Source organism: Lycium barbarum, chromosome 3 (assembly GCF_019175385.1).
Source record: "Lycium barbarum isolate Lr01 chromosome 3, ASM1917538v2, whole genome shotgun sequence".
Lineage (NCBI taxonomy): Eukaryota > Viridiplantae > Streptophyta > Magnoliopsida > Solanales > Solanaceae > Lycium > Lycium barbarum.
Genome location: NC_083339.1, coordinates 148,859,535 through 148,976,787, shown reverse-complemented (window position 1 = coordinate 148,976,787; position 117,253 = coordinate 148,859,535). Strand labels below are relative to the sequence as shown.

General features: G+C 37.0%; 10 protein-coding genes, 1 long non-coding RNA gene and 2 other non-coding genes across 26 annotated transcripts; 7 read left to right on the top strand and 6 right to left on the bottom strand.

Moving 5' to 3' along the window:
• The first annotated feature begins 34,001 nt into the window (after positions 1-34,001).
• Positions 34,002-37,535, top strand: LOC132633601 (probable mitochondrial adenine nucleotide transporter BTL1). The gene is made up of 5 exons (XM_060350132.1): positions 34,002-34,404; positions 34,474-34,568; positions 34,642-34,975; positions 35,110-35,347; positions 36,937-37,535. The coding sequence occupies exons 1-5, from the start codon at positions 34,279-34,281 to the stop codon at positions 37,185-37,187; spliced, it is 1,044 nt and encodes a 347-aa protein (XP_060206115.1). The 5' UTR covers positions 34,002-34,278; the 3' UTR covers positions 37,188-37,535.
• A 2,083-nt stretch (positions 37,536-39,618) lies between these two features.
• Positions 39,619-48,595, bottom strand: LOC132633600 (pumilio homolog 5). Of its 6 annotated transcripts, XM_060350127.1 has the most exons (11): positions 48,392-48,595; positions 47,645-47,721; positions 46,675-47,503; positions 44,756-46,167; positions 44,521-44,662; positions 44,294-44,401; positions 42,731-42,943; positions 42,530-42,640; positions 41,751-41,945; positions 40,138-40,321; positions 39,619-40,046 (listed from the first exon to the last, which is right to left on the bottom strand). In XM_060350127.1, the coding sequence occupies exons 3-11, from the start codon at positions 47,311-47,313 to the stop codon at positions 39,964-39,966; spliced, it is 3,087 nt and encodes a 1,028-aa protein (XP_060206110.1). In that variant the 5' UTR covers positions 47,314-47,503; positions 47,645-47,721; positions 48,392-48,595; the 3' UTR covers positions 39,619-39,963. The 6 variants fall into 6 exon arrangements, with proteins under 6 accessions (XP_060206110.1, XP_060206114.1, XP_060206109.1 ...); XM_060350131.1 differs by lacking the exon at positions 47,645-47,721 and having other exon boundaries at positions 39,619-39,986; positions 40,128-40,321; XM_060350126.1 differs by lacking the exon at positions 47,645-47,721.
• Positions 48,596-51,120: 2,525 nt separating this feature from the next.
• LOC132633599 (uncharacterized) lies at positions 51,121-54,660 on the bottom strand. 2 transcript variants are annotated; one of them, XM_060350124.1, is made up of 5 exons: positions 54,506-54,660; positions 54,085-54,346; positions 53,087-53,241; positions 51,951-52,087; positions 51,121-51,528 (listed from the first exon to the last, which is right to left on the bottom strand). In XM_060350124.1, the coding sequence occupies exons 2-5, from the start codon at positions 54,327-54,329 to the stop codon at positions 51,361-51,363; spliced, it is 705 nt and encodes a 234-aa protein (XP_060206107.1). In that variant the 5' UTR covers positions 54,330-54,346; positions 54,506-54,660; the 3' UTR covers positions 51,121-51,360. The 2 variants fall into 2 exon arrangements, with proteins under 2 accessions (XP_060206107.1, XP_060206108.1); XM_060350125.1 differs by lacking the exon at positions 54,506-54,660 and having other exon boundaries at positions 54,085-54,499.
• Positions 54,661-56,569: 1,909 nt separating this feature from the next.
• Positions 56,570-57,483, top strand: LOC132633598 (uncharacterized). The gene is made up of 2 exons (XR_009579697.1): positions 56,570-56,865; positions 57,052-57,483. It is a non-coding gene; the product is annotated as an uncharacterized LOC132633598 (long non-coding RNA).
• On the bottom strand, positions 57,374-66,978 carry LOC132633597 (mediator of RNA polymerase II transcription subunit 8). Of its 3 annotated transcripts, none has more exons than XM_060350121.1 (11): positions 66,586-66,975; positions 65,856-65,980; positions 65,182-65,306; positions 64,927-65,107; positions 64,382-64,489; positions 64,230-64,300; positions 62,908-63,195; positions 59,516-59,725; positions 58,747-58,800; positions 57,928-57,982; positions 57,374-57,767 (listed from the first exon to the last, which is right to left on the bottom strand). In XM_060350121.1, exons 1-11 carry the CDS (start codon positions 66,765-66,767, stop codon positions 57,589-57,591), a joined length of 1,578 nt encoding a protein of 525 aa, XP_060206104.1. In that variant the 5' UTR covers positions 66,768-66,975; the 3' UTR covers positions 57,374-57,588. The 3 variants fall into 3 exon arrangements, with proteins under 3 accessions (XP_060206104.1, XP_060206105.1, XP_060206106.1); XM_060350122.1 differs by having other exon boundaries at positions 64,230-64,297; positions 66,586-66,972; XM_060350123.1 differs by lacking the exon at positions 57,928-57,982 and having other exon boundaries at positions 57,594-57,767; positions 66,586-66,978.
• A 2,822-nt stretch (positions 66,979-69,800) lies between these two features.
• On the top strand, positions 69,801-78,226 carry LOC132633595 (uncharacterized). Of its 2 annotated transcripts, none has more exons than XM_060350119.1 (8): positions 69,801-69,967; positions 71,116-71,435; positions 71,544-71,629; positions 72,530-72,676; positions 74,377-74,479; positions 75,368-75,480; positions 76,249-76,361; positions 77,082-77,902. In XM_060350119.1, exons 2-7 carry the CDS (start codon positions 71,204-71,206, stop codon positions 76,342-76,344), a joined length of 777 nt encoding a protein of 258 aa, XP_060206102.1. In that variant the 5' UTR covers positions 69,801-69,967; positions 71,116-71,203; the 3' UTR covers positions 76,345-76,361; positions 77,082-77,902. The 2 variants fall into 2 exon arrangements, with proteins under 2 accessions (XP_060206102.1, XP_060206101.1); XM_060350118.1 differs by lacking the exon at positions 77,082-77,902 and adding an exon at positions 77,926-78,226 and having other exon boundaries at positions 69,803-69,967.
• Positions 78,227-78,972: 746 nt separating this feature from the next.
• LOC132634526 (small nucleolar RNA R38) lies at positions 78,973-79,052 on the bottom strand. The gene has a single exon (XR_009580244.1). It is a non-coding gene; the product is annotated as a small nucleolar RNA R38 (small nucleolar RNA).
• Positions 79,053-79,298: 246 nt separating this feature from the next.
• Positions 79,299-79,390, bottom strand: LOC132634542 (small nucleolar RNA snoR20a). The gene has a single exon (XR_009580261.1). It is a non-coding gene; the product is annotated as a small nucleolar RNA snoR20a (small nucleolar RNA).
• Positions 79,391-81,808: 2,418 nt separating this feature from the next.
• Positions 81,809-92,418, top strand: LOC132633596 (uncharacterized). The gene is made up of 2 exons (XM_060350120.1): positions 81,809-82,229; positions 92,138-92,418. Exon 1 carries the CDS (start codon positions 81,959-81,961, stop codon positions 82,217-82,219), a length of 261 nt encoding a protein of 86 aa, XP_060206103.1. The 5' UTR covers positions 81,809-81,958; the 3' UTR covers positions 82,220-82,229; positions 92,138-92,418.
• Positions 86,225-88,835, bottom strand: LOC132631549 (uncharacterized). The gene is made up of 4 exons (XM_060347120.1): positions 88,580-88,835; positions 88,032-88,477; positions 86,784-87,771; positions 86,225-86,670 (listed from the first exon to the last, which is right to left on the bottom strand). Exons 1-4 carry the CDS (start codon positions 88,833-88,835, stop codon positions 86,225-86,227), a joined length of 2,136 nt encoding a protein of 711 aa, XP_060203103.1.
• A 3,453-nt stretch (positions 92,419-95,871) lies between the features above and the next one.
• Positions 95,872-103,532, top strand: LOC132633592 (uncharacterized membrane protein At1g16860). 5 transcript variants are annotated; one of them, XM_060350114.1, is made up of 5 exons: positions 95,872-96,253; positions 96,995-97,934; positions 102,314-102,469; positions 102,721-102,932; positions 103,144-103,532. In XM_060350114.1, the coding sequence occupies exons 2-5, from the start codon at positions 97,035-97,037 to the stop codon at positions 103,334-103,336; spliced, it is 1,461 nt and encodes a 486-aa protein (XP_060206097.1). In that variant the 5' UTR covers positions 95,872-96,253; positions 96,995-97,034; the 3' UTR covers positions 103,337-103,532. The 5 variants fall into 5 exon arrangements, with proteins under 5 accessions (XP_060206097.1, XP_060206096.1, XP_060206095.1 ...); XM_060350113.1 differs by having other exon boundaries at positions 95,873-96,206; positions 97,009-97,934; XM_060350112.1 differs by having other exon boundaries at positions 95,874-96,253; positions 97,009-97,934.
• Positions 103,533-104,274: 742 nt separating this feature from the next.
• Positions 104,275-110,466, top strand: LOC132633594 (kelch repeat-containing protein At3g27220-like). Its single transcript, XM_060350117.1, has 7 exons — positions 104,275-104,654; positions 104,736-104,924; positions 105,171-105,400; positions 106,278-106,448; positions 107,684-107,789; positions 108,715-108,921; positions 110,056-110,466. Exons 1-7 carry the CDS (start codon positions 104,484-104,486, stop codon positions 110,221-110,223), a joined length of 1,242 nt encoding a protein of 413 aa, XP_060206100.1. The 5' UTR covers positions 104,275-104,483; the 3' UTR covers positions 110,224-110,466.
• Positions 110,467-110,675: 209 nt separating this feature from the next.
• Positions 110,676-113,206, top strand: LOC132633593 (beta-glucuronosyltransferase GlcAT14A-like). Its single transcript, XM_060350116.1, has 5 exons — positions 110,676-110,827; positions 111,358-111,985; positions 112,075-112,153; positions 112,292-112,407; positions 112,505-113,206. The coding sequence occupies exons 2-5, from the start codon at positions 111,397-111,399 to the stop codon at positions 112,996-112,998; spliced, it is 1,278 nt and encodes a 425-aa protein (XP_060206099.1). The 5' UTR covers positions 110,676-110,827; positions 111,358-111,396; the 3' UTR covers positions 112,999-113,206.
• The last annotated feature ends 4,047 nt before the right edge of the window (positions 113,207-117,253 follow it).

Here is a 117,253-nt window from a genome sequence, read left to right as displayed (position 1 = left end):
TCATAAGTACTTGATACTTCATTATCCTCGTACTCAAGGTCACTAGGCTCATCACAAGAAGAGTAAGAGTTGTACCTCGAAGTACCTTCATAATCATGAGCTTCACCATACAAATTGTCACCAGGTTCTTCTACCTCACAATCTTCTTCACATTCACCTTCGAAATAGTAAGTCTCTCCTCTAAATTGCTCATGGTCATCATTTCCTATATAGCCCTCGTAACCCCCTTCGTCACATTCTTGGTTGTTTCCATAGTCCTTCTCATCATAATCACACTCGTCATCATTATAACAATCAAATTCGCTGTCACATGAATCGGAATCCATGGAGAGGACACTTCAACAAAAATAAGCAAACAACGTTAGAAGTAAAGCAAACCTTACAATCTCGTGTTTACACTATTTTGTGTTTGGCTAGCACCTCTCAAATGAACTCACGCTCTATTGCCTTTTACCATTCAATTGGACCGGTCGATGTTGAATCTTGTTTAGATTCGGTAGGTTGCAAGGTGCACAATTGCTACTTGAGGTCGGAATGGATTCTTGTTCAATCAAAGAAAGGACGACTCAATTTAATCTAACGGACTTGAACCAAAGAAGTTTCAACGAGATTAAAATGAGAAAAGAACGAAAAGAATTAGCACGAATGAAAATACGGACACAAGAACTAATTAACTAGTAAGTAAGGATAATTACTTAAATTGATTAGCTAAGAAAAAGAATTACAATTTCCTAGATAAACTTAGAAACGAATAAGAGATGAATTCGGTTTGAAGAACAAACTTTCAAGGAAATTTTGGGTAAATGCGGGCAGAACTAGGGGTTGTGGATTTGTATATGAGTTGTTCTTGGCACGAAATACGTCCCTGTAAGTGGCTGAAGAAGGCCCACAGGTGGTTGGACCCGCGTAGGTGGTTTTTTTTTAAGGTACATGGGTGGCTAGTTTGGTTTACGTGGGTGGGATTTGGGCTGAATTTCAGGTAAATGCGGTGGGATAGGTGCGTGACCGAGGTTTGAAAGTGCGTGGGTGGGTCTTGGCTACGACTTGGTCATGTGGTTAAGAGCAGTTGGGGTTGCATGGGCCACGTTGAGGTACGTGGGCAAAACCAGTAAGGTTTTTATTTGCCTTGGCTTGGACGTAGGTAGGTCACGTAGGTGGGTACGTGGCCGAGACTTGGCCTACATGCTGGCCTGCTTTGCTTGCGTGGACGAGCTACCTATGCGGCTAGCTACATGGCTGCTCACGTATGGTCCACGTGGCACACGTGGGGGCCACGTGGCACAGGTAGGGGCCACACGTCCTCTAATTTTTCAGATATTTGCTTTGATTTTTGGACCCACACAACTTATTATTTACCCTTTTTGGGTAGAAAGACACCTTTTGACCCTTTTGCCCAAAATTTATGGACCAAACACCCGTTTTACATTACCTTCTTCCTCTTGAAGATATGAACACCCTCAAGAACACACGAATAATTCAAAAACACAACTACCCTCAAAGCAACTCCAATTTCGCTCAAATTTCGGATCTAAGTTCTCTTTGATGTGGAGAACAAAACTCAATAGGTTTCAACCTCCAATTTCACCTCCTTAAAAAAACTCACTTTTAAGTTCTTAAAGCATGAAGTTCCTTTAATGGTGGAAGGATCAAAACAACCCGGATTGACTCGAAACTTTGGATTTAGACTCTAAAAACACTAGAGAACAAGAATCTAATGTCAAAATAACAAAATCAAACAATTTTTTTTGGGGGTTTTATAGGAATTTCAATTTTTTTTTTGTAGGAATCAAATCCCAAGACTAGATTTGCTAGGGCAAACCTATTAGTGGCTTTAATACCAATTGTGTCACGACCCAACCCCGTAGGCCGTGACTAGTGCCCTACTTGGGCACCCTGACATACCTATCCATATCTGATCACATCCAAATAGCATATGCGGCCATAAATACTATATGCCGTCTCAAACCATATCAAACTGTATCAGACACATTTCAACGCAACCATGTGCGAACATATATATATATATATATATATATATATATAAAAGCCGGCAAGGCTGTCAAATTTATCAAAAGCCGACAAGGCTATCAAATGGCACAACGGCCCAAAACACATATACAAAACGCACGCCGACGAGGCTGCCATAACGAGTAGAATCATACAAACACATCTGTACAGAAGTAGGCACACACACCCACAAATACGTCTACAGACCTCTAAACAGACCAAACGAATCATATGGCGGGACAGGGCCCCGCCGTACCCCTGAACGAATATATACATATATAACGAACAAAAATATATACCAGAAGATATGCTCTGAAAGGAGGAGAGCACTCCAACAACAAAAAGGGGGTGTCCTAAACCGGTGGATCACCAAACTGTGTGTATGTACCTGCGGGCATGAAACGCAGCCCCCGAAGAAAGGGGGTCAGTACGAAATATGTACTGAGTATGCAAAGCAGAATGTACAGAAAGCAAATCTGAGATATAAACGAAATGGAAGTATCAAACATAAGTGCAAATCCAACATATCAAAATTTGTTTACTTTCAAAAATATGTAAGTCATGCATCGGGCACAGAAGAATATGGTCGCCCACCCGTCGATGGCGCCATAACACAGCATAACACCAGAAAATCTCAAATTTCCGTATCCCCGTCACATATCACATCACAACATAACGCCATATATAGATGGAACCCGACCCTCTTTTGCGAGTAGCTCGGTGAAACATAAACACAACATAACTCCAGAGTATATCAAAATGCGCACGATAACAGAACCGGCCCGGGACTCGGTGAAAGGAATAACAGAATGCACGAATAGAGTCGTGAGTAGTCATATGCATAAAATCATTATCATAACTTCAAACATAAGTAAAATGGTCATATTTGAAATCGGAATAATGGTCATACCAAATTCTTTCAAAGATTCTCCGAATTACATAAAGGAAGGTCGCGGGACCCACGGACGGGTATCGACCCGAATCAGGCCCGCTTATGGAAAACATACTCATTATACATCATGCAAACTCTTATGAAAATGTTGGAACAATCCGAGCCTTTATGAGAAAGATGTGGCATTCAAAAATTTCGAAATTCATTAAAGTGAAACCTTTTTGTACAAAGTTTGGAAACCACTTCTTTCAAAAGCATAACGGTTCATATTTCATCAAATCATACATAAGAGTGCCAAGGAATATATATAGATCATATCATGCTCGGATTTTGGATTTGAAATTTTCTTAAGGCTCTAATCTAGCCTATGTAAAACTAAGGCATGCCAAGAAAAGAAGGTTGCTTTACATACCTCGTACGCACTCCAAGATAGCCAATCTAAAGTAAATCTCAATCTACGCCTCGGGCTCCCCAAGGTCTACAAATACGCCAACGAATACCAAACATTAGCTAAGGGCACTTAAGCCATTCGTTCCAACTATTCATTAAATTCTACAGAAAATTCGGCAGCATTTCCCCTGTAAATAGACCATCCCGAGAATTTAACTCGCTCAAAATCGACAACAACAACCACAATAACCAACCTAGCAACATCGATAATCAATTCGAAAGGCAAAATAATAAAAGTAGCTCTCTTTTACACCATTCGACAACTTTCCAATCATTCAATTTAATGGCTTACTTTCAAGCCACAATATCGTTCGTACATTCGATTATTAACCCAAACCTTACCAACAACATTCAAGAACATTCTAAACAATTCACATAATATTTCCACAAGCCAATAATTTTCTTTCTATGTTGGCCGAAAACAGTCCCCTAGCCGAGCAGCCCTCTTTTTCCACTTTCCTCATTTTCAAGTCATGTTTTGTATCACAATCCACAATATAACGATATCATTCTCATAAAATATACGAATTACATCAAACGTACAATAAGCCTTAAATCAGCCCCTACCATTCCAACATCATTTTTGAGTCATTAAATGCTCAATTCCAACTAGAATTCATAACGACGATAATTAAAACGCTGAGCAATAGTAATGCGATCTTCGACATTTTATAGGACTCAGATTCGTCCACACTACACCTATACGTATGTTAATGGTCCTCATATATCAAGATTGCATTAAATGCACAAAGTTCTCCAAATCAGTCCGCACATTTATCATATCAAATTTGGGACATTAAACTCTCATTTCCAACATAAAAGTCATCACAATAACCATTACGACGCTAAGCGATATTAATTCCTTCTTTGCCACACATTGGGACCATATATATACAGCCACACCCGCATCTATACATATACACATTTAGATGGTTCTAATCTATCTCTTCACGCTACAACAATCAACAAGCTTCAAGGAACTAATTTATCAACTCAATCACACAACACACACATACATGTATATTGATGATTTTTTATTCTCTTCCCCACTCTACAACAATCTAACATGATACAAGAATTTATTCCTCAATTCAATTTTTCAACACCCATTTGCACGGCTAGACCACCCATCACACAACCCAATTCCAACATACAATATTTCATGATTTCCATCAATATTAACATACCATAACATGAATAAAATGTTCACAACACATAAAACAAGAGCAAACATACCTTTCTCCTTCAATCCACCAAATAGCTAGGGTTTGCTATTTGACACAACGGATGGTTGGATGACCCAAACAACTCTTCCACGCCACTTAGGGACCCCAATATAGTTGATTAACACCAAGGAATTATTTTTGGGAAGGCTAAAAATGATCTTAGGTTTCCCTTGTTCTTGGCCGAAAATAGTGGGTTGAAGGGCTCTCCAAGTCTTGTTTTATTTACTAAGTGTTGAATGGTGAGAAGATGAATTAAAGTCCTCTTTTTAAGTCCACAACATATCTACTTTGTCTTTGGCCCACACAACGTGTTGGACCAATTAAAATTGGCCACACAATGTGTGGGACCAACTCCATTGTACACGGCCACATGGCCCATTTTTTTTGCACAACATTTTAAATTCCAATTTTATGAATTGTGATCCCAAATTTTTCCTAAGTGTTCAATGCCATCAATTTCATATATAACTTATATCTCAAAATAAAATCAAATGGTCAAAAGTCCCGACTTCAAATCCCCAAAATAGTCTTGGCCTTAAATTATCATAGTTAATCCGGGTTGTCCCAATGTATAAAAATACGGGACGTAACAAATTGATATAAGAATGGATACAAGGAAACAATAACGGAAATGAAAACAACAATAAAACGATAAGAAACGAAAAGAAAATGATAAATAGATTGACACAAAAGAAGAGACAATTTGGCAACCAAAGTTCTAGATTAATTAAGACTAGGGGTGGGCGTTCGGTTTTTCGGTTCGGTTTTATCAAACTTCGGTTTGGATATTTCGGGTTCGGTTTTTTAAAGGTGTACACCGAACACCGAACCAAACTAGTTCGGTTCGGTTATTTCGGTTTCGGTTTTTTAAAGTTCGGTTCGGTTCGTTTAGGTTTTTTCAATTCGGTTTTTTGATATAATATTATAAGCGATTCCATTGACACTAATTTATATTCTCAAAAGCAATAAAACATAAAACTGATAAATTGAAATCAAAATCAAACAAACAGGATATACAAGAACAGAAAACTATAATCATGATATAGTATTACTAGGTGTTATATACATACCGTAAGAATAATTAAGAAAACACATAAAGGACATACATTAATCCTAAAGACACATCCTAGTTACCTTTCTTTGTTAAGGATAGTTGATTTTCTCAATTGAAGTGGAAAATTAGGGATACAAATGCAAAAGAGGACTTATTACAATTGGGTTTTTTTTTTTTTGCTTTAAACTTAATGGGCCTGGACTATTTTTTTTTTTTTGGGTAATGTATTAAATTTCGGTGCGCGTTTGGTTTTTCGGTTCGGTTTTATCAAACTTTGGTTCGGCTATTTCGGTTTCGATTTTTTTACGGTGGACACCAAACACAGAACCAAACTAGTTCGGTTCGGTTTGTTAAAGTTTCAGTTCGGTTCGGTTCGATTTTTCGGTTTTCGGTATTTATGCCCAGCTCTAATTAAGACCTCCAAATTGCATACAACTAAGAGCCTAATCTTTTAGGATGACTCGAGGGAATTGAATTCTCAAGCAACCAATCCTCTCAACAACAAGAATCAACAAGAGCTAATTTCATAAGCCTCTCATAAGTTTCTCTCTCTAGAGACAACACTCAACACTCAAATTTAATAATTCATCAAAAGCCTCAAATGAAATAAAAGACTAACTATTTATACTAAAACATTAAGGAAGACAACTACACTATTACATAACTACCCTCAATGAAATAAGGCCTTATTTGGCTAGTCTTCCTTTGGAGTAGAAAGTCTTTGAATTTATGCAGTGGCCTCTTTTGCAAGCATAACCTTCTTTACTTATTTGGCCACTTCGATGAACATCCATCTCCAATCCGTCCTCCCATGCTATCATCCAACTTGGAAGCCCCGAGAACTTTTCCTAAGGCATAACTAAAAGTTCGTCTTATAAGGCAAATTTCCACCCTCTACGGCAGACTTTGAGTTATGCATTAAAGCAAAATCTGCAGCATAAGGCATAATTTTTTGCAAAGTCTTGCCTTGCGATTTTATTTTTATTTTTATGACTAAGTCGGTGTTCGAACCAGAACCTCGGGATATTTTAGTCGAAGGGCAAATATTAAAGACCAACAATTTGAGGGGAAAAAATAAAGACCACCCCCAACGAAGGGCAATCGTGAAAATTGCCCACATTTGTTTGCACTCAATGGAAGTCTAAATCTTATTTGGTCATAATAAGTTTGAATCATTAACATATTGAACAAAGTCATAATATCATTAAGAGTTATTTTCACATGGACAACTCCGCAACCTACCCCACCCTCAACTCCCCCCCTTCCGCCCCACACCACTACCATCACCCTCACCACATCGGCTCCACCCACCCTCCTACCCCACCCCCAGCCACCCTCCTATCCCCACCCCACCCCACCCTGCCATCATAATCACTACCACTAGCCTATCCCTAAACCCACTACCCAATCCCACCCCATCACCGCTAACGACATTCATACCATCACAATCACTACCACCCCCACCTTCCCAACCCCACCTACTACCACCAGGCCACCACCCGCCCTCATAACCCATCTCCACTCCTACCCTTACCACTATTAACCACTTATCTGCCATCACAATCACAACCGCCTCCACTCCACCCCCATCACCACTAACCATGTAACATTACGTACTTCCGAAATAAAGTATAGAACCATAGAATCAGAAGAGCAAAATTTGTCTAAGTTTTTCAGAGTCGTAAGAGCTCACTAAGCAAGCCCCAAAGCGAGGCCAAGGCTCGCTATAGACCTCGCCCAGTGAGGTAAGCCATGCAAAAGGTAAAACATGAAATTTTGACTAAGTGTGAAAATGGACCTAGGAGCTCGCTGAGCTATGCTCAAAGCGAGACATAGTCTGTCATAGGCTTAGCTCAGCGAGGTGTAGTGACCAAAAGGAAAAATTTTTAGAAACTTTTTCTAAGTACATTTTGGACAGGTGAGCTCGCTGAGCTAAGCTCAAGACAAGGTAAGACCTCGCTATAGAGCTCGCTCGGCGAGCCAAGACAGTCAAATGTTGATGGATATAAAATATACATATTCTATATACTTAAAACTATAGTATTTTAAATAAAGAAGTTATATAATACTTCAATTTCTATGTGTTTTCTAACAATATTTTGCAGGAAATAAGAAAGCCATGTAATATAGCTACAGATGAAAGAAAAGAGGAGATTGCAACACATCAAGTTCACAATACAAAAAGTGAAGTTACATCTTCCTCAAGGATATATTTTGAGGAAAATATATCTTTTCAAGATACATCTTCCTCACACTACATTTCCACATTTAGTGAGGAAATTCACTTCTATAAATAGAAGGCAACTCTTTGTATAGAAGACATCTTGAGTAGTAGGAAAATAACCACTTTTCTCTCTAGTTTTGTTCTTGCTCTTTCTTTCTTTTTATTTTTATTTTTTATCTTTTAGTAAATCTTTTGTTTATATACTCCTTAATGGAGTAATATCTTTTTATGGGAATAGTTGATGGAGCTTGGTATGTTATTACAGTATTTATCTTTACTTCAGTTATTCCTTGTCCAAAAGTTGTTTATCTCTGTATTTACTTTGTGTCGGAATTTTAGAATTTTCCTAAATATTATCGCTACTCTATTATATTTTATGTTGTGGTTGTTCTTGTATTAATTTTGCAATTCTCATGAAGCAAAATTAATACTTTATAATTATTGCATAAAATATTAGAGTAATAATAATTTTTAGTTATATATTATTCCAAATCTTCGATCTTGTTTCTTTCAAATCTAATTCGCAAGAAGGAATTGACTCAAGCAAGTGTATAGATTTAAGGATATCTTTGTCTTATTTCATTTAATTCTAATCCTCATGGAGGAATTGACTCAAATTAGTTTATTGATATAAAGACTAATCTCAAGAGGTTTTTACACCTTATGACACAATTTAGGCCAGGATATTATTTCATTTTAATTTTCATTAGTTGTAACTCAATTAATATGTGTAACCTCAAGGAATGTTATTAATTGGTTTTTTCTATGTGAGAAAATGTAATTGTATTAGAAATAAGCAATTATTCTTTCGCGAAATATATTACATTAAATTGTATTATAATAATATTATCAACTGACTTCAATTATTCCCAACTCTTTCGTGAAATTGTTTGTTTTGCTTAAGTAATTTACAAATTTAAGACACTACCATCTTTTCATATTTCTCTCAAATACTAACTGGGATAATATAAATCTGTAGCCTAGGTGGTTTCAATTTCTGTCGGACGATATCTTAAAAATATAGTATAATTAGACAGAGTACGAGTAGAAAAATCCTATATGCCCAGAGCTCGTCAAATGTGTTGTTTTATAAAAAAACAAAATCTTCAAACTTAAAACTTTTTCTCTCTCCTCCCCCTTTTCTCTAACGTCTCTTTCAACGACCATATTGGCTAGTTTCTGGCAGTTGGAGACCACGCTCCACCGTCATGGAGCCGCCTGGAGGCCCTCCTCCGGCGCGTCTCACTACGGAATCTCTTCCCCCTGAAATCACAAATCCTCTTATAGACACAAAAAAAAAAAAAAAACAGCTTATGCAAACACTATTGCTGGTCCATCAAATTCAGCACAACATCCACATGGAAAGGAACAAATAAAAGGTCATCAAACCCATCACAATGGTGTTCCTTCTGTGATCTTTAAAGTTATTGATTATTATGGCACCATGGCAGAAGAGTGTCGATACACCTTGGTGGGTCGGTTCATCAAAAATCGACCTCAAATTGACAAAATTAGGTCGAGTTTCAAAGAAATGGTATCGGTTAAGGGATCGGTAAAAATTGGGGCTTTTGATAATTTCAATGTCTTCCTTGAGTGCACAAACGAGGAAGACTTCACTAATATCTGGTTTCGAAGAGTAATTGAGCTAGATGGAATGCAAATGTGGATCCAGAAATGGTCGCCTGATTTCAAACCTGAAGAGGATATCCCCAGTGCTCTAGCTTGGGTCCTTTTCCCAGGTTTACCCTTTCATCTTCATGCTTGGCATTATGCGAAACAATTATGTTTAAATATTGGTACCCCTTTGATGTTGGATGCTGCTACTAACCATAGAACCCGACCAAGTATGGCAAAAGTTAGAGTTGAAATTGATTTGTTGAAACCTAGACCGAATAAAATTTGGATTGGGATTGAATCTGAAAACTCACCTCTGAAGGGATTCTATCAAAAATTTGAATATGAAGGCGTCCCTAAATATTGTAGACACTGTAAAAAATTAGGTCATAATACGGAAGATTGCAGAGTGTTGGAGAAAATAAATATTAGAAGGGAACTGAAAAAAAATGATTATAAGAAAGGTGAATTTGTGGGAGAGAATTTAACTGATAAAGAAATATTGATTGGGAAAAATCAGGCTGAAAAGGAGGAGAACCAGCATATTAAGAATGCTAATGAAATGGTTACACACCAGGAAGAAAAGGACACAGAGAAAGACATGGATACTAACAGACTAATGGAGTCCAATGTCAAGGAAAAAAGGAAGAAAAAAAAGGAAAGGATCAGGAGGACTCCCAAAAAGAAAAACAAAGTCTTGTTCAAAACCATTTCTAGATTGAAAACTGGGAGAAGAAGTAAGCAAACTGGATTTACTATCAATATTCCAGGCAAGGAAAACAAAGCTATCGAAATTATGGAAAGTGTGTCACAAAAAATGAGCTCTTCCCTGAACAAAGATGAAGGAATAAACAAGAGGGCCGAAGAGGAAAAAAGTGACACTCAAATAGATCAAACTCATGTGAGCAATACTGAGGAAGATGGGGTCAGTAGTAAGAATCAGGAAAAGGAGTGCCAACAACAGAAGCAACTGCAAGAAATGGAGGAAGGTGAAATCCTATCTCCTATTGTTGAAAGCACCCCAGGTCCACCCTCTTATATTAAAAATCATAAAGGTATTGATTTAATTGTTGAGCTGAATTGTGATCCTAGCTCAAAAGGTGAAGAAAGAAAAGGCACACAAAAAGAGGAAAAAAAAGGCAGGAAAAAGAAGGTATCAACAGTCAAATTGTTAGTACCAAATCCATGGATACACAACAAACAAAACAGAAGAAAAAACAGATGGAAGAGGGCAATCTACAAGCAGTTTCAGAGGAGTCAAAAACTACAAACAAGGAGATTTATGATACTAGCCAGAGCCACGGAAAGGTGCTGGTTAAGAACACAAGAGGTAGAAGCAAAACTAAGAAAATTATTAAGGAAAAAGGCAAAGACATAAAAAAGAAGTCTGCTGCTAGAAGCAAAGAAAAACTGCAAAGACAAAGTGCCCCGCCCCCTAATATCATCCATGATTAGTACAATCTTTTGGAATATAAGGGGGGTGAGGTCGAGAAAAGCTTTCAAAAGATTGAAAAATCATATTAACATCAACAAAGCTACCTTTGTAGCTATTTCAGAACCTTTCTCTCATCATAGTAAGATAGAAGGGTACAAAAGTTATTTTGGATTTCAGCACTGTGTAGCAAACACAAATGGTCAAATATGGTGTTTTTGGAAAAATTGGGATCTTTTTCAAGTCATTGAAAATGATGAGCAGCAAATTACTATCAACTTCAAATAAAATCCTAAGGATAATGGTACCTTTGTAACTGTTATCTATGCAAAGTGTACTGCTCTTGAAAGGATTGATCTCTGGAATAGTATTGAGAATATGAGCAATAGAATCACTGGTCCATGGTGTATGGGAGGAGATTTTAATGTAATCATGGACCAAGATGAAAAACTTGGGGGCAGACCCCACAGAAGTTATACGAGTTTGGACTTTATTACTTGCATGAATAATTGTGGCCTGACTGATGTGGGATTCACAGGACCAAGATACACTTGGTGTAACAATTGGGTTCCTAGCAAAAGGATTTGGAAAAGGTTGGATAGAGTTATGATTAATGATGAATGGACTTTGAAATTTCAAAATAATGTGGTAGAACATCTGCCTAGAACACGGTCTGATCACAGACCTTTGGTTTTCAAATTTAGTGATGATTCACAAAATCACATTAAGTATTTTAAGTTCTTAAATTTTTGGGTCGATCAGCCTGGCTTTTTGGAAACTGTTAGGAGTGCCTAGAGCTTAAATGCTAAAGGGAATGCTATGTGGAGACTACAGACAAAGCTTAAAAATCTTGGAAGAATTTTAAGTTATTGGTCAAGGAACAACATTGGGGATATACATGAAAATGTCCAGATTTGGGAAGCAAAAATGGAATTATTGGAAGAATTGGATATGACCAATAACACTGATCATAGCAGGGAAGAGTTGAATAAGGGATATGCTGAATATGTCAGATGGATGAGCCTTCAAGACTCCTTGCTAAAGCAGAAAACACAGCTTAGCTGGTTCAAGGATGGGGATAAAAACTCTAAGTATTTTCACAGTATGCTAAGGTATAAAAGAAGGAGATTACAAATTCAGCAAATAAAAAACAGTAAAGGGAGATGGATTCACGGTCCTGAGAAGATTGCCAAATCTGCCACTAGATATTTTGAGAAACAGTTCAATCTTAAACATCATTATACAAGTAGCAGAATCATGAATTGTATCCCAAGAGTGATTACTGATGAACACAATGAGATGATCACCAAAGTACCAGACAAGGAAGAAATTCATAATGCAGTCTTTGGTATGAGTTGTGACAGTTCAGCAGGTCCTGATGGATTTAATGGTAAATTTTTTCAAGTCTGTTGGTCTATTATTGAAGAAGATGTTGTGGAATTTGTTAGAGAATTCTTCAAAGGCAAGAAGCTTACAAAATTTTATACACATACATGTCTTGCCCTCATTCCCAAAGTTGACTCTCCTTACAGTTTCTCTGATCTTAGACCAATCAGTCTGAGCAACTTTTCTAATAAAATCATTTCCAAAGTACTTGCAAACAGACTCAATCCATTACTTCCCCTTCTTATCTCTGAAAATCAAAGTGGATTCATTTCTGGAAGGCTTATCACTGATAATATCATGCTGACACAAGAAATTATTCACAATATTTCCAAAGTTAATAAGGGGGGTAATGTGGTGATCAAATTAGATATGGCTAAAGCCTATCATAGAATCTCATGGGTTTTTCTGATGGAGGTTTTAAAGAGATTTGGTTTCAATGATCAATGGATTGATTTGATCAACAAGAGCATCTCAAATGTTTGGTATTCTATCATTCTCAATGGAATCAGGTATGGTTTCTTCACTTCCTCTCAAGGTTTGAAACAAGGAGATCCCATATCTCCTTCATTATTTGTTATTGCTGCAGAGGTTTTATCTAGGTCCTTAAACAGTCTCCTACAAAATCCAAAGTTTACTCCTTTCACTATGAGCAGTAGAGGGCCACAAATCACTCACCTAGCTTATGCAGATGACATTGTCATCTTTAGCAGTGGCAACACTTCATCTATCAGACTTATTAGGAAGAAAATCAGAAAATATGAAGTTGTTTCTGGGCAAATGGTTAATAAGGATAAAAGCTGCTTTTTAACAAGTCCCAAAACCTGTGCCTATAGAATAAATAGGATCAGGAAACATACTGGTTTCATTGAAAAGGATTTCCCCTTTACCTACTTAGGCTGCCCAATTTATACTGGTATTAAGAAGATTAGCTACTTTGATTGTATGGTTACAAAAATTGTGAAAAAAATGAATGGTTGGCAAGGTAGCATGTTATCCTATGGGGGAAGAGAAGTTCTTATCAAAAGTGTCATACAAGCTTTACCTACTTATACACTCAGTGCTATAAATCCCCCAAAAAAGACCATGGAACTTATAGAGAAACACATCTGCAACTTTTTTTGGGGTTCTGAAAATGGAAAGAAAAAGTATCACTGGTGTGCTTGGGAAAAGATGTGCTATCCTAAAAATGAAGCTGGTATAGGCATCAGGAGCATGAAAGATATTGCTAATACTCTAGCAGTTAAAAGGTGGTGGAGATATAGATCAATGAACTCTCTATGGGCAGACTTCCTAAAAGCTAAATACTGCATAAGGAAGCATCATGTTAGCAAAAAATGGGTTTCAGGTAATTCACAAGCCTGGAAACACCTCCTCTGCGCAAGAGACAAAAGTGAAAAATTCATCACCTGGAATATCAATAATGGAGAGTGTAGTTTTTGGTGGGATGATTGGACAGGAAAGGGCCCTCTTGCATACACCTACAGTGATTATATACCTAAAGGAGGACATAATTCTAAGGTTAAAAAATACTTTGCTGATCACTCTTGGAATATGCATAAACTGTACAATACTCTTCCTGCTCAAATTGCTCTATATATCAGCACTGTTAACATTGGAAGCATTCATGAAAAGGATTATGCTATATGGAATGCTACCGATAATGGGATCTATACTAACAAGTCTGCTTGGGCAATAGTAAGACATCAGAGACAACCTAACAATCTTCTTAACAAAATTTGGCATAATTCCATCCCTTTTAAAATTTCCTTCTTGAATTGGAGACTTATTCATAATAAGCTCCCTTTTAAAGATGCTATAGCTAAATTTGGGAAACAGGGATTTAGCACTTGTATATGCTGTAATGTTGCTCAAAATGAATCTCCACAACATGTTTTTGTTGAAGGGAAAGCTGCACATCGTTTGTGGAATACAATTGGAGCTCCTCTTCGTAAGAGACATCAGGATGTTCCAATCAGAGGACTGTTGGAATCGTGGTGGAATATGAAGGCATGCAATAAGGTTCAAAGTCTTGTTTTTCAGATTGCCCCTATCATGATCTTCTGGGAAATTTGGAAAACATGGACAGCCTGTAGATTTGGAGAACAAAAGAAATTCAGTCTACACAAGATGGAAACACAAGCCATGTGGAATATTAGAACTGCTATCAACATTGCCTATCCAAAGATCTACATTGAAGGAACCTGGTTGAACTACTGTGAGAAAATTGAAAAGCTGATTCCAGTACTTAAAGTTGTCTCGGTATGTTGGGGAAGACCACCAAATGAATGGATGAAACTAAACACTGATGATAGCTTTTGTAGCGCCACAGATAGAGCTGGGATAGGTGGTATACTCAGAAATGATAAAGGGGATTTCATCATGGCCTTTTCATACTCTGTTGACTGTGAGACAAATAATCATGCAGAAGCTCTTGCTGCAGAATTTGGAATCAACTGGTGCATTCAACAAGGCTTGAACAATATTATTTTGGAACTTGACTCCCAGATTATTGCTAACATGCTAAAGGAGAAAGGCACAGACAACTTGAAACTGAAGTATATAATCAGTAGAATCACAGGATTGATCAATGGTAACGCAGTACAGACTGCTCATTGCTATCGAGAAGCTAATTCTGTAGCTGATTTTTTTGCAAAACTTGCTTCAACGAGTGGAAGGAGGACCTTGCATATTTATCATATGGGATTACCAAGAGTAGCTAAGGGACTAATTCAACTTGATAAGCAACAATTACCTACCTTTAGAAGAAGGTTTGAAAAATGTAACTTTGTAATTAGTTAAGTTTGTACTTTACCCTCAAGGGATGTATTTTGTTGTTGGCTAGTTCATCCCTCAGATTGTTTATCAATCTCTTTTGTAGACTTGAGGCAAGGCACCATGTCCCCCTCTTGTCATTTGTAATATATATTACTTAATATCACATGGTAGGGGTCAAGCCAAACCCCCCACATCATAGGCTCACAACCTAATGATGATGGCTTATTAAAAAAAATGTGTTGTTTTATAAATTCAACATTTAACTTGAAAATTCATTTGTCAGACATTCCAACTACGTAGAAAACCCTTCAAGGACGATTTTCTCTCCTCTCAAATCCCTCACATCAAGGTAAGAACATCTTTAATATTCTTAATCAATCCTAGCACAAAATACATGATTCTTAACACTATTCTTAAACGAAAACATAATGTTTCTAAGGTAATCTTTCTCCAGTGTTTCAGGCTAGGGTTTCGGGTATTCTTCGTCAGAAAAGCAAACTAGTTCGTTGGATTGGAGCGTTTACAGGTATGTAGGGCTTCTATCCATGTGTCGGAAGATCTTTGTTCTTCCCCACGCTACGTTGATTAAAAAAACACACGTTTCCCTCAGATTTTTAGGGTACTTGGTCTCAGTTTATGATAAACCCTAAATACACATTCTTATGAAATTATATAAGTATACGTCAGGCTCAAACATTTTTCAGTATTTATATTCATGTATATCATTACGATTGTCATGAACCTGTCCGTAACCCATGTATGCTCGTGTCATCTTTTCCACGAGCTCTCAGATACCAATTGTGAATTTAGATTGTTCTATTGTATGGATTTTTACATGTTTTCATGTGTCATGAATTATATACATGTATTTATATAGATTTTCATGTAAAATTAATTACAGACCATGTTTATTAAATCTATGAGCTTTTAAGCCAACCATGTACATGTTCAGTATTTTTTGGAGTAACATAGGTTTACCGAAAAGGTTCAGACACCTGAAACTATGTATGTCAATGTAGGGTAAGGATTGCTCCGCCCAGTTAGGATGGTACTTTCAAACTATTGATTGGATCCTTTCATGTCAGTTTGTGTCTCATCCTTGGCAAGGTATGAGATCGTTTTGCTGGTTGGGACAAAAATCAGACTTCGCATATCCACGTGGTAATTTCATGTTGTCGGTTATACTAAGGTTCTCTCACTTAAAAATGTTTTACCCATACTACGGCTTGATCATGCAGATCATGATCATAGCCAGGTTTCAGTTACAGTTACAGTTTACAGCTTACCGTACAAATCAATTTGTAGTTACAACTTCAGTTTACAGTTACAGTTTCAGTTTTAAAACTACTTCATGTACCCATGTTATTGATTTGGGCTACCCCTTTCCCAAGCACCCCACTTATAATTCTTTATTTCAGTTGCTTTACACACAAGTACAATTCCACTGTACTTACGTCCCAATTGCCCGGGGCCTGCATTTCACGATGCATCTATTGATTTTCAGGACGGATCAGCTCGCTAGGATTCCACTGTATCAGCTAGTTGGTGAGCCCCTTCGGGGCGTTATCATTTACTTTTCAGTAGTCAGGTTCGGTCAGACGATCTGGTATGCTGGGGGTCCTTATCCCAGCAACAATTCAGTATTTTCAGACTCATGCTAGAGGTTTCATAGATTAGTCAGTGTGTCATGTTCAGTATTCAGTTATGTTTAGCCTTGTGGGCTACACAACTATGTTTTCAGACTATTTCCACATTTATGTTTAAAACAATATTTTCAGTATTATTATGACGACTCATGATTTATTTAGAATATTCATGTTTTTAAAAAATTTCTCATCAGTACATGTCCCATGTTGATTCAACCAGTCATGTGGTTCGCTCGGTCGCATGCAGTCAGACACCGAGTGTCATGTTACATCTAGAGCCAGCTTCGGGTCGTGACAAATCACTTCTGCCATTACAACACCACCACCCTCCTCCTCCCAACCCCCATCCACCCACTTATCCCCTACCCACCCAACTCTCCACTCCCCACCCCACTACCTCTTACCCACCCCCCACCACCACTACTACAAAAGTATATATACCATCGCTACTGAACATAAAAATGTTTCATGTTTTATCAAATAAAATTTTTATTTTACTATATTTATATTTATTTTTTAATATTTAGTTATTTTTTATTTGAATTGTATATTTTTTATGTTTAAATAAATACATTATGCACATCCAAATGTTGAAAAATAAACAGTCTTAATCATTCAGTGTTTAGATCTAGAGATAACATATTAATCATTCAGATGTGCATTCGGATTCAGACGTCTTAATCTTAATGAAAACAAATGGGGCTTATATGTAGTTAGAAATAAGAAAATTTTAAAAATTCAAAAGGAGTCAAATAAAACTATTTTTAGGAGGTGTCAAATTGGCGGGTCGAGCTGAAATTGGGCAAGTCAAAATTGGCGGACTGGGCTGAAATGGGCTTGGTCATGACCCGCCCAACTTGACCCAGTTTTTTTTAAGGGCATCAAACACACCCCAAAACACACCCCAAATTTATAAGATGCACGATAAAAGAAAAGTGAATACATATAAAAAATAAGGTAAACCTCAAGCAATAAACCCAAAATCAAGTAAACTTTTAAACATGCTAGTATTGGGCTTAATTGAATATCGCTTTAAAATGAGTTATGTTGGGTTGGGCTAAAATCAACCCAATACAAAATTATGTTGAGCTCAACCTATAAAAATTTGAGGAACTAAGCGGCTTATCAACCTTTGGGCGATATTTCACACCCCTACTATACTTATACCCACTTTCTTTTCCAAAGTTCTTCTATTTCATCAATTATTTCCTCCCTAAACCCAAGCCCATCGATCATCTCTCTCGTTCAACTGATCACCAAATTGTTATTCCGATCATCAGTGTTGCTGCAAATTTGGTTCAAGGTTTACTATGAACTCAAAATTTCATTATCAAAAGTTAAATCTCATTGATGAACTCTAAGTTAAATCTTTTGTACTCATATCTCTTCTATCGATTCTGTTGATGTTATTGGTGTGTAGTTTTATAGCTGTATCCATAATAGAGTTTTGTTGTTTAGTTATTGTTGTTATGTTGAAAATCTGGTATTTTGTGATATTTTTGTTGTTGTTAATTGTTGTCCATTTTATGTAGCTATTTCACTATCTTCAAGGTCTGATTGTTAGACATTTTATGGACGGATGTTCGAAACATCCATAAGTATGTTTATGGATATTTCACCCATCCTGAGGTTCTTTGAAAAAATTTGTCCAAATATATTTAAACATTCTATAAGATGTTTCCAACATCATGCAAGTTATATGTTTTCAAAATGAAATATGCTAACGATGTCTCACTGTAAAGAACATGAATATGTACTTTTTACAACTGTGGATGTAATATTTTTTTCATTAGTGTGATAGATAAATGATTAAGGCACATGGGGCAAAAAGATAAGGAAGAAGAAGAGGAATGGGTAAATCTCCTTTGAAAAGACTTAATAAAATATTGAAGGGCCCCAAAGGAGGATGAGGTAGACGAACAAATTTCTATAAACAAGTTATAGCTGAAGTAGAAGTCACACCTATTAGAGTAGTAAACAAAGGACGTCGCTTTACGAGAAGAAGAAATTTTTTAGAACAAAAAACATATTGAAAACTCAAAGATTTAAAAAATTTAACCACCTCATAATTAACTTCAAACTCGTGAGATTGAAGTTGAGAATCGTATGTCTATCGTGTGTGCAGTTCGAACTTTATACATTTAAATATTAAATTATGACCGATAGTCCTAAACATCAAACACGTATATTTGAAACTTCCAGCCAAAAGGTTTGAATTTTGAAGTTGAAGAATGCAAAGCCTACTTTAGACCCCAAGATGTTTGAAGTTTTATTAAAGAGTACATCTAATAAATATGTTATAGTACCATACTACTAGCCTATAAACTTAATAACATGGTGTTAGAAATTAATAACCGGGAAAATGGTTTGGGCTGGAGCGGTTGGGCCACAAATTTTGGTTAAGGGGAGAAGGGAATTGGCCAAATATTATGGGTAGATGATTTAATTTCTAAACCCTTTTTACTTCAATCAATTAATTAAAATATGCTTCTTTGTCCTAATCAATTCCCACAAAATGTATACCTATATAAATTGCAATACGAGTATTTAATATACGTATTTAGTTTTAAAATAGAGTAAAAGATGATTAATACAGTAATAAGTAGGATTAAAGGAAAAATGCTAATGTCAATATTGATATAGGAATATCAACACTATGTTTGAGTGATTTAATTGTAAAGAATGATGTTTAGTATTTTTTTTTTAATTATATATAAAAAAAATGATGTTTGGTGATTTTTTTAAAAACGATAGAAACCTTTCTTAATTTTAGAGAAATAATATCTAAAAAATAGTGTAGTAATTAGTGAAAATATTCCAAACTCATTTATTAGGGAATTTTCACGACTGAGAAGCATAGTGAAATTAATTAAACAAAAAGGAGAGCCAAAATTGGGTGTCAACAACTGCAACCCTAGAAGACAACAGTTCTATAACATATCATAAAACTAGGGCTAAACGATATTTTGAGTCAAATTACTGACAAGTATGAAGAATGAGGCGTAGGGAGAATCGTGAATATTCCCTAACGTAGATAGTTAGCCTCACCTACCTGTAATCGCTCTAATCCAACGAACTAAACTGCTTTTCTGATGTAGAACACCAAACCTCTAGCTTTGAATCACTTGGGAAGGATTTACCTTGGAAATCCTATGTTTTGGTTGAAGAATCATGTTACTAATCATGAATAATTGTTGGAATTACTTAGGAATCATTAGAGCGATCTTACCTTAGCGTGGAAGAATGAGGAGAGGAGGAAAACGACTGCTTAGGGCTTCAGAATGAAGTTGTAATGTCTAATAACTGAAATTTCGTGTTAAGTGTTGAATTTATAGCATGGGTCATTTTGGACCCCCTGGCTCGCCGAGCGCGGTCTATGGCTTGCCCCTGCCTCGCCGAGCGCGGTCTATGGCTTGCCCCTGCCTCGCTTTGGGCCTCGCTCGGCGAGCTCCCTTATCCATTTTACACTTAGATAATTTTCTTGACTTTTTCCCACTTTTGGACCCCTACCTCGCTGAACGCGGTCCATGGCGAGCTCTTGCCTCGCTTTGGGCCTCGCTCGGCGAGCTCCCCTGTCAATTTTACATCAAGTCGACAACATTTAGCAAAATGGGCATAGCTCCTAGCACAGAGCTCCGTTCGGGCTCCACAATATGCCGTTAGAAAGCTATTTTAAGGGGCTACAACTTTCATGTTTTACGTTTTCTCCAATGCTTAACATATTTTCGCTAAATTTGTATGGAAGGCAGACCTACAGAGAACTTAGCCAATTCTATCGAATCTGAGCACCCCTCTATTAGCCATTTTAAAACGATCATAACTCCTTGATCCAAACTCTGATTGGCCTGATCCTTATATGCCTAGAAAGTCATTTCTATGTACTACAACTTTCATTTAGGAACCTTTTCCAAATTCCTAACGAATCAAGGTGTTATGGTTGCCCAAAGTAGGCCCCTCAACCACTTTTGCAAAACGTTTAAACCTTCAAATTTCTTCTGAAACTCTAGCGATACGAGTCTAACCTTTATTTTTAAGATACGGGGTGTTACAGGTCAGACCACTGTAGCGAACATAGTTACGGCCGCAGCTGTCGACAGGAGGCAGAAACCTACTTTTATATTGCAAATTTTGAAGTCATTAGCCATAAAATCCCAAAAACAGTTCCCAAGAAGGTGAGAGGCGATTTTCTAAGGCTAGGGTGAAGTTCTCCTTTGAAGGTAAGTCTTAACCCTTTTCAGTGTTCATTCCCTTATTAGCTTTAAATTTTTATGTTAGTTAAGGTTCTTTAATGGTGAATGAAAAGACTAGAACCCTAGAATCGTTAAAACCTAGAATAATTGAGGGGTTGTTGATTTTATTGTTATTTAATCATCTAGGAGGGTGGATGATTGCCTTCTAGGATGGGAAATTGGTTAATTGTATTTGGAGTTATGTATTGAGACTTAGGGTTCTAATAAAAAGGGGAACTTTGGACTAAAATCTGTTTTGGAGGGATTAAATTGATTAGAAACCCAGGAATTGGAATAGTATGATTGTTGGGATTGAGATCATGATAAATTTACCATTTAATGATGGTTTCACCATTCAAAAAGGGTAGAAGTAATTGGGTCCTCTTCCCCAATGTTGTCCCTATATTTATTAGAAGGTCTATTGCTTACTTAGCATTATATTGCTAGACTTTGATCATTTTGAGACACTTCAGAAACAGAAGGCTCGTGTGGAGTAGTTTGTGGCTCCTGTTCTGCATTCGAGGTAGGTTACGACTTACTTTAGTTAGGCTTTGATTAGCGAAACGTATATATTGTATAGAATTGACGGAAGAAAGCATGATTAGGTCTTCGGATAGGGTGTTTGATTGGATATTATCTAGGTTAGTATGATTCTGATTATGTGGGTTTGATTGGATATTATCTAGGTTAGTATGATTCTGATTATGTGGGTTTGATTGGGTATTATCTAGGTTAGTATGATTCTGATTATATGGGTTGTCGCCATTACTTTATGTACTGAAACCTGAGGTGTATTTGCTTTGATATGAGAAGAAAAGAGTCAATATATACTCTTCTTGTTGATTGAGATGGTTACATATCCTTGTTGTTGTTGAGTGATTTATCTGAGTCTTGTTATGACTTGTGGCATGGTGCCTTGTATTCATTGACCTTGATATTATGGGATGATCATGTTCCATATGGACCGTTGAACTGAAAATAAGTTGAGATTCATATTGTGATCATATAATGAGATTTCACTTGAATTGGATGTGTACTTGTGATAAGGTACAAATGAGATCTTGATTATGATTTACTGATGGTAATGGTATTATGCAAGAGTTGATACAACTTATGGTGTTTATGACCTTCATAGCATATTTATTTACATTCATTACACTGATTTCGCATTCCTGCATTCATAAATGATGGAAATGGTTCGGAAATGATTGATGAAAGACTGACGCCAAATGTCACGCCCCGAACCATGGCCTGGGCGAAACACTGCACTCGGTGCCATACTGCATGTGACCGAGCAAACCACATGGCTTGCTAAATCATCATGAGGCATACATGAGCGGAAATATAATATGAATGTGATGAGTTTTTATAAAACCTGAGAATCGTAACATTAATATAATACTGATTTAAAACATGAATGCAGAAATATCACAAATGAGCCAAAATGGCTATCCGACTCTAAACATCTGACATGACATGTCTGACTAGTCTAGTCTATGAAACCTCCACATAAGTCTGAACATGAAAACATACTCGCTGGAACAAGGCCCCCAGCATACCTTTAAATGCATATCTTATCATGAAAATAATAAATAATAAATTTCTAAGCCCCAGAAGAGATGGGGCCAATAAGCTGATAAGTGCGAAGTCCTACTAGGCAGATGTGTTGTCCTGTAAATCAGTACCTGCATCATGAAATGCAGGCCCCCGGACAATAAAAAGGGGACATCAGCACATTGAATATGCTGGTATGTAGAGCAACTGAATGAAATAACATGGGACATGGAATATCGTAATAGAGACTGAACTGAAACATGATCATGAACATGAGTACATATACATATATAACATGTGTAAAGTATCGTGAGTAGGGAAAGCAGTAAATATAACCGACAACATGGCCTGGTACTTGCGTCCTACTAGCAAAACACTCATACCTTGCTAGGGACATGAGATTTAATAATTTTATGAAAGGATCCAGTCATTATGAGAGATCGTCCTAAGCATGGGTGGAGCGATCCTCATCCTACGGTGGCTTCGTAGTTTCAGGCTACTTGAAGCCTTCTCGGTAATTAATGCAACTCCAACAACATGAACATGGAAAATAAGTGGCACTTGCTGCCCATGGCTTTTCATGAATCATAACTTGCATGTATATGGATATCATTCGTATTATTCCTGCATGAACTTATAAAACATATATAGCTTTTCTTGAAAATATCATAATAGTTCATAAACTTGCATGTAAGAACCCATGGAATGCAAGGTATGGGTTTTCAAGGATTACAAACAGATTCTCAATAATCATAATGATGTATCAAGAACACAGATGAAGAATTTATAACAATTTAATACATAATATAACATGGGGCATGGACATGGGGCTATCATAAACATGGTTAAAAATCTTAGTTTTCGTAAAGCTTCATACTTTATGGAAGAAGAAACGTAGGGAAGAACAATGATGTTCCCACACATAGATAGCAACCCTACATACATGTTAATGCTCCAAGCTTGAAATAAAAATATGAACATGGAAGAAAAAATTCTAATCCTTGGTCTTGGATTCGTTTAGGTGGGTTCTCTTGAAAACCCTATGTTAAGAACATGAAATTCCTACTTAGAATTCATGGGTAATTGATGGAATTCACTTAGGATAGTCTTACAGAGCTTACCTTGATGCTTGGAGAAGTTGAGATGACGGAACTTTCGTGTTAGGGCTTGAGAGGAATGGGACTTATAAAATAAAACTGAATTCCCGTCTTTTAATTTTTGCTGTCGCGACAATGTTACGGACAGTGTTCCGGTCCGTAACACATGTTACGGTTCGTAACACTGGTCCGTAACGCGTGTCAAAATTCCAGAAAGGGTCTAAGTTTTGAGGTTGGGTTACGGACACGAGATACAGTTGCGGGCCGTATCGATGAACCGTCCTTTGGTCCAAGTTACGAGACAGTAAATTTTCAAGCCTTACCCGTTATGGTATGAACGACGGTCCGTAACACACGTTACGGTCCGTCCTTTGAAGCGTAACGCTAGGTTTTCTACACTGAAACATATTTTCGATTCCAACCCTCTCCTTCTTGGGTTTCTAACCCCACCCTGAGTCATGAACATGGTTTAGTACAGATTTACGAGGTGTTGCAGCAAATATGAAAGAAAGTGGAGCACTTGGTGACACAAGACTTAGTTGTGAGGTGTACGTGCTATATGTCACGACCCAACCCCGTAGGCCGTGACTGGTGCCCGAGCTGGACAGCCGTATACACACCTGTTAGCTATATGATCAATCAACACAAACATAACATGGAACTTATGAAGGCCAAAACATAGTATCGGAGCTGTCACATAAAGGTATAAATATGTGCCGCAACCTGTCTCCTGAGGAGTCACAACTATCAACAGATAACGTAGTACGTAAACCGACAAGGCTGTCATAACATGTGGGAACGTCCTAACTATCTATATACGCAAGCCGACAAGGCTGCTATCACAACATGACAATATATGCAAGCCGGCAAGGCTGCTACAACGGTAGAACACGCGTACTGGTCATACACATGACTGATCCCATCTAAATAAAACCCACATACATGTCTACAGACCTCTAAAAGTTTCAACAGTGAAATATGACGGGACAGGGCCCCGTCGTACCCTTAGACAACATATACATATATTTAGATAAAAAAGGATCTATACCAAAATCTGGGCTCCGGAACAACGGAGCTCTCCAAGATAGCAGAAGGGAAGTCCTAAGCTGGCGGCTCACCAAAGCGAGTATCTGTACCTGCGGGCATGAAACGCAGCCCCCGAGGAAAGGGGGTCAGTACGGAATATGTACTGAGCATGTAAAGTGGGAATTACAGTAAAAGGATCATAACTGAAATAAGGAGTACAGGAAACAAGTACAATGTTCAGAATACCAAAACACTTGCCTTTGAAACATAATCATGCTTGTCAATATCATATATCATATACATATATGCCGTACCCGGCCCTCTAGTGAGGGACTCGGTGAATAAAGTCATCATATGCCCTCATGGCCGCCATAACATGTCATCATATCATCATATTATCATATCGTCATATCATCATATCATTATATATATATATATACCGTACCCGGCCCTCTAGTGAGGGACTCGGTGAACAATGCAGTGAAACTGTGCACGATAATATACCCGGCCCGGGACTCGGTGAAAGATATACTGAAGCATGCACGAGCAGAGTAGTGAGAAACTATATGCAAATTTAAAACATTTTCAAGGACTCAATAGAATAGTCAACACGAACCACCATTTGCAAATTCAAATAATAATCATATCAAGTACCTTCAGATGTCCCTGTGGAGTATATCAAAATGGAACTTTGAAATCATATGTACATATCAAAACAATAATAAATCAAATTCGGAGAATCAAGAACATTAGCCATCCCAGTGGCTCTAAGAATAGGAACTTCTTTGGAATCATATACATATCGTCTATTCGTTTTGTAAGGATCATGCCAAAGAGAAAGAAGTGTTAACTTTACATACCTTTAGCGTTTATTCGCCACACAATACGTATACGCTGCCCAATAATATCTCAACCTATATTAAGACGTCAAGAGCTACGGTTAAACTACGGGGAGATTCAAAATGCACTCTAACGTTAGTAGTTCCTTTCTAGATAATTAGACGACGTTTCCCTTGTTTTCAAACCAACCACATAACACCCAAACCAATATTAATAATCACAAGTTCAAGTGCTAATCCGAGACTACTCAAGACAATATTCGAAAGCGTTCCGGACAGCCCACACAATATTCCAAACAGCTCACATTCACAATATTCAATAACGATCCACATACGACTACTACGTCTTCAAGTTATTCCCAATAGTCCGTAGCCTTAACGTTTTCATGTAAACAACTTTATAACAGCCCAACCAACATACAATACAATGCAACAACAACGACACATCCAAAACAGCCCCTAACTATTACACAAATGATGTTCGGAATTCTTGCAAACGCTTACAAACATACCAAGCAAACCACATACGATTCTTACACATTATTTCATATCTTCTTTTCATATAATTTCAGTAGATATGACCAACAGCCACACGACAACTACATCATCAATTCATACGCAAATAAGCTACATTATTATCACTATAATCCTTACAACAGCCCACAAACAAATTTAACTCCAACTCTAACCATTTAATACCTTTATTCTCATCATAAGATTCATAACAACAACAATCAAAATACCAAGTAAAATCAGTCCACCACCTTCTACAAAACAGTCCCTACACGGCCCCAAATTTACATTTCAACAATAATAACAACATGTTCATATCAACACAACTTCACCTTTAACTTTCCAATTATTTTCATTCTTTTACTATGTAATCTATGATAGCAACAACCATAATTACTAAATAAAATCAGTCCACTATTTCCACACCAAACAGCCCCCTACGGCTCCCACAATGCTTCAACATCAACACACACAATTTCATACATGCAATTCACATTTACACATTCACAACACATCCAAATCACCCTCAAAACAGCCCCTACGGCTTCAACAACATTCCAACACCAACATTCATAATTTCATACATGCAATTTATATTTACACACCTACCATACGTTTAAATCCTTAATGCATGCAAAAGAAAGTTAAACCTTACCTTAAACACTTGACTTCTCAATTTGACTAGAATTTGTGCCTTGAATGTAATTCTTGTTCTTGCTATCTAGGATCAATCCCACGTTGCTATACACCTTCCAAAGGGTTGAAATGCTTGAAGAAAATAATTTTTTTTTTATCAACACACAAGGGCTCAATCTTGGCCAGCCATGGCCGAGAGCCTCTCTCTCCCTCTCTAGGTTTTCTTGAGTTGTGAAGATGAAATATGACTTTCCTTGTCATCAATTTACCATTTATATCATGCATATATGTTGGACACATGTCCCACTCATGGATTGAGCCAATTGAATAGCCTTGAAACAAAATTTCAATTTCTTTTTCCCACTATTCTCGGCTACATGGCCGAGCCTCACTTTCTCTCCTTTAAATTTAATTGTTTACAATACAATTGAATGTGTAGTGGATGAGTCAATATTTAAATTGTGTAATGAGTCTTCCACTAGCATGCTTTCATAAAATAATGAATTGCCAATATTAAAATGTGTAATAGCCTTATTTGAGATGACTTTGAGTCATCGCTAGGCATTGACACGTTAATGTTCCTCTTGGCTCATTGCTGCCACGTGGCAGCTTAATATTAGCCCACTAATTTTTAATTAACATCACAATTAATTAGTTCATAATCTCCAATAATACTCTATACTAAGTAAAATTTATAAACAATTTGTTCTAATTTAGAAATTAAAAATTAAAGGTTTCTATCTCACGTCGATTCCTTCGCGAATAACTCGACGTATAAAAATATGGGGTCTAACACTATATTTGGAAGTAAAGGGTGTCAAAGACTATTTATGACAATCGAGATAGGCTGCATGTTATTCCATGGTTAAGCTGATTTAGCTAAGTCCTGATATGGCTTATGGCATTGTGACTTGCATTTTCATTGACATTTGATTTCATTGATTTATCATGATACTGTTGAGTTGATGTTTAATTTTGGGGTTCTAGACTTGAACTATATCTTGAATACTTATCTTGCATACATTATATATTTAAAAGGCACATCTGACAGGGGTGAGGATGCGGGCTATCTTGATATATGTTAAACGCACATTTGACAAGGGGGTGGGGGTGTGGCCTGTTTGTGAACTCGTGATCCGAGGTCTGTTTTGGAGCAAGGGGTAAATGAACTTTGCGGCTCCCCCATGGGTCATGACTATGGGAAAACAATACCATTAGCATGTATGTACAGGTTTGAGGTATTTGATCAATGCATTGCATTGCATTGCACATCATTACATATTATCATGCATCATCATACGACTCTTTATTTCTTATTTGGTATAGTCGGTTCGTATTATTATGGTGGCATGGATCGAATTATGGACTAGGTTAGATTACTGGGTAGTGATTCTACCTAGGTCAGAACTTGGGTTGTGAATATCGATTGAGATTATTGTGATAAGACAGACTTGTGGTTTAGAAGCTTCATCTTAGGTGGTGATTCGATTATGACATATTCTGTTTCTTGGTTGGAGTATTATGTGCTTACCTGCTTATCTTATTGATTTTTTGCTTATATGCGTGAACTAATCTTAGCCTGCCTATGATGCTTACTCAGTACATGTTGTTTGTACTGATGCTACTCTTGTTGTACTCTTCTTTTGAGTGCAAAGTTTGTTACTAGTTTCAGCTCCTATCGTCGAGTGTGATCCGAGTCTACTTGACAGAAATTCCAGGGTGAGCTTTGGCTAGATTCGCAACCCGGAGACTATTCCTTTGTATATAACTGTCTATTTTGTATTCTTGAGACAGTATTGTTATACTTGAGAATTTTACTTCATATTGTATCTCAAAATAGTGACTCTTGTACTAGTCCAGACCAGATTTTGGGGTTGTTATCATTTTCGCGTTTATCATTCATATAATTTGAATCTATTAGCTTAATTATTGTTTATTTCCACATAATTCTTACAAATGACTAAAATGATTTGAAAATGGTTCGCCTACATGGGGGGACAGTGTAGGTGCCATCACAATTCACGAATTGGGTCGTGACAGGAAGATGCCATGGATGAAGCTATAACAAGTTATCATAATTTTACAAATACGATCAAGTAAAAAGAACGAGGAGACAGATAAAAAAAAACTTTTTCAGGTTTGCATGAAGAAGAAAAAAAGTATGGGAGCAAGAACATCAAGAATCAAGCTTGAAGTTTGCCACACTATATGAAATTTAAATATATTTTAAATAAAATTTCTTAAAGTGAATACCTGGTTCAAAACTAATAGTCTGGTTTGTCCAACCTCTCAAGATATGTTTATTTTGAAAAGTATTTTTGTCAGATTTTTTTTTTTTTTGGTTGGAAAGTTGCACCTTGTGTTTGGCTAATTAATTTGAAAAACACTATATTTATATATTAAAGCAACATTTATGCTTGACCAAGATTTTAAGAAATGCCCTTGGGGATAAACTATTTTTTAAACTTCTAAATAACAACTTTTTCTACTAGTCAAAATATTTTATTTCTTTAAATTTGATCAAATAACTCAACTCTCTAAAAATAAGATTTTTAAATACTAAACACTTTTGTCTTTCGAGAAACAATGGCTGTGTTTGAAAGTAGATTTGGTTGAAAGTTGAAAAAAGAATGAGTTTTAAAGTTGAAGTTGAAAAACGGTATTTGAAAGTTAAAGTTGTATTTAAACATACATTTCACTTGAAAACAAGTTGACGTTTTATTAGTGCAAGAAACAAATCTCTTGAAAAATTGGTCAACTAATCAAACAATAATTCTATTGCATAACTAAATAATACTTTCTTAACTAGGAAAAAGAACAAATATCCAAACGGGCTCTTGGTCAAACATGTTATAAATAGTAGGGAAATTTATGTGGAATGACCATTATTAAGCAAAAATTTGATGAGACCAATGTGCATAGGTATTTTCTACTAGAACTCTGTCAAATTATAGTAAAGTTTAAGATATCGTCCCACAGAGATTGGAACCACCTAGGCTACATATTTGAGATGACCAAATTGATGCAACGGGAGTTGTTCAAAAGTCTTGAAAAATTATAATAATAATAAGAAATATTTTTGGATTTTTCTTATAAAAGATAGAGGTTGGGATATTTTGAATTGGCAAGACAAAATCATTATAATAAAATCAAAAGTTTATTATTTATTTCTCTGTTTAAAGAATGATTGCTTATTTCTAATACAATCACTCCACATAACAATAATATGTTAATAACATCACTCTTGCTTATACTATTAACTAGTGAATTTGTCCGCGCGAAGCGCAGTCATAAAGATTTATGATTTTTTTTCTAATACTTAAATATTAAAAGTAATCACAATATATTTCTGAAATCTAATATATTCTGTTGATTTTCATAAGATAAATGAAACATATAAGTTTATAAATTCAACCCTTATGTATTTCAAAACTTAAAATATTCAAAAAATAAATTACAATTTAATACAAATAAAAACATCACCAAAATTATTAGAGAAAATTTAAAAAAAAAAAAAAGTAAACACAATAGCAAAAAAGTCCCGAATTTTTTTCCGGCAACAACAAAACATATACTATATTAAATGATCAGAAAGAGAGAGAGGATACAACTTTCAAAGATTGAGAAACCAAAAATCTAATTCTTTTGTATCACATATACAATATCAATAGTTGAAACTTATGTTAAAACAAAAGATATTACGAAATTAAACACACACAAAGAAAAAAAAAAACAGCCCCTTCTCCTATCCATAACAGATTATCATAAACCCCGACTTGACTACAATATTTTTAAGAATAACTATCGCTATATAAGAGAATTCTCTAATCAATTTAACATTATGATACCACTCAATCTTCAGTTCCTTCTACCTGTTCTTCTCGACATGTCGTTCAAAGTTTCATTATCTTGAAAGCTTCCCCACGCTTCCAAAACACAAAGGTAACTGGTAAGCTCTTTTTGTCTCTAAAAGACAAGGATAGTGATTCCTACCTCCACACAATTAAAATCTTGCCACTGCATATATTTACATCATTTGATCTGTCTTGAATTTTCATAAACTAATGAGGGCGCACAACTATAACATCACAAAAAAATTACACATTTACAAAGTAACAAAACAGAATGATAATTAGTTGATTTTAAAGAAAAACAATATAGAGAGCCAAAATGACTTACAAGAAGTGCTCTCACGTGTAATAAAACAAGATAAAAACAAATTTAAAAATGATGAATTCATTACCAGAATAAGAGATAAAGCAAGGATTTCATCACCAAAACTCTTATATGCAGAGGCACATTCTGGTGGCAAAATTTAGAAGGTGTACAAAAGTTCTTTTAAGAAAATATGACGAACCTATGTCCAAGCAATGCTAATTCTAACAATATATATAGTGAAATAAATATCCTCAAATTTATTGAAGGGGAGAAGGCACGATGGAAAGCTGATGGGAGACTTTTCAATTCTCCATTCGCTTACAATAATCATTAATAATTAACGATCCTCAATAAATGGGCTAGAATGTATGAAATAAATATCCTTAAATTTGATAACGGGGAGAAGGCACGTTGAAAAAGTTGAAAGCTGATGAGGGCTTTTCAACTCTTCATTAACTTATAATAATTATTAATAATTAATGATTAATGATACTCAATAAATAGGGTAGAATATAGTTAACCTTTTAATTAGAAAATACGGAGAAATTAGGGAAAATGTCAAAAAAAAGGAGAAAAATAAATAAATAGGAATGGTGGCCATGGAGAGGTGCCACATCACCTTGTCTATGCCTAACTTTATATTATATATTGATTTATTGATAATTAATTAGCGACATTAAATAGTAATTAATTTATAACACCTCTTTCGATTAGTGTAGTTAACCAATTAAAGTAATGCCTTTAAACAAGAATTATCTTAGTTGAGTGCACCAAGTGAACAAAAACCTCTTTCGATTAGCTTATGCTAAATCAATAAACTTATTTGAGTCAATTGTGAGAATTGGGACTGAAAGAAATAAGACAGAGATCCCTCAAATCAATAAATTTATTTGAGTCAATCCCTCCGTGAGAATTAGGACCGAAAGAAACAAGACAAAGATCATTCAAATCAATAAAATTATTTGAGTTAATCCCTCCGCAAGAATTAGGACTAAAAGAAATAAGATAAAGATTATTTAAATCAATAAACTTGTTAAATCGTTCTCTTCTCCCGAATAAGAAATAAGATAACAAGATAAAAATTTTGGTAAAGAGATATAATTATATCAAATACTAGATATAATTAATATCAAATACCTTGGTGTATAAAGATGATAAAGAGAAAATCCCAACATAAGAAGATAATAAATAAAGATGTTTATTATAATAGCTTCATCAAGCTTCATCTAGTATCCCAACAAAGGAAACTTACTCCGTTGTGGAGTAGAAAAACTAAGAAAATGTTTTTACTACAAGAAAGAGCCAAGAGAGACACTGAGACTAGTTCTTTGTCCTCTTCATTATTGGATGCAAATAGAATGAAAGATGGGATGGTTTTCTTCTACAAAAAGGTACTTATTTATCGCAGAATTCCTACAAGGCTTTGGTGAGAAATTGCAAGAGAATATCAATACAATATTATATCCTCGAAGAGAATTTGACATGACAATTTATCATGCAATCTTGATGAGAATTTGGCATGATAATTTGTCATGAAATCTTGGTGACATTTTGCCATAACTTTGTATCTCTTGACTTTGTGTAGTCTTTAGTGAAGTTGGCAAGGATGCATCCTACTTCCTTGACTTTTATTTCTTGTTTCTTCTTTTTTTCCATGTATTTTTTTTCCCGTAAGATTTGTTAGAAAAGTGCGAGAATATGATATAAATTATTCATATTTTATTTTAAAATATTATACTTCCATATTGAAATTACATGAATAATTTATATCCATCAGCTGCCTATGAATATTTAGTCATTATTTGAAATGCAATTGAGAACAATCACTTTTCAAGATGGAGATAAAATCTGGAGAAAATACCCGTAGTTGAAACACGAAAACAATCTAGCATACTTACCAAAGTTTAAAATTTTGATAAGTAAAACTCTAGCACAATGTGATGGAGTTCGAACTCAATGACTGAATCATTGAGTTTTCAACTATAAAACCAAGAACTCAAGGACATAATCTCAACGTTCTTAGTTGCAGAATCATGAACTCCAGGGCTCTTTCCTTGAATTCTCACTGCAACAACAACAACAACAAACCTAGTGTAGTCCCATAAGTGTGGTCTAGGGAGGGTAGGATATACGTAAATCTTACCCCTACCTTTGTGAGGGTAGAGAGGCTGTTTCCAATAGACATTCGACTCAAAAGAAAAGAATGTGACAACAAAATGACAAGATAAAAACATGGTATCAAGCCTTGGATTCTCACTATGATAAGTAAGATAAAAACATGGTATCAAGCCTTGGATTCTCACTATGATAAGTATTGTGCTGGAGTTCGAACACATGAACAAAATAACTTGAGTTCTCAATTGTAAAAGCACAACTTAATGATAAAATCCTTGAGTTCTCAGCTGTAGAACAACATACTCAAGGAAAGAGTCATTGAATTTAAACTACAATGATTCATGAAGTTTAAACATTTATAATTTCAAACTCTAGGAAGATTTAGGAGGTTTAAACTTTTCGCATAAATAAGTCTTTTCTATGTTAGATTTATAAACAGTGAAGGAGAGCCTTGGCGTATCTGGTAAAATTATTGCCATGTGATCAGGAGGTCACGAGTTCGAGCCGTGGAAACAACCTCTTGTAGAAATGCATGGCAAAGCTGCGTACAATAGACCATGATGATCCAATTCTTCTCCGAACCCTGCGCATAGCGGGAACTTAGTGCATCAGGCTGCCAAAGAGATTTATTTATTCTTTGAAGCAGAAATTCTCATTTATCATCCCTCTCATGCACCAAATTAAAGCAATCATCCTATTTCAAGTCCAATCCCAAATTAAAAATCAATTAGAATATGAACTAGCTTATGCAATCTGAATCATTGTGGTTGAGACGAAATGGAATATTATGCTAGGAGGGAATGAACGGGAAGAAAAATACTGTAGATTTTTCATATTTAATTTAAGAATGTATTCGTCTGATTTAATAAACACGCTAAATGTTACTTATTACTTTTAAATAGTGGCTAATTCCCCATCATCGATTTGACTTGTGACTATTTAAGCATTTTATTTGAAGAAATTGCACAGGTTACCCTTCAAATGGGCTGGTCGTTAAATGTCCTATAAATGGGATGGTTTTTAATTTTTGCCTTTGAAAATTGGATTTATGCATAATAAAATATAATTTTTTTGAGATCGCGAGATATAATTTGCAAGATATTATAATATAAAAATGTAAACTAAATTGTTTGTTAGGAGAACAAAAAAATGAAGAGTAGGAGGAAAAGTGGAAATGAACCCCCATATAGCGAAAGAGAATGAGGAAGAAAACCCTAGTAATATCCCAAAATGGGCAAGCCGAGTGGCGGTCTAAGAGGGAGAGAGAGGGAAATTTGAGTCAAAAGCAAGAAAAATCTGCCTCCCTCCGTCCCATGGGGCAATATCGGCAACGTTTTTTTGTTTTGTTATTCACTTGAATTCATTCAGGAATATATTATATACTCACAACTAATAATCTCTTCTTATGGCTGCGGAATCCCAATCGCAGAAAAAGAGTTACTGGCTGGTGGGCGATACATATGGGGGTGTCATGATTGTACCCAAGGAGTTCCCCCTTTCCCCTATCATGGACCCTCAACTCAACTTTAATGTAAGCACACAGTTGTCTCTTGTTGTTGTCGTCTGATTGGACCCCTCTAATGTTGATTTATGTGTGCAGGACTTTATCAAGACTAGAGAAGTTGGTGAATTTCTGAGTGGGGCTTTGGCTGGGGCCATGACCAAGGCCGTTCTAGCTCCTCTTGAAACCATCAGGTTCATCTTCTCGATTCTGTAAGTTGCTTTCAATTGGCTCATGTTACCTAATTTTGGTATTTAAAACATGCAGGACTAGAATGGTAGTCGGCGTTGGGTCCAGAAACATCGGTACAAGTTTCGTTCAGGTTGTTGAACAGCAGGGTTGGCGAGGGCTGTGGTCTGGTAACGCAATTAACATGCTACGCATTATTCCATCACAGGCAATGGAACTCGGGACATTTGAGTGTGTCAAACGAGCAATGACTTCCGCACAAGAGAAATGGATGGATACTGCTTGCCCCAAGATACAGATAGGTAATGCTAGCATCAGCTTTTCTCTCTCATGGCTATCCCCAGTTGCTGTTGCTGGTGCTGCTGCCGGAGTTGTAAGCACACTTGCATGTCATCCCCTTGAAGTGCTCAAGGTATTTTTACTAGACATTTTCTCACTGGTAAAAAAAAATAGCTTTGATGACCCTCTTCATGCTTGTATCATTAAGTTATTGTGGCAAGGAAACATCATTTTTACATTTTAGTGCTGATTCAACGTGCTTCACAGGATCGGTTGACTGTGAATCCCGAGGTCTACCCCAGTCTACGCATTGCAGTTCCCAAGATTTACAAGGAGGGTGGAATTGGAGGCTTGTATGCTGGACTTGGGCCAACATTAATTGGCATGCTCCCATACAGCACTTGTTACTATTTCATGTACGAGACAATTAAGAAGTCATATTGCCAAGCACAGAAGAAAGAATCTCTAAGCCGTGTGGAGATGCTTCTAGTTGGAGCTTTCTCAGGTGAGAATCTTGAATCAAACACTAAATCTCTTTGGTTCAGATTTGCTTGAACTTTATAGTTATCTGCCATTTTGCCGTAGAGAGGACTGATCTGAAATTGACAACTCTGGGACATCTAGATCACTGCTTAAAAAACACCCTTACTCCTAGCCCAAGCCCCTGTTTCCTGGAAGATATGGAATATCATGATTAACACAAATCTGGAAGTGTTGATTTGGAAATTAGCATTACAGGTGCCTGTTGAACTGAAGCAGTGGCAGTTTGAGATTATAGCAGAGTTGGTCCATTGGACTTCGTCAGCACAGATTACACCTCAAAACCAGATAATCATAATGAGAAAGGCTAAAAAAGCTGCCACAATTTTTTTTTAAATTTGTGCAGCATATTTCTACTACCTAAGGTCCCATAAAGTATGCGGCACCGTGATGCTTGGGTTGATAATTCTTTATCTCAAATACTGGATTTAGCTTTTTAAGACCCTTCCTATGTATCATGCTGGTTGGAAGGTCAAAAGAACAACACCAGAACAAAGATGTAATGTTGCTCTAGAATACTAGAAGAAAAATAGGAAAGACTGAGACAATCCTGTGATGCTTTTCTCCGTCGGTGCACGAGGTCAAAAGAACAATGCCAGGAGATGTGACATTGCTGCAGAGAGGAGAAAGGACAATAATTGTACAAATTTCGGACAAAGAAGGAGCATCATACATTTAAGTATCTTTTGACAATCATTCTGGTGGGGAGTGTCTATAAAGATTATGACAGGTGTTAGCAAGGAGACTCAAAAGGGTTAGGGTTGAACTTACGCGCAAAATGCTTGTGCAGGTGGAAGACAAATGTTAAATGCAAGTTTAATTGCAAATGAGCAATTGGCTCTAATGTTGCTGAGCAATTGATAGAAGTGCAATGGCAATAATGTTGCTGAATCATGTACCCTCTCTGATGATGAGATGGTCCAGAGAGCAGGGATACAATGGGTTCTTTATGAAATATGCAAGCAAGAATAATTTGGCATAAAAAATCTAGGAGCCTTTGGCTAAAATAAGTGGATAGCAACACGATGTTCTCTCCTTAAATGTTAAATTCGCACCTTTGATATTATCACATTGATAGTGTTCAGCACAGAACAAGAGAAACCAGAAAATTTCTATAAGATGGTGCCAGTAAAGATAAAGAATGTCTTGATATTGGAGCAGGTTTCCATTTCAATGGAGGAAGGTGATATCAGTTCTGATAGATCTCATATATGCTAAATAAGGAGACATAGTAAATCTTCATATATTTGATTTCCTAAATAAAGTAGAAATTTTGGACTTTGCGAAGCAAGTCAAAGGACTTCATCATGTTTAATCTCAAGCTTTTATATGTTAGTGGAATATTTTATTCTTTGAGGGAAAGTATTTTCCACTTTTAAAGTTCCTTTAACTGCAAATAGAGGTGTGGTTTTATTTGGGATTATCTGTTGTTCATTTATGGCATGCTTTTTTTAACCTTGATGAGACTCTTATCTGCCTTTGGCCTGCGACATTACTGTAGACAGATTATGAGATTACCATGCGACCTAAAGAGTTAATGTTTTGTTTGATCAGGTTTAACAGCAAGCACTATTAGTTATCCATTGGAGGTGGCGAGAAAGCGGCTAATGGTGGGTGCTTTGCAAGGTAAGTGTCCACCGAACATGGTCGCAGCACTATCAGAAGTCATTAGGGCGGAGGGTCTGTTAGGCCTTTATAGAGGCTGGGGTGCGAGTTGCTTAAAAGTAATGCCATCATCAGGCATTACTTGGACGTTTTATGAAGCTTGGAAAGATATATTGCTTGCTGATAGACGCCATGCGTGACAGCAGACATATAGTACAATGATTTGACTAACGTTACGCGCTCAAGCTGGAAGCTGGCGTTGGTTAGATGGGTTTAACTGTGGTGTCTGTCATCATGAAATTTGTTATAGATGCGCATCCACAAATTTTGCTTCCCATCTTCCCCACTCTTGGTGATGGTTGATGCTCTAAATTGCACACATAAGTTGTGTAATTGTGATTGTGAGAGAGCTCAGTAAACTTGACGGAGTCTGTTCGCTCTCCCCTTCCCTTGATTTTTTATTTACAGTTTAACTTTACTGAGACTGAGCCTGGAATACCATGTTTGGCGCATGTTTGAGAAATAGAACAAAGCTAGCGTTTGGATCAGGTTGTGAAAAGTACTTCACTCACTTAGGGTGTGTTCGGTATTTTCAGAAAACAGAAAATGTTTTCCAATTTTCTCATGTTCGTTTGGTAAAAAAATTTGGAAAATATTTTCTTTAGGAAAACAAGTTCCTCAAAAATGGGGAAAATGACTTTCCTAATAAAAGTAGGGAAAACAAGTTCACAAGTGCATTCCACCAATCACTTAACTCACCCCCAATCACCAAACTCCAACCACGTCCACCACCCCACCCTCACTCCCCGAACGCCGCACCCCACACCCCACGCTTTCCCCCCCCCCCCCCCCCCCCCTCCTAATTTTTTTTTAATTTTTATTTTGGGTTTCTACACCACCACATCCCTTCCCCCTCTCCCCCCAACCACTTCCCCCACGCCGCACCCCACCAACCCTCCCTAATTTTTTTTTTAAAAAAATAAAAATTCTTTTTCGTTTCTACACCACCAGATCCCTCCCCCCCCCCCCCTTCAACTCAACGTACCCCGCACCCTACCTTTGCGCCCACCCAATTTTTTTTTCTTTTTTCTTAAAAAAAGTTTTAAAAGTTTCTTTTTTTTTAATTATTTTTTTCACCCCACACCCCATGACCACCCCTCCTCCTGACACCCCACCGCCCCTTTCAAAAGAATTTTTTTTTTTGAAAGTTTCGAAAAGTTTTCTTTTTTGATTCTCTACACCCACCCACCCCCCGCACGCATCCCTTACCCCCTCCCGAATTTTCTACTTCCTATTTAGTTTTACCTTTATTAAAAAATTATAAAAAGGGGGTGGTGGGTGGTTGTGGGGGTTGGTGTGGTATGTGTCCCTGCGGGGTTGGGGGGGGGGGGGGGGGAGGGATGTGGTGGTTTAGAAAATCTAGAAAAAAAATTAAAAACTTCAAAAAAAAATAAAAAATTAGGGGTGTGGGGTAAGGGTGGGGGTTGGGGTTGGGGTGGAGTTGTGGGCCTTGGATAGGTATTTTCCTAAAAATATTTTCTATCAACCAAACGAACATGAGAAAATATGTAAGAAATTCACTTATTTTTCGCTATCCAAACGAATATGAGAAAATAAGTAGAAATTCACTTATTTTTCAAGAACACATTTTTCAGGAAAACATTTTCCTTCATACCGAACGCACCCTTAGTAGTTGATAAATTACGGAGACGGTAGATGAACAACTTTCATTCAAATACATAATAAGCATAAAAAATTTATTGGAATAATTTTTTGCCTATTTTCAAATACATGCTGTCTATTTTAAGTTGCAAAGCTAAAAGAGTTTACATTAATCTCACAAGTCTGACCAACAAAGCTAAAGTAATATTTCGCTTATTCTTTAATCTTCTGAAAAATTGAACTAAAACATTCATTTGAAACAGGAGCCATGGAAAATCATGTTTCAAATATCATATTCCTACTGTTTCAATTTATGTGAATCTATTTCCTTATTATTCCGTGACAAAAAGAATGATCTCTTTCTATATTTAAAAACACTTTACTTTTATGCAATAATTTATAGCCATGTAACTCACTTAGGATCACAAATTTAAAAATCTTCTCTTTTTCCTTAAATTCCGTACCCAATCAAATGAATTCACATAAATTGAAACGGCAAAAATACTAAGTACCTCAACTAATTTGAATTCATGCCAAGTTAGTCCACTAAGAGGAGCAAAATGCTCCTTACCAATAGTTCTTTTGTTCTTAAAGCTGTAACAAGATCTTTGGTTGAAGAATATGAAATCTCAATTCTTCCTATTATTACTTATCCCAAAGTACGTATAGTTGCTAATCCTATTTGATTTCTTCTTAGTTTTTCAATTTGATTTTCTTCATCCAGTAAGTCCCAAATGAGACTAGCATGACTAGGTTGGAAAAACCAAAAAGAGTATTCGTATGTTTTTCTGCTGCTGTAAACAAGGGCTCTGCTCTAACAAATTAAGGATAATTGTCCTCTAACTTGCAAGATCACGTACTCGGCATTCATTCGACTTCCCTTTGGGTTTAAGAGAATGACATCTCCTGTCAGAACTCTGATTCCCCTACAACCACCCTTTTTCCCAGAGAACAAAAACGAAAATGCCCTTGAGTCATAGCAGAGTCCCTGAATTGCTTTTGAGCATGTTTAAAGCCACATCCGAAGCAAGCAAATCTTCACAACTAATTTAACATGTACTAAATATTTCTCCCAGAATACATGCTTGATTATTCAAGATATCTACATTCTTGGATACAGTTGGCAAATAAAACAACACACTATCTTCGTTCCTGGAGAATCAATGAGCTTAAAGAGTAACCACGGATGACCCCTACTAAGGGACAGACGGGCACTTTCGTACTGCTGCTTACTGGACAATCAACAGTCTGGCTGCTGCAAACAATTCTATCGCCCGCCAAACGAGTAGAAAACTGACAATCTTTGTTCACAATCTAGGGTTCACAGGTTCCAATATCTGCATGACAAATGGTAGAATGTGCAAGCATGTATGGATAGATCAAAGCACTAAAATCCCCTAAAACATGTCAAATAATCAGACACAACGGCAGCAACAAATAATAACTTGCAGTTGCACAAATAAAGCGGAGCACTTAACCTCTACACACCTTCATCAGACAGCTGCTCGGAGAGCTGTTCAAATCGAGCCACTATGTGTTTTCCGTAAGTGTATTTCTTCAACGCATGAAGATGAACTCTGATTCGCCTTAGCAGAATTTCCCGATGCTTATCGTTGCTAATCTCGAGAATCTTCTGGACCACATAATTCGCAAATTGGTCCTTCATCATCGTCTACAATGAGAGCCAAAATTGTCGAGTGAATAAGTCAATCCAGGCAAGAGCTCATTTGTCATTGTTTCGAAAGAATAAGCACTTCACACTCACCATATAGGCGAGTGAGTAAAATGATAATAGTTCTACACAAAATGCTAGACATACAGCTGAGACCACCTCCTACCAATTAGCTTTAAGGTAAATAAAATCCATTGCTATCTCAGTCTAAGTGGACTAGCCCAAGTGACAAGGGTGAGACTCCTAGAGTCTACAACTTCTGTCAGCGTAGGTAGTTGTATAGTTCAAAATCTTTTCCAAACTACTTTCAGTTAGCAATTAGCTTCACTATTGTAAACACCTCTTTCCATGGTGAATAGATCGTTATCCTCAGCCCCCATATTAACCTCGCCACTCTAGGATAAAGTAACCCCGTATCCAAAGCTTGTTGATTATACTTAGCCCCAAAAAAGAGGCATATTAGATCTACCGTGTTAAAACAGCGCAAGTACGAAAACAATCAAGGAATGCATCCTAACTCATCTCCCTTGCATAGACTATTCACTATTCATAGATGTGCATGCAATGAGAAAAATAATCAGCAAGCAAAGATTGGTGATGCACAAGAGAGAGAGAGAGAGAGACCCATAGATAATGAGATAGTGGATAAGCTAAGAGCTGTGACTCATCCCATAACATACAGACAGGTGTGCACGGCTAGTATGGCACAGCTTCATAGCTGGACCTTCAGTTAAGCAAAACTAGTATCCTTTTTTTCAAAAAAAAAAAAGAAGTATTGCAACAATTGATCTATAAGATCCTCAACATATTGAGAAAAGGTCTTTTCCCGTTTCAACTAACAATTTATCTAAGTTGTCCTTTTCATTCACATTCCCTCTTCTTCTGTGGCTTATAACTCCTTAGTAGTTGTTGTTGTTGTTGTTGTTTTTTTTAAAAATAAAAAAATAAAAAAAATCAAGGTATCTGTTTCACTATTTCTCCTAAAATGTTCTCGTAACGTCTAAACTGGAAAAGTTATCTTGAAGTGAAACAGAATGAGGAAAAGATTGCAAGCTGATGAGGCTAGAGAAAGAGCTAGGTTATAATTCCAAAGAGAGAATTGTTGATATATGAGTCCAATCTGCACTTTTCAAAAACTGCCATCTGATGGTAGAATTCTAGGTTTTATATCTCACTGAAGTCTGATTGAGAAAATAATCAGCACAACTACAGAGGGAACGGACCAAGTTTTAATTCTTTGTCAAATGACCATCAGTAATTGAACAAGTACTGAGAAGTTGGCTTAATTCAGTTTAGGCACATGGCCTTCCTATCGTCCTTTACAAAGAGGTTTCACAGAAATTGCTATGTGAAATAATTAATTACTGCACTGCATATGTGAAAAGGAAAAGGTAAAGAATAGTAAATAAGATGATTCAGATCATCTTACCAGTAAACTGTCATTCCCCTCTGACTCTGCAACAATCTCCTCAATCAAAAGCTCTCTCTCAGTAGAATCACCATGTTCCAGACACTTCTCAACAACATTTGAGGCATATTTGTGTTGGCTTAATTGCACAACATTTCCAGTCAACTTTCCAATAATTCGACTTCTTTCATGGGGTCTTCCCCTCTCCAGAACATGCTGCAGCCACAGATTCAGTTTCACGCAACAATTGCACATGCACTAAATTCTTATGATAATACTACCTGCGCCCCTCAGTCCATCACTGCCCCAAAAGCAAAATGTTTCCACTTTCCAGTTAAACACACCATTCAGAGTCATTTATTAGTTTTGCGCTTTCCCTTTTCCTTTTTTTTTTGTGTGTGTGTGTGTTGTGGTGGGGCCGGGGGGGGGGGGGGGGGGGGGTTGGGTGCATGCAGACAGTAATAGTAGCAGAGACACCCAAGAAAACCAAGGGGAAGTTTCTCAATCTATTCATCTAGTGCACCACTTTATCCAATGAAAATAATTTTATATTTTAGTTCTTATCGAATGACATCGAGGACTAATTGAAAGAAAGGACATTACAGAACACTTAAAATAAGCCAGTGTAAGATGATAATGCCCCCAGTTACAGCAAGCTAGTTAAGCTTTCTTCTGGTTTGCGCAATAGTTGCTTTTTGTTAGGGTTGGAAGAGAAGAAGTGGCATAAAGCGATCACGAAGTTACGGAACTTGACGATAGGAAAGGAAGTTATCGGATATTGCCTGGAAAAAGATACAAACCTGGGTGACATAGTTCCCATACTGATCTTGAGCAAGAGCATAAGCAGATTCCAAAATTTCATGCACTATACACTGACTTTGAGAGTTTTCTGAACAATGTTCCAATACTCTCTTTGAAAAATTCATATGAAAGGAGATGGCGTCAGCTGAAATATAAAACAAAGTAACTATATCTCATAATACAACATAGTTTAATATTACCTGGATTACACGGCAACCATAAGGATGAGTAGACAATATAGCTACTTGGCCTTGGAATGAGGAGATAATAAAGCTAATTTTTTCAGTAGGTATGCACTCAATACATTTTTGGATTACATGGTTCCCGTTTTGATCTCGTACACACCTCATTACATGCCCATTGAGTTCATGGACAAGTTCTGTTTTCTGATCAAGATTGATAACTTCCAGGGCCTAGAAAGAACATCAACGGCAAGACAATTCATGTTTGGTTAGATAAGAGACATGGCATCCTTTTTTTTTGGGAGAAAGATAAGAGACATGGCATCTTTATGTGTACAACTTACTGAATCGCTTGGATGAAAAGGGAAAAAAGAAACTCCTATACTGGAGTGCACAAAACATTAGCAGAATAAACATGCACTTCTCAGATATAATAACGAAATACATAATAATGAAATAGTTGTCGACCATGGTTTATAACCTATAAAAATGACCTTACAATCTGCTTTCATTATTAAATGCAGGCTGAATCAGCTCTACCCTTTAGGAGATCCAGTTGATTAGCAATATTAGTAGGCGCTTGGACGATATTTGAGTAAATTAAAAAAAAGTGTTATTGAAGTAGAACGTGAAAAGTATTTGTGGAAGTTGAAGCTGTGTTTGGTCATGACTTCATTTGAAAAAGAAGTTGAATATTTGTAAGCACAAACCAAAATTTTGTTTGAAGAACCCCTTTTAAGCCAATATTTCACTTAAAATTCGAATACTTTTTTAATAAGTAACTTAAAGTTCAAATACTAAATTTCAGTATCTACAACTACTTATGGCCAAATACTGAAATAGTATTTCTGCCCAAATAGGTAAGTGAATCTAGAGAGCCAAGAATTGGTTGGAGAAGCCCGTCAATCAAAGTATGGATCATCAAAACCCTAATTAAGTGCAAATGGTAAAAAACAAAAGTATGATAGCTTAACAGCTTTAGCACAATATTAACAATTTAAAACTTTACCACTATTGATGATGACGATGTTGCTTAGAGAGCATGTACATCGGGAAGTTCTTTAAAATTGAGCAGCTATTCACTAAGTCAAATCAAGGATCCTGTATCGAGAAAGTCTTCAAATTTCAGCCACTATTTCAGTATTCTCTATCTTTTTCTTTTAAATTGGGGTCATTATTTCAATAAAGTCCTTTAAAAGTATATTAGCAACCAAAAAGCCTGCTCCAGGGCACTACTTCTTACATGAGGTAGTGAACAATATGTTTCACTTTTTTTTTTCTTTTTTTTTTTTGAGCAAATATTGTTCCCCACAGTTATGCAAGCATGATCAGATTCAAGTCTAGAAGGATTGAGCAAGCCTGACATCTACATGGAAAAAACATTGATGGCTGTGCACATACGTAAATGTGACTCCCGCTCTTATGCTCTTATAACTTTATGCAGCAATTTTTTTTTAAAAAGACAATAATTTTATTGATTGGGAAAATCCCCATATACAAGTTGTTCGTCATGCAAGAATAACAACCTCCATATGATTCCAATCATAAAAATATATTTGTATACTTGAGATGAGGATATACCTTTTGAATAACACGACAGCCATACATTTGCAAACTTAAAGGCAGCATCTGTCCTGTTAATTGACATGCCAACATCTCTCTTTGCTCATGACTTCCATGCTCAAAGAACTGGACACATAATTCAGATATGCAATGGTTTAAGATGATGGACGGTTAAAGGCTCAAGGGTTTAAAAAACTTAAAATGTCCTGAAGAGATGTAGAAGTACAGAGAACCAGAATGGCTACCTTTTGAATGACATAGTTCCCAAAAACATCCGTTATTAGTTTTGAAGCATGTGGAAGAATTTCTTTAAAAACAGACGCTTTCTCTTCAACACTACAATTTTCCAATTTCTGCTGTATAAACCGACTCCCATGCTGATCAACACTGAGGTTAAAGAAACATTAAATTAACTTCAAACCTTTGGTATTATACTGAAATTTTAATGCAGAAGATACAAAGTTGGTACATATATACTACCTGAATTCAACCACACGACCTGCAATATCAGAGAGGTCAATTCTTCGAGCATTGCTTTGTTTCAGTTCTTCGAGAAATGAATGTCTTTTAGAGTCATTCAAGCTACCAGAACCCCTTTGCGCAGACCATCCAGAATACAATCCATTATTTCTAACTGAACCAGGGGCAGAATTAACTTCATTCCTTCTTCCCACAGGGGATCCTGGAAGTACAGGACTACCAAGAGGCGACACTGGAAACTGTTGCGCGAATCCCAGGCCCGATGGACTTCCAAAATAATTATTACCCGGAATTATCATTCTTCCAGGACTTGGTAAGTTCAGACTTCCAATTGGTGGACGATGAAAATTCTGCTCAGCCATATAGGAAGGGAGATTTGGCTCTTTCTGCGAAGCATAAGAATCAATTTCAAGGCCAACCAGGCCTGGTGATGGAAACCGCATATACTGACCAGAAGCAGTGTGTGAATCATCAACAGGATGATGCAAGTACTGCATATGAAAAGGATCCGGGATAGAAGGATGCACCATTAATCCATGATGCCCATAAAACTTGGTTAAATGCTGCAGATCACCCACTTGTGGAATGTTTTCCCTTGGTGTAAAACTTTGACCGCTGATGCTTCGTCCAGAACCAGCATTAATATGCATAGATAGAGCAGAATGAGATGGATATCCAGCTAAAAATGGAGGAAGAGAAGGCGAACCCAAAGCATATCCCCCTATATTGTATTGAGGGGCATATCCACCAGATGGACTCAAGTTAGAATAGTACGGGTTACCGGAAGCCATATAGGCTGCAGCAGTTGCATAAAGAGGAGGTGTGAGGCCAGAACCTTGAGGAGCTGCTTGTACCTCAGCTGAGGAGAATGACCTATGACCATAACCTTTTGCTAGGCTATTCGGTAGTGCATTAGTCCCAAGAGTATTTACTTGAACTTGTGGGCCATTAACTTGGTAAGTCGTGCTTCGCTGGGAGTGATACTGCTGCTGCTGTTGCTGTTCTACTCTGTTCCTGCTGTGAAAATATTGTTCATCCTTGTTCTTACTACCCTCTGAAGCTGGAACGTTCTTTGAAGTACCTGATGCTATCTCATCACTGACTAAGAGCTCATTCACCATATGTGCATTATTAGCTGGTTTTTCATTCTTCTGAGGGGAATGAGACCTCCCAAGACTGTCAACACAAGATTCTTTTTCAAGTGTAATGTCCAAAGACTGATCTGAGCCAGCTGTATCATGGTCACCTGAGACATCCGCACAAGCGTCTACACCTTGTTTATTTGAAATATCAACGCAGAGACCGTCCAGTGTAAGAGATTGAATATCAGAATCAGTTGGCTCCTCCACAGCAACATGACCAGAGGGCCGAGATTGACTGTAAACTGGTGATGGAGTGCGAGGGAAGTCCTCCTGTGATCAATCAGTCAACAGTATAAGCAGCATGGAACAAGAAAAGATAGCACTCCAGAACTCTAAATGATACTATGTTCTCATTCATTAGAACACTGTACCCACATGTCATGGCAACATGCCTAGTATTTCAGGCTTAACTAAGTAGAGATTGGTGTACCAAGGTAGATCAACAACAAGCCAATACGTATTCATGAGCTGAAGGCCCCACTACTGTAACCATTGATAACTCAATATATTTTGTATTCATTAAATCCCCAGACACCACGAAAAGAATTGAATGTTACATTCCATGCAAAATTAAAAGAAGATTAAACAAAACTAACATTCCAACATGTGAAGTTTTATGGGCTGAGTATTCAACATAGCTTGCCAATCAGTGCAAATACAGGCTTAAGAAAAATTAAGCAAACTTCTTGGATGTTGACAAGTGAGCACATACAAAGAGAAACTTGGAAAAAAGAAAACAATAAACATAACGGAAGAAATATTCTCAAACTTCGATACCTGGATTAGGTCAACCAAACTTTTATGTTGACCTGCAAAGGAGGCCATGTGCAGTCCTGAAGCACGACTTTGGGCCATATCGTCTGAAGTACTTTGTGGTAAATTTTCATCCTCAGGCTCCTCAGCATGAGTTGAGAGAGAACTTCTAGTCACATGCAAGGATCCATCCCCACTATTGTCAGAAGAATTTAACTGGCAGCTATCACCCAGATCTGCAAAATGGTGTGCCAGGTGCCTGTTCTCCCTTGAAATAATAGGAGGAGGAAGCCTAGGATTCAAGTTGACATTAGAGTTGTAGTATGCAAAATAGGAGGGATCTGCACGCATCTGCTCTTCAGACTGCCAGTTCTGCATGGCACTGTCAAAGCTTGCCATACTCAACTTCTGGCCAGAGCTTTGATCATAGACAAAGTTCCCAAAGGCTGAAAATGAGCTCTCCATACTTGGAGGCGCACTACCACTACGATTCGGAACGTTATTTCTATTATTCCCATGAATTTTATGACCTTTAAGAAGCAATCCCAGTTCATCAGCTGCCACTTCATTCATAGAGGACACAAAGGAGACCGCGTCCTTTGAAGAAACCCACTTTTCTGTTCTACTGTCTTCGATTATTCTCATAGGGCTCTCAGTTGCCATGTTGCTTAGGAGTCAGCAAACATATTTTAACAACAAAAGTTTTCGAATCAACTAAGCCAGATAAGGAGACATTTTAACCTTATCCTTTCATCAATATCACATCAAGAGTTGACTCTAGAAACCAAAGATACTAAGCTGCGACGACTACATATAATCTGTGGCAACTGCAATGGCAGATTCAGATCATAACCTATAAGGTAAAAAAATATTTTTGTCAAAGAAAAAGAAGAGGAAACAATTTACCCTGTCCAAGATTGAATGCAGTGAGATTTGTTGTAAATAGGGCTTCATCCCAAAAAAAAAAAGAGATTTGTTGTGAATAGGAATGAACCTATTGAAGTACACGAAAACAACATTCACTTGCTAGAGGCCCTATCAAAGTATTTGTCATGTGGTCAAAATCTACCCCTGAGCAGAGGAAAAAGTGATTGATGATTAAATTGAACCATTCTATGTCCACCAGCCATAGTTAACCTTGATTATATAAGTGAAAAATGAATAATTAATAAAGGTTCCAAACTGCTCAAGAGTATCAGCAAGGCATAAAAAGCAGTATAAGTTAAACAAGCATGTTCATTTGAAACTCAGAAGCATTTCCTTTCCATTTTATCCATAAAGTTTTTATTTTTTTATTTTTTTTAATGATATAAAGAACCTGAAATGGTTTGATTGCCCAAATAGAAGTGTCTTTCTTCTATGATAGACTGTATAATTGTGCAAATGTATTTTGCAAGTCGATATGAACATTACTAGGAAGGATTTCCAATTAGAAAACGTTCGTGCTTATAAGACGCTATGAGTAATGGGCATATGAAGCTGTAAAACACCAACTTTGTGCTAAAGTCACAAAATATCTAACAGAGAAGACTAATCATTATAAGTAAGCCACGAGAACAATTAAGAAAAAAGAAAATTGACAACAGCGCTTTTGCATAAAGCAAAAACCTTTTAGACTGGTAGAATCGCATGCTAGAAAAAAAGAAGAAGGTAGTACAGTGAGTCAAAGCATAAGAACCCTAGTAAGTAGTAACCAATTGTTGACTATGTGTAGAGCAGAGGATAAAGTGAACAGACAGACCTGCCCGCTGACCATAACAAGGAGAGAGAGAGAGAGAGAGAGTCAGCTATGTGATGAATGATGATCAATTCCTAAACGCCGGTCAGAGCTATACTTACTTCCGCCGAGAGAGACTGAGAGAAGAAGAAAGAGTTTTTGTTGTTTGTTTAAAATTACATTACAATTGTCACTTGTAAAACCCCACCACCGCGTTTGAAATTTCATCTCTTTTGCTCTATATTCTATTCTTTCCACTATTTTATTTTACTCCCTTTCTTTATTGTATTTGTATGTACCAATTTCTCCTTGATGCCCCTTATCTATACCACCTATCATATACGACAACAACAACAACCCAGTGAAATCCCACAACGTGGGGTCTGGGGAGGGTAGAGTGTACGCAGACCTTACTCCTACCAAGGTAGGATGACTGTTTCCGAGATACCACCTATGATATGATATGTATATATTCAGACGCCGACGTACGTGGCACTCCCACCCATCCAAAAAAATTATGTATATATATAAGAGAGATTAGTATATATTTAATTGTGCACTCTAACAAACAAAAGTGTCTTTGGGGCACGTTGGTTGCAACTGTTGCTTCCCTTAAATGTCACCTCGGATCTGACCCGAATGTCACTTTTAATTTTTTTTAAGCCTATTTTTAAGAAAACAATAAGCGTTGAATGAGCTCGCCCAGATTCGAACCTCCACTCTCACCACATGTTGCACAGTCTTAGCTACTGAGCTATCTCTTTCATTTGCTTCACTATGTTAAATATTATTTATTACACAAATTTAACCTATGAACTTGTATTTTTACCACTGCTACACTATTAGTGACCGGTCCGATACAGTATTATCCCTCAGTCATCATTAAAATTTTTGTTGACATTTATATTAAGATAATAATGCCCCCGACATCTAAAAATTCTGGGTCCGCCTCTGTATGTATTGCTCACGCATTACGTGAAAAAAATGTTTAATGTTTTTTATTTCATGCACATCGTGAACCATAACGACAGCTTCATTCTCAATGATGACGTTAATTTTTTCTGTCATCAGACAAAAACATGGTTGCCCCCAAACTAATGCATAATCCTTGCTTTTTATATATATTTTTTAAAAATAAAATAGACAATCACGAAAAATATAAAAGAAGGATTTAATATTTAAATATATTTGGTAAATTTCTTAATAAATATATTATGCTCCATTGAATCTGTACTTATTATTCATCTTTGAGAAAGATTGAGACACAATTGCCATCAAAGGAACTTCTTACTTCTAGATATTCCGTTAAATTCTTCTAAATATCCACAATATAGAACTTTTTATGCCAAATAGTATAGTTGAATGATGTTAGATTTTTTCCCTCTGTCCACTTCCTTTAATTCAGCTTGTTTATTCTTAAAATGAATAACAATTAAATTTGTACGCGGTGCAAAGGATATGCGGTTTGATTTAATACGAATGATTATAAAGCAATAAATAATAATGCAAGTGCAAGTAAAAACAATCGAACCACTGTAAAGCAACGATTGGTCCTAGGAAGCAACCGATCGGTCAGCTCGGGTCCTAGGAATCGGGCTCGTGTTACAGTGGTTAAGTAATGAACAATGATAGAACACTTAGAGAGATGGATAAACACTTAGAATCAAATTGTATTGCTTAGTATGTTTGTGCGTATGAAGAACTAGCCCCAAGAAAGAGGGGGTCCTGCTCTTTATATAGTAGAGGAGTCCTAACCCTAATACAAGTCTAAATAAGGTATAAAATCTTCAGTTACTGACGAGCGAAATCGGCACCGCCATATCCGACTTATGGCGGATATTTCTGACCCTCATTTATCATTGTTAACCGTCTTCTCGTCCTATCTCGATATTCAGTTCCAACCGGACTCAGTGATCCGGGTTCTGATGTGCTCGATCTTGCTACGATCCAACACTTAACCTTGACCCCGACTGGATACGTCCGATCCAGCAACGACCATCAGGATCTTGAATTTCTAGTCAGGAACCCGAGGATACCCTTGCCCTCGATTTTGCCCGTATACACAGCTTGCCCTAATACAAAAATGTAAATTATGATGCAATTGAATATCATATGGAGTATAATAAAACTTAATATTTTACTTTTTAAATTGTAGAAAGGTTAAGACATTCTAACACTATTCATATATGATATAGCAGCACGTATTCATATATATGACATACAGAAGATACATCATAAAATTGTTAAATTTCAGTCATATATTATTCTTTTTTCGTACAAATATAAAGTATTTTAACACTATCCATATTTGCTCTAGTAGATCTCGAAATGGTTCCGCTCCAAATTGTGATGATTCCTAAGTGAGGTAGATGGTTTGGTCAACTACTTGCAATAAAATATCCAGATATATCTTATCATGTTTTTGTTAGACTATTAAGTTTGACTTGGTCTTTTGATTAGTTGTTGGTCTAAAGTAAACTTCGACTATGAACCAAGTTTGACAGAATGTTCTATATTTGCTAACTTTTCATTCTGTATGCTACAATATTCATGAACAGTCCAATGATTTTATTAGGCTTTCCCATGGCCTAGAGTCTTTTAACTTGTTTATGCAAGCAAATACCCAATATCGAAACCTGTTTTACTAAACATTTAATGAAAGATTAATAGCTTTAAAATAGCTTTAATATTTATAAGACATTCTTTGGAAGACTGCGATAGCTTGGGTACCTTCTGTGTGTAATTCTCATGTGTATTTAAAGGACATTCATTTCGAACATTGATCTTTACAATATGCATTTACAATTCATAACCTTGTCCATCGTCATGTTCCATTATACATGTCTTGCAAAATTACATTTTAAAAAATCAGGTACAAAATAGACACCCGCGCTATCTGCAATCAGTCTTAAGCATGTCCGCGGAGGACATCGTTTCATTTTTATTCGTGTGCAGTAGACTTGCATACTGTACTGTAATATTATGCTGCCAAGCTAGTAGCCCAACCAAGTGGACGGTACAGGTTGGAACTTTTGCTTGGCGCATGCCAAAAGATCACAATACTCCACATGATTCAAGCAGTCGCGGAAGTCTGTAAAAAGCCTTTCAAACACTCTCCATTGGACTTTATAAGACCTTGAATACGGGAAAGGCAAGATCACCTGCAAAAATATTGAAGGACAGACGAAGCACTAAGTTATTAACGAAAGCATGAAAACTGTTTGAAGATAAAGTAAAATAATTGCGTCAAAAGACTCGAGAATGAGATGGAAATATTTCACATGCTCTATTTGTTTTTATGCTTTTATCGTCCATCTTTAATTTTTGGATAGGTTCTTACATTCCAGTCCCTTACCACATAACAAATAAACTAGCAGATTAAACAACACAAAACTATCACAACAGTTTGATTTAATAACTATTGGACACAATCACACATCAAGACCACTGACTTGCATAACTCCAACCCCCAATTTTGACCTTACAAAGATGATGCTCATCATAACAGGACAATCAATACAGGACAGACACAGTAATTATCAGAAGTACAACAAGGAATAGAAGATTCTCCAAATTTGCTTACATCCCCTTCTGATGCAAGACGCTTTAGTAAATTAAATGTTTGTTCATTCTCCTCCATGTTGTCAATCACAGCCAGCCAGATTATTGAAGCAAGCTCATGAGCTATGTCCCTTGACTTACCACAGGCAATAAACTGATCTGGAGAAGGAAGAAGACAAAACAATATTATAGGGTTGAGAAGTTAAATAATATGTTAATATCGGGGTAGTATGAGTGCAGAGAGCGTTAGACACTGAATAGATCCATCCATAATATGGGACCATATCAAACTAGTTTCTGATCTAACGCCTACTATTATAGATGTACGGTGCATCTACACAGAAGAAGAGTGTAACCAAACCTTACAACAAAAGAGCATAACCAAACATAATCTTCTGTGTCTATACTTCCAGTTTCACTAGTTCACAAGAATCTAGCACAATCATATTCCTTGTCCGCCTTTTATCTTATATTATTCATTTCTGGAGGGTATTGTGGAACAGTGTGAATGGTTGTAGTGGCTCCTTCCAATCTAGCATATTATACATTTGTTCGGTGTTTGTCAGGAGGTTTTTTTTTTTTTTTTTCAAGGTTTCTACACAGTGCAGGGATAATTGTGAGATGTCTAGAACCGCTAGACTCTTATGTTTCAGAAACAATTTATTTTGTACTTCAAATTTTTTATTGATATATTCACCTTTCATTAGCTTTATGCTGTCGTGAAAACTTGGAAAGTAATACCTAGTAGGCTAGTAGAGGGTCCTGCCTGTTTTCGAACTAAAGAGATTGGAGTAACCTATCAAGACAGACTCTTTTTGCTATTATTCTTTAGCACGATGCCACGATGGTTCTTAACGTTTCCCTTGCCAGAAAATGACTATGCTGATTTTCTACCTAGTTCATTTTTCACGAATATAACATTTTTGGCAATAAAGTATCATGATCCAAATGAGAACATGATTTCCTTTGTACGTGGATGGAAGTGCTAAAGCTTAGCGGTACAAATTCAGGAGATAAGAAAGGCAGACCAAGATTGTCATACTGAAATCCTCACATCTGAAGTATCTATTTGGATTTGTTATATAAGAAACAGCAAGAGGTCCACCATAACAAGAAAAGAGGAATGGCAGAAATGTAGGTCATTAGCTGAGAGTGCACCTATGATGGTTCCATGAAGTACTCCAGACAAAGGGGGCATTTTTGAAATTTCAAGCTGCTCTTTGAGAAATAAATAAACGTGACCAACAATCTCGTCGTCCAATTTTTCACCCAGTGAAAAGATCTGTTTGCTGATATATAATGCAGTATATCTCCTGAAACAAGGTAAATTGTCACTCATAGGAAAATACGAATTAAGACAAAAAATGATTTATCAAATCAAAGTACATTGAACTCAAATTAACTATTTTTATGACAAGGGAACCCGCAGCCGCTACCCTTTGGCTGGGCATAGGTTAAATCCCGCTCTTGTGCAATAGCCCACAAACCACACAGAAGAGATAACCCACACTAGGCAAGCCCCATGTGGCGAGATAACCCCAAAGGCAAAGCCCCTGCTGTTGTAGGCAGGCGGTTTCGAACCTGAGACGTCCATTATGGAAGCCCCATGCTCAACCAACTGAGCCACCCTTGCGGGCAAACTCAAATTAACTATTAACCTCTAAATAAGCTTTTACCTTCAGTCTTATTTAGTTCAGAGTGCAGACGGACGTCACTGTCTGTTTTCTTAGAATATTAAGGAGGTATATCTATCTTCAAAGCGTACATAACCATAATCCTTTTGATCAGAGCAAACTTGATATGTTTCTTAACAGTCTCGTGTCTATCTTAACATGACTAATGCAGGAATATGGTGATGCAGACAATCCAGAGTGTCATGTTTTACCCAGAACAGATGAAATTTATCTTTTTTCAATATATATGGAATATTTGTAAGATAAAGGCAAAAGTGTTTTTCTCCCTCCAAAATGTCTTTGCAAGTAGGATTGAAGAGGTTATGCTGAATTGTAAAAAGAGGTAAGGTAGGTTATTTTAGCATGAAATTAGAAAGACAAAGAGAGACATTCGATATGGAAAAAAAGTAGAAATGAAGTGAATCATGAGATGTGTTAATTTTATGAGATTTGAGAATTCGATAATAAAAGAGTGCATGACACCTTTTGGCCGAGCCTTGAGGAATAGGGCCTGGCCATCTGTTATCGCGGGGAGCGAGAGGAAAAGTCCTGAGAAGAGCAGCATTCCACAACAAGTCTTGGCGAAAGAGATGAGCCCAGTGCTTCTTAACACAAGATAAATGTCCCCAGTCAGAGGTAGGGACGCGAATGAAAATTTCAACAAGCACATGATCTGGAAGCTTCCCAAAAGCACAATCAGGAGGGACGTGCTTCCCTTGGTTTGACATCGGACAAGAAAACCACACTATATGCAATCATCAAATGAGTAAAGCCAATAAATTCCACAATCCCTAGCTACTACAGCAGTAATGAAAGAATATATGGATGGTGGTGGAGTAATAATCTGCACACTTATCACTTGTTTAATTAAAAGACTGAAAACTAAATTTGGGAACATACATACCGATGTGTAGCGCCGAGAGATGATGATACTTCCTTTTTAACCTCCTTCTCTCTCTACACTTCTTCCTTTTGACTTTGCGTCACCTCAAACTTATCACTTCTTTCTAACAACAATAAGTAGTAGTAATAAATCAATTTAGAATTTGCTTATTATCCGTCTTATGTTATTATTGAGTTCTTATCCTTTTTTACGTGAATAAACTTTTACATACAATAACTTAATCAAATGTTAATTGGTTTGTTTTGCAAACAACGTATTATTACATATTATTTATGGGTTACCCCAACTTTACTTTACAAATCAAACTCCCCCTTCAACTATGAATAATAGACATTCTCTCCCCTTTATTTTAAGGAATGTCTATTTTACCCTTGACATTTTCAATCCTCTATTTATGTAATACCTTTTTATGTTATATAAAATTTAATATTTTTAACCTAGCTATTTATACATTTTTTATTTAAATTCATATTATAAGTAGAATAATCCATTTATGAATTTATCACAAAATCAAATATTACTTTTTATGATTGGTATTTTAATATTACATGCATTAAGTACACACTGACATTACCGTTTATTTTTACATATATATGTATGTGTGTGTGTATTGTCAATATATAAATGATTTTTGGTTGCCATTAATAGAATATTTTAAATTGTTACTTAAAATCATTTATAACATAAATAGATTATCTTTTAGGAATTTGTTACAGAATATATCTCTATTTTATATTAATTATTTTATATTATCTTCATTGAAATATATTTATAAAATCATTATTACATGTTATTTTTACTTGTATAAATAGATATCAGTGTTTTGATTATTATTAATAATAAAAAATTCTTATTCTTTTTATTTATTTCATTATAGAATTGCACTAAGTTATATACTCAACTAGTATTTCTCACTTTTCTTTTTCCGTCTCGAAAATAATATTTATTTTGTATAGGAAATTTGTTACATAAATTAAAGAGATTAAAAAAATCATGATTTTAAAGAAGTAAAAGAAAAAAAGACAAGTTGATAAAATAAGGGTAAAATAAGAATTTAAAATGTCAATTAGGATAAAGGGGGGAGAATGACTATTGTTCAAAGTTGAAGAGGAGTTTGATTTTCACCCTATTATTTATTAGTGAATCATGTTTACCCTCATTGGAGTAAATCTTATCTGTATCTGATATTTACATTAAGTTAAACAAATACTTGCTCCGTTCCTTTTTTACTCTGTAAGTTTATAGGTTAAACAAGTTATATTCTGTAAAAGAAGATTCATATGGTTAATATATTCTTTAAATATAAAACTTGTCTTAAAGTAACAATGTTGGTTCGTCCTATATAAATCTAAATGGACAAATTGATTAGGCCAACTTATACCATATGTATAGAAATATCGTTATTTGATTGATCTAAATTATCAGTGCCCTACTTGAAGTTGTACGTGACCGATCATATGCTGTCAATTTTTTTTGGTCTTAGAATATGAAAAAACGCAAATGGGTCGGCTTTGACTAATTAGAATTCACTCAAAAATGTTCTCTTTTCCTTTGTAGATCAAATTTGTCTCTACCGTTATTTTCTGGCTTAAAATCGCTCTTTAGAAATAACTCAAAAATATTTTTCTTCCACCTATGGTTTAAATTTTTCTCTTACGTTATTTGCAGATTTAAAATTGTACACTACTATAACTTGGCCAACCAGGTATAAATATCCGATATTGCATGCGTAGAGATTCCAGTTGCCTTCCATACTGTGATTACCAGTTGTATGCAATCCTCTGCAACAGAATGGACGTTTGGAGTAAGAGACCAGCTGCAGGAGCAAAACAATTGCAGTGCTTTATATGGTTTGGTGTAGTTGTATCTATATATATGTGTATATACCGACACTCCGTAATACGGTATATAGAAGAACTATTATACAAAGTGGATTGGTTGTTGGAAACTCGGGACTGGAATGTGAGATTTCGAGATAAAGCGGTATATACTACTTATATGTATAGCTTACTAAATGACCGTTTGGTTTACCTACAATTCAAAACTCAACGGGGGAGACTTAAAAAGCAGGGCATAACACACGGCCAGGGGGAAGGAAGATAACTCAGAATGGTCAGTGGTTATGCAAGTCCCTCGCCATCGTCGTCACCCCCAACTCCCAGATCTCCACTTCCTGTGAGTGTAGGACCTGCACATCACCATTACCATTTCTCTTCATCTCCTTCTCCTTCCCCGCCATTCTCACCACCCTCTTCCCCTCATGCAGACATCCTCTACCAGACAGCCTCATTTTCCCTAGATCACCAACTCCAACCTCATCATAAGCTCCATTCCACATGCTCCTCCTGCCTTTTAGACTTGTAAGCAAGCTCCTACTCTGCTTTTCACTTCCTTTTTCCCCACCCCCACCACTGCCACTTTCACCTGTGGATTGATGTTGTCATGTATCTTTCCTCTAAAAGCTAGAACTCCTCTTTCTGCATTTTTAATCTTTTATAATTTTTGTTTCGTCTGTCTGTCCCTCTTGGATTATGGGAAATACACAGGTTGAAATGGTTCTTTCAGAGATGTTGCACCTTTTTTTCAACCAGAAAAAGATGTCACCAGCTCACACATCTTAACGACTGCCGCAAAACAGTTGAGTGTATCAGAGAAAAAGCAAAGCCAGACAGACTGGCTTTATAAGATCCCTGATCCTCAGTTATTATTTCACGATACGCCCTATGTTACTGAACAAGTATCTTAGAATTTAAGGAAAAATGTCATTCCAATTGCTTCATTTGGATTGCATTCTTAGTGTCTCAAATTGACACGCCAAATATAGCTTCTAACTTGGGTACAAGGAATCTGTAAAAAAGATGTGGAGTGGCAAATAAATGCTGATGGCATGATCTTCTGATTTACATTTAGTACTGAATAATGTACAAGACATGTAATTTTACAATCTTCTTTTAACAAATGTAATGTTTTAATTAAAATGTCCTGCAAGAATCCGGCCTTTGCATACTGTATCAGGATCAAACAAAGGTAGGAATTGCTGAGGTTTGGTATACATATCCCTTTCCTTCTAATTTGAAGACACTTCACTGTTGGCCTTGTGGTCTTTGTTGCTGAAAGGAAGGGTGGGTCTGAGGTGTGTTCTGATGAGGCATCATACCCTGCTGCAGATTCTGTGTATTTTGTGACATGTTTCCAAATGTGCCATGCTGCTGCTGTTGTTGCATTGACATCATACCAGGATTGTTTCCTCCCATATTGAACACTGCAGAGAAAGCACCATCTCTGTTAATGTGCAAATGTTATGCAACTAGAAATAAGCTGCACTCTCATTTGGTATACAACACCCTCTCTTCGGTCTAAAAAGGAAGAAAAATCCTTATGAACAGAACTATATGAAGGATGAGTAAAGGAGGTGTTTTTACTTTGATCACTCAGGTTTGCAGCAGCAAGATTCCGAGTTCCACCAGATATTCCATACTGAAAGCAGTCATATGAGGCCATAAAACAATTGACAACGAAATATAAAAGAAACGTGGAAAATTAGGTTACTCCCATGCAAATGGCTTTCAAAAAGCAGAATCTTCATATTGGAAGTACAAATGTCCTTGAACATGTGATAGACTCATAACACACTTATATAGTCAACTTCAAGAAATGAAGGCAAGGAAAAGATTATACTTAGCTCGCACAAGTTGGAAGCACAACAAAGCTATAGCCTCCCGTCAATTTAAACCAAATTGACAGTCAAGACAAATCTCAAAACAGAAAATACTTAAGGTGTATAATGCCAATAAAATAGAAAATTCCATTCAACACTCCCGCAAAAGACAAATGGACTTCCTCCTTTTGAAGCTAAATAAAGATATCAAGATCGCTCTCTCAACTCAGAGATGGTATTCAGTTCACTTCGTCGTGAATTACTCCCTCCGGATCAAAAAAAGAGTCCACTTAGCCATTTGCACTCCCCTTAAGAAACTACGCACTCCAAGAAAAAAAATATGTAAGTTGACTAAACTACCCCTAATTAAATAAGCATAGGGATTTGATCACATAACACTTAATAGGGGCAAATCTGGAAAGATAAGGTTAATTGTTTCTTGATTTAATAAGTGCACACTTTTTTTGACCCAAGAAAAAAAGGCTAAGTGGAGACTTTTTTTGATCCGGAGGGAGTATAATATTAACCGAATAATAACTCCAGCGTGCATGACAACAGCAATAGGAAAAACATTTTGACACACCTGCGTTCGTGGCAGAAGATTTTGTGATGGCATCATTGCTGACATATTTGAGATCTGCCATACAGAATAAGTTTAACATAATATTTGAAGCAGACTGGATATTTGAAATTTTAAGGTCAAGAAAAGAATGCCCAACAAATTTAGAAATTATGATGCGTACTTTCAGCATACTTTAATGGTAGAACAAGTCATAAAGAAATAGCTTGTAATAAAACATATAATAAAGCAATAAACAGCTAATAATCAAAAGATATGATGAGAATGACACAGAACAGACCAGTGTATTAGCATGTATTCTGAGGTAGCTATATCTATGTCAAAGGGAGGGACCACGTATACAGCTCGCCTAGTGATCTATAACCTCATAGCATGTGCTATACAACATTGAGTACCTTTAGAGGAAAAAAACTAGTTGACAAACTATGAGATAGAACCAAATATGGATGAAAACTTTCTAAAACTTCTGGTTCAAACTGGTTCAATACATCTAATACAACACGTATTTATTAGAACCATCAGCTTCAAAGATTCCCGAAATCTTCATTATGAGAAATACCAGTTCAATGCACGTGATAAACAACTTGCATTCTTCAGTTCTGCGACTTGCCACAGTAAGAAAACAAGACAATCCCAAATTAATTTATAGAGGTAGAAAACAGCAGAACCGGTGATTTTGAACTTAAAATTATCTGACAAAACAACTAAGTCATTACGGACAGGCTGCCTGATGAAGAAGGAAATAAAATAAAAACTGGAATATGTGACTCACCATCTGAGAGTTTGGTGTGCTTTGGGCAGAATTGAATAGTGCGGTATTCATAGAACTAGAAAACTGGTTTAGATGTCGATTCAGCTGATTTCCTTGGTTGAGCTGACTTTGACCCAGACCGTGATGAATGGCACCAGATGGTAGCTGCCTACCTTGAAACTGCTGTGCTCCCAGTGGCTGAGAGAACTGCACCTGAGGCTGACCGTGCAGCTAATAAACAGGTTCATTGGTTACCATTTGATAAAGCAGGTTCATTAGTTATTACATACTCTTCTATGTAACAGAAACTAATATATTCTTACCAAATAGATAATGATTATATTCACGTTTGAAGAAGTCGTTCATGCTAAGCATATTGGAAGTGCAGAAAATCAATTGTTATTTTTCTGATAATAGTAACATTGTATTAATATCAGCTTAAAGGCTGTGCTCCAGCCATATTTACAATTCAAAAAACCACACAGAGCATCCCTGTTCTATCTTACAAGGTATCAATCATGTCTAAGTAAAGATTCTGTGCCATCTACAAAGCTTTCTTTACACCAAAAAATAGCCAAAAAAAGAAAATGTGTCCCCCTTTTTTCTTTAAAGATTAGTGTTAAGGTCTTTGGAAGATAGTGTAATCTTGGAGTAAACAATTATCTAGGTAGAAAATAAACAAACAGTGCCCCTTGAAAAGAATTTGAAGTAGATATTTATGCATGTTGTATATCCAAATAGCCATTGTGCACGTGTTACCAGGTAATCTGACCTCTCCGTGAATTATCTGAATGCTAAATAAGGACGGATGAATCATATTAAGTTTAAGTTCAATGAATCGGAAAATGGTCCTAATTCTCCTTTTTTTAATTGGTAAAATGGTCCTAATTCTCTTTGGTAAATGGAGAACGTAGCTTGCGGATTTAGGTTAGGTTCTGCAATAGGTTTTATTTCCTTTTCTTTTATAGACATAGATGCATATTTGCATCTGTGTATGAAGCACTATATGTCAAGATAATGCATGTTCCTGGTTTATTTGCGACCACATTTATATTCATGCATAATACAGGGTAGGGTTTGGTATCTAGGCTGTACTGATTACTGGAGCTAGTTTGTACAATGTCAAGTGAATTTGTGACAACCTAGCTTCGGAGGAAAGCCTCACATTGGCAGGACACAAGAAAGATGTTGGGTATACAAGCAAAGCCATGCGGGCCTAGGCCCAAAACGGACAATATCACTAGCGGGATGGGCTGTTAGATATGGTATCAGAGTCACTCCAGTGTCAGCCTTGTCGGTGGTGGGTCAAAGTTCAACTGAGTTTAGGCAAATCACGAATAGGCGGGGCAAACCTCAGGGAGGACGCTGGTCCATGCGAGGGTTGTATGTGACACCCTAGCTTAGGAGGAAAGTCCCACATCGGTAAAACACAGAGATGCTAGGTATATATGTAAGCATGCCTTACACCCTAATAACGCGTTATAAAGCCGTGCGGGCCTAGGCCCAAAGCGGACAATATCACTAGCTGACTGGGCTGTTACAGAATTAAACTCCAGAGCAGCACATAAATGACCATAACCATTATATGCGTAACAAAAGTCAGGATTCTCCTGTGATCTCCTCATCCCTTTCAAAAGAAAAGCCAAACATGTTTGTTACGGTCCGGAGAGTTGAGGGCTCCAGACTAATATAGAGAAATGAGATATGATTCCTCTTGGAGAAGTTGGGAATCCTGTAGGTTGATCAGGTACTTGGCTGTAAAACTAGTATCCGGTCCTAAGTCCTAACATACTAGGGTTCACCAATAAGACATATCGAAACAATGCCAATGTGTGGAATTCATATAAGGTATCCAAATTATGAATCTATTTTCTTTTTAATTTTTTTTGGTTAGTCTTTGACTGTAAAAAGAGCACAAAAATAGGCTAAGAATTCACTCCGAATGAAGAAACCTAGAATTTGTTTCCCGATATCTCAGTTGGTCGAATTCAAAGTCAACAGCCTCCTTTAGATGAATGACCGAAAGAACCACTTTCAGTAATGAATATTATTTGGATTTTGAGACGGAAATACTCCTCTACTGTTGAGACCATCAATATTTCGGAAAAAATAATTGACTACCCATAGTCAGGAATAAAGTATTTGAGGCAAAGACATTGCATAAGAATATCAGTGGACAACATACCTGTCAAAAAGTGGCAAATTAGTTATATTTCTTTCCATCTTAATGAGTAACTTTCAAACTTATCTACTTTCCAAGGTGCCTACTTATAATATGTTCTCACTAGAATTGCATGTATCTACGGTGAAGTTTTATATTTGTTGGAACAAACTGACATCTCATCTATAGGACAGTGGCCCTGGCTGAGGGACTTAAAAGTGTTGCAATAAAACATCATGCGGCAAATGGGATTGGAGGTCTAGAGGTGATAAATATAGCACCAGAGCATGGTCAAAGGAGTACATATGGAAGGCAAAGGGGGATGAAAAGTCACCAGTCCTTATTAAAGAGCACCTTGGAGGCCGAAACCGCACAACTGGGAGGACTTCTCCCAATTCGTTAAAGTCAACATGGGATGTGGCTGAGAGAACTCTTTTCTGGACCTTTCAAATGAATCATAATGACTCGGAGGTGGATGAGGTAAACAACTTTTGGCTGCAACTTCTGTATTTTTGCAAGATGAGAACGGTGTTTCGCAGTTGGATGGTGATTCATCAGGCTCTCCTACACCTAAATCCATTTATGGGTTGTCATAAGTCAAGCGATTCCCTAATGCAGCTATTTGGGCAGTTTAAGGCCAAAAAAGTAGCATTTTTGTGAGGAAAGCTGTCTGGGCTTCAATTCTCACAGCTGACAATTGGAGGAAACAAAAGAAGATATAGGTGTGCCTGTCCTTTATGTGCAAAGGGGAATGGTGAAAAAAAAAACAATTATTAATACACAGCAGTTTTGCTAATAAATTATGGCTGCTGCTGTTTATAGACATCTAAAATGTTAAAGACTGACTTGGGATGCTTGAAATCTTAGATAAGGCAGCAAAAATAGAAAAAGAGTGGCAGAAGACATCCCTTATGCAATATATTGGACAATCTGGAAAGCATACAACAGACATTTGAGCAGGGGAAAATCTTATGCTACACAAAGTATATTTTGTTATCTTTTCTGTTTTTCAGCACACAGTAACTCACTGATTTTTATAGATGACTGATAGGATAACAAAGCTAGTTCTTCGTACAGTGCTCTCTTGTATACAGCTAGTAATCGCAGTTATCACCTTATTTTGTTAGGAAAACTAACTTATTTGACCAAAAAAAAAAAAGCATATAGGATATTGCAGAATAAGCACACTCTACCTCGTGCAAATTCACAAAGAGATACCTTAAATCAGTCAAGATGGTTGTACAAACTGTACCTGTCCCAGTCCAGGCATTGAGGCTTGCCTAAGCTGTTGCTGGGCAAGAAGTTGCTGCTGAGGTAACTGCATCATTCTCTGCCTCTGCTGGAGCTGATGCTGCTGCAGCTGCTGCTGCTGTTGTTGTTGTTGCTGCTGTTGCTGATGGGTCTGTTGCTGAGGAGATGGTGTATTCATCATGTTAGCACTTGACCTAGGTGAGTTGACATGTTGCAAGGGGGATGCTGTTGTAGCATCAAAGGAAGTGGTCCCAGAAGGAGAAGCCGCAGCCCGAAATGCTCCAGAAGCCTACTCCAAGAGCAATATATAGAATTAGAACTGAAGAACTTCAAAGGAGATATGGACTCAATACATAAATGTAACTTGGGGAACGCTGATTTCATGTTGTGTTTAAGTTAGGGAGAAAAAAAGGAAAAAGGATATAATTAGTTTACTTCCTGCAGGTTAATAATCTATTGTGTCCCTGATGCTGATTAGCGCAATGAATAGAAGTGAAGAGATTTGCATCTCCTATTCGATCTATTACATAAGTGTTTAATAACAAACATGGAGACCTCTCTACTTAATCTCCATCCTCCATTAAATTCAAATAAATGAGGGAAATAATCTTACCACCTCTTTCACCCCAACCAAAAAAAAAAAAAAGGTGTTAACACTTGCACGAGAAGTTAATGGGTAACCAAGTATGTAATAAACAATGAACAATTCGCAGTAGTGGATGTTAATTAAAATCAGGTATGTGTATTTGGTGTAACATAGAACGTGTATATGATTTTTAAATACTATAACGGACCTTGTAAACTCCTTCAGTAACTAATGGATCTAAACCCATTATAAGATGTACAGGTTTTTTGGTATCCATTTGGTCTACGGAACATACTTAAGACAGAACCAGGTTGGTCGACCTAGAAAGGGGTCTTTAAACCTAGAGTGCACCGGGAATGAAAAGGCATGCAAAAAATTTAAATCCCCTCCCCGGGAACAGGAAAAAAAATGAACCGTACAGAAAACAAAAAAAGATAGCCCGGTGCAATAAGGATGGGCCGGACCTTACTTCGCATTTTTGCGCGAGACCTACACATGGCTGAACCTGTGACCCCCTGGTCACACGGCGCAACTCTTACCTTTGTGCAAAGGCTCCTCTTTCTCAAAGAGAAAGATAGCATGACATAATTGTGTGATAACTACTTGTCTCTTTGTTCATAACCCCTTTTTAATAACAAAATTACAGGAGGAGGTGGAAGTAAAATCATGTGTTACAACTTGATCTTCATTCTTAAGCATAAGGCTCATTTACAAGGAAAATTAAAAGGAAATCTGACCTGTAACAAAGCTCCCTGACTATTAACATTGCTTGATGAAAAGGGAGGAGTATTCTTCAGATAAGTCCCTACTTGAACACAGTATCAGTTTCTCTAGTCAAATGTTCATGAAATAAAGTGGAGACACAGGACAACAATATATGATAGACTACCGAATGAATCAGTGAAAGACTGGGGCCCATCAGCCACTGCAAGCACATCTAACAAATGACCAGGAAGTGCAGAAGTAATATGTCTTTGGTCACCAGGTACACGTAACCCTGCATACCAGTTTCATGAAATCTGTGAGCATATATGTAACCAAATAAGTCATAAACCAGTGTACCTCCAAACACCACCAAAGAGATGCTACAGACACACTAAACACATTTTCAAGTGTGTTGTACATAAATGTTGTGATCATAGCATCCCCACATAGAAACATCTGACTTGCAATTTTCACCCTCCATATACTACATCAATTTGTCATCGGAAAATATGTGCAATATTCTGATCAACAAGGCACTGAATGGATATGATAGTTCGCAAGAATCCTTATCTCTTTCTTTTAGTTTAAGTAGAATAAGCATCAACATAGGGACCATTGGGTTCCAAGGATCTTAAGCCTCAATGTCTCATGTGTGCAAAAAAGTTTAACAAACACTGGGAAGAAGAAACAATCTTTCTAGGAAAAAGACTCAGAACACAAAATTATCACCTTCGCCGTGGTTTACTGCAGTGCGAAGTAAATTTTCTTGTTCCTGAATTTTTGCTGCTTGTGCCTTGTCAATAGTTGGAAGCAGTGTTGGCCCTTGTCTGGTTCCAAAGTAGGCTTTGCGGGTATCAGCTATGACCTTTTCAGCACTTTCACATGCTGCTCCAATCATATCAATTCTAACCTGTGATTTATAAGAATCTTAGAATGCCACACAGATAGAGAAACAGAAGAAATAGCATCTGCAGAGCTTTCCACCTTCAACTTCTCAATTTGGGATGCTACCGATAGGTTCTGCATGCTGTGTAATAATTGCTCCCTTTTAGCATTATCTTCAACTTCCATCTCTGGCAGCAGCTTTGATGACAGCATAACAGGTAGAACTGCATCGAAAAGTATTTGCAACTAACAAATGAGAGAAAGTATATTTCGGATTCTCTGTCAACACAAATATACCCAACAGCCCAAACACTATATGTTTCTTTCTTTCTATAACCTTTTCGGAAATTTGGCAAGATTTGATGCTCAAACAATACCACAGCTAATTTGGGATTGGGCGTGGTTGATTGATTGACAGATTATGCTCAAACAATTTCACCACATGAAAATAAGATTGATAGCAATAGTAACTGACCATCGTGTTATCTAGTTATGCAAACATGTATATCAAATATCCACAGCAAGTCAGCAAGTAAAACTGTTAAATCAAGAGCTACTTAACAGTCGAACTAAATATGTGTATAACTTAGGCAGCTTCCAAGAGAAGAGAATTATTAAGATACCAACCATCTCGATAATTCACTTTCCTACTGACTACCTATATACTTGCTTGTATGGAATGACAAATATCATTGGTTCGCATGTATAATTAAGAAAGGATAATAAAAGTCCAACTTTACAAAGTTACCAAGTGTGAGTGAAGAAGTCCATACTTGCAGCATTCTCAGCATTTACATTCTTGGGGTGTACAACGAAAGCCTTAGAAACCTTCTTAATATCCTCGACAATGTTATAAAGCTCGAGATTCACCATAGAAAATTGCCCCAGAATATCTTGCCTGACAAAAAGATTTATTAGAACTAAAGGTGTGAAAGTGGGATCAGATTTCTTGTGAAAAGGGCATTGGAAAATTTGGATTCCATCTTCCAAACAATATGGAAAGAAAAACCAGCAGTCTAATAAAATACCAAAAAGGAAATCGATATCAAACGTGTAAGCCTATCTTCTTATGCATCATTCCTTTGTACTAACAAATATGCAAGTATATCTTGTTTGTTTTCTGAATAATGGTACCGTCCGAAGAAACTTGAGGCACGTCCACTAATCTACATCTAACCTAAAACATGCACCAGTAAGGCTTGGCCCCAGCGTTGTTTCGCTGCATTTCTCCATTTCAGCGATTCTATAATTCATGATTCTGACATTCTCGTAGAAGACAGACCTATATATTTGGAATGTGTACATTTAGTCACCGCAGTGCCGTGTACTCACCTTCATTTTGGGGGCTAATCCAGCTTTTCTAGAACTTGATCCCTCAGCAAACATAATATCATCTTCAAATCATGAACCTTATCGTGTAGACTACTAGTATTAGTTAACCTCATTCATAACTAGGGTAAACAACTATCTAAGAAATTAATTAATAATTAAAGAGAAGCGAACCATTTGGGGACAGCATTGGTGCGAGCAATGGCGTCAAAATCTTCAAGAATGCGAGAAATAGCTTTGAATAAACTAACGGCTCGAGTTTTAACGGATTCCAGGTTCAGTTGCTGTTGAACAGCTGGGTTCAGACCCTCCACCACCCTGGCCGCCTGTTGCTGTTGCTGTTGTTGATCTTCCATGGCCGCCAACACTGATCAACCTCACTCCTAAATTTTATTACTATGTTGCAATTTCGATCTTCCACAAACCACAACCTTTTTCAATACTTACTTCAATTTTTTTATTCACCATCTACCTTGGCTTTTACTAATCCTAATTACCCCCAGAACTCACCTATTTAATAGTTTTGATTTTTTGATGCACTCTTGACGCCTCTTATGAAAATATTTATTAAAAAAAAAAAAAAAATTATCACAAACGTTTATTGTTTGTGGGATTTACCCTAATTTTTAATTTCAATTATTGTTTAATAAAATTGAAAATGATGCATATGTAAAATTTTCCAAATTGATACATTTTATTTCCATGTAAACATTATTAGAACTATTTATTTTAGATATAATGATAAAGCAAATATTTTATAATCTTAACTGTGTATAATGTAGGCATAAGATGAATTTAAATGAAAACAAGCATGACAATTGAAAATTTATACAGTCATTTTCAACTTGTTTGGAACTGAATATTATTGTTAGTGATACGATAAATAAATTTTTTGTTTATAATTTGCATTAGGAAGCCAATTTAAATGATATTTAAAGTGTATCCAATAGTTTCAAAATATATGAATTTTATCAAAGAGGGCAAACTTTTAATATGAGCTTCAAGTTTAACACAAGCCTGCACTTCATATATGTGCTTGAAGTAGAGGGCAAACATCAATCAAAATGAATGTATTTATAGCGCTTTGTAGCACATGTATTATGGGTGCAATGTGCCAATTTGAGACATCTATGTTTGAAGTTAGGCTTTGACAATGTCGAATTTCACATTCATATTTTTTTTTTAAAGTTCAAATTTTAAGTTTGTGATTTTCAATTTCAGTCTGATAAGTTTGAATTTAATTTTAAGACGATTAAATATTTTTATATTATAATTTCAATTTTTTAAACAAGAGTCTTAAAATACAGCCATATAGGTACTTCTTTCGATTTTTGCTTTAGAAATGCATTGCGAAATCGCGTTTCATAAATGAGAATAAATATAACTTGCACTTTAGATGTGGCTTATAAATGTACTTTAGATGTGACTTATAAACCGAACTTCAAATGCGACTTATAAATCGCACTTCGAATCACACTTCAAAAATGCAACTTGTAAATTAAGTTGCAGTTTAGGTGAAGAAAGTAGAATCGTCTGATGAGAGTCACTCTCATCAATTTTTTACATGCCAATTCTCTTCACGTAAAAAATATTGCAATGGCATAATGTTATTAGAAACCCCACCAGCTGGGAAGCTGAAGTACAATGGGCCAGTAAATTTGTAAAGGGGAAAAGTGCTGAAGCAAAGGTGTTATCACTTGTGGAGGGAAAGAAATGAGAGGGTGTTTCAGAGCCAAAGGCATATAGTGGTCAGCATAATCAAGAAGATAGTCCAAGAAGTGCATTTCAGAGGTTGTTGTTCGGTAAAGATGGTTAGATGGTTGGATTAGCATAACTAGGGGTGTCAATGGTCCGGGTCGATCGGTTATTCTTAGGAATTAGTAGCGTACCAATAATTCGGTTACTCTATGGCGTATAATCAAAATTAGACTTTTCGATACCATTCCAATCGTGTCGGTTTCTCTTTGGTTAATTTTTGTTTTTTTGAACGTCATCCAACGGCTATCGCAATCAATAAAATTTGATAGAATTACATACCCAAAATTTATAATAACATAGAATGACAATATTTTTCCCTTTATAATATCCTACAATGACTATTAACAGAAGCAATATACTCATTATGTTTACCATAATCACATGATGCACCACTCTCATCATGAAAAGGCGGATGCAAATTTATACATATATTTAAATTGGTGTCTATAATTGATTTGATTGAACAATTACGTTTGTGTACCTTAGCATGCTCTGTAACGTGGATAGTCTGTTTTAGGTGTACATGATCATTATTCTATCAGAGAAGTGTTTTATTATATGTAAATGACCAAAGGTTGAGTACTTGAGTTGTTGAGATAATCACGAAGAACAAAGTAGTGTTGAGTACTTGAGTTGTTGTAGCAGCAGCAATAGGTGTTTTATTTGGTATTGTACTCCTTACAAAAATAAAAATAAAAAACTCCAAGGCCCTAGTACCAAGGTTCAAGACAAATTTTTTAGTACTTACTATTTTAAATATTACATATAACAACTATATAAATTTTACTATTTTATATATATATATATATATATAACTATATTTACACATGTATTCGGTTCGGTTCGGAAATTTTTTAGTATTTTTTATAAAATAAAAAACCTAACCTATTTTGCGGTTCAGTTATAGTTTCATACCATAACCTACGGTTTCAATAGAAGAAAAACCTAAAATCGGTTCGGTCAGTTTTTGAAATTATTTTGACACCCCTAAGCACAACTTTTATCCAGCATAGTAGTTTGATCTTTGTATATGAAGTGTTTGTTATGGGTGGTGCAATGTTGTTGCTCTTAACTTATAGTTGACAGGTTTTAACAGAAGCTCTGCGGCTCAATGTCTTAGTGCTCAGTTTTCCTTTTGTTGTTTTGTATTGATTATATCACTTTTGATAATATAAAAGCTCATTTACCAAAAGAAGTATAACCGTCTGACTAATAATTGAAATTTATTCTGGATATATTTCGACTTATATTCTTATTAATGTAATCCACTTCATAAGTAAGACGTATTGTAAATAACGTTATAGAAATGAGAGTGCAATTTGTAATCCCCTCACAGAATGCATTAGTCACGCTTCACAATGCGACCGCGCTTCAAATTTGCGACTTGCAAATCACATTTTTCAAATACTACTTGTATATCAACATTTTCTTCTTCTTTATTCATATTTATTTTTTACATCGAAGTACACCAACAATGTATTCAATTAAGATATACAAATTGTGATAAAGTGTTAAGTACTTGTTCATTTTTAATTAGAAGTATTGAATTTGAATATCCTATGTGCCCACTTGAATTCAAAATTAATAATGCGTATACTGAATAAAAACAGAAAAGAATGAAGATATACTCTGGGAACGAAGTGACGTGTATAGCATGTAGGCAGGTCAAAAACTCTTTTAAAAAAAGAAGAAGGAAGCAATTGGAAAAGTCTGGTCGTGTCGTTCCAAATTCCAGGCCGCCGATCTCCCTCTCCGGCTATTCCAATGTCGAAGTATCTCACCTGAATATCCCCATCAGGTTAGTTTTATCCTTAAAACCGCTTAACCCGACACTCCATTCGATTTATTAGGAGTCAATATCTTATGGCCCTCAATCCCCAAATTGGCAAGCTGGATCATTCTATCTCTACACAATTAGGCCTTTTGGTTTTCTACTTATCATTTTTTATTTAATTATTTTTTACCAATATTTTCGCATTTTCCCTTGTCATTTCTTTGTTTGAGCTTAGGGTTTATCTGGAACAACCTCTCTACCTTCCAAGGCATGGGTAGGGGTAAGGTCTGGTCTGCCTACACTCTACCTACCTTGTCATTTCTTGCTCTCACCATTGAGTTGGCTTAATATCATGATGATGAGGTCAAGTAATTCAAAACATTGGGTTGTTACCTCTTTGTGTCGTTGACGTTTCCTTTATCTAGAAAGACACTAGTCACAAGCTGCTTCCACTCAGCTGTTACTTTGAGGCATTGAGTGTGCATAGACTGCTCGCATCACCTTTGTCTCTTTCTGTATTTTATGCAGAGCTTTGTACAATAAATTCACTAATTGCCCTTAAGATGTGTACATCCTCAGAGAATAAGGTGAAAAAATAAATGCATGTACAATAAATTCCCAAATTGTTTTCTTCCTTCATTGATATACCTATTCTTGCAAGTACAGAATGAATTCCATTGACACAATATAATGTCTGTCACAAGATAGCTACATACATCTCATCATATAGGCTGGCCTTGCATTTGATTCTACACATGAATCACTCGGGTGGTCTAAAAGTTTGAAGAGGATTGAAATTCTTGCTGAAATGTATTTGCTCTTGCCAGATGCAGTGTGCCTTTCTGACAGATTTTCCTTCATCATCACAGAGATCATTATATTAAACTTATAATTTATAGTATAGTCTAAATTCATGCAGCTGCAGAGGTAATTTTGTATCGTAATGGTTTTGTAATGCTTATTTCAATGGTGACAATATATATTAAAATATAATGCTCATTAAGTCTTTCTAGCAATAACTAGATGGTATTTTAGCAGGGATCGTAGCATCCGCATGTAATAGAGTGTTGTTGGTGGTGTACACATTATTTGGTCAGCTGCTTTGCCTGAGCAGTTGCATTTTTAAGTGTGTTTCAAATTCCTGATCTTCTCAGTTATTTTATTGTTTGCAGTTTTCCCTGTCTCTATTGAAATGGTCTGTAGGGACAATCGCCCCTGTGATGAGATTTACAGCTTAATCTGGAGTCAAGGTTTTTCGCAATGCGAATAGTGTCAAATGACAGTCTGGTAGTAGATAGTTCAGAAACAGAGCCCATCTTATCTCAGATTGCTATTGTTGAGGAATCTGAGGACACTTCACCTTCAACTGAAATCACTGCGAGTGAGGATTGTTTGGAGACTACTGGTGACCTGCAAAGTGTCGGAGTCGACAGAATTCTATTTTTGTCACATGCAGAACTGTCCCAATGTCGCATATGCTTGGACAGTGAAGGTGTCACTTGTGCACTTAGTTTCAGCTACATTATTGTAATTACGTATATCCTCAAAATTATTGTTTGTTTTCTGTACTTACAGCTGGAATTTGGTGATTGATTTTCAGGAGAAGATCTGATTGCACCCTGCCATTGTAAAGGAACACAAAAGTATGTCCATAGATCATGTCTTGATAACTGGAGATCAACTAAGGTGAATTAACTTATACATGTTATCTACAAATGGTCAGTGTCATGTCCTAGAAGTAGCCAAAAAATTAGATTCAGTGGGAGAACTTAAATTTATATTTTCATCAAACTCAGACTGCTCTATAATTAGTTTACATCAAAAGGATCACCAAGCAGTGCATAGAGCAGTTTACATTGGAAGACAAGAGTATCTGGGAAGCATATCTGAAGTTATCCATTATATAGAACAAGTATTTCATAAAATACTTTATCCTCATAGCGTATCCACGGATTACGTTTAGCTATGTAGCCCTTGAACTTAAACAAGGTACTTTATGCTAGTTAGCCCTTATGCCATTGAAGGAAGCGATAAACAATCTCACAACGTGTGAATTCCATGTTTGTAAAATCCTTTAAGTTTAAACAGATCCAATAAGAGTATGTTTTTTTCTTATTTTTATTTTTAGGTTGCTATACTTAAATTCCTTTTCCTTTTCTCGTCTTATTAATTATTCCCTCTTATTCAGGACTCCCTAATGTGTCTGTGGAGAGAATTAGAATTTTGGAGAGAATTAGAATTTGAAACTATTCTTTATTGACCGATTGTGAATTGTTAGGTGAAATTCTGCCAACAATTCAAGAATCAAAATTGATGTGCAGCATAACTCTATCACGATTGTATCATGAAGATGTATACTACTTAGTCATGTTGCTTTCTTGTCGCAGTTGTTTGGGCTCAATATTATTAGTAATTGATGGACATCTCATTAGTTCATTGAGTTAGGCATTTTTGCATTAACAGCTGTTCTTGAAAAAAAATGGATAACATACTTTGAATTTTAAAATGGTTATACTTTGTATAAGATGTATTGCCATCTTCTTGGTTTTGTAATGTTGTTAATGTGTTTGTGGCTCCATTTTGTAGGAGGGATTTGCTTTTGCCCACTGCACCGAGTGCAGGGCAAAGTTCATATTACGGGCAAATGTCCCACCTGATCGCTGGTGGTTGAGGTTAAAATTCCAAATCCTTGTGGCAAGAGACCATGTGTTCATTTTTCTCATTGTCCAGTTGGTATGGTCATAATTCCTTTTAGCAAATCTTTCATTCTGTCTTATGTTCCTAACAATGTTGTAGTTAAAAGGTGGTATATTGGCTTAGTTTATGCGTACAGAAGTTGCATATAACCGTACTTCTCGCTTTGTATTTATTTACCACATGCTGAATACCTTAATTCACTAGTCCAAAGGTAGATTTGCAATGTCGACAAGATATGTTTCTTCTGGACTGCCATCACTAACTCACTATGCTTGTGATGGTGGTTTTACCGTAATGAACAAGAAGACATTGAGGGCCTTCAAGCAGAGCCCCCATAAGTTTCTCAAAGAAAAAGAGCTCCATACTTACTGCCAAGCACAAGATTATCTCGAATGTTTTCACCTTTTTTTACCTGAAACGGAGCTTTGAAAGTGTTAATGACTTAATTAGGGTTGTGAGGCCTAGAGCCAATTCATTGCTATTTTTTATTTAAATTCGGTTACGGAAGATTTCTCTGTACAGCTTCATTAGTGAAAACAAAAGCGGAGGTCTGACATCTACTAGCATTGCTTCTTCTTTTTTGGATAAAGTAAGGGTAATGCCATGTACTAATATTTTGGTTGGAATTGGTTCTTTATCAATGGTTTTGAATTAGGCGAAGGTGTGAGTAAGAGTATCTTCTTTGGGGGTCTATCACCATAGCCTTTTCCTTTAGCTATTACGCTATGTTAATGGATTTTCATTTAAAAGGGCCTGGGGATTCATTTCATTTAGAAATAACGAGTGCAAGACTCTAAAGATTCTTCACCAGCAATCACTCGATTATGCTTCAATCCAGATTAGCTAGGATCAGTTATATGATTCCTTTGTATCCATCATACTTATAAGATTCATTATAGTTAGACTATTTTTATGTTGGTTATCAACCTATTGTAGGCCTCTTTTTATCCAGGCTTGATATTGGATATGTTTTGCTGCATAGGTGGAGTTTGTTTAATATAAGTAGGCTTAAAAGGTTAAAGGCCTTTAAATCTTTCTTCATTTATTTCCCCTTTTTCTGGTATCTCTCATCTGTTCAATATTTCAAGCCTCCCCTATGTATGTAAATGAAGCATAGCTGAATAGGTAAGTACGTTGTGTAGTACTAGGTCACTTGGCCCTCCAAGTCTTATGAAGTTCATTTTTACAGAGCTGTCTAAGTTTGGTTAGAAATATAGGCCCCCTTATCCAGTGGCAGAGCCAGGATATCCACTATGGGAATTCAAAGTATAAATAAGTAGACGCATGAAGAAGCCAAGGGGATTCATCATCTGCTATATATCAATAAAATAATAAGTTGACCTTGTATGGGGTTCGGCTGAACCCACTATGATTTCTTTTTTGGAGATCTTCCACAAGGTTAGACATCTTGTTTGGGGAAAAAGGGTCATGCAATTTGTTCATCTTTATCGTGGACCAGGCATGCACTCCTTCTAGTCTTTCCTATTATAGCGTCAAAGAGTTTACAAAGTCACTTATGCCAAACAGCTTGGCAGTGAATCTGCATTGAGCATAGAATGTACAAAACGCAGGGAGAATAGCTAAACTTAGGGCCCAATGAGATACATATAATTCTTGGAGTTTTTGCCTGTACGATTGCAACTTATTGATATTGTATAATGATATAGTTGTTTCCATGCATATCAATTGTTTCCAGTAACTGTCCCTGCTGATTGTTGAATGGACAATTATCACAGATTGTAGCATTCTTAGGTATACTTGTGTACAAATTCTACGGAGATGAACTAAGGGAAATGTTTGGCTACCGAGAGCATCCATATGGCTTTTATACAATGGCAGGTAATCACTGATTTGATCCATTAGATTAACCTTCTTTAGAACTTGTGAACCATTTAATCCTATGCTTGTGGGTTTACAAATCACATTTTGTTACATCATCGTTTTGTCAAAAATTATCATAATAATATATGCAGTTTTGATCATTGAGCTTTACAAAAGTTCTAGTCCTTGTTGATGTGAAGATTTATGTGCCATCAAACAGCTTCTTAGATTCGTCTTAGGTGGTGCTTGGTTTAGAAACTGTTTGGTTGTGGGAGAATTTGTTACGATTTTGGTCTCTTCTTTCTGGAAAAAGTTAAGTGCCTTGATTTGTGTTTAGGAAAATAAACCGACAAAACTACTTTAGATACTATTAAATGTATTTCTGGAAAGAAAACAGTCAAACACTGACGGGAAAAAACAAGAATTCAATTTTTGCGAATAAGGGTGGAATTGCAATGTCCAAAGCCTAAAAGGGGTTGAAAGGAAAAGGTACTGGCAGCTTTTCAGTTGTTAGTTTTACTTCTTTGTTTTGCTTTCAAGAAAGCTGGCCTTACTTTTCCGTATTCAACATAAAGATATATAAAACGTATTCCTGCCTCGAGGAGAGAAAAAGGGCTCACCATGAACTGATCAATGAGATGACACTTCTACAGTGGTGAATTTGATAGGAGATGCCTGGTTGCTCTTTTGTTAATAACTTTGTTGACCTGAAGTCATGAACTGTTGGGCCACCTGCTATCATTTGAGATGTTAATTTTTTTTTATTTTTTTTTGATGAAGTATCTTTGAAATGTTAAATTACCAAAATTATGTGAAAATGTGCTCCTGTGCATTATTTTTGCCTTCAAAATGAGAGCCTTGCCCCCCTTACTAACTTACCGATTAATATGTCTTCTTTGATTGCAGTTTTGGCAATCATACTGGTGGGTTTGCTTTATGGTTTCTTCATAGCAATAATTTGTGGACAGAGAATTAGTGAACGCCATTATCACGTCCTTGCCAAAAAAGAACTCACGAAGGTGTTGCATCTACTGCTAAGACACAGACATGCTGATCATGCATTGACTTTGGCAATATTTTGTTTGTGCCCTGTCCCTTTCACCTTTAATCATAAAGAGGATAGGAGACGAAGATCTGGTATCTGAAATATATGAAATTTGAATTTGAGCAGTATCAGGCCCTTTTCTTGGGAATATACTCGCCTTTCATAAGAGACTTCTTTTCATGCACACTGGATTTTGTTTGTGTTAATTCTAGTTCCGCCTCTGCAGTCTAGCCTTTCATGTATGTGAGTTCTCCCCCGATTTATCAAGAAACATTAGGGGCGGTTTGGTTTACGGCCTAGTTATACAAGAATTATGATGACAGGAATATTTATACGGTGAATAACAGTGCAAGGATTGATGGGGTGAATAATAATGCAGGATTATTAATGTGATGGATAATGATACATGGATTGTTATGTCGTTAGATACTCATATCCATGTATTGCTTATACATGTATTCATATCCTTCATTCTATATACATAGATTCTTGTGTAAGTTAAATGGAAATTTGTAATATATCCTTTGGTTTCTGGTTTCAAACTCTGCATCCTGCATAGCTCATATAATCGTGATACAACATTTGGTTTCTGGTACTAAATGTTGTATAGATTTTATATGGGAAAGCAAATGTTGTATAAGTGATATTGGATTTTATATGGAGATCAAGCTTTTCATATATTTCAAAACCAAAGGACTCCTACATGTTTAATTTGCTTACACTTCTATTGTTGTATTGACAGGAATATGTGGTAGAAGATCGCGAAAGGTTAACTAAAGATGTCCCTGAACTTGATCCTAGCCACGTTACAGAGCTAAGAATGCTGGGGCTCTATTGAGAATCATGGCGACCTAGGTTGGTACTCAAGCTGACATCCAATATTTATATGTTGAAATTACAAATTAGATTTTGGTCATATTGACATGTTTGGTTGCATAAAATTATGCCCCTCCACCCTTTCCGCAATTAGACGTCACAGTTTTATCAAGAACAAGGACTAGAAAGCTAATCTGAAAAAGAAAAATTCTGAAGCGATGCTGAAAAGCTTGTTTAATTATGAGTATCAATGTTTGAGTTCAGATTGTTTGAAGAGTGTGAAGTGTAAGTAATTTAAGTCATATCATATAGTAGAGAATTATAGTTCCCTAGAAGTTTCAAGTGATTTGGTGTGTGCATTTCATAAATTAGAGTACAGTTGAGATAATATTACGAGTGTTGCGGTTACAAATAGTTCATTTAGATGTATATATCTGTCACCACAGAGCATGCCTGTTTAAGAGTTATCTACTTTTAATTTGAGACTAATATATCTAACATAACGCTACATATTTATGCAAAAACAGATGACATATCATAATTGCTAGCAAATTTTTCTAAGATTGCACGACAGGTGTTATTGTTTTTCCAAGATTTGATATATTATGCATCATAGAACATATTCACGACAAAGAAACATATACTTAGTTGGACATCGTCATTTTTTGAGTTCTGTTTTATGTAATTTTCTTGCTTTTTTGGGCTTTTACTTGTGTTTGTGGAACAATTTGAATAGTTTTGGTTTTTGTACATATGCAGCAAGTACCTCACCCTCACTATATATAACTAATTTTAAGCGGGAGAATATGTGCGACTCCTGCCATGTTATGGTTGTGCTGCCAAAACTCAAAAGATAGTGAAGCCGAAAGAGTGTCCTAACCCAGACGGGATTTTTTGGAGGGGGTGCAGGTCCTCTTTATAGTTTATATATATAAACTTCCAAAATTGGTTTATTTTGAAAAGTAATTTATTGCAGTTTCAAAAAAAAAAAAACTACTTTTGGTAGTTTTGTTTATGTTTGGCAAAATTATTTGAGAAGCGCTTTTATCGGTATTATAGAGAGTCTTAAATGGTCATTGAACTTATAGAAAAATTCTACTAAAGTAACTTTTGAATTTTTTTGGACAAGGTCATCAAACTATGTCCTTGTTTCCAATAAAGTAAATTAACCCATTTTTAGACATAAAACCCCTTAACCCATATATAAATTATAAAACCCATTACCTAGGCACAATTTTTAGACACTCCAAAATTCTTGTTCAAGTTTTAATAATAAAACAGAAATATTCAAATAATATTTCAAGCTATAAGAATAAAACAATATAATGCTATAAGCTGATTTTCTTTGTTATATCAACATCTTTTGAACTATTTTGATATTTTTCTATTGTTCAAAGTATCTGATGTGACAACTTCAACTGCTCTGAAAGGCAATGAGAGAGAGCTTTTCCTAACTGATTTTGTTTCTATCCTGAAATATTTCTTGCCCTTGGTAGAATTTTGGATGTTTGCTTTTAACATCTGCGTCAATATTTGGTCCTCAGCCTAAATTTATATAGGCTTTGGTGATCTTAAATTCTTAATTGACTCATTTTTTATGCAGGCTTATCAATTTATTTACAAGGAAAGCATCAGGCTATAGAACTGCAAACGGAGTATATTTTACATCATACATTGAGCATTGTTTATCATGTTGCACCATCGAGAGATTTGTCATTTTAACACCAAGAGAATAAGTAGTGCGGTTCCAGACTTAGTTACTTGTTAGTAGAATTTTGTTTTTCTCAACTCCCCTCGGGCTACCTCTGTACAGAGGAGCAAGAGTTCATTGGATTTGGCATCTTTGTATAGCATAAACCTACTTGGTTGTTATCAATTTAGAAATTGCAACTCCTTTATTATGAGTTTTTTTGCCTCAAAATAAGCTAGCATCCAGTAACTTTCAGAGATATGTAAACCATCAAAACAAAAAATAGGGATGATTTGACAATAATATTTGTAAGTTACACAAAAGTTTGAAAAGCAAAATCAAAATGTATCCAAAAAACCCACCCTGAAGATGATATTGTACCAGCACGGGCGAATATAGAAGTGCAATTACACCATATAGTACAAAACTCCCAAGTGATAGACCAAGCGGCTAGCTCGTAGTAATATATTTACGAGATTCAATAAAAAAGTGTAGACTGAAATGTAACTCCAGAAAAAACAATACGAGAAAATGCTTAGCAAATTCAAAGTTGTCAAAAAAGATTAGATATTTAACTATTAAACCTTATTGTACAAACTTGTATGTACAGGTCCCAGCATCAAATGTGGCGCATTTTGTAAAAAAACTGCAAGCAGAAGAAGTAACAGACAATATGACAGTACAATGTTTTTGAAAATATTAAGCACGCCTTGACTACAGATTACAGCAATAATTAATAACTAGGTTATAATATAAATAATCAAGTATCTGTAACTAGATTATAATGAACCATGGGTTGTGATTATTTCACATAACCAATAAATACTGATGGCCAGTTGGCTTTCTCGGCCAAATCAAAACAAGGGGGTGTGTTACCCAATTGAGATTATAAATGACCAAAGAATAGAAGAAACAAATATTGGCAAGAAAAGACAGTAAACCAGAAAAGGATTGTCATAATGTAATGTCAGATCACAAGCATTCATCAAAATGTATCAGACAGGGATAACTGTGAATTGCTTATCTCATCATCCATTACAAATGAAGAAAGCTGAGGGATCAAGGCAAAAGGCCAAGAGAAATTTAAAATGTTAGATGTACAAGATAGCATTAGAGAAGAAGCATCAGATCTTCCTATCTATTCAGATGAGGATCCTTATACTCAAATTATGAGCATTCATCTCCGATAAACACATCATCTGCCTCTATCAACAAGCATGGATTATGACCCAAAAAAAAAACTTAGCAATCACTGGAAATATACAATAAGATGCAATGTGTAGTAAGCCTCAGACCGTCCTAGTCAGTGGAATTTATCAGCATTGAAGCTAAGTCATAAGACTAGCATCTTCGTTGCTATATAGATGTCATCATAGGCAATATATTCGAAAAGTTACTTTACAAAATGTAATAACTTAGCTTCAAAAAAATATTTCAGCACTGAAAAAAAAAACACTTGCCGCACTTTGGCCCAAAAAGGGAAAATAGGAACAATGGAGATGGGTCAGACATGAAAGGAAAACTTTCAGCACTGAATAAATCAGACAGGGATAACTGTATAATTCCTTTGATCATCATCCCCAAAATCTAATACTAGTAATCATTCACAAATCTAGCATTTAATTAAACATTTACAAACGAGAATAGATGTCTTCTATGGACTTGATTTAGGGTTTGGGCGATGAATTCGGCCATGAGAGATATATTCAAATAAATCGCAGCGCCATGTGTTTATTTATATAGAGAAAAACGAGGATGCTGCCTTGCTCATTTAGGGTTAGGGTTAAAGCTTTGAGAAAGTGTTGGGCCTACATTCAAGCATCACCATCCACTTTGGATTATCTACCTATAACTGGGCTCAACCCATACATAAAAGGTTGTGGGCTTTTGCCATCGAATGGACTGGACAATAAGTGTCTTCATGATATGTTAGGAGTGCGATACGGAGAGAACCCTTGTTGCTCTCTTTTTTGGAGCACAATGGATTAACTCTATCCTATCTATTTACAAAAGGCATGGGGTTCCTTTTAAGAGCATCAAAATTATTGCGCTTAGAAATCCTAGATACTTTACCCAAAAGGGTACGTGGGTTGAGGAGTTGTTGGTTAGGGTGAAAGAATACTATAGGATTTCGGCGACTCGCGGGTTTTCCCGTATGCACTTGATATTGTAGAATATCAAGATGAGTTGGTTTTTGAAAAGAAGATTGAAATCTTCTGTCACGCCCTGAACTTGAGTCTGGACGTAACACGATACTTGGTGTCTGACTGCATGTGACCGAGCGAACCACATGATTTGCTAAATCAACATAAGACATTTACTGATGCGGAATATAAGTTCAAACATGAATAGTCTAAATAAAACATGTGACATCATAATAATACTGAAAATACTGTTTCAAAATATAAGTACTGAGATAGTCTGAAAACATGATAGTGTAGCCCATAAGGCTGATCATAACTGAATACCCAATATGACATACTGACTAGTCTATGAAACCTCTGACACGAGTCTGAAATACTGAATTGTTGTTGGGATACGGCCTCCAACATACCTGGATGTCTAACATGACATGACTACTGGAAGTAAAGACAACATCCTGAAGTAAGTGGGGCTCACCAACTAGCTGATAGGATGATGTCCTAACGAACGGATCCGCCGTCCTGTAAATCAATGCCTGCATCGTCAAATGCAGGGCCCGAGCAAAAGAGACGTAAGTATATTTGAATTGTACTTGTATGTAAAACCAACTGAAAGAATAAATAGTTGTGGGGTGCTTGGGGAATGGGCACCCAAATTAATAATATGGATACATTAAGTAATACGAAACTGAAACCGTAACTGTAAGTTGGAACATAAGGATAACTGAACTGAACGTGCAAATCATAATCATAAGTACCCCCTACTGAATATGGGGAAATAATCTGTTTATAAGAGTTCATAATTGTGGCCTCGGGCCTATATAATTAATTGTATGTAACCGTGGCCTTGGGCCCATATAATTATATATATAACTATGGCCTTGGGCCCATATAATCGTATATAGTTGTGGCCTCGGGCCCATATATAAGCGCACAATTATGTGGCCTCGTGCCTAAGCATACATAAACATAAACTTCACCGTTCAGATTTAAGAATTATATGTTATGAATATTCGTACTGACGTCCTTTTTTTTATGGACTCTGCGTTCATGCCCGTAGGTAGACAGGGAGATGGCACAGACACTTAGGAGCTTTATTCAGCAAATTTGCCAGAGCACTCCACTACTCCGGAGTTGCTGTTTATTGGTATATTCTTTTGTGTACATATTTTGAGTATGACGGGGTCCTGTCCCGTCCTTGTGATTTCAGTATTCTAGTAGAGGCTCGTAGATACATACGTGTGGGTAGTAGGTGTTACGTGATCTCTTAGTGGCTATGTTGTGTATCATTTTGTAGCCTCGTGGGCTTGTACATACATGTTTATTTTGGAGGAGTAATTGGAGATCATTTCATGAAAGGCTTGTGTTGGAAATGGTGTATGTTCAGGTTGTGTTTGAGGATAAGTCTGACAGGTGGTGCTCGGTATGCTAGCTCCGGGTACCTGTCATGACCCTCTAGCTAGATCGTGATTGTAGATCACATGCCATTCAAGAATAATTTGAGGTGTGTTTTGTAAATTAGATAGTGATAGTTTAAGTAATTTTCTCAACGTTTAGGTATGAAACTAAAAAAAAACGGTGATAGTTGGGATGTGTTTTTGACACTTTTATCTCAAACTAAAATGATCAGTTTTTCAATGTATCGAGGATCATTTCGATTAGGCGGTATATATAAGTCCATACACTCTTACGTCGAGGACCACTTTGATCGTTTTCTGGCAACACTTGATCCAAACGGAGGGAAAGCAGAAATCTTCATTTCTAGGGTTAGGGCTTGAGATCTAAGCGAAAATCTCAGGGGAGGGATGGCGATGAGAAACTTCTACAACGAGATAAAGGGCATGAGAGTGAAGGAGGTTGGGAGTTACCTGAAGCCGATGATGTCTGTTGGTTACGCGAAGAGTGCTGTGAAGAGGGGATTGGATAATTACCATGCCAAATACATCCAAACCAGTTCTGTTGATCCAGTCTACCATGTCTGCTTCGGAGGCATGGCTTTCTCCTACCTCGTTGCCCTTCCTGAAGAGCGTCGCCACCTTGAACACAAACAACACGCCAAACACTGATCCTCCTTAGGTATCTTCTTACCTCTAGTCAATTTAGCTATTTATCATTTGGGGATCTCTCCTGTTTTCGGATGAAGTAGCGCCTTAATACAATTTTGATTGAAATCATCTGATATTTATGTTATATATACTTCTTTGGCTTGATTCTGCGTACTCTCCACCCTCCCCAGAACCCACTTGTGGGACTACACTGGGTATATTGTTGTTGTTGCATAGTTCTCTGGCTTGATAGGTCTGGCTTACTAGCTATACTATTTGCTCCCTGAATTATAATATTAATGGATTAGCTGGTGAATTTAGAAGCTAAGGCCTTTGGCAATCTTTCTCCTGTGGGGAACATATTCTTCACATCACACTGATTCCTGCTTTGCGTCACTTTTAGACATCACAATTTTTTCATTTAATTTTCGTTTCCTCCCATGTTAGTAATCAAATCTTGTCTTTGTTAGCATGCACATACCTTCTCCCCCAATTCCACAACTCATTTGGTTTAACACGTGCCATCTTTTCCTTTCAGTGCATTTTCCCCCTTACCTCATCTACTTTATTGTAACTTGTATCATCTGCAAATTGTATTTATATAGGCGCGCCATGCTTTTACGGTGGTTTATCAAAACCGCTGTCCAGGGCACAGAGAAAAGCCTTTTTGTTCTAGGGAAATCATATGACATTGTACTTATTTAGGTGCATCATGTCTTTGCAGTGGTTTACCATTGTGCAGGACACAAAAAAAGGCTTTTGTTTTAAAGCGATCATGTGACTTTAAGCAACAGTAGTAGTGAGGAGTAGAGGAATTAATGATTACTATGTTCTCTGTGCTTGCACATGCCTTTCCCTCTTGGTTGGGATGAGTTTTATTCTTCATCTCATCATAGAGAGAAGAGAACAGGCTAAAAGTTCTTCAAATTGATGCTATTAACTCTTTGCTTAAAGGTGAGGAGATTATGTGCCGACGACCTGATGGATGATTTATCTTCACTTGGGTTGTCTAAGCACATATTCAGTTGCAACCACCCATTGTTATTTGTCGCATCCTAATCAGTGTGAGAAAAATCTAAGAAAAGGATAACCGATTATCTTGTTTGAGTACATACTGAGTTGTCAATATATAAAATTGTTGTAGGTCTCAAGTTCGAAACCCACTGGGTGCAAACAATTTCTGAGGGCCATTGGACTGGGGTAAAACCCTGAATTACCCGTGGTGCACTTGCGGGAAACTCCTTGCCGAGGGCCTGTGCACCCCCGGGATTAGTCGGGGCTCAAAGAGACCCGGACACCCGGTGCTTAATCAAAAAAAAATAAAATATATAAAATTGTTGTGCTTTGCTAAATAAGTTTTTAGCTCTCATGAACTGCATTTCACGCAAGATAGTTGCAATATTATCTCCATTATCACCTCGCTATCGGTCGTGCATTAAGCAAGCCACTTCACACATGACTTCCCTTATTTATCCTTGCAAATTATACTATTTTTTTTTTTAATTCAGTATAGAGTATTTTATTCTCAGTAGCATTTGGGTGATGCACAAGTTACCGAAATATGAAGTGTCTGCCAAACAAAATTCAGCGAGTTATTGAAGCCCCAAAAATGATTTAAGTCTGTTAGGAACCCAGAAACCTTGCTAACCTTAATTTGTGGACTTCCAAACACAACACAGAAATAAGAGCAACACTTCAACTATTATTTACTGCCAACAAATAGAATAAGTTTTACAAATAGAGAAAGAACTTAATTACATCTAACAACCAAGGTATTTTGAGGAACCTGAACCTCTAAATCTGCCAAAGAAAATCCTACAGAAAAAACTGACTATCTTTCCTTCTTCTTAGTACAATATAACATATAATAAGTGCCTAAACTGCTAGGTAACTGCTAGAAATACATACATATAATAATTAATTAATAAAACGTTTACAATTAAGTCTTATTTTCACCGTTTTTCCTACGGTTATAGACCCTAGTGACAGCAGGTCTAACAATACCCACCCCAACGAGTTTCACCTTGTCCTTACGGTGAAAATGAGGAAACTGTGCATCAATGACTTCATAGGATTCCCAAGTGTTCTCAAAGTCTGGTAAGTCCTTCCACTTAATCAAAACCTCTTGGGAGCCATTCAAGAGTGTCCAACTGTCTACTACACCTTCAGGTTGCGCTTGCATTTCAAGTTCTTCGGATAAGAAAGGAGGTAGCTGCTGAACTGGAGCAGAATCCTTCACATCACGCTTTAGTCAAGAAACATGAAATACGGGATGCACCCGTGAATGAGGGGGTAAATCGAGGCGATAAGCAACTTCACCAATTTTATTCAAGACAGTATGTGGCCCATAATAACGAGGACTTAGCTTCTGATTAACCTTTTCAGCAAGTGAGCGCAACTTGAAAGGTTGAATGCGAAGATAAACCAAATCACCAGGCTGAAACACAACTTCACGACGCTTAGCATCCACATAAGCTTTGATTTGAGCTTGGGCATGGGTCAGATTAGCTTTGAGTTCATGTAAAATAGTGTTGCGAGCGGCAAGTTTCTGGTTGTCCTCTTCAATAGCAGAAATTTCATCATTGAACCATAGCAAAGAGGGAGGATCTCGCACATATAAAGCTTTAAAAGGGGTCATCTTGGTGGAACCATGTTAAGTGGTATTGAACCAAAATTCAGCCCAAGGAATCCATCTTGGCCATTGTTTTGGACGTGCCCCTGCAAAACAACGTAAGCCTCCACAGAGCGGTTGACAACCTCAGTTTGACCATCTGTTTGAGGGTGATAACCTGAGCTCAATTGAGGCTAGTACCGGACAACTTGAATAATTCTTGCCGAAATTGGCTGACAAAAACCCGACCTCGGTCTGAAACAATAGACTTGGGAAAACCATGCAAACGTATGACCTCATGAACAAATAGTTCAGCAACACTCTTTGTTGTATATGGATGAGATAAGAGAAGAAAATGGCTATATTTAGTGAAACTGTCCACCACAACAAGTATAGTATCATGTCCCATTGCTTTTGGTAATCCGCTGATGAAATCCATAGCAATATCGTCCCAAACTTGAGTAGGAATAGGTAATGGTTGTAGCAAACCAGCAGGACTAAGTTCTTCATACTTGTTCTGCTTGCAAACTTCACAACTAGCCACAAAGTTCTATACATCCCTTTTGTTCCATTCCAATACAACACTTGTGAAATGCGCTTGTATGTCCGGAAAAAGCCTGAGTGACCACCTGTAGGTGAGGAATGAAATTCCCTAAGAAGCGTAGGAATGTGTAATGACGATCGGTGAATCACCAGCCTACTTTTGAAAAATAGGCAGCCATTTCTTAGAACATAATTCGGTCGTGAAGCCGGGTCTTGAAGCAAATCTTGTGTCAATTGACGGAGTTGATCGTCTTGTTGAATTTCTGTGGAAAGATCATCTAAGGTACTACTGTGTAAAACAGAAAAAGCCATGAAATGAAATTGGCGCGACAAGGCGTCAGTGGCCTTATTTTCACAACTTGGGCGATATTGAACCTCAAAATCAAAACCCATCAACTTGAGGACCCATTTTTGTTGTTCCTCCGCCATAGCATGTTGGTCCATGAGAAATTGGAGATTTCGTTGATTTGTTCGTATAATGAAATATCGACCCATCAGGTACTGACGCCACTTTTGTACACCAAAAACAATAGCCATTAACTACCTCTCGTAAACAGATTTTAGATTGAGCTCGAATAGAAAGTCCTTGGCTAAGAAAAGCAATGGGATGTTCTTCTTGCATTAGGACAGCACCAATCCCTAATCCTGCAGCATCTGTATCAACGACGAACACCTTGTTAAAATCCGGTAGTGCCAAAACCGGCAAAGTGACCATAGCCTTCTTAAGAGAGGTATCTGGGCTTCTTTATTCCAACAAAAAGCATCTTTCTTTAACAATTGTGTGAGCGGCCTGTCTATTTTCCCATAGTCTATAGTAACCGGTGAGTCCCAAAACTCCCCGCAAACCTTTAACATCTTTGGGACTTGGCCAATTAACCATGCTTGTTATTTTGGCAGGATCTGTTGAGACTCCACCTGCGGAGATAATATGTCCTAGATACTCCAGTTGTTGGTTGTCCAAAATGACATTTCTTTCGATTGACAACCAAGTTATGAAGTTGTAAAATTTTCAGCACCTCCCGCAAATGGTCCAAATGAGTGGAAAAATTTGCACTGTAAACCAATATGTCATCCAAAAAGACCAATACAAACTTACGTAAGTAAGGCCGAAATATCTCATTCATCAAGGCTTGAAAAGTAGATGGAGCGTTAGACAACCCAAATGGCATGACCAAAAATTCATAGTGGCTTTCATGGGCACGAAAAGCTGTCTTTGCTACATCCTCCTGGCAAACCTGGATTTGATGGTACCCCGATCTTAGATCCAACTTCGAAAATATTGTGGCACCCCCAAGCTCATCCAGTAACTCATCGATTGCTGGAATTGGGAATTTATCAGGAACGGTAATCTTGTTAAGGGCCCGATAGTCCACACAAAATCTCCAATTGCCATCCTTTTTGCGAATGGACTTGTACTTAGTTGGATGATACCAGCTACCAGCATTTCTCGTACAATTCGCTCAATCTCATTTTTCTGGTAATGAGGGTAACGATATGGACGAATATTGGGTGGATTAGATCCTTGTTTAAATCGGATAGCATGATCATGACTTCTACTAGGTGGCAGCCTTTTCAGTTCCTCAAATAAAGTTCCAAATTCGTCCAGTAATTGCTGCAAATCGAAATTCTCTTGTTCTTCCCTTGCTGTTAACTCATTTAAATCAACATAATACCCTTCTCCATCTTTTTGTAAGGCTTTAAACAGAGTTTTGAGTGAAGCCACTGATTTGGACCATGAGGGGTCTCCTTGAACAACTCGTGTTTGCCCCTCTATTTCAAATTTCAGCGTCAACGTTTTGAAATTAGCTTGTATATCCCCCAAAGTCTCCAGCCACTCTAATCCCAACAGTACATCAGCACTGCCCAAATTAAAAAGGAAGTAATCCTGTGTTATCCGCACGTTATAAATCCACAATTCTACTCCTTTGCAGCTTCCCCTACTCTTCACTTGCTGTCCATTACCCACTTCCACCAAAAACGGCTTAGTTTCTGTTTGTTTTAACCCTGATGCTTCGGCCACTGCACGAGAGATAAAGTTCGTTGATGCATTGCTATCAATCAACACAATAACCTTCTTCGCTAGTATTGTTCCCCATACTTTCAAGGACTTTTTTGTGGTAAATCCTGCAATAGAGTACAAAGACAACTCCATTAATTTTTGTGACTCCGGTTGTCCTTGAACATCTAATTGGTCCATCCTTGCGTTTATTAATTCCTCTGAATATTCTTCTGTGCCTCTGTCTTCTCCGTCCTCTGCTGCTACAATAAGCAGATTTAATTTTTTTGAATTGCACCGGTGATTGGGGCCATATTTTTCATCGCAGCGAAAACAAAGTCCTTTTCTTAATTTATCCTGATACTCTGCATCGGATAGCGTTTTGTATGCTCCTCCACGCCTTGCAGAAGTTTCAGGTCCTGACTGCACTATTTCTCCTCACTTTTGCTCTTGAAAATGCCGTGGTACTGCTGTAACTGTTGGGCGGGCAGAATGATAAGGTGTTGTGGCTACTCGTACAGGGGGGCTTGTAAAACTTCCTGTTCGGCTATTATCGGTCACTGGAAACTGCATTGAATCCCTAGAAACTGCACTATTTCTCCTCGTTTTGGCTTTTGAAAATGCCGTAGTACTGCTGTAACTGTTGGGCGGGCAGAATGATAAGGTGTTGTGGCTACTCATACAGGGGGACTTGTAAAACTTCCTGTTCGGCTATCGTCGGTCACTGGAAACTGCATTGAACCCCTAGAAAGCGCCATACGCATATGTCTTGGCAAGTGGGCTTGGCTGAGAGCCCAATTCCTCTCTTCAATACGCTGGCTTTGGTCTATAATCTGGGTTAGATTTCCCAGCTTGCTAAGACGCAAATCTGCGTTGATCTCCTCTCTCAAACCACTTATAAAAATTCCCATCCAAACTGCATCATCGACATCTTTCAAAGGTGCTGAAAGTAATTCGAAATCTTCTTGGTATTGTGCCACGCTTCCAGTTTGCTTCAATCCTATCAAAACCTCATATAAGTTCCCTGACTGTGACGGTGTAAAGCGTTGGAGTATCGCTACTCGAAACACATCCCATGTGACAATCGGCGCTCTTGTCTCCCACCACTGGAACCAATTTCGGGCTTTACCTTCAAGGCAAACAGCAGCAGCCTCCAATTTATTCTTGTCATCAATGCCATTAAAATGAAAATAACGTTATGCTCTGTTAAGCCACCCTTATGGATTATCACCAGAGAATAAAGGAAGTGCCAATCTTCTAGGACGTGTTTCATCACGAAAATGTGGCTGAACTTCTTCTCGGAATCCATCACCTCTGTGATTGTTGCTGTTCTCTACCATCACATCTGCATCATCTGCCTGAACTGCTGATTTTCCCTGCATATGTTGAAGAATTTCAGCGTTATGTTCATCCTTTCTTTGCATCCAATCTCGTAACTGCCCCAGGTAATCACGTACTGAACCAATCTCCTTTTGTACTTCGTCCATTGTCTGCCCTTATCCTTCAATCCTCCCCTCCATTCTGGTTGACACCATGAAGGCTCTGATACCAAATTGTTAGGAACCCATAAACTTTGCTAACCTTAATCTGTAGACTTCCAAACACAACACAGAAATAAGAGCAACACTTCAACTATTATTTACTGCCAACAAATAGAACAAGTTTTACAAATAGAGAAAGAACTTCATTACATCTAACAACCAAGGTATTTTGAGGAACCTTAACCTCCAAATCTGCCAGAGAAAATCCTACAGAAGAAACTATCTTTCCTTCTTCTTAGTACAATATAACACATAATAACTGCCTAAACTGCTAGGTAACTACTGGAAATACATACATATAATAATTAATTAATAAAACATTTACAATTAAGCCTTATTTTCACCCTTTTTCCTACGGTTATAGACCCTAGTGACAGCAGGTCTAACAAAGTCGTTTTCATTCCTATGATTACACCAAAAGAAAAAAGATTTAACAGATATCTAATTTTTAGTACTGGGATTGAAGCTGAAGTTTCGCAGAGCATATGGTATTCATTTCCTTCAAGAGTGTCCAAAAAATGCAATAAGGTACTGCTTGCCATCTCTTTCTTTTCTTTCTCCACGTTCCATGGTATCCCATTTACAAAAGCTTCTCTATGACTATGCTACATTGCCCGTTGTATGCAAAAGATATAGAGAAACATACTCCTTATATTTCTGGCGACAACACAAGAGAGGTGGCTATACAAAAGAAAGGTGTTTTTCTTCCCTTGGTGAGCAACAAGAGGGGAGATATTGCAACTCGATTATCTATGGAAGAGGAAGGTCACATACATCAATTGGTTCTTTATGTGGAAGGGTTTGGATGAAAATGTTGTCTATCTCCTCCTTCATTGTCGGATAGCCTCGAGGTTATGGTGGGGAATCCTTTGCTGGTTTGATCTAACTTGGGTGATGCTAAAGATTTAGTGTTCAGGTAAAGGGAAGTTGAACTTGTGGTTGGTGAAAGGGAAGTTGCATGACTTGGAAAGTTGTTCCACTAGCACTTATATGGGTCGTTTGGAGGGAAAGAAATAGGAGAGCTTTCGAAAGTGTTGAGATGTTTTTTTTAAATACAATTGACTTCAGGAATAACCTCTTTCCCTTATTTCTTTTTGGTGCATCCATGAGGTTTCGTTTGGAGTCTTTGTTTTTTTTTTGGTGGTGTTGGGGCCAATTTGCCCGCAACGAGATTAATACCTCCCATCAACATAGGTACCGGGTAGTTCTACCCATCAAGGCCTAGACTGATGAGAAGAAATCACCTAGTGTTTTTTGTCTCCACTTCGAACTTGAGACCTCATGGTTCTCCCCCACTTCATTGACCACTAAGCCACACGGCCCACACCCTTAGTTTCCATATTTGTCGGTTGGTTTTCTACTTTTTGATATGCTTCTTGTCTACGGGTATTTTTGTGCCCAAACATGTTATAAAAGTATTACTTTATACCCCCCCAAAAAAAAAAAAAAATCTGGCCACAACACAATGTAGGAACTAGTGCTTTACAACATCTAAGTTTGAGTTTCTTGGGCAGCATTTATTGCAAGCCTTGTACATCACTTTCCAGCTGTAGCAGCCACTTTAAACTTTACGAATTAATCCACTCGTAGCTAAATTCATACTCTCAGTTGTTTGTGTTATGTTATCTTTAACTTGAGTAGACACTGATGTAAGAAATTTACACAACTGCTTAGGGAGGAGTATTTTGACGTTGGTGTTGATGCATTGATTTAAGTGCATTGAGAAATTAGTTATATCTCTCGGGTTTTATTTATTTAGTAATTATAGTAATATATATATATATATATATATATATATATATATGAGACTCGTAGCGGAGTTAACGCTAAGCTGGAGGATTGGAGACATACCTTGGAGTCTAAAGGATTTAAGCTGAGTAGGACCAAGACAGAGTACTTAGAGTGTAAGTTCAGTGAGACACCCCAGGAGGTTGGCGTGGAAGTTAGGCTTGGTGCTCAGGCCATCCAAAAGAAAAGTAGTTTCAAGTATCTTGGGTCTATCATGCAAGGTAGCGGGGAGATTGACGATGATGTCACACATCGTATTGGGGTAGGGTGGATGAAATGGAGGCTAGCTTCAGGAGTGCTATGTGACAAGAAGGTGCCACCACAACTGAAGGGCAAGTTCTACAGAGTGGTGGTTAGACCGGCTATGTTGTATGGGGCGGAGTGTTGGCCAGTTAAGATCTCTCACGTTCAAAAGATGAAAGTTGCCGAGATGAGAATGTTGAGATGGATGTGTGGGCACACTAGGAGCGACAGGATTAGAAATGAGGCTATTCGGGATAAGGTGGGAGTGGCCTCGGTGGAAGACAAGATGCGGGAAATGCGACTGAGATGGTTTGGGCATGTGAAGAGGAGAGACATAGATGCCCCAGTGCGGAGGTGTGAGAGGTTAGCCATGGATGGTTTCAGAAGAGGTAGGGGTAGGCCAAAGAAATATTGGGGAGAGGTGATTAGACAGGACATGACGCAGTTACAGCTTACCGAGGACATGACCTTAGATAGGAAGGTGTGGAGGACCCACATTAGGGTAGAAGGCTAGTATATAAGTCTCGTTATCTTTCCTTATTAGTAGGCGCATTAGCGCATTATAATTTCTTGTGCTTTGATTTATGTTATTATTTGCTACTTTCTGTACTTTGATTACTCTATTTTATCTGTGCCGCTTTCGTGATTTGCATTTCCATATCGCTTTGAATTCCTTGATTATCCTGTTTTACTGTGTCGCTTGCATTATTTCATTGCAATATCGTTTTAAATCTTTTAACCTTATCTGACCCCCTTTTTATGCTTCTATTGAGCCGAGGGTCTCTCGGAAACAGCCATCCTACCTTGGTAGGAGTAAGGTCTGCGTACATTATACCCTCCCCAGACCCCAAGATGTGGGATTTCACTGGGCTGTTGTTGTTGTTGTTGTTGTATATATATATATATATATATATTATATATCTTAAGCTCGTCCTTTTAAGTAAATTTCAATCTTGTAGACGTTGGCTAATCATGTATGGCTTCTCCTCAGAAGCTGAATTATTATTGCAATGTTCTTATGGAAGTTTTAATAAAAGTCTTGTTGAATGAGAAAACAATGGAAGTTTTAAAAAAAGTCTAGTTGAATGAGAAAACAATATGCAAGTCCTGATATTTCTGTAGTACACCCATTGATTGCATGTGTTTTAGAATAGTGTTCTATATTCTTGTCAAGCGGAGTTGTATGTTAAAGCTCATCCATCTACCTTTCTTGACAGATTTCTTGGGAGTCAGAGTTGGATGGTTCAGGGAAGGACTAGCATTGGTGTTTGTTGGTTACTTTCTGTTTCCTTTTCCTAATGTATCAATGTGTGCAAAATGTGGTTCATTTAGACTGATGAAAATAAAATTTGCTATGCCGCAAGTTCCTAACGTTTATACTTGGTATTGTCATGCCTGGAATAGGCAAAAATGGTTTTTGGATTGTGTTTCACCCGTTTAAGGACTTGATGTAAAGATTTTTACTGTGTCTCGGTATCTACAGCATGTTGTCTATTGAGTCTCACTGTCTCATTATGTTGTTACCTTGCCTACAGTACTATTGAAAATAATTTCTGGTGCGTACTGGCAAATTCTGGGAACACATGCCTCCGGCTAAGTATGGGAGACCTGGCTATATCTGTCACTATAAAATCATGGCCAGGCTTCATTGTTGTAGTATGGAGGCAGTTAAATACAGACGTACTAGTTTTGCCAATGAAAAGCTAGACATGAAAAGTACGTTAAGTGTGACAATCTTCGTGGCTGCTCCTATGTCTTTAGGATTATCTCTTGGTGTACAACTGGTGGTCGAATTTTCCATGGAAGGACCCCAAGTTCTTCGAAACTGTCAACTTGATTAATGATAAAATTACCCACTTCATCAACTATTCGATTGCGATCTGTCTGCTTGAAAAATTAAACTAATATTGTTATAAATAAAGATAAAATCTACGGAGTCAAGTGAATATCAAATTTTGTGCATGCGCTGAGACCTTGGGTGCAAATAATAGATGTGAGATAGGGGTGCCAAATGGATTATTGGGCTGGAACTGGGCGGGTTAAGAAGGGACAATTCTGCGAATGGCCCCTCATATTTGAAATCTTTAAATTTTGTCCTTCGGCTAAATCTCATGGTTCCAGGTTCGAACCCCCACACAGTCAAAATTTTAAAAAAAATTCGCAAGGCAGAGTTTAAATTCGCTATGCCCCCACCGGCATACACTTGTGAAGGAATTACCAAAGTTATGCCGGACCCGGCATACTTATGCCTTCTAGGCAGACTTGGCATAAGTATGTCGGGTCCGGCATAACTTTGGTAATTCCTTCACAAGTTTATGTCGGGTCCGGCATAAAAGTTTACCCATTAAAAGTATGCCCCCACCGGCATAAACTTGTTAAGGATTACCAAACTTATGCCGGACCCAGCATACTTATGCCTTATGGGCAGACTTGGCATAAGTATACCGGGTCTGGCATAACTTTGGTAATTCCTTCACAAGTTTATGCCGGGTTTGGCATAAAAGTTTGCCCATTAAAAGTATGCCCCCATCGGCATGAACTTGTTAAGAAATTATCAAATTTATGCTGGATCCGGCATACTCATGCCTTATGGGCAGACTTGACATAAGTATGCCGGGTCGACATAACTTTGTTAATTCCTTAACAAATATATGTCGGGTCCGGCATACACGCGATCCAAACCTTGCCTTGCATTTTTTTTTTTTAATTTATGCTTGAGCGGGGGTTCGAACTCAGAACCTCATGATTTCTGCGTGAACGCTCAGAGTTGCAATGCGAAGAGTAAAAATTAAAGACCAGCAATATGAGGGGCATAATTTAAAGACCACAAATATGAGGGGCAAAATTTAAAGATCACCCCAAAAGAAGGGCAATCCGCGCAAAAAAATGGTTAAGAAGAGGTGAAACAATAATGCCTAACCCTGTCCAGATGGTCATTCGTGCAAATGCCCCTATTTCAGGGGGGTCTTTAATTTGTGATTTTTAATTTTTGTCCTTCATCATTTTTTTCCCTACGCAAGTGTAGATTTTGCTCAGCATAAGTTTATATTCTGTTCTCATAAGTTATGACAGACACGACAAATCTTTGGGAACTCAACATAAAAATGTCTAAAAAGTACATCAAACTCCACAAAAACCGGAATGCAAATGAATAAGGCACAAAAAAATGATAAAGAACATATGCCCCACATAATTCCAATTCTTGAACGCTACAACAAATTCTGAGAACACTACACAATTTATGCCGTATATCTTAATTCCTACAGAACTTATGCTGAGAGAAGCAAAATTTCGGTTTCCAAAGATAAATTTACAAAGCTTACGCTGAGTGAAGCGGGGCTGAATGTTTTCATTAAATGAACAACAGGGATAAAAATTAAAGACCTCAAATATGGGGCCAAATATTAAAGATCAGTGCGTTTGAAGGATAATTCCCGCAAAAACTTATGTTCAAAGTTTAATTAGCCAGAAATGAGTTGGGTCAAAATGGACTAAGCAATGGGTCATAATTCAACCTGCCAACTTTTAAAAAGTTTTGATTACTTTATTTGTTTACTTATAAGTTGTTTAATTTCAAACTTATACTTTTATTCTTCTTATTATAACTATATTTAATACACTGCACAAATATATTTTTTAAAATGTTTCTTGCCAATTTTTCAAATGGATCAATTTAGACTATATGTTCAGCCCAAATCTCAAAGGAGTTAGCTTGGGTTGTGCTCAATTAACCCACCAAAATAAAAATAAAAATATGTCCAACCAAATAGGATTAAATTTATTTGAACTTATTTTACCACCCCAAATGTTCGCGTATGCTAAGTGAGCATGGAGGGACACAGCAAGATAGTTCCTTTTATTTAGGGAGTAGAAGTTAAAATGAGGCAAATATCTTAAAAGGATTTCAACTTCTTCTATTTGAGCAAAAACAAGAAAGAAATAGGAATGATGATGATTACACACACTTTGCGTGGAAACATAACCAAATGATTATAATTGAATTTCAATATTTTTCATGTGTCTAGTAAACTGATCATATTTTTAAATTTACTCAATATATTCTTCAAACGAATTGAAAAAATGTTGAATACTATATTGTGAGTATGTTGATGTACATCGAACCTGATGAGATATTTAAGTGAAATTAAATTTGGGCTATTTAATATCATGTCAAAATAATTAGTGTTTTACTCATCTGTTTTGATAGTTAAATTACCTAATTTGGAATGTCACATTCCAATTGAACCTCAAACTAATATATTGTGTATTTGTGTTTGTGTTTCTGAAATATATATTTTTGCTTGGTTGTTGATTAGTTGTATTTGTCCGTTTGTTCATAGTTTTCTCTCTTTCATTTTCTTTTTAATGTATTTTATTTTTGGTAATTCAGTCACGGCTAGTTTGCGAACGTCACCATTAAGATGCTAAGACAAACTTTTAGCTCACGAATTTTTTTTTATACGACAAGGAATATTCTAATGCTGGTTTTTACTGACACCTCTGGACTTAAAGTTTCTGGTCCTTTGCAATCATTCACGGGTCACGTTAATCACACTCAAATTTAAATGGCAATACATAATTTTATTTATTAATTTTATTATTAAATTCATGATGTATATTTGTCTTCTACATCATGTAAAAAAAATCAAAATAACGTTGTCGCTAGAACAAATGTTAGTGATGTTTATCATATTTTCTATGCTTTGTGTCATTTGAATTTATTTTAAATATAAATTTACATTAATGCTTGTTAAACTTGTTTTATTTTTTATTTTTTAAATCAACTGAAGCTACTAGATTATTACATTAATGCTTGTTAAACTTAAAGTAGTTGGAGTTAGTGTTGTATTTGGGTTTGATGATTCGCCTCAATAAATTGATTGCTCATACATAGAAACACGGATCAACAAATTGTCTTGCCCAGTCTATTAGTGAATTTACTTTTGTAATTAAAGCTTATATGTTTGAATTTTATACATAAAAAAGGGGTAAAAGTTGAAATGGGGAAGAAGGTTAGGGTCAATGTTGCTGATAGTAGGTGTCAGTAATCCCGTCGGTGTTACGCACTCGCACTTACTTTAGGTGTACCATAAGTATGTGTTTCTCAAATGAAATGATTAAATTTACTACTCCTACTCCTACTCCTACTAGTATTGTGTATTGAGGTAAAAGAGAGAAGGAAGGTGTGATTTTGATTTTTGTGTGCGCCACTGCCGACGAGAGGAGACAAAAGGGTTGCGGCTGAGAGCAAAGAAAGAAAGTGATGGGATCGTTTAGCAGCTACTAGTACGCCCTGCCACTCTGCAACTCTCTTTCTTTCTCAGGGTATCCATGTATGTAACCTCCTACCTACACACACTCACGCTCTTTCTTTTCTCCCATCCTTAACTTTTTGCTTCTTTTCTTGCTCTACCCAAATCACTAACCTTTTCTCTCTCTCTTTCCATCTCTAACTTATCTCTGTTCCTCACTCCATATCCATATGTCATGCTGAATTAGCTTTCTATTTTGCTTCTACCTGTCCTGTCCCCTTTTCCTTTTTCAGGTCCAACTATGGAGAGCAATCTTGCATTATTTTGTCGTCTAATGCAAGTATCTTTGTCAATATTCCCTTAGAGGCTACAATATCCCATGTGATTGATGCTTGGTGTGGTAACTGTAGAGCCACTTTACCTGCAAATTGTGCAGTTTCTTCCCATTTTGCATTCTGTGTACCTTTTTCTGGAAAAGGAAAAAGATAAGGACACACACAAAAAAGAAAATTTTAGGTGTTATATCCTGATCCTTACATTTCAACTCCCTGCTTATTTTTCCTACTTGTGGAAATCTCTTTATATTTTTGTCAAATTGTGATGTCCTTTTTCCTGCAATGTGGATGGCAAAGCTATGACCATATTTGTTTATCAACGGCCCCTTATCATCACGTTGTAACTATTACACGCTTTTGTGCTGCTTAGCATCTTAATTTTGTTTCCACGAATTTTTGTGTGAAGTTACTGTGAATTTAGAAGATGTTGAGCGTATTTAATCTGAGTACTAAATGCAGAAGGGAAATTTAAACTCATTGAATTTAGTGTGCCTGTGCCAGACTTGTACAGTTGGGAAAAGGCTTTGATGGGTTCTAGATTCCCATCTCACCAGCTCAGCAATGGCCTTTACGTGTCAGGCCGGCCGGAGCAGCCAAAAGAAAGAACACCAACAATGACTTCCGCGCCCATGCCTTATACTGGCGGTGACATTAAGAAGTCAGGAGAGCTTGGGAAAATGTTTGATATCCCCGTGGATGTCTCCAAGTCGAGGAAGTCTGGACCCATAACAAGTGGACCTTCGAGGACTGGATTATATACAGGTGCCTCATCGCATTCAGGACCTATCAATTCTGGTGCTGCTGCTAGGACTAGCTACTCAACCTCAGGACCCATATCATCCTCAGGGGTGCCTGGTGCAGTTTCTACAAAGAAATCAAATTCTGGGCCCCTTAGCAAGCATGGTGAGCCAATAAAAAAGTCATCTGGTCCTCAATCTGGAGGAGTGACACCAACTGGCCGCCAGCACTCAGGTCCTCAAGCACCAGTTCTCCCTGCAACGGGTCTTATTACTTCTGGTCCTATCTCTTCTGGGCCTCTGAATTCCTCTGGGGCCCCAAGAAAGGTGTCAGGTCCATTGGACTCAATGGGGTCAGCCAAGTTTCATGGCCCTCCTGTTGTTAACAGCCAGGCTGTGACCACTCTCAGTCAAAATGACGTGTATTCCTTCAAGAGGAGCTTCCCCAAACCTATCCTGTGGGCAATGATTTTGTTATTTGTGATGGGCTTTCTTGCCGGGGGATTTATTCTTGGAGCCGTGCACAATGCTATTCTGCTGATCGTTGTTGTGGTTCTATTTGGCATTGTTGCTGCATTGTTCGTATGGAACTCTTGCTGGGGTGGAAGTGCTGTAACTGGTTTTATTACCCGTTATCCAGATTCTGAACTAAGAACAGCAAAAAATGGCCAGTATGTCAAGGTTTCTGGGGTATGTATTTTCTCCATAATATGATGATAACTTACTTCTTACCATAATTAGAGCCATTGATTAATGAGTTCTTTTAGTTTCGTTTCTCTTTAAAGCTTATATCGCTTTGAATCTCTTAGCCGTATCTGACCTCTTTTTATGTTTTTATTGAGTCGAGGGTCTCTCGGAAACAGCCATCCTACCTTGGTAGGAGTAAGGTCTGCGTACACTCTACCCTCCCCAGACCCCACGTTGTGGGATTTCACTGGGTTGTTGTTGTTGTTGTTGTTGTTGTTCTCTTTAAAGCTTATATTATGCCAATTAGAGAAGTTCAATTGTCGTATATGTCTATTCTTAGCTACGACGATAGCTTTATAAAAATAAGCCTAGTTCATATCTTAATTTTGTACATTAGGATCTTGCATTTATTTCAGGTTAGCTTCACTTCACCCCCTGAAAATTTTGAGAGAGGTACAAGATACTCATAAACTATGGGTAGGTATAGTTCACTTCCACGCTATGCATTTTCTGTCAAGTTTTGGGATATTTTAATGAGTCATTAAGTAAAATGATTAAAGCTGATATTTAATGGACAGAATAGGTTATTTATGGCAATACAAATCCACCTAGTTTTTTGTAAATTGATTTTAAAGTTGAACTCTTCTATAGATGATCTCTATTTATCATTATTAGCTGGGAGAGAAAATAAACACGATGTTTGCATTGGATTTTCCAACAAAACTAAAACACACCATCTAGTTGCATTCGCTTTTCTCCTCTGTGTCGTTGCACACAGAAAGAAAGATTGAAAAACCTTGGCCCTCTTTCATTTAGAATCACAAATGCAACGTCTTTAAGTAATTGGAGCAGACTATCGAGTTGCGAAATAAAGGAACAGCAATTGCCAACCTTTCTCTCTATTTCTCTGTTTTGCATACAGATTGAAGCAAGTTGATTTATATTACAAAATGGACATTGTGGGGAAAAAACAAAGAATTGATTTTACAGTAATATTTTTCTCTTTTTGGTCTTAGTTCCATGAAATACATTTCCCACTAGACGACCAGCTTTTTGTTTCTCTTTTATTCATCTTATAGATGTTGTGGTTTGTCAAGTCAATTTTCTTTTGTTTCATCAAATATAAATTCCCCTTCATTATGAGGACTTTTGTCCTTTTATTCAACCCTCATTAGAATATTCTCGACCAATCCAAAAAATGCGTGAACAATGGGGTGTTTTGTCCCTATCGAAAGTCTACGAAGATAAATCGTCTCTCATCTTAAAGTTGGGGGAGTAAATGTTTATGTAGTAACTTTTATGGCTTAATCAGTGCTATTAGAAATTATTGTTTTGTTACTTTTAAAGCAATGAAGCGGTGCGATGGGATAAGTTTCACGGGCCAAGCGATGTGCTTCTAGGAAACGTACGTTTCTTATGATACGGTGCAATGTGATCCAAGCAAGACGGATTTGATTAGTTGAGTGTAACTTCAATAGATTATTCTTTATTTTTTATTTTTTAATTTTTTATGAAGAAAGGAAAAATAGGGCCATTTGTTAGCTGAGTACTAAGACTCCTTCTACGATTGCTTAGTCAAGGGTTCTTTTTGTCGTCGTCCTTTTCTTCTTCTCAAGTTTGTATGACTTATCTTCTACTACTTCTGTTTATCTGCCCTTCTTGATTTACCATCTTTTTTTATCATCCCTTCTTGATTTACTCTTTTTTTAAAGATGGTATCTTGATTATTATTTCTTTGGGTTAAAAATGATTTATTCTTCTTGTATGAGTTATTGGATTAACAATGATGTTATTGTTTGCTGGATGCTAAAAGTTGTAATAAATGTAATCTGATGTCATACTACAATCATGTATTTGAAGAATTCTATTTTTTGTAAATTGTGGCTTCATTCCAAAGATACGTGCCCCAAGAGTGCCCGAGTCGTTCACTCTTTTTCACCTTCCTTTTTATAGTCTTGCCGTTGTTTTGTACATTCTGCTTTAAAAAAAAGATTTAATGCATAAAGTGTATATTAGTGGTCTGTTGAATATTCTAGTTGTTTTTGGCCTTGTATACCGTTGTCATATCAGTATTTAGTAGGTAAAAGTCTACTTTTAAGACTTGGCTTTAACATGTAGTAGGCTTTAAGAAGTATTTCCTCCACATTGTAGTTCCTGTGGTCGCTTGAGATGTGGTTAAGTGAAGAATCATGATTTTTAGTGAGGGTTTATCTAGCCATCCCCAACTTGTTTGGAACTTTGAGGTGTAGTGGTAGCTGTTGTTGTAGTTCCCAGTGGTTGTAGTTGTGCTATCATATTAAGTTACCTTATTTAATTTTTTTTTTTTTTTTTCGTTTGGGCACTTAAAGTTCTTTCCTGAACTCTTACTCATATTTATCCTGCAAGTTGCAAATTCATTTCTACCACTTACATATTCCCAGTCTCAATCTGAATTATCTTGAAATGTAATTACGTAGTTTCCATTAGAATTCCTCAACTAGTCCAGTTTACTTAATTTTCTTTTTGATATGGTAACACCATCCATCCAGACCCTTCCTCTCTTAGGAGTCAACCGTGGTCCTTTCCCACTTTGTCCCCTTGGTGATTTGGAGGTGGTGGGTCCATTACACTAGGCTACCTCTTCTCCAGTTTAATTACCTCTATGGTGCTACACCCAAAATAGGTAAGAATTTCTATTGAGAGACAACACTTTATATGTTTTCTTCAAAAGGTAACTTCACCTTTTTCACCTTTTCAAATACTCTCTCTTCATATTTTAATCAAAGTGGTTGTTACTCTGATGCAACTAGATTTTGCCATTTCTTTCCTTTTTGAGGGACATGATGGCCGCAATAGCAGTGGTCTGTTGAAGTTACGAGAACTACACCCTGGGGAGTATAGATGGGTTTCATTGGTAATGATTTATAGATGGCTTAGTTGGTTTGTAGTAGACGAGAAGTAGCACATGGCCGCTGTGTGATGGTGTTGGCAGCACTTTTGTTAGTTGTTTTCTTTTCCTGTTCTGGAAAAAGCTTATTAAGTATTTGCATATGGGTTGCTCACATGCAGCTGCTGTGGTTTCAGTGGCTGATATTGTTATGGTGAGTTGTCGACTATGGCAGAGTATCTAAGTCCTGAAGATTATTAGCGAGGACATGGGTGAAAGCTGGTCACTGGTGCAATTCGGTGGTATGCCGGTGGGATCATGATGTTGGGGTTGGGGTTGGGTATCCTTTACGAGTAATGATATGTGGAACATGCTAGTTAAATTGTTGAATGGCTTTTGTATTGAGGATTATTGAGTTGTTGTTGCCTTTTTATGAATTCCAAATACCAGGGACAGTGGCGGGAAACGAAATCGTAGGTATCAATTGAAGTAAGCATCACTTTTCTCTAGAATATCATTAAATGTAAAGGTTCGACTTCATGTTACAGTAGATGGATTGCTTAATGTTGGCACTGATGTAACCGTTGAACCAATTGTCTTCCCTACTAATAATTCATTTGATGCTGCGAAGTTTGGAATAGAAAGATAAGAGCTTAGAATCAAGGAACTTTTTCCTTTTCTGTGGTTGACTTTGTATTCAACTATTTGCTGTTAAATGGAAGATTGATATATTATTGGTGATGCTCAAGTTCACATTTACATGAAGGAAATCGTAGGAATGGATCATATCAGAAAACAGCATGGCAGAGTGCACCCTTCTCACTCATGCATGCTGTTTATATGCAAATGAATAGAATATCATCCTTAGGATCTGATGCGTGGAGTAGAAGTTTGATGTAGTTGCACCATTCCCGTATCCATAACCGAAACTAGCTTTTCTTTAGCAGCTTTGCTTCGTTAGCTTCTCGTTAGCTATACTAGTTTGTTGCCTGCATCTACCTGGAATACAAGCTTTGCCAGTGAACCCCCATCTGAGCTTTCCTTGTGATCGTGGAGTTTTTTTTTTTTTAGGTCCATCACTTTTTGCACCCAGTAATTTGTTATAGCAGGGATTCTCCAAGTATCCGTCATTAGACAAGTCATGGGCATTCTTAAGTTGTTGCCAGAATTGTCTTTCATGTGTGTTCCTTTCTAATCTTCTATATCTATCTACCCAGTAGAGAATTGATTGCCTTCATCATTTCTTATCAGCTCTGCAATGGCCTGTTCTGTGATCGGCTCTAATTCTTGAAAAAATATTGGATTAGGTGAAACTCTTATCTTATGTGAAGTTGCTAGGATTGAACTCCGATATTTGTTTGTCTATTTATGAAATAAAACTATTATTTCTATTTAGTCTGAATTGATATTTTAACATATGAACATTGAGATTCTTCTGTTCAACAATTTCTTTTCCTGTTGTTGATTGACATCTGTTGGAACTAATTAAGTATCATAACACTCTATTTTCATGAAGGTGGTGACATGTGGAAACGTGCCTCTTGAGTCATCCTTCCAAAAAGTTCCTAGGTGTGTCTATACTTCCACAAGTTTATATGAGTATCGAGGATGGGATTCAAAAGCTGCTAATCCTACTCACCGCCGTTTTACATGGGGCCTCAGGTCTTCAGAAGTGAGTCGCTAGACAGATTCCCTAATCTTGTTAGCCTGTTTAGGTTCCTCAAATACCTGTAATTGTTACGTGTTGAAAGGGATGATCTGCTGGCTCCTAATTCAACGTTGAGGTTCTCATGATGATGCTGGATTCAGTCTTTAGGACCTCGGGTTAAAGATATCTCATTGTTTGAATGATGTATGAATTGTTGATAAACATTTTTGAGATTTTACTTTGCTGACTTGAATTCTGTCCATACTGTTTTGCAGAGGCATGTGGTCGACTTTTATATCTCTGATTTCCAGTCGGGGTTAAGAGCATTGGTTAAGACTGGCTATGGTGCAAAGGTGACTCCTTATGTAGACGAGTCAGTAGTTGTTGATGTGGATCCTTTGAATAGTGAGTTATCTCCAGAATTTATCAGGTGGTTGAGAGAAAGAAATCTTTCAAGTGATGATCGTATAATGCGACTGAAGGAAGGGTAAGCGTTTTTCTTTCTCTATTTGTTCCTGCTAGTGCACTGCCATTACATCATATTTGTTCATATTTCTTTAATTTCTGGCAACAGTTGCAGAACAGTTAACTAAATGTATTTGTACCATTTGCTGAATTGTCTATATGCTGTATCCTGCGAATGTGTGGCTAGGCGGTAGGAGATGCTAATTAAGACGCGTATTTCGTCTTTCTGATAGGTATATAAAAGAAGGAAGCACAGTGAGCGTGATTGGAGTGGTTCAGAGGAATGAGAACGTGCTTATGATTGTCCCTCCTCCTGATCCATTTACAACAGGGTGCCAGTGGCTGAAATGTATATTTCCTGCTAGCCTTGAGGGCATTGTGTTAAGATGTGAAGACGCGTCAAAAGTTGATGCTATACCAGTATGATAGGTTATGTTCAACATACTTAAGACGGTATGTGTGATGTTAGGTTAAAGATGTTTATTGTGGAGAGGTTTCTGGAAATAGTTTGTGTTTTATTTCCTGTATAGTTACTAGGTGTTGTTTAAACTTTTATATGGTATGTTGTAATGGAGGAATGGTAAATGCTGTAGCAATGGAAAATCTGAATGTTTGAGCGGTAGTGGTTATACTTGTATTGCTAATGTATTCTCCCTATGGATCAAAAGAAGAGTCCACTTAGCATTTTTTTTTTAATAAAAAAAAAAGAATTCACTTAGCAAATAAAGAAAGAATTAACCTTGTGTTTCTACATTTGCCTCTATTAAGTGTTATATCATCAAATTTCAATACCTATTTAATTAGGGGTGGTTTAGTTAAATTACCTATTTTTGTCTAGGAGTTAGTATTTTCTTAAAGGGTGTGCAAATAGCTAAATGGATTCTTTTTTTGATCCGGAGGGAGTACCATCCATATGTCAGCAGTGTAAGGAAGAGGTGAACTGATCGTTAATGTTTTGTTTGTCTATTTCTATTTTGGGTCAAAAACTCTAGCTCTAGCCTTCAATTGGAACTTGGCGAAGCTTGGGATCTTTGCTTCATTTGACAATCAACTGAAAAACAACCACCTAAAACTCCCAAAGCAGAGAAACTAAACGAGATACGAATTGGGTGACAAAGAAAATTTCGTTAATTTATGCAAATTAAAAATACATATATGTCCTTTTACCTTAACAAGAAATGTCTGAACGTTAAAAAAGAGGTGGAAAATTAGCTTTAAATTCAAAGAGGCAGGGTAATTGAGGTGCGAGCTCGCATTCATAATTTTGAAATTAAAATTTATAAATATAAAAAAATAAAAATAGATATAAATGTTAGAACTCATAATCTGTTAATACAGTTTAGGATACCTTAATAATTCTAGAAGTGCATACCAATGTCCTAAAAAATATGTAGAGAGAAAAAAGGAAAAAGAGCTAGGTGGGGCGGGGACGACGTAGTGAACCCAAGTGACCGCGTAAACTGTAAGAAAAAATTAAAAAAAAAGGGGAGTGGCAGTGTGTCTGTGGGGATCAACAAAAGTGGGTGTGGTCACTAGTCACCGACGGGAGACGGACAGATCTCTCCATTGTGAGATGAGAATAGGCAAGGCAACTAAGAGCACCACCAAGTTGGTCTTTATTTGTGTGGCCCTCTTGGGTGCCTTTCTTCTTGTAGATCTGCTCTGGGCTTCCTCCTCCTCCTCTTTCAACTGGGCATTTTCTACTTCCAATGTTCTCGTCTTTCCTAGTCAAACCCTCCCCAAGGTAAAAGAAAGTTCTCTTTTTGTTTTCCCTTTAACTATCCTCCCAACTTTACTCTTTTTTTTTTTCAAAAAAAATCATTAGGCGACAAAGGAGGAGAAGAGTAACAAAAAAGGAGATGGGAGGATTTTATCAACTACCTTTGCCGATTTGCCAGCCCCAGAATTGAAGTGGGAGAAGATGGCAACATCACCTGTGCCTCGTCTTGATGGTGCTGCTATCCAGATCAACGACCTTCTCTTCGTCTTTGCTGGTTATGGTACCATTGATCATGTCCGTCCACCCCCCTATATTCCTTTCTCCGCTGTTTTCCTTTTTATTATGTCAATACACTGCCTACATTGAAATTCAATCTTACAAGAATAAAAAAATTGTAGGGGCTTTGATTTTTGGCCCATACTTATTTACCAATATGGCCGAAATATACAAAACCTATACATTTTGATCATATTTTGTAACGTAGATCACCCAAAGGCATTGGGCTGTAATTTTCCCTTGATTGTTTTCATTTTGTATCAGGTTCATTCGCATGTGGATATTTACAATTTCACATCTAACTCTTGGGGAGGGACATTCAATATGCCTAAAGAAATGGCTCATTCACACTTGGGTATGGTTACTGATGGGAGATATATTTACGTTGTTACTGGGCAATACGGTCCCCAGTGCAGGGGTCCGACTGCACGGAATTTTGTTCTTGATACCAAAACGAAGCAATGGCAGGACTTGCCTCCTTTACCAGTCCCAAGGTATTGACTTTGTTGCTGAGATACGCGAAATGGCTCATCATTCACACTTGTGCGTTTTCTTTGCTTTCTCAACTTGGACATGTTGACACCTCTATAATTACTTTTACAAGAATTAACATGGATGTTTCTAATGCTTTATTATTGTCCTCTTCTTATCCTAACCCGGTGAATATTATCTTCTCTGCCGACTGTTTTTTTCCCCTTTGCTGGCTGGAAGAATCATCAAACTGAAAACCTAGATTTTGGTTTTAACATCAGGAAATTGATCTTTGACTTGTATGTATTGAATGACTGGTGCCATTGGTACTTTAAACCATTTCTTTTGGAAGATTTGGTACTAATTGCCATTATAGTGCTAATATTGTGTGTGACTGTAAGATTATAACTACCTGAGATACAACAACAACAACATACCCAGTGAAATCCCACCAAGTGGGGTCTGGGAAGGGTAGAGTGTACACAGACCTTACCTCTACCTTGAGAGGGTAGGGAGGCTGTTTCCGGTAGACATAACTACCTTAGATAGTTGTGTAAAAAATTGTTGGTATGTGAGAGAGGCGTGGTTCAGAAACTAGCATTTGCCTACATTATATTCGATGTGTAAACAGCTATTTTTCTTATTACCACTACTTCCGCTTGACAATGCTCAGCACAGGGGAAAGAAACTATTGTCTGGCTCCTCAAAACCCTTATTTTTCTAGATCTTTACGAAGCTTCAATCAAGTTTGAATATTAAGCACCATGGAATTTGTGCAGGCGCTGTGCATTGACTGAGCATACTATAGTGATTTTGAGATACTTGACTATATAAGGTTACTCTAATATGTTTAAGCTTTATGTAAAGTTGTATACACTTATTAATGAGTTTGATTGTCAGGTATGCGCCTGCAACACAGCTTTGGAGAGGCAGGCTTCATGTAATGGGTGGGAGCAAAGAGAATCGGCATACCCCAGGGTTAGAGCATTGGAGTCTTGCTGTTAAGGATGGAAAAGCTTTAGAAACGGAGTGGCGGACTGAGGTACCCATTCCTCGTGGTGGACCTCACAGGTATTTGGCTGATTTCATGCAAATATTTTGTAAAGCGTAATATAATATATGTGATAGATTACATAAGGTACCCTCACCAGGAAAAGGAGGGAAAGGGAAATCTTGATGGGCAGTGTGAAGGGTTCATCTTAGAGAGAAAGAATGAACACCTGAAAGCAACAATACTTTGGTTATTTTATTTTTAGTTCTGTATGGAGCAGCTGATGAATAGTAACTATGGCCTAGGAACTTTAAATTCATAGTTTTTTTTAATGACAAGGGAACCTGTAGCCTCTACCCTTCGGGTGCGCACAAGTAAACCCCGCTCTTGTGCAATAGCCCACGAACCACACAGGAGAGATAACCCTCACTAAGCAAGCCTTGTGTGACGAGCTCGACCTAGAAGGCAAATCCCCTGCTGTAGTAGGCAGGGGGTTTCGAAATTGAGACCTCCATTATGGAAGTCACATGCTCAACCATCTGAGCCACCCTTGCGGGTAAATTTAAATTTATAATAGAAAGATGGAAAATGAGTTTTTCCTACTAATCTTTCTATGGTGATGGGAACTTTGGCAGTTTAGTGATAGTCTCTCTGTCTAGTTGGTTTGAAATTCACTAGAGTGCAGTTATTTGTGAGATAACATGGAATAAGGAGGGAGTTGCATTCCACGTTTTCTTTTCTGTTGCGGGAGATATTGTGTCCATTGTGATGTTGATAGTTTCAAGCTTGTCCTTTCAGTTTCAACTGCATGATGCTTTCTTTGTTCTTTTGGGTTGGATTGGTATAAGATAGTTTGGTACTCTGGAGAACTCTTTCGTGTGTCTAGCAGTCGTAGTCTGGTTCTCCTTAGATGCTTGTGAGATACCCTTTTCCGTGCTTTGAGCAGGACTAGATGTCTGCAGATCGTTAAGGCGGAGGAGGGGAATAGAAGAATAGAGGAGAAAAATATCTGTGCTGGTGGTCCAATTAGCATCTTTTGCTTATATCTAGGATGTGGATGAGTCAACTGATTTAACAAATTTGATAAATCACTATGCCCCAAGTCTTGGTCTCTGGAGTCTAACCTTTTTCAAATAAACAGTTGCTGTTTCTAAAGCTTTAGGGGTCAGTACAATTAGCAAAAGAAAAATCAAAACTTTTTCTACTTTGTGCGTGATCTATTCAGAAGTTAGTGAGACATTGATGTTAACTCGATGAGCTTTTAGGAGTGCATAATTGAGTAAATTTTCTTCATCTTGCTTGAACTTTCATGCAGGGCCTGTGTTGTGTTTGATGACCGACTTTATGTCCTTGGTGGTCAAGAGGGTGATTTCATGGCTAAACCTGGATCACCTATTTTCAAATGCTCTCGTAGAAATGAGGTAATCGAACTGTGACTTGGTTCTGAAAGTTGTGATCTTTTTTGTAACTTAAGGAAATTGCATTAGTAAAGTACCAAGGAGGTACTACAAAAATACTAACAAAGGATGACAGCATTGCTGTTCCTGTAATATCCCTAAAAGTTCCTGAAAATCAAAATACTGAGGCCAGTTTCTACCATGTTACTCCTACACCAAAAGTTTAAGTGCTTTAGGCATCTTATTTTTAAAAAAGAAATATAATTTTTCTTGGCCTTCAAAGCATTTCTTATTTCTCTTCAACCAATCTGTAAGTCGTATATTAGTTAACAAATTTTAAAACGTTATTTCTAGTTAAACTTTGGGTGATTTTGATTTTGTTTCGTGCAAAAAAACTTGGGCAGATTAAGACATGTTTGTTCTCATTTTGGGTGTCAACAGTCAGTCATTGTCTTGAAGGATCTTCTTCCTGTTAGATGAAATTTGCCAAATGGAAGGTCATATTTGCTTTTTGGCATGTTATTACTTAAAGAAAGAAGACACTTTTTTTTTTTTTGATCAAGTAAATATATTCTCATTCATAAACAAGGTCAAAAAGCTGGCCGTATACAAGGGGTATACCAAAAGGTAAAGAATCTACAAAAAAGAAAGAAGACATTCTTGACTAGTTGGTTCTTTGGTCTGCTATACCAGCAACAATTGAAGGATATTACTGATTTCAAGTTGATATAATCATTCTCATCTTTATTCTCTATTATCCAAATCCTTTGCAAATTGAAAAACAGTATAGCTAATAGATGAAAACTGGAAGGAGTTTTGGGGATTGATAAAAGCAGATTAAGTCCCATACTCCCAACATGCTAAGAATTGAAGCTGATGTAGGGGTTGAGAGTGTGTTTTGCTCTAATGTCGTTTTGGCTTAATATGACTATGGGGCCTGACTTTACAGGTTGTATATGATGATGTTTACATGTTAGATGATGATATGACATGGAAAGTGTTGCCTCCCATGCCAAAGCCAGATTCCCATATAGAGTTTGCTTGGGCTATTGTCAACAGGACTCTTGTGATTGTTGGAGGAACTACTGATAAGCACCCAAATACCAAAAAGATGACCCTCGTTGGAGAAATACTCCAGTTTCAATTCGATACACAGGTATTGTTTCTAATCTTTGTCAAACTGCAACTAAGGTGTTTATTTTGTTTATGTTAGAATTTAGTGTTGGCTTATAGCCTGCCGCTTCAATCAGCTGCGTTTGGCTTAGCGGATACATTAAACTGCATGATTTGCTTAGACTTAACCTTTCATTTCAATTTATGTTCACTTTTTAAAAAGGTAAATAAAGGATCTAGAGTGTCTTATTAGGATCTTGTTGATACCTCCCCCCTTTTCCCCAACAGTCTTTATAGCATTTACTAATCATCCTTTAGCCCTTTCTTCCTCAGGCTAGACTCATAATTCATCAAGATATGCCTGTTATCTAGTCCAATTCCACATTTCTCTATCACATAGAATCCACAGGGACAGTACAAATACAACACACATTTAGATCTCAACAATGCCTTTAATTTGGTCTTCAAATTTGAACATTAATGCAAGATTAAAATGGCTATGCAAGCAAATATTCTTAATTTTTTCCACAAATTACATGTACTTATTTCTCTTGCTATCAACCGTTTGAACTGTCTGCATTTGGTGACGTGTTCACCGTCTCAATAAATACTCTGCCCTGGCATCTTAGCTTCACATCTTGACCTTAGGATCATCACTCTCAGTGAATCTCTTTGGTCATTTTGGTCATGCAGTTACCTTACATCGCTCCAGCACGTAGAATCAAGTATTGCCACGAAGACTGCGCTTTTCAGAACAGACTGACGTTAAACAATACTCCCTTCGTTTTAATTTGTTTGTCTTACTTTCCTTTTTAGTCTCTTTAAAAAAGAATGCCTCTTTCCTTTTTTCGTAACTTCTTAAATTCAACTTTCCACATGGCATGTTTAAGACCACAAGATCAAAGGGCATTTCGGTACATTCTACATATCTTTAGCTTAAGACCACAAGATTCAATAGTCTTCTTCACTTTCTTAAACTCCGTGCCAAGTCAAAATCAGACAAACAAATTGTAATGGAGGGAGTATATTTTAAGTTCTCCGCTTTATAATTGTGTCTAGTCAAAAGTGAAGATGTAAGTTAAGATAGTTAACTGATGTGATTTTTGAAATTGACCTGTTTCTTATGTGCTTGTTTTTGTATTCTTGGTTCTTTACCTGGTGGTTTGATCCTATGCAGACATGGAAAGTTTTAGGCAAACTCCCTTACCGTGTAAAAACAACTCTTGTTGGCTTCTGGAACGGATGGCTGTACTTCACATCAGGACAAAGAGACAAAGGACCAGATGACCCATCACCAAGAAAGGTCATTGGAGAGATGTGGAGAACTAAACTAAAGTTGTTATGAGCTCATATTTTTACCTAAAATTCTGCTCCAATATAGAAATGTTATAGTGTAAATTAACCCGAGTGCTTTTTGTTATTCTATTCTTTCTTTTTTTCCATGCAATTTATTTTGGTCCAGCCTCATTTAGCACGGTCGGAAACCAATTACCAAGTGGAGAGTGGGCAGTGTTATATTCTTTTAGCTTCAATTTTTACATTGCAAGTAACTGAAGAAATGTTTTACTCTCGTTTCTTTTCTTTCGAATTTGATACATGTTTTTAAAAAGTAATTCTTCTCTCTCCTTTACTTCTTTTTCTGCTGTTTGTTGAAAGTGACTAGGAAAGAAAGAAGAGTCGCAAGGAGTTGTTTATCATGTACAGATCTAGACCTAATTGTGAAAGCTAAATATGCAAGTTGACAATTCAATACGGGTTTCTGTTACATGAATAAGAAGATACCTAATTTGCAAATAAAAGAGCACTGATAATCGCATTGACTTAATCTATATACAAAAACATTTCAGATGCTTGGGAGCCCCCATCTGCAATGAAAACATGGAATGAGGTTGACATACTTTCTGAAAAAACTAGCCCACAAAAAGCTATAACCTCTGTTAGCGTTACAGGTTCGTACTTCTCAGCAAACTAGTTATTGTTGTATAGTAATTTATTATATTATGTATATATTAACTTGAGGTTTATGTAAGAATCTATAAACTTTAAATATTGATTTACTCCAAAAGACTAATCAACATGGTCAGACCGATGAATTGTGGCATATAAAGCCCCGTCAAAGTAAAATACTAGTAACAAAATTTCTTCCAACTAGCTGCAGTATTTTGACCTTTTACTATTCTTTCACTTCAAAATAATACATACTCAATTATTCCGTCTATGAGGTCCAGCTTAGAGTGGCTGTTGACTTGTCAATTAGGAAAAAACATGAAAATGTAGTTGTGGCGTAGGATTTAATCAACACAGCATTCATTTTCTAATAATCATTAAGATGTCACACATGACCTGTTTCGTTTTGGTGCCATGTTTTTTCATACCCTCCTTCGAACGGGTCCCACAAATTAACCTGCTTTTTCTTGTTTTAATCAACAAAAAGTCGATTACATCTTCCAGAATTCACCTCAAGCTTTTCATTATTCAGATCAAAACATAGAACTGTTAAGCTCATCGCAAATTATCAATGATGATGCTTAAGATATTACTTTCCTGGAATTGGAGAAGTGGTCAAGGTGTTCGGCTTTCAATTTTCATTGCAGCTGCTTTGCTACTTTTAGTTGTAGGAGTCCTCTGCAGCAGATTTGATCAGTACAGGATAACGAATATTCCAGATTACGCTAGCATAATTGATGCTGCTAATGATACATCAACAGAGAGAACAAAGATGATCCATCCATCAAAAGGACCTGGTGATCCTCCAATCCTAGCTTATTGGATTTTTGGTTTCAAAGGGGAAAGTAAAAGAATGTTGAGGCTGTTAAAAGCAGTGTATCACCCAAGAAACCAGTACCTTTTGCACCTTCTTGATGGGGAAGACGGGGATGAAGACAGGATGGAATTAGCTGTTTCTGTTGAATCTGAACATGTATTTCGTGCATTTGGGAATGTGAACGTCGTCGGTAAAAGTTATGCAGTGAATCACATGGCGGAATCAGGCGCCTCTGCTCTCGCTGCCATGCTTCATGCTGCAGCTTTGCTCCTTCGAATTAGTCCACTATGGGACTGGTTTTTCACCTTAAGCTCTTCAGACTACCCGCTTTTTACTCAAGATGGTAAACTTTTCGTGATTATTAATAGCCTACTAGTACCCTACTGTCTACTGATACATCAACTAATTGATGATCTACGTTTGCCATTGTAGATATCTTATTTGCTCTCACTTCCTTGCCAAGGGATCTCAATTTCATAGGCTTCACCAATAAGTCTATTAACCAAAAGGGGTAAGGTATCGGAACCATCAAGTTCCTGATGGTGTAAAAACTCCTTATTTTGTCTGTATATATACATTAGAGCGTTGCATGTAATCTGCACCGCAATAAGGGTGTGATTGTTTTTCCAAAAATGTAACGTTGCTGCAGGCAAGACAACTTCAATCGGATTGTTGTCGATCCCAGCCTATACTTAAAACAGGCTGATCCCCTTTACTATGCTGTAGAGACTAGAGAAATACCAACAGCTTTTGATACATTTGAAGGTTGGCTACATTTGGTTTTTGTATGGTGCAAGTTTCAATAATGATCCCGTTTCTTGTTGAATTTGATAGATGAATTGACTTTAATTTCAATTTCTAGGTTCCCCATGGATGGCATTGAGCAGAGCTTTTATGGAGCACTGCATCAAAGGTTGGGACAATTTTCCTCGAAAATTACTTATGTACTACGCCAATGTAGTATCCCCTCTCGAGTCCTACTTCCACACCGTACTATGCAATTCCCCAGAATTTAGGAATACAATAGTAAACCAGGATCTAAGGTACTCCGTGCCTGTAAATATTTCAAACTACGACTATCTTGTGAACAAATGGGCAATATCTGCTCGGCCATTTAAAGAAGGTGATCCTACTTTAGACGAGCTCGACAGATCTATCCTACATCGCGCGCCGCAAGGGCTGGTCCGTGGGAAATGGTGCAATTATGGAGGACCCAATTCTACTTGTTCCAACTCCACTAATTGGGATGACATTGATTCATTGAGCCCGGGATTTTATGGCCAAAAGCTTAAAAATATTATGTCCAATTTTACTGCTGGAAACCGAACCAATCATTGTCGCGGCAGTTCATATTAATACACTCCATATTCTTCTATTTACAAAAAATGATGTGTGCTCTACTTCTCTAGTTCGAGGAGAAACCTTAGATGATTTTACCAAGTGCTCTTGTAACTTTTGTAAAATCGCAACGTTGTAAATACCAAACATTTCTTGTTGCTTGTTATAGTTATCAATCGATCACGCATGATGAAGTTGTTTCTTTTCTTCCGGATTATTCAAGATTCATTGTGCCTTTTGAATATGTAAGATTCTTGTTAATTTGTGAAATAGAACAGCTCTTTAACTTTATAGAATAAATGTTTATTGTAAAAAGTCATCTTATTGTTTTGTTTTTGGAATTTTGTCTAGTCATTAATAGAGACATTCCTTCGCAATATGTCAATTGATATATGGAAGAACTAGAGGGGCGAGGCCCGTGCTATTTAAATCGAAACATGTTTGCAAGGGTGCTTAATGTTTTTAACACTTGAAAATTAAAATTTAATACAGCTCAACAGATCATATTATCACACGGATGCATAGTCAAATACATACTCGGTACTTCCTAATACTATAATCTAAGAAATTTGTAATTGTTATAAAATGAAGCTAAAAGAGTCACAATATTAAAGGATGAAAACCATAGAAATAGAATGACAAAAGAGGAGAGATTTTTACTATTCTTCCAAAATGTGTTACAAGTGTATTTCATATGAAAACTTATGCCTCTATTTATAGTGCTACATATGCATTCAATATATGAGAAAATGGAGGAACCATTAAGATGGTGGAGGAAAATGGAGGAACCATTAAGATGGTGGAGGAGAAGCATTATATTTGTGTATTGGACATCCATAATATATTTCATAACACTCCCCCTTGGATGTCCATAGATGATGTGCATCGTTAAAAACCTTATTGGGAAAAACCCTGTGGGAAAAAGCCTCAATAAAGGAAAAAAATAAGTACACATATCTAGTAATACGCTTTGAGAGCTGCCTCATTAAAAACCTTACCAAGAAAACCCAATGGGACAAAACTTGGTTAAGGAAAAAAGAGTACAACGCGTATTTCACTCCCCCTGACGAAGACCAATATTCAGATGTCGGAGTCTTCGCATTCCAATCTTGAATATCATCTTCTCAAGAGTTGAAGTTGGCAAAGATTTGGTGAACAAATCTGCAGGATTGTCACTTGAACGAATTTGTTGCACATCAATATCACCTTTCTTCTGGAGATCATGTGTGAAAAATAACTTTGGTGAAATGTGCTTCGTTCTATCTCCTTTTATAAATCCTCCTTTTAATTGAGCTATGCATGCAACATTATCTTCATATAATACTGTGGGTAATTTTGTATCACACTTCAAGCCACATCTTTCTCTGATGAAATGTATCACTGATCTCAACCACACACATTCTCTACTTGCTTCATGAATGGCTATTATCTCAGCATGATTCGAAGAAGTAGCAACAATGGACTGATTTGTGGATCGCCATGATATAGCAGTACCTCCGCATGTAAACAGATAGCCTGTTTGAGATCGAGCTTTATGTGGATCAGATAAATAACCTGCATCTGCATAACCAACAAGATCTGTACTACCTTTGTTAGTATAAAACAGACCCATATCACTAGTTCCCTTCAGATATCGCAATATATGCTTAACTCCGTTCCAATGTCTTCGTGTAGGAGAAGAGCTATATCTTGCTAGCAAATTAACAGAGAACGCTATGTCAGGTCTTGTAGCGTTAGCAAGATACATAAGTGCACCAATTGCACTAAGATATGGTACTTCAGGACCAAGAAGCTCTTCATTTTCTTCTTGAGGTCGGAACGGATCTTTACTCACTTCAAGTGAGCGAACAACTATTGGAGTACTTAAAGGATGCGCATTGTCCATGTAAAATCTTTTTAAAACCTTTTCGGTATAAGCAGATTGATGGATAAGGATCCCATCTGTCAAATGTTCAATCTGCAAACCAAGACAAAGTTTTGCTTTTCCTAGATCTTTCATCTAAAATTCTTTCTTTAAATATTCAATCGCCTTTTGGAGCTCTTCTGGAGTTCCAATTAGGTTTATGTCATCAACATAAACAACGATTATAACGAACTCCGATTTTGCTTTCTTAATAAAAACACATGGACAAATGACATCATTTATATAACCTTCTTTTACCAAGTACTCACTGAGGCGATTGTACCACATGCGCCCTGATTGTTTTAGACCATACAACGATCTTTGTAATCTGATTGAATACATCTCCCGAGACTTTGAGTTAATTGCTTCAGGCATTTTAAATCCTTCAGGAATTTTCATATAGACTTCATTATCAAGTGAGCCATAAAGGTAAGCTGTAACCACATCCATCAGATGTATTTCAAGGTTTTCATGTACAGCTAAACTGATGAGATATCGAAATGTTATGCTATCCATAACTGGTGAATATGTTTCTTCATAGTCGATACCGGGTCGTTGAGAGAATCCTTGTGCAACAAGGCGTGCCTTGTATCTTACAATTTCATTTCTCTCATTCCTTTTTCGCACAAAAACCCATTTATGGCCAATTGGTTTTACACCATTAGGCGTTTGGACTACAGGTCCAAAAACCTCACGTTTGGCAAGTGAATTCAATTCTGATTGAACTGCCTCTTGCCATTTTGGCCAATCATATCTTCGTCGACATTCTTCGACAGATTGGGGTTCCTGATCGTCAATGTCTTTCATAATATTTAGGACAACATTATATGCAAAAACATTATCCACCATAATCTTCGATCGATTCAAATTAATCCCATCACCAGAAGAACTCAATGATAGTTCTTTATTTACTTGAGTCTCGGGTTCCCTAATATCTTCAGGAGTATCAGGATTAGTCAGATCTTGAATATCTTCATGATATTCTTTCATAGTGTCATTTTGATCATTTTTTGTGTTTCTTTTTCTAGGATTTTTATCCTTAGAACCCAATGGCCTACCACGCTTCAGGCGTGCATGAGATTCAGACGCTATGACACTAGTAGATTTTCCCTTTGGGACATCAATTCGAATAGGCACATTCTCTGCAGGGATATGTGACTTAGTTATCCTTTTCAAATCAGTAAATGCGTCTGACATTTGATTTGCTATTTTTTGCAAGTGAATGATCTTCTGGATCTACTGTTCACATATGGGGGCACGTGGATCAAAATGAGATAGTGATGGAACTTTCTACACAATTTCTCTTTTGATTTCTTTTCTCTCTCCCCCTAATTGTGGAAAATTTGTTTCATCAAATCGACAATCTGCAAATCGGGCAGTGAATAAATCTCCCGTCAATGGCTCAAGATAGCAAATAATAGAGGGTGATTCAAACCCAACATATATATCTAACCTTCTTTGGGGGCCCATCTTAGTACGCTGTGGTGGTGCTACAAGCACATATACAGCACAGCCAAAGATTCGGAGATGAGCAATATTTGGTTCATGACCAAATACTAATTGTGACGGGGAGTATTTATTATAATGAGTCGGTCTGAGGCGAATAAGAGATGCTGCATGTAAGATAGCATGTCCCCAGACGGTAGTGGGCAACCGTGTTTTCATAAGTAGTGGTCTTGCTATCAATTGTAGTCGTTTAATAAATGACTCAGCAAGGCCATTTTGGGTATGAACATGTGCTACAGGATGTTCAACTTTTATCCCAACTGATAAACAATAATCATCAAAAGATTGAGACGTAAATTCTCCGACATTATCGAGGCGTATAGCCTTAATGGGATAATCCGGACACTGTGCCCTTAAGCGTATTATTTGTGCCAATAATTTCAAAAACGCCAGGTTTCGAGACGATAGGAGGCACACATGAGCCATCTTGAAGATGCGTCTATTAGGACCATAAAATATCTGAATGACCCACAAGGTGGATGAATAGGTCCACATATATTCCCATGTATACGTTCTAGAAAAGCAGGGGATTCAATGTCAACTTTCATTGGTGATGGCTTAGCTATCAACTTATCCTGATAACAAGTAGCACATGAAAATTCACCACTTTCAAGAATCTTCAGGTTCTTAAGTGGATGCCCATTTGAATTTTCAATAATTCGTCTCATCATTATTGATCCAGGGTGACCTATTCGGTCATGCCAAAGCATAAAAGTACTTGAATCATTAAACTTCTGGTTTACGATCGAGTGTGCTTCAATTGTACTAATTTTTGCATAATACAGACCAGAAGACAAAGTTGACAATTTCTCCAAAACATATTTCTGGCCGGAGACATTCTTTGTAATGGCAAGATATTCATCA

Coding starts and splice junctions, on each gene's coding strand:
- LOC132633601 (XM_060350132.1), top strand. CDS start 34,279: ATGGCTGCGGAATCCCAATCGCAGAAAAAGAGTTACTGGCTGGTGGGC. Junction 34,569..34,641: donor GCTCCTCTTGAAACCATCAG/GTTCATCTTCTC, acceptor TAAAACATGCAG/GACTAGAATGGTAGTCGGCG. Junction 34,976..35,109: donor ATCCCCTTGAAGTGCTCAAG/GTATTTTTACTA, acceptor CGTGCTTCACAG/GATCGGTTGACTGTGAATCC.
- LOC132633600 (XM_060350127.1), bottom strand. CDS start 47,313: ATGGCAACTGAGAGCCCTATGAGAATAATCGAAGACAGTAGAACAGAA. Junction 42,944..44,293: donor GCTGTCGTGTTATTCAAAAG/GTATATCCTCAT, acceptor TGTTCTTTCTAG/GCCCTGGAAGTTATCAATCT. Junction 40,047..40,137: donor CGAGCAGCTGTCTGATGAAG/GTGTGTAGAGGT, acceptor GACATGTTTTAG/GGGATTTTAGTGCTTTGATC.
- LOC132633599 (XM_060350124.1), bottom strand. CDS start 54,329: ATGTCAAACCAAGGGAAGCACGTCCCTCCTGATTGTGCTTTTGGGAAG. Junction 53,242..54,084: donor CCTCAAGGCTCGGCCAAAAG/GTGTCATGCACT, acceptor ACCTTGTTTCAG/GAGATATACTGCATTATATA. Junction 52,088..53,086: donor ACTTCATGGAACCATCATAG/GTGCACTCTCAG, acceptor TTCCTTCTCCAG/ATCAGTTTATTGCCTGTGGT.
- LOC132633597 (XM_060350121.1), bottom strand. CDS start 66,767: ATGGAAGATCAACAACAGCAACAGCAACAGGCGGCCAGGGTGGTGGAG. Junction 65,307..65,855: donor AAATGCTGAGAATGCTGCAA/GTATGGACTTCT, acceptor TTTTCGATGCAG/TTCTACCTGTTATGCTGTCA. Junction 65,108..65,181: donor CCCAAATTGAGAAGTTGAAG/GTGGAAAGCTCT, acceptor TATAAATCACAG/GTTAGAATTGATATGATTGG.
- LOC132633595 (XM_060350118.1), top strand. CDS start 71,204: ATGCGAATAGTGTCAAATGACAGTCTGGTAGTAGATAGTTCAGAAACA. Junction 72,677..74,376: donor TTTTTCTCATTGTCCAGTTG/GTATGGTCATAA, acceptor CAATTATCACAG/ATTGTAGCATTCTTAGGTAT. Junction 74,480..75,367: donor TGGCTTTTATACAATGGCAG/GTAATCACTGAT, acceptor CTTTGATTGCAG/TTTTGGCAATCATACTGGTG.
- LOC132633596 (XM_060350120.1), top strand. CDS start 81,959: ATGGCGATGAGAAACTTCTACAACGAGATAAAGGGCATGAGAGTGAAG.
- LOC132631549 (XM_060347120.1), bottom strand. CDS start 88,835: ATGGACGAAGTACAAAAGGAGATTGGTTCAGTACGTGATTACCTGGGG. Junction 88,478..88,579: donor GGCACTTCCTTTATTCTCTG/GTGATAATCCAT, acceptor TTTGCCTTGAAG/GTAAAGCCCGAAATTGGTTC. Junction 86,671..86,783: donor ACGAGAAATGCTGGTAGCTG/GTATCATCCAAC, acceptor TCCCAATTCCAG/CAATCGATGAGTTACTGGAT.
- LOC132633592 (XM_060350114.1), top strand. CDS start 97,035: ATGGGTTCTAGATTCCCATCTCACCAGCTCAGCAATGGCCTTTACGTG. Junction 102,470..102,720: donor GGGGCCTCAGGTCTTCAGAA/GTGAGTCGCTAG, acceptor ACTGTTTTGCAG/AGGCATGTGGTCGACTTTTA. Junction 102,933..103,143: donor ATAATGCGACTGAAGGAAGG/GTAAGCGTTTTT, acceptor TCTTTCTGATAG/GTATATAAAAGAAGGAAGCA.
- LOC132633594 (XM_060350117.1), top strand. CDS start 104,484: ATGAGAATAGGCAAGGCAACTAAGAGCACCACCAAGTTGGTCTTTATT. Junction 104,655..104,735: donor CTAGTCAAACCCTCCCCAAG/GTAAAAGAAAGT, acceptor AAAAATCATTAG/GCGACAAAGGAGGAGAAGAG. Junction 105,401..106,277: donor CCTCCTTTACCAGTCCCAAG/GTATTGACTTTG, acceptor TTTGATTGTCAG/GTATGCGCCTGCAACACAGC.
- LOC132633593 (XM_060350116.1), top strand. CDS start 111,397: ATGATGATGCTTAAGATATTACTTTCCTGGAATTGGAGAAGTGGTCAA. Junction 112,154..112,291: donor AAGTCTATTAACCAAAAGGG/GTAAGGTATCGG, acceptor ACGTTGCTGCAG/GCAAGACAACTTCAATCGGA. Junction 112,408..112,504: donor AGCTTTTGATACATTTGAAG/GTTGGCTACATT, acceptor TTCAATTTCTAG/GTTCCCCATGGATGGCATTG.